The sequence below is a fragment of the Orcinus orca genome, chromosome 1, assembly GCF_937001465.1.
Source record: "Orcinus orca chromosome 1, mOrcOrc1.1, whole genome shotgun sequence".
In the NCBI taxonomy this organism is placed as follows: domain Eukaryota; kingdom Metazoa; phylum Chordata; class Mammalia; order Artiodactyla; family Delphinidae; genus Orcinus; species Orcinus orca.
This window is the reverse complement of record NC_064559.1, coordinates 70,427,141-70,571,319: the sequence shown is the minus strand read 5'-3', so window position 1 is coordinate 70,571,319 and position 144,179 is coordinate 70,427,141.

The window sequence follows — 144,179 nt, the reverse complement described above, 5'->3', positions numbered from 1 at the left end:
GGAAACATGACAGGAGTGTCCTGGCATCACTGGGCTCACATCAGAAAATGTGGGGTGCTCAGAAGTTAGGGCCTGACGCTAGAGGGCACTCATCACCGAGGGGAGGAGGCTCCCAGCAGGCTCCAGCTGCCACCAGAGGGAAAACGTCGCCAAGGCGATGTGTGCCAGCCCGGCAGGAGTGACCTCACAGCAGAGGGCCCACCTCACAGAAGGGTGAGGAACACAGCCAGGATCAGACTCTCACCAGAGGGCCCACATCACCAAGGGGATGGGAACCAGGCAGGAGTGTCCCCACACCAGTGGGACAACATCATCAAAAGGTGAGGATCCCAGCACATGTAGCCTCAAACCACAGGAACCACATCACCAAGGGGTTCGGAATGAGGCTGGCAGGACCGGCCTCACAACACAGGGTCCATAGAATATAAAAGTTGAGGAATCCAGCAGTTGGAACCTCCCAGCAAGTGGCCCAGAGCACCGAGGCTGTGGGATCCAGGCCGCAGTGAACTCACAGCAGAGGGCCCACATCATGAACCTGTGAGCAGCCCAGCTGTTGGGACCTCAGAACAGAAGGCCCACATCCCCATTGGGATGGGAACATGGCAGGAGTGGCTTCACACCACTTAGCACATAGCAGAAAATGTTAGGAGCCCAGCAGTTAGGGCCTGATGCCAGGGGTCCCTCATAACTGAGGGGAGGAGACTCCCAACAGGTTCCAAATGCCAACAGAGGGCCCACGTCTACAAGGTGGCATGCGCCAGCCAGGCAGTAGTGACCTCACAGCAGAGGGCCTATCTCACAGAAGGGTGAGGAACCGAGGCAGGATGAGACTCTCGCCAGAGGGCTCACAACACCAAGGAGATGGGAACCAGTCAGGACTGTCCTCCCACCAGTGGGGCCACATCATCGAAAGGTGAGGAACCCAGCACATGCGGCCTCATATCAGAGGACATACATCACAAAGGGGATGGGAGTGAGGCAGGTAGGAATAGCCTAAAAACAGAGGGCCCAAAGAATAAGAAAGGTGAGGAATCCAGGATTTGGAACCTCCCAGCAGGCGGCCCAGAGCACAGAAGCTATGGGATGCAGGCAGGAGTGAACTAACACCAGAGAACCCACATCATGAAACTGTGAGCAACCCAGGCGTTGGGACCTCAGAGCAGAAAGCCCACATCCCCATGGGGATGGGAACCTGACAGGAGTGTCCTGGCATCACTGGGCTCACATCAGAAAACGTGGGGAGCCCAGCAGTTAGAGCCTGATGCTAGAGGGTCGTCATCACCAAGGGCAGGAGGCTCCCAGCAGGTTCCATGTGCCAACAGAGGGCCCACGTCGCCAAGGTGATGTGTGCAAGTCAGGCAGGATTGACCTCACAGCAGAGGGCCTACCTCACAGAAGAGTGAGGAACCCAGCCAGGATAAGACTGTCACCAGAAGGCCCACATCACCAAGGGGATGGGAACCAGGCAGGAGTGTCCTCACACCAGTGGGGCCACATCATTGAAAGTTGCGGAACCCAGCACATGTGGCCTCAAACGAAAAGACCCACATCACGAAGGGGTTGCGAGTGAGGCAGGCAGGAGGAGCATCACAACACAGGACCCATAGAATACAAAAGTTGAGGAATCGAGAAGTTGGAACCTCCCAGCAGGCGGCCCAGAGCACAGAGGCTATGGCATCCAGGCCACAGTGAACTAACACCAGAGTGCCCACATCATGAAATTGTGATCAACACAGCTGTTGGAACCTCAGAGCAGAAGGCCCACATCCCCGTGGAGATGGGAACCTAAGAGGAGTGTCCGAGCATCACTGGGCTCACTAAGAAAAGTTGGGGAGCCCAGCAGTTAGGGCCTGACGTCAGAGGGCCCTCATCACAGAGGTGAGGAGGCTCCCAGCAGGGTCCAAGTGCCACCAGAGGGCTCATGTCAACAAGGCGAGGTGAGCAAGCCAGGCAAGAGTTACCTGATAGTAGAGGGCCCACCTCACAGATGCGTGAGGAACCCAGCCAGGATCAGACTCTCACCAGAGGACCCACATCACAAAGGGGATGGGAACCAGTCAGGTTTATGCTCACACCAGTGGGGCCTCATCATCTTAAGGTGAGGAACCCAGCACATGTGTCCTCAAACCAGAGGACCCACATCACCAAGGGCCTTGGAGTGAGGCAGGCAGGAGTAGCCTCACAACACAGGGCACATAATATAAAAAACATGAGGATTCCAGCATTTAGACCTTCCAGCAGGCATCCCAGAACACCGAGGCTATGGGATCCAGGCCACAGTGAACTCACAGCAGAGGGCCCACATCATAAAACTGTGAGCAACCCAGGCGTTGGGACCTCAGCGCAGAAGGCCCACATCCCCATGGGAATGGGAACCTGGCTGGAGTGTCCTCGCACCACTGGGCACACATCAGAAAATGTGGGGAGCCTACCATTTAGGGTCTGACGCCAGAGGGCCGTCATCACCAAAAGGAGGAGGCACCCTGCACGCTCCAACTGCCACCAGAGGGCTCATGTCTCCAAGGTGACGTGTGCCAGCCAGGCAAGAGTGACCTCACAGCAGAGGGCCTACCTCACAGAACGTTGAGGAACCCAGCCAGGATTAGACTCTCGCCAGAGGGCCCACCTCACCAAGGGGATGGGAACCAGGCAGGAGTGTCCTCACACGAGTGGGGCCACATCATCGAAAGGTGAGGAATGCAGCACATGTGGCCTCAAGCCATAGGATAGTCATCACCAAGGGGCTGGCAGTGAGGCAGGCAGGAGGAGCCTCACAACAGAGGGCACATAGAATAAAAAAGTTGAGGAATCCAGCAGTTGGAACCTCCCAGCAGGCGGCTCAGAGCACCGATGATAAGGGATCCTTGCCGGAGTGAACTCACAGCAGAGGGCCCACATCATGGTACTGTGAGCAAGCCAGCCGTTTTGACCTCAGAGCAGAAGGCCCATATCCCCATGGGGATGGGAACCTGGCAAGAGTGTCCTCACTCACTTGGCGCACATCAGAAAATGTGGGGAGCCCAGCAGTTATGGCCTAAGGCAAGTGGGCCCTCATCACCGAGGGGAGGAGGATCCCAGCACACTCCAACTACCACCAGAGGGCCCACGTCGCCAAGGTGACGTGTGCCAGACAGGCATGATTGACCTCACAGCAGAGGGCCCACCTCACAGAAGGGTGAGGAACCCAGCCAGGATCAGACTCTCACCTGAGGGCCCACATCTGCAAGGGGATGGGAACCAGTCAGGACTGTCTTCCCTCCAGTGGGGCCACATCATCGAAAGGTGCGGAACCCAGCACATGTGGCCTCAAATCAGAGGACACATATCACAAAGGGAATGGGAGTGAGGCAGGCAGCAGTAGCCTAAAAACAGAGGGCCCAAAGAATAAGAAAGGTGAGGAATCCAGTAGTTGGAACCTCCCAGCAGGCGGCCGAGAGCACAGAAGCTATGGGATGCAGGCAGGAGTGAACTAACAGCAGAGAGCCCACATCATGAAACTGTGAGCAACCCAGGCGTTGGGACCTCAGAGCAGAAGGCCCACATCCCAATGGGGATGTGAACCTGGATGGAGTGTCCTCGCACCACTGGGCGCACATCACAAAATGTGGGGAGCCCAGCAGTTAGGGCCTGACGCCAGAGGGCCCTCATCACCGAGGGGAGGAGGCTCCCAGCAGGCTCCAAGTGCCACCAGAGGGCTCATGTCCACAAGGCGAGGTGAGCAAGCCAGGCAGGAGTGACCTCACAGCAGACGGCCCACCTCACAGATGGGTGAGGAACCCAGCCAGGATCAGACTCTCAACAGAGGGCCCACATCACCAAGGGGATGTGAACCAGGCAGGAGTCTCCTAAGACCATTGGTCCCACATCATCGAAAGGTGAGGAACCCAGCACATGTGGCCTCAAACCAGACGACACACATCACGAAGGGGCTGGGAGTGAGGCAGGCAGGAGGATCCTCACAACAGAGGGCCCAAAAAATTAAAAAAGTGAGGAATCCAGCAGTTGGAACCTCCCAGCAGGCGGCCAAGAGCACAGAGGCTATGGGATCCAGGCCTCTGTGAACTAACACCAGAGAGCCCACATCATGAAAATGTGAACAACCCAGCCGTTGGGACCTCAGAGCAGAAGGCCCACATCCCCATGGAGATGGGATCCTAAGAGGAGTGCCAAAGCATCACTGGGCTCACTAAGAAAAGTTGGTGAGCCCAGGAGTTAGGGCCTGATGCAAGATGGCCCTCATCACCGGTGGGAGGAGATTCCCAGCATGCTCCAACTGCCACCACACGGCTGACATCACCAAGGCAATGTGTGCCAGCCATGCAGGAGTGACCTATCAGCAGAGGGTCTCCCTCACAGAAGGGTGAGGAACACAGCCAGGAACAGACTCTCACCAGGGGGTCCACATAACCACGTGGATGAGAACCAGGCAGGAGTGTCCTCACACTAGTGGGGCCAGATCATTGAAACGTGAGGAACCCAGCAAAGGTGGCCACAAACCAGAGGACCCACATCACCAAGGGGTTGAGAGTGAGGTAGGTGTCTGGACGGGCATATTTAACACTCATTTCCCACCAGGAAGAGGAATTAAACAAAGGCTCAGCGTGCCCTGCCAGAAGCAGATTATGGCCTGAAGCAGTATTGTGGGTTTGCGGCCAGCTCACAAGAAAGCGAGTTGAAGAAAGGAGCTCAGGGGCCCTGTAATTCACAAACCTGCAGAGTTATAAATGACAGATAACATCCAAAAATATATTGAAGTAAGGCTGCGAAGAGGACTTGAAAGCGGGGCAGAATTTCAGGAAACCGATTTCAGGAGGTAGACTGGATTTGCATTTAAAGCATAGGAAAAGAGGCAGAACATCGACAATGATGCACTTGACAAAAAAGGGCGTATGAGTTTGTTCCTGAATATATTCAGGAAAAAACACATACGCCCTTTTTGGCAAACCAAGCAAGCTTGCAATGGAAATCCGAACTACTATGAAGTGTCACTTCCCCCCGGTCTAAAGGGCCATCTGAAAAAAGTGTAAAATCCAGAAAGGCAAGACAGGCCATGGGGAAAAAGGAGCCTTGTTATGCTGATGGGCGGGATGTAAATTGCCAACAGCCACTCTGGAGAAGTGTATGGTGTTTCCTGATACATCTGAAAAACAAAGCAACAGAGTCTAGGGCATTTCCACTTATGGTCCTATAGCTTAGGGAAATTAAAATCAAAAAGACACAGCCACCCCAAAATTTGGGACGGCTCTGTTTACAGGAACCTTTTCTACAGTACAAGTTAAATATCCCAGAGAACAAATAATTGATAAAGAAGTTGCGGTACTTACGTACAACAGAATACCACTCAGCAATGAAATCTGTGTCACCAGGCCTGTACCAGCATAATGAGTGGATTGAGGCACGATGATTCTAAGTGAAATAAGTCACACAGAAAAAGAAACATCATAAGGTATCACTAATGCACGGAATGTAAACTTGGCTACACATGAACTGAATTACAAAACAGAACAGGGTCTCAAGTTTAGAAAAGCAACTTATGCTTGCTTAAGGGGAAAGGTGAGTTGGGGTGCTGCATAAAACCAGAGTTTGAAATTAGCACAGATACCGTTCCTTAAGCCAAATATGTAATAGACAAGACCTACCCCTTGCTCAACGAAATGGACTCAACAATGAGGTATCACCTCACACCTGTTAGAATGGGCGTCATCTGAAAATCTACAAACAACAAATGCTGGAAAGGGTGTGGAGAAAAGGAAGCCTCTTCCACTATTGTTGGGAATATAAATTGATACAGTCACTATGGAGAACAATATGGAGTTTCTTAAGAAACTAATAATAGAATTACCATATGATACAGCAATCCCAGTACTGGACATATACCCAGACAAAACCATAAATCAAAAAGAGACATTCACCGCAATGTTCATTGCATCACTATTTACAATATCGAGGTAATGGAAGCAACCTAAATGCCCACAGACAGACGAATGCATAAAGATGTGGTACATATATAAAATGGAATATTACTAAGCCATGAAAGGAATGAAATTGGGTCATTTGTAGAGACGTCGATGGATCTAGAGACTGTCATACAGAGTGAAGTAAGTCAGAAAGAGAAAAACAAATCTTGTATATTCATGCATATATGTGGAACCTAGAAAAACTGTACAGATTAACAGTTTTGCAAGGCATAAATAGAGCAACAGATGTAGACAACAATCGTATGGACAGCAATTGGGGAAAGCTCTTGGGGGGGTGGTGGTGGGAGGAGTTGAGAGATTGGGATTGGCATGTAAACATTTATATGTATAAAATAGATAACCAATAAGAACCTGCTGTATAAAAATATAAAATAAAATTCAAAATTAAAAAGAAATAAAATTTAAAAGATAAAACAGAAAAAACAATTATTCCCTTCACATACATGTATTTATATGAATAAATTATTTCCATGCTTATATCTGTAAATACAAAAAAGAGGAATAAAATCTACCTTGAACCAAAAACGAAAAAGAGAAAAAAAAACAGAACCCACCAGTTACTCAGAGGAAAACCGTATCAGGGCACTTGCTCCAGTTGTAAACAATTCTGAAGTTGGTCAGTGGTGGGGAATCGTCTCCCATTCAGCCAGCAGCCCCCACACAACAAGCGTCCTCATTGCAAAGCTGGGGCACCGTGCCGAGGCATCTGTGAGTAAACGTGAGCTGAGCCCCAGGCCAGTTGCTGCTGAACTGTTCCCACCCTTCCCAGGTAAAACACCTGAATATATACAAGGACTTGAAAGCCTAGAGGAAGGGCCATGGAGCCACACGAGTGACAGCATGCCAGCTGACTTGGTGCCTGCAGGCCAGCCAGGATGGTCCTGGCCCTGGGTGCTCTTCTGGAAGATTTCCATTTCCCTGCCTGAGATACCCGTCCTGTCCCTGCCCCCACTGCTTTTTTCCTTCCTCACCTCTGCCCAGGGAGAAATTCCAGCAGCAGGTATGGGTGACACATCCTCTTCTTTAGCAGGTGGCAGCCTGGCAACTGCTGCAGAAAGTCCAGCAGAGCCCCACTCACACTGGGCCACCCTCAAAGCCGTGGCCTCTCACTCCCTCCCACCAGCCCAGCCCCGAGACTGCTGACAGGGCAGAGAAAATGGCGTCAGGCACAGCTGCAGGGGCTCTTGCTGCCTGGAGTGGTATTTATATTGATCTCAACCCAGGCACACCTGGGGAGGGCTGGCCGGCACGGTAAGGCTGCCCAGGTCAGCCAATCATCACCCCTCAGGGGCTCACAGTTGCAGAAAATGGAACTTGCTGAACCGGCCAGGTCCAAGGAACAGGTGTGGGCTCCTGAGAGTCAGGATAGACAAGGGGCTGCAGCTTTGGCTTGTTTTCTAATCATTTTATCTGGCCCATGAGTGGGAGACAACTTCAAGAAAACCCTCTCCTAATGAGAGGAACCCAGGCGTCAGGGAGAGGAGGGGTGGGTGGTGGTTGGAGACAGAGGCCTGCTGCCCCGGGTGCAGTGGAAGTCTCTGGAAGACCAGGTGGAGGGAGGCCACACAGAGTGATGCCCAGGGTCACAGACCTGTCGGAGCTGCTGTTTGTTAGTTCAAGTCCTGCTCTGAGGTGCTCTCTGTCAGCTCTGAGCGACATGTGAGCTGGGGGTGCTCTTCAATGAGGGCTATGTGCACGGTTCCTGTGTGCCCAGCCCTGCCACGGTACCTGCAAGGGTAGCTCTGTATCCTGGGAGAGGCCTGACCACGAGAGCCCCGTGGGCTGGGTTGGGGGTGGGGTACCTGCCCAGGAGAGCTCCATATCCTGGGATTGGCCTGACCACGAGAGCCCCATGGGCTGCTGGGGACCTGGTAAAGGATGTCAGGACAGTCAGTGAAGCCACCGAGGATATACCTCCAGTTGCTCCTAATTCCTATACCCTGCTGGTCATTCTACCAACCACCAGGACATGGTATTCTGTATTAGTCTTCAATGATGCCTTCTTTTGTATTCCATTAGTCCCAGAGTCACAAGAAATTTTGGCTTGTGAGTGGCAGGACTCAACATACAACTAAAACAATACTTCCGGGCCGTCTTGCCCCAAGGGTTCAAAAATTCCCACACCATCTTTGGGGAAAGCTTAGCTAAAGACCGAAAAGTTCTACCTCTGGAAAAGGAAACCCTCCTTCAATATGCAGACGACATTCTGATCGCCAGCCCTACTAAGGAGGCCTCTGAACTACCAAGCCAATAAAGGATAGAAGTTGTCCAAGAAAAAGCTCAAATATAACAGACTGCAGTGACCTGCCTGGGCTTCATTCTCACAGAAGGTCGGAGAAGCCCATCCCAGGAAAGGGAAGAAACCATTTGCAGCCTTACCCCTTTCTAAAACTAGAAGACAGCTTAGGGGTTCCTGGGGAGGCCAGGGTTTGCTGCTTCTGGATCCCTAACTACAGTCTACTAGCTGGGCCTCTATATGAAACACTGAAAGGAAAAGATGATGATCCTTTTGAACAGAATCCAGAAGTGGCCTTTCAAGAATGGAAAGAGCAGTCAATTCAGACCCTTGCCCTGGAACTCCCTAATTGAGCTAAACCCTTTGACCTTTACATTCCCGGTGAAAGGTGAATCGCCATTGGAGAATTAGTGCAAAAACTGGGACCACTTGAAATGGAACAACGCAAGAATGCCATCCAGGTAGGATAAACTACAGTCACCAAGGGGCTTGGCCCACTGCCACATCTGGCCAAGATACTGGCGGTATCTCAAAACCTGGAAATCAGCAGCCCAAAAGGCCACCTCCCTCCTAAGGGAAAAGGACCCCACGTGGTGATCCTAATCACCAACCATGCCCTGAAGTTGCAGGGTTCGCTCCGTGGGCACACCGACCTCGAGTGAGGAGGCCCTCCAACTCCAACATCCAGAGAGATAACCAGGGGCAACAGGGCACCATGACGACTGTGTGAACATCACTTGACCTGGAGTTTCCCTCATAAAACAACAATAGTGTGTCCCGAAGGAGTAGACTACTGCTTGCAGGACTTACTGCACCCGGAGGGGAGCTAATAATCTTGGCGGGGGAACCGTATATCACACTGTCACCATAGAAAAGCCTACAGACACCGTGATGATGGTGGCCAATAAGACCGGCTGGACTCCTGTTTACTTCAAAAGCCTGTTGACTCAGTGGCCATCATGGTCCTTGATCACCACTGACCCTGGACTGTCTGGGAGTTGAGTGGGCAGGGCTCTGACACCTGGTGCTGTTTTTACGTTAATTCAGGGGCCTAATTGAAGAAAGAGCAGACTACTGGTCAGAGCATCTAGGCTGGCAGAAACGGTCAGCCTAAGGTGGCCGAACAAATGTGGGACGGGGTGAAATCGGCCCCCACAGCGTCTCTGCACATCTCTTTCCTGGACCCTTAAAGGTCATTAGAATCTATAACACTTCCAATGCTGGTGCTCAGGCGGACGAGCAGGGAGGCAGGGGTCCTGGGGCCAATCAACGTCACCTGGAGGCTGCTGGGGAGAAGTTCTGACCCGCGTCCCCTGGTATGAGGGCTCCCAACTCAGCACTCAGCAGTTACAGAAGAAGGGTCTGCACCCTCAGCACTCCAAGAATGAGGAATGGGACAAAAGGCAGAGGAGGGGTTTGTCCCCAGCAAAGCCCATTAAAAATCCCTGGGAGATAAAAATAGAATCTGGGCAATAAAGTCAAGTCTGACCATTTTATCCTTTGTGCTTTGTCTAATTTCACGTGCTCCTAGGGTCCCGCATGCAGAGGTTCCACACCCGGCACTTCAGACCAGATTTCCTAGTGCAGAATGGCTGGGTCGACACCTCAGCTCCTGGGGCCCAGTGCAGACTCCGAGATATAGAGCCTGAGCTGCAGCCAACCTGGCCCTCGAGAGCTCCGCCCCCTCCCTCCCACTGACTCTGACAGGATCTCTACACAGCAGCCCAGCCCACAGCCCATGGGGTAGTGCATGCTCTCACCTCTCCATTCTCTGATCAAAATATAAAGTTTCCTTTGCTTGGGAACCAAACTCAGTCTCGATCTGTTGGCCCAATGACACTGGGCAGGGGGACACTTGTTGGGGTCCACTCTGGAGGATCAGTAACAGAAATTGAGACTATTGTAACTTCAATGAACAGATGTGTGAGCCAAACTGTAGTTAACATAGAACAGTTTAGAAGGCTCGGGTAAAATAAGATGTTTCTAACACTTCCATTTGATATTTCCATAACTTTATTAGAAGCAAGTTCAGTGAAAAGGTTTGTCTTATTTGTCAGGTCAATATTAGAGAAATGAAGTGATTTCTTTCCAAGGATGTACATCTAATAATCTTGGTTAAAGCTTCAATCTTGTTTTAAATGCTTTTCCATTGAAAATGATACCTCTCTTTCAGCTCCCCCATTTCTGAGAAATATAAAATCTTATAATTTATTATTACCAAAGGGGAAAGGTGGGAGGAGGGATAAATTAACAGTTTGGAATTAACACATACACACTGCTATGTATAAAATAGATCATCAACAAGGAACTACTGGATAGCACAGGGAACTACACTCAATATTTTGCAATAACCTATAAGGGGAAATAATCGGAAAAAGAATAGATATTTTTATTGACATCATCTATCAATGACAGTTAAAGTGTAACCTAAGGGAAGCCGGTGGTGAGTGCTTCTGACCCTGAAGACTTCAATCATCTAAAGTTTGGACTCTGCCTACTTCCCAAGGCCCTTAATGAACATATGTGTAGCCGTAGCTTAAAAAACTCCCCAGTTTGGGTTTCGGGGAGACACTGATTTTGAAAAAGCCCTGGTGTTCTCCTTACATGAATGGAACTCTTCCTACTGCTAAAACATGTCTGTCACATCCAGAGGATGGTATACCGTCTGATCGGGAAGAGTTTGGAAAAGGCATCTCATCTCCTCATCTCCTGGTGCTCGGGTTCACCCCTCCAGCGTCTTTACTAACAGTCTCCCCACTTGGAGATGTCAGCACTGTCAACATCCTGTTGCGTACAGTTTGGAATTTGTCCAGAGGATGAAGCGGAAGGAAGAGGAACAATGAGAGACAAGTCCTAGGTGTTCAGACAGGCACATGTCACTCTAATTTCCAATCAGGAAGATGAATTGACCAAAGGCTAGTGTTGCCCATGGAAACAGTATAGGGCTTGAGGAAATCCCACTGCTTTGTGGCCAGTTCCCATAAACACAAGTTGAACAATGGAACTCAGGGGCAGTAAAATTCACGAAACTGCAGAGTTGAAAATATCTATCACTGAAAAATGTCTTGAGGAAAGTCAGAGAAAAGGATTGGTAAGCAAGGGAGAATGGCAGGAAAGGGATTTGAGGAGGTAGAAAGGACTCGCCATTAAGCACAAGAAAAGCGGCTGAACATTGCCAACATTGCAGTTGGCCAAAAAGGCTGTATGCGATTTTTCTGTATATATTCAAGAAAAGGGCATACACTTTTTTAGCCAACCAAACAGGTGGGCACTGGAAATCAATACTACAAAAGATATCACTTCGCATCAGTCAGAAGAGCCATCCTCATAAAGTGTAAACACCAGAAGTGCAGGACAGGGCAAGAAGAAGAGGGAGCCCTGTGAGGCTTATAGTGGAAATGTATATTGCCAACGGCCATTCTGGAGTAGTGTATTGTGTTTGCTAAAGCATCTAAAAAATGAGCTACAGAGCATAGGGCACTTTCACTCATGGGTGTATATCTTGGGAAAAACAAAAATCGAGAGGACACAGGCACCCCAATGTTTACTGCCTCTCTCTTTAAAAGATCCTCGACTAGGATATAACTTAAATGTCTCTGGAGGGAAAAAATGGATAGAGATGTGGTACTTATGTAGAGTGGAATATTACTCAGCCTGGAAATCAATGAAATATGGCCAGTTGTAACAACTCCAGAGGAGTTACGTATGATCATTCTAAGTGACATAATTCAAAAAGAAAAAGACACATATCATAAGATATCACTTAAAGGTGGAATCCAAAATGGCTACACATGAAATAAATTACAAAACAAAAACATAGTCAAATATGTAGAAAACACGCGTAAGGCTGCTAAACGGGAAAGGTGGGGAGGGGTGAGGCATCATCCAGGAGGTTGAAATTAGCAAAGATACCATTCCAAATACCAAACTGATAATCAACAAGGCCTACACGGTAGCTAAAAGAACTGCACTCAGCACACTCAAGTCACCGGAAAAGAATATCTATGACTGGTAAGAATCTGAAAAAGCATTTATTGATGTCTCTCTGTACGTGAATCAAGTGGATGTACAGCGGCAAGAAACAGAGCTTTGAAAATCAGCTGTAACCAATATAGTAATAAATTGAAAACAATAAATGACAGAGAGACAGAGAAAACCTCTTACAACATTTCCTCAGGGACGGTGATGCAACGTGGATTGAACACATCTAGACCCACAGCAGGATGAGACATAAGGCTGGAAACTGTTCGCGCTAAGAGAAATGTGAGGTTGGGTGAGGAAATGCACACCCTTTAAAGTAATACTACCTGGTACCCATTCAATGGGTCCCAAATCTGCAGGTTCAAGGAATCTTCCTACAGCTAAAACATGTATGGAAAACCCAGAGGACTGTACACCATGTGATCGGGAGATGTGTCTAAAATGCACCTCATTTATCTTCTCCTGGTGCCGCTGTTCATCATTCCAGCCACGTTACTTAGAATCTCCCCACTTAGAGAATCAGCACATTTAAACTTCTGTTTCACACATTTTGCAAATTGTGAGGAGGATGAACGGGAAGAGGGGGAACCAATGAGAGAATAGTTGTAGGGGTGTGGACGGGCACATGTCACTCTAATTTCCCATTAAGAATAAGAATTAAAAAAATGCTCAGCCCGCCTCGCCGGAGCCAAAATAGGGCCTGAAGCAATCCTGCGGCTTTGAGACCAGCTCACAAAAGAGCAACTTAAAAAATGGAGCTCAGGGTCACTGCAATTCACAAACCTACAGAGTTATAAATGAAAACTAATGTCCAAAAATATGTTGAGGTAAGGCAAAGAAGAGGATCTGAATGCAAGACAGAATTGCAAGAAACAGATTTCAAGAGATAGATTGGACTCATCTTTAAAGCACATGAAAAGCGGCAGAATTTCGACAATGATGCAGTTGGCCCAAAAGGGAGTATGCGTTTTTTCCTGAATATATCCAGGAAAAAACGCATACGCACTTTATGGGCAACCAAGCAAGCAAGCAAGCAATGCAAATGTGCACAACAAAGAAGTCTCATTTCCCACCGGTCAAAAGGGCCATCCGAAAAAATTGTAAAAACCAGAAATGCAGGACAGGCCATGGAGAACAGGGAGCCTTTATACACTGATGGACAGTGTGTGAACTGCCGAGAGCCACTCTGGAGAAGTGTATGGTGGTTCCTAAATCATCTAAAAAACAGAGCTACAGAGCATAGGGCACTTCCAATCACGGGAGTATATCTAGGGAAGTCTAAAAATCAACAAGACACAAGCACACCACAGTTTAGAGCTACTCTGTTTACAAGAACCTCAACTTCAGTACACCTTAAATATCCCAGGAAAGAGAACGATGGATAAAGAAAATGTGGTACTTATGTACAATGGAATATCTCTTCACCATGAAATCAATGTAATAAGGCTAGTAGAAGGATAAAGAGTGGATTTAGGTCCGATAATACTACTTGAAATAAGTCAAACAGAAAAAGAAACATATCATAAGATATCACTTATAGAGGGAGGATAAATATGGCTGCACAAAAAATGAATTACAAAACAGAACAGTGTCTCACATTTAGAAAACACACTTATGTCAGCTTAAGGGGAAAGGAGAGGTGGGGTGATGCATAAAACCAGAGTTTGAAATTAGCACAGATACCGTTCAATAAACCAAATAGGTATTAGACAAGATCTACACCTTGCTCAATGAACTGGCCTCAACACACCCTATACACCGCAGAGAAATATATCTGAGTAATAAGAATCTTAAAACCCATGTATTGATATATCTCCATAAGGGAATCAAGTGTGTGCAGAGCGGCACAAACACAGCAGTGAAAATGAGCTAAACCCCATTATAGAAATAAATTTTAAAACCAAAACGCAGAAGCAATGAAAGAGAGACAAATTCTTACAAAATTCGCTCAGGGGCTGTGATGCAACCTGGAATGACCACATATAAACCCACAGCTGGATAAGACATAAGGCTGGACACTTGGGGCTGAGAGGATTGGTGAGCTTTGGTGAGCAACTGCCAAAAGTTTAATGCAATACTTCATGCTACTCATTCCAAGGGTCCCAACACTCCAGGTTGAAGGGAATCTTCCTACAGCTAAACCATGCATGGGAAATCCAGCAGATGGTATACCATATGATCGGGAAAGGTTTCTAAAATGCACCTCATTTTCCTCTCCTGGGGCTCCGGATCAACATTCCAGCCACTTTACTAACAACATCCCCACATGGAGAGTCAATGCCTTTAAGTTCCGGTATCGCACAGTCTGCAGTTTGTGCGGACGATGAATGGGAATAGGGGGAACCACTGAGAAAATAGCTGTAGCGGTTTCAATGGCCACATGTCACTCTACTTTCACATAGGAAGAAGAATTAACCAAAGGCACAGCAAGGCGCCCCAGAAGAAGAATAGGGCCTGAAGATATCCTGTGGATATGAGGCAAGATCACAAAAATAAGAGCTGAAAAATGGAACTAAGGGCAACTGCAATTCAAAAACCTGCAGAGGTATAAAGGCCAACTATTTTCCAAAAGTATATTGAGGTAAGGCTATGAAGAGGCACTGACAGCAAGGCAGAATTGCAGGAAACCGATTTCAGGAGGTAGACTGGAATTGCATTGAAAACATATGAAAAGACTCAGAACATTGACAATCATGCACTTGGCCAAAAAGGGCGTATGCGTTTTTTCCTGAATATATTCAGCAAAAAACGCATACGCACTTTTTGGCCAACCAAGCAAGCTTGCAAAGGAAATCTACACTACAATGAAGTCTCACTGCCCCCCGGTCAAAAGGGCCATCTGAAAAAAGTGTAAAATCCAGAAAGGCAGGACAGGACATGGAGAACTGGGAGCCTTGTTATGCTGATGGGCGGGATGTAAATTGCCAACAGCCACTCTGGAGAAGTGAATGGTGTTTCCTGAAACATCTAAGAAACAAAGCAACAGAGCCTAGGGCACTTCCACTTATGGTCCTATAGCTTAGGGAAATTAAAATCAAAAAGACACAGCCACCCCAAAGTTTGGGACGGCTCTGTTTACAAGAACCTCTTTTATGGTACAAGTTCAATATCACAGAAAGCGAAAAATGGATAAAGAAGTTGTGGTACTTACATACAATGCAATATCACTCAGCAATGAAATCTATGTCATCAGGCCCGTAGCAGCATAATGAGTGGATTCAGGTGTGATGATTCTAAGTGAAATAAGTCAGAGAGAAAAAGAAACATCATAAGATATCACTAATACACGGAATGTAAACTTGGCTACACAGGAACTGAATTACAAAACAGAACAGGGTCTCAAATGTAGAAAACCAAATTATGCTTGCTTAAGGGGAAAGGTGAGTTGGGGTGCTGCATAAAACCAGAGATTGAAAGTAGCACAGATACTGTTCCATAAGCCAAATATGTAATAGACAAGAGCTACTCCTTGCTCAACGAAGTGGACTCAACACCCCATATTAAACGCCTAAGAATATACCTGACTAGTAAGAATCTTAAAACCTATGGATTTATATGTCTCCAGAAGAGAATCAAGCATGTGTACAGCGGCATAAACACAGCAGTGATAGGATGGGTGATGTTCGGTGAGCAAATGCAGACCCTTTGAAGTCATATTGCATGGTACCCATTCCATGGGTCTCAACTCTCCAGGTTTAAGGGATTCTTCCTTCAGCTAAAACATGCATGTGGAACCCAGAGTATGATCCACCGTGTGATCGGGAAACGTGTTCAAATGTGTCTCAGTTTTCGTCCCCTGGTACTCGGGTGCAACATTCCAGACGCTTTACTAACACTCTCCCCACTTTGAGAGTCAGTGCCTTTAACCTCCTGTTTGGCCCAGTTCGCAATTTCTGCGGAAAATGAACAGGAATAGGGAGAACCAATGAGAGACTAGCTGGAGGTGTCTGGACAGGCAAATTTAACTCTCATTTCCCACCAGGAAGAGGAATTAACCAAAGGCTCAGCGAGCCATGCCGGAACCACACTAGGGCCTGAAGCAATCCTGCGGTGTTGTGGCCTGCTCACAAGAAAGCGAGTTGAAGAAAGGAGCTCAGGGGCACTGTAATTCACAAACTTGCAGAGTTATAAATGACAGCTATCGTCCAAAAGTATATTGAAGTAAGGCTGCCAAGAGGACTTGAAAGCGGGGCAGAATTGCAGGAAACCGATTTCAGGAGGTAGACTGGAATTGCATGTAAAGCATAGGAAAAGAGGCAGAACATCCACAATGATGCACTTGGCCAAAAAGGGCATATGTGTTTTTTCCTGAAAATATTCAGGAAAAAAAGCATACGCCCTTTTTGGCCAACCAAGCAAGCTTGCAAAGGATATCTGCACTAAAATGAAGTCTCACTTCCCCCGGTCAAAAGGGCCATCTGAAAAAAGTGTAAAATCCAGAAAGGCAGGACAGGCCATGGAGAACTGGGAGCCTTGTTATGCTGATGGGGGGGATGTAAATTGCCAACAGCCACTCTGGAGAAGTGTATGGTGTTTCCTGAAACATCTAAAAAACAAAGCAACAGAGCCTAGGGCATTCCACTTATGGTCCTATAGCTTAGGGAAATTAAAATAAAAAAGACACAGCTACCCCAAAGTTTGGGACAGCTCTGTTTACAAGAACCTCGTTTACGGTACAAGATCAATATCGCAGAAAGCGAAAAATGGATAAAGAAGTTGTGGTACTTACGTACAATGCAATATCACTCAGCAATGAAATCTATGTCATCAGGCCCGTAGTAGCATAATGAGTGGATTCAGGTACGATGATTCTAAGTGAAATAAGTCACACAGAAAAAGAAACATCATAAGATATCACTACTACACAGAATGTAAACTTGGCTACACAGGAACTGAATTACAAAACAGAACAGGGTCTCAAATGTAAAAAACCAACTTATGCTTGCTTAACGGGAAAGGAGAGTTGGGGTGCTGCATAAAACCAGAGATTGAAATTAGCACAGACACCTTTCCATAAGCCAAATATGTAATAGACAAGAGCTACTCCTTGCTCAACGAAGTGGACTCAACACCACATATTAAACGCCTAAGAATATATCTGACTAGTAAGAATCTTAAAACTTATGGATTTATATGTCTCCGAAAGAGAATCAAGCGTGTGTACAGCGGCATAAACGCAGCAGTGATAGGATTGGTGAGGTTCGGTGAGCAAATGCAGACCCTTTGAAGTCATATTGCATGGTACCCATTCCATGGGTCTCAACTCTCCAGGTTTAAGGGATTCTTCCTTCAGCTAAAACATGCATGTGGAACACAGAGTATGATCCACCGCGTGATCGGGAAACGTGTTCAAATGTGTCTCAGTATTCGTCCCCTGGTACTTGGGTGCAACATTCCAGACGCTTTACTAACACTCTACTCACTTGGAGAGTCAGTGCCTTTAACCTCCTGTTTGGCCCAGTTTGCAATTTCTGTGGAAGATGAACATGAATAGGGAGAACCAATGAGAGACTAGCTGGAGGTGTCTGGACGGACAAATTTAACTCTCATTTCCCACCAGGAAGAGGAATTAACCAAAGGCTCAGCGTGCCATGCCAGAACCACACTAGGGCCTGTAGCAATCCTGCGGTGTTGCGGAGAGCTCACAAGAAAGCGAATTGTAGAACGGAGCTCAGGGGCACTGTCATTCACAACCTGCAGAGTTATAAATGACAGCTATCGTCCAAAAATATATTGAAGTAAGGCTGCCAAGAGGACTTGAAAGCGGGGCAGAATTGCAGGAAACCGATTTCAGAAGGTACACGGGAGTCGCTCTTAAAGCATAGGAAAAGAGACAGAACTTGGAAAATAATGCACTTGGCAAAAAAGGGCTTATGTGTTTTATCCAGAGCTCTCATAACCGAGGGGAGGAGATTCCCAGCAGGCTCCAACTACCACCTGAGGGCTCACATTGCCAAGGCAACGTGAGCGAGCCAGGCAGGATTTACCTCACAGCAGAGGTCCCACCTCACAGAAGGGTGAGAAACCCAGCCAACATCAGACTCTCACCAGAGGGCCCACATCACCAAGGGGATGGGAACCAGGCAGGAGTGTCTTCACACCAGTGGGGCCACATCATCGAAAGGTGAGGTACTCAGCACATGTGTCCTCAAACCAGAGGAGCCACATCACCAAGGGCCTCGGAGTGAGGCAGGCAGGAGTAGCCTCACAACACTGGGCCCATAGAATAAAAAAGTAAGGAATCCAGCAGTTGGAACCTCCCAGCAGGCAGCCCAGAGCACCGAGGCTATGGGATCCAGACCACAGTGAACTCACAGAAGAGGGCCCATGTCATGAAACTGAGCAACCCAGCCATTGGGACCTCAGAGCAGGAGGCCCACATCCCCATGGGGATGGAAATCTGGTAGGAGTGTCCTCGCACCACTGAGAACGTATCAGAAAATTTTGGGAGACCAGCAGTTAGGGCCTGACGCCAGAGGACCCTCATCACCAAGGGAAGGAGGCTCCCAGCAGGCTCCAACTGCCACCAGAGGGCTGACGTCGCCAAGGTGATGTGTGCCAACCAGGCACGAATGACCTCACAGCAGAGGGCCCACCTCAGAGAAGTGTGATGAACCCAGTCAGGATAAGACTTGCACCAGAGGGCCCACATCACCAAATGGATTGGAACCAGGCAGGAGTGTCCTCACATGAGTAGGGCCACATCATCTAAAGGTGAGGAACCCAGAACATGTGGCTTCAAACCATAGGACAAACCAAGCCACCCAAGTGGCTGGGAGTGCGGCAGGCAGGTGGAGCCTCACAACAGAGGGCCCAAAAATAAGAAAGGTGAGGAATCCAGCAGTTGGAACCTCCCAGCAGGCGGCCCAGAGCACAGAGGCTATGGGATCCAGGCCTCTGTGAACTAACACCAGAGAGCCCACATCATGACAATGTGAACAACCCAGCCGTTGGGACCTCAGAGCAGAAGGCCCACATCCCCATGGAGATGGGATCCTAAGAGGAGTGCCCAAGCATCTTTGGGCTCACTAAGAAAAGTTGGTGAGCCCAGCAGTTAGGGCCTGACGCAAGAGGGCCCTCATCACGGGGGTAGGAGATTCCCAGCACGCTCCAACTGCCACCACACGGCTGACTTCACCAAGGCAATGTGTGCCAGCCATGCAGGAGTGACCTATCAGCAGAGGGTCTCCCTCACAGAAGGGTGAGGAACACAGCCAGGAACAGACTCTCACCAGGGGGTCCACATAACCACGTGGATGAGAACCAGGCAGGAGTGTCCTCACACTAGTGGGGCCACATCAACGAAAGGTGAGGAACCCAGCAAAGGTGGCCACAAACCAGAGGACCCACAGCACCAAGGGGTTGAGAGTGAGGTAGGTGTGTGGACGGGCATATTTAACACTCATTTCCCACCAGGAAGAGGAATTAACCAAAGGCTCAGCGTGCCCTGCCAGAAGCAGATTAGGGCCTGAAGCAGTCTTGTGGGTTTGCGGCCAGCTCACAAGAAAGCGAGTTGAAGAAAGGAGCTCAGGGGCACTATAATTCACAAACCTGCAGAGTTATAAATGACAGATAATGTCCAAAAATATATTGAAGTAAGGCTGCGAAGAGGACTTGAAAGCGGGGCAGAATTTCAGGAAACCAATTTCAGGAGGTAGACTGGATTTGCATTTAAAGCATAGGAAAAGAGGCAGAACATCGACAATGATGCACTTGGCAAAAAAGGGCGTATGAGTTTGTTTCTGAATATATTCAGGAAAAAACACATACGCCCTTTTTGGCAAACCAAGCAAGCTTGCAATGGAAATCCGAACTACTATGAAGTGTCACTTCCCCCCGGTCTAAAGGGCTATCTGAAAAAAGTGTAAAATCCAGAAAGGCAAGATAGGCCATGGGGAAAAAGGAGCCTTGTTATGTTGATGGGTGGGATGTAAATTGCCAACAGCCACTCTGGAGAAGTGTATGGTGTTTCCTGATACATCTGAAAAACAAAGCAGCAGAGTCTAGGGCATTTCCACTTATGGTCCTATAGCTTAGGGAAATTAAAATCAAAAAGACACAGCCACCCCAAAATTTGGGATGGCTCTGTTTACAGGAACCTCTTCTACAGTACAAGTTAAATATCCCAGAGAACAAATAATTGATAAAGAAGTTGCGGTACTTACGTACAACAGAATACCACTCAGCAATGAAATCTGTGTCACCAGGCCTGTACCAGCATAATGAGTGGATTGAGGCACGATGATTCTAAGTGAAATAAGTCACACAGAAAAAGAAACATCATAAGGTATCACTAATGCACGGAATGTAAACTTGGCTACACATGAACTGAATTACAAAACAGAACAGGGTCTCAAGTTTAGAAAACCAACTTATGCTTGCTTAAGGGGAAAGGTGAGTTGGGGTGCTGCATAAAACCAGAGTTTGAAATTAGCACAGATACTGTTCCATAAGCCAAATATGTAATAGACAAGACCTACCCCTTGCTCAACGAAATGGACTCAACAATGAGGTATCACCTCACACCTGTTAGAATGGGCATCATCTGAAAATCTACAAACAACAAATGCTGGAAAGGGTGTGGAGAAAAGGAAGCCACTTCCACTATTGTTGGGAATATAAATTGATACAGTCACTATGGAGAACAATATGGAGTTTCTTAAGAAACTAATAATAGAATTACCATATGATACAGCAATCCCAGTATTGGACATATACCCAGACAAAACCATAATTCAAAAAGAGACATGCACCGCAATGTTCATTGCATCACTATTTACAATATCGAGGTAATGGAAGCAACCTAAATGCCCACAGACAGACGAATGCATAAAGACGTGGTACATATATAAAATGGAATATTACTAAGCCATGAAAGGAATGAAATTGGGTCATTTGTAGAGACGTCGATGGATCTAGAGACTGTCATACAGAGTGAAGTAAGTCAGAAAGAGAAAAACAAATCTTGTATATTCATGCATATATGTGGAACCTAGAAAAACTGTACAGATTAACCATTTTGCAAGGCATAAATAGAGCAACAGATGTAGACAACAAACGTATGGACAACAAGGGGGGAAAGCTCTTGGGGGGGTGGTGGTGGGAGGAGTTGAGAGATTGGGATTGGCATGTAAACATTTATATGTATAAAATAGATAACCAATAAGAACCTGCTGTATAAAAATATAAAATAAAATTCAAAATTAAAAAGAAATAAAATTTAAAAAATAAAACAGAAAAAACAATTATTCCCTTCACATACATGTATTTATATGAATAAATTAGTTCCATGCTTATATCTGTAAATACAAAAAAGAGAAATAAAATCTATCTTGAACCAAAAATGAAAAAGAGAAAAAAAAAAAAACAGAACCCACCAGTTCCACAGAGGAAAACCGTATCAGGGCACTTGCTCCAGTTGTAAACAATTCTGAAGTTGGTCAGTGGTGGGGAATCGTCTCCCATTCAGCCAGCAGCCCCCACACAACAAGCGTCCTCATTGCAAAGCTGGGGCACTGTGCCGAGGCATCTGTGAGTAAACGTGAGCTGAGCCCCAGGCCAGTTGCTGCTGAACTGTTCCCACCCTTCCCAGGTAAAACACCTGAATATATACAAGGACTTGAAAGCCTAGAGGAAGGGCCATGGAGCCACACGAGTGACAGCATGCCAGCTGACTTGGTGCCTGCAGGCCAGCCAGGATGGTCCTGGCCCTGGGTGCTCTTCTGGAAGATTTCCATTTCCCTGCCTGAGATACCCGTCCTGTCCCTGCCCCCACTGCTTTTTTCCTTCCTCACCTCTGCCCAGGGAGAAATTCCAGCAGCAGGTATGGGTGACACATCCTCTTCTTTAGCAGGTGGCAGCCTGGCAACTGCTGCAGAAAGTCCAGCAGAGCCCCACTCACACTGGGCCACCCACAAAGCCGTGGCCTCTCACTCCCTCCCACCAGCCCAGCCCCGAGACTGCTGACAGGGCAGAGAAAATGGCGTCAGGCACAGCTGCAGGGGCTCTTGCTGCCTGGAGTGGTATTTATATTGATCTCAACCCAGGCACACCTGGGGAGGGCTGGCCGGCACGGTAAGGCTGCCCAGGTCAGCTAATCATCACCCCTCAGGGGCTCACAGTTGCAGAAAATGGAACTTGCTGAACTGGCCAGGTCCAAGGAACAGGTGTGGGCTCCTGAGAGTCAGGATAGACAAGGGGCTGCAGCTTTGGCTTGTTTTCTAATCATTTTATCTGGCCCATGAGTGGGAGACAACTTCAAGAAAACCCTCTCCTAATGAGAGGAACCCAGGAGTCAGGGAGAGGAGGGGTGGTTGGTGGTTGGAGACAGAGGCCTGGTGCCCCGGGTGCAGTGGAAGTCTCTGGAAGACCAGGTGGAGGGAGGCCACACAGAGTGATGCCCAGGGTCACAGACCTGTCGGAGCTGCTGTTTGTTAGTTCAAGTCCTGCTCTGAGGTGCTCTGTGTCAGCTCTGAGCGACAGGTGAGCTGGGGGTGCTCTTCAATGAGGGCTATGTGCACGGTTCCTGTGTGCCCAGCCCTGCCACGGTACCTGCAAGGGTAGCTCTGTATCCTGGGAGAGGCCTGACCACGAGAGCCCCATGGGCTGCTGGGGACCTGGTAAAGGATGTCAGGACAGTCAGTGAAGCCACCGAGGATATACCTCCAGTTGCTCCTAATTCCTATACCCTGCTGGTCATTCTACCAACCACCAGGACATGGTATTCTGTATTAGTCTTCAATGATGCCTTCTTTTGTATTCCATTAGTCCCAGAGTCACAAGAAATTTTGGCTTGTGAGTGGCAGGACTCAACATACAACTAAAACAATACTTCCGGGCCGTCTTGCCCCAAGGGTTCAAAAATTCCCACACCATCTTTGGGGAAAGCTTAGCTAAAGACCGAAAAGTTCTACCTCTGGAAAAGGAAACCCTCCTTCAATATGCAGACGACATTCTGATCGCCAGCCCTACTAAGGAGGCCTCTGAACTACCAAGCCAATAAAGGATAGAAGTTGTCCAAGAAAAAGCTCAAATATAACAGACTGCAGTGACCTGCCTGGGCTTCATTCTCACAGAAGGTCGGAGAAGCCCATCCCAGGAAAGGGAAGAAACCATTTGCAGCCTTACCCCTTTCTAAAACTAGAAGACAGCTTAGGGGTTCCTGGGGAGGCCAGGGTTTGCTGCCTCTGGATCCCTAACTACAGTCTACTAGCTGGGCCTCTATATGAAACACTGAAAGGAAAAGATGATGATCCTTTTGAACAGAATCCAGAAGTGGCCTTTCAAGAATGGAAAGAGCAGTCAATTCAGACCCTTGCCCTGGAACTCCCTAATTGAGCTAAACCCTTTGACCTTTACATTCCCGGTGAAAGGTGAATCGCCATTGGAGAATTAGTGCAAAAACTGGGACCACTTGAAATGGAACAACGCAAGAATGCCATCCAGGTAGGATAAACTACAGTCACCAAGGGGCTTGGCCCACTGCCACATCTGGCCAAGATACTGGCGGTATCTCAAAACCTGGAAATCAGCAGCCCAAAAGGCCACCTCCCTCCTAAGGGAAAAGGACCCCACGTGGTGATCCTAATCACCAACCATGCCCTGAAGTTGCAGGGTTCGCTCCGTGGGCACACCGACCTCGAGTGAGGAGGCCCTCCAACTCCAACATGCAGAGAGATAACCGGGGGCAACAGGGCACCATGACGACTGTGTGAACATCACTTGACCTGGAGTTTCCCTCATAAAACAACAATAGTGTGTCCCGAAGGAGTAGACTACTGCTTGCAGGACTTACTGCACCCGGAGGGGAGCTAATAATCTTGGCGGGGGAACCGTATATCACACTGTCACCATAGAAAAGCCTACAGACACCGTGATGATGGTGGCCAATAAGACCGGCTGGACTCCTGTTTACTTCAAAAGCCTGTTGACTCAGTGGCCATCATGGTCCTTGATCACCACTGACCCTGGACTGTCTGGGAGTTGAGTGGGCAGGGCTCTGACACCTGGTGCTGTTTTTACGTTAATTCAGGGGCCTAATTGAAGAAAGAGCAGACTACTGGTCAGAGCATCTAGGCTGGCAGAAACGGTCAGCCTAAGGTGGCCGAACAAATGTGGGACGGGGTGAAATCGGCCCCCACAGCGTCTCTGCACATCTCTTTCCTGGACCCTTAAAGGTCATTAGAATCTATAACACTTCCAATGCTGGTGCTCAGGCGGACGAGCAGGGAGGCAGGGGTCCTGGGGCCAATCAACGTCACCTGGAGGCTGCTGGGGAGAAGTTCTGACCCGCGTCCCCTGGTATGAGGGCTCCCAACTCAGCACTCAGCAGTTACAGAAGAAGGGTCTGCACCCTCAGCACTCCAAGAATGAGGAATGGGACAAAAGGCAGAGGAGGGGTTTGTCCCCAGCAAAGCCCATTAAAAATCCCTGGGAGATAAAAATAGAATCTGGGCAATAAAGTCAAGTCTGACCATTTTATCCTTTGTGCTTTGTCTAATTTCACGTGCTCCTAGGGTCCCGCATGCAGAGGTTCCACACCCGGCACTTCAGACCAGATTTCCTAGTGCAGAATGGCTGGGTCGACACCTCAGCTCCTGGGGCCCAGTGCAGACTCCGAGATATAGAGCCTGAGCTGCAGCCAACCTGGCCCTCGAGAGCTCCGCCCCCTCCCTCCCACTGACTCTGACAGGATCTCTACACAGCAGCCCAGCCCACAGCCCATGGGGTAGTGCATGCTCTCACCTCTCCATTCTCTGATCAAAATATAAAGTTTCCTTTGCTTGGGAACCAAACTCAGTCTCGATCTGTTGGCCCAATGACACTGGGCAGGGGGACACTTGTTGGGGTCCACTCTGGAGGATCAGTAACAGAAATTGAGACTATTGTAACTTCAATGAACAGATGTGTGAGCCAAACTGTAGTTAACATAGAACAGTTTAGAAGGCTCGGGTAAAATAAGATGTTTCTAACACTTCCATTTGATATTTCCATAACTTTATTAGAAGCAAGTTCAGTGAAAAGGTTTGTCTTATTTGTCAGGTCAATATTAGAGAAATGAAGTGATTTCTTTCCAAGGATGTACATCTAATAATCTTGGTTAAAGCTTCAATCTTGTTTTAAATGCTTTTCCATTGAAAATGATACCTCTCTTTCAGCTCCCCCATTTCTGAGAAATATAAAATCTTATAATTTATTATTACCAAAGGGGAAAGGTGGGAGGAGGGATAAATTAACAGTTTGGAATTAACACATACACACTGCTATGTATAAAATAGATCATCAACAAGGAACTACTGGATAGCACAGGGAACTACACTCAATATTTTGCAATAACCTATAAGGGGAAATAATCGGAAAAAGAATAGATATTTTTATTGACATCATCTATCAATGACAGTTAAAGTGTAACCTAAGGGAAGCCGGTGGTGAGTGCTTCTGACCCTGAAGACTTCAATCATCTAAAGTTTGGACTCTGCCTACTTCCCAAGGCCCTTAATGAACATATGTGTAGCCGTAGCTTAAAAAACTCCCCAGTTTGGGTTTCGGGGAGACACTGATTTTGAAAAAGCCCTGGTGTTCTCCTTACATGAATGGAACTCTTCCTACTGCTAAAACATGTCTGTCACATCCAGAGGATGGTATACCGTCTGATCGGGAAGAGTTTGGAAAAGGCATCTCATCTCCTCATCTCCTGGTGCTCGGGTTCACCCCTCCAGCGTCTTTACTAACAGTCTCCCCACTTGGAGATGTCAGCACTGTCAACATCCTGTTGCGTACAGTTTGGAATTTGTCCAGAGGATGAAGCGGAAGGAAGAGGAACAATGAGAGACAAGTCCTAGGTGTTCAGACAGGCACATGTCACTCTAATTTCCAATCAGGAAGATGAATTGACCAAAGGCTAGTGTTGCCCATGGAAACAGTATAGGGCTTGAGGAAATCCCACTGCTTTGTGGCCAGTTCCCATAAACACAAGTTGAACAATGGAACTCAGGGGCAGTAAAATTCACGAAACTGCAGAGTTGAAAATATCTATCACTGAAAAATGTCTTGAGGAAAGTCAGAGAAAAGGATTGGTAAGCAAGGGAGAATGGCAGGAAAGGGATTTGAGGAGGTAGAAAGGACTCGCCATTAAGCACAAGAAAAGCGGCTGAACATTGCCAACATTGCAGTTGGCCAAAAAGGCTGTATGCGATTTTTCTGTATATATTCAAGAAAAGGGCATACACTTTTTTAGCCAACCAAACAGGTGGGCACTGGAAATCAATACTACAAAAGATATCACTTCGCATCAGTCAGAAGAGCCATCCTCATAAAGTGTAAACACCAGAAGTGCAGGACAGGGCAAGAAGAAGAGGGAGCCCTGTGAGGCTTATAGTGGAAATGTATATTGCCAACGGCCATTCTGGAGTAGTGTATTGTGTTTGCTAAAGCATCTAAAAAATGAGCTACAGAGCATAGGGCACTTTCACTCATGGGTGTATATCTTGGGAAAAACAAAAATCGAGAGGACACAGGCACCCCAATGTTTACTGCCTCTCTCTTTAAAAGATCCTCGACTAGGATATAACTTAAATGTCTCTGGAGGGAAAAAATGGATAGAGATGTGGTACTTATGTAGAGTGGAATATTACTCAGCCTGGAAATCAATGAAATATGGCCAGTTGTAACAACTCCAGAGGAGTTACGTATGATCATTCTAAGTGACATAATTCAAAAAGAAAAAGACACATATCATAAGATATCACTTAAAGGTGGAATCCAAAATGGCTACACATGAAATAAATTACAAAACAAAAACATAGTCAAATATGTAGAAAACACGCGTAAGGCTGCTAAACGGGAAAGGTGGGGAGGGGTGAGGCATCATCCAGGAGGTTGAAATTAGCAAAGATACCATTCCAAATACCAAACTGATAATCAACAAGGCCTACACGGTAGCTAAAAGAACTGCACTCAGCACACTCAAGTCACCGGAAAAGAATATCTATGACTGGTAAGAATCTGAAAAAGCATTTATTGATGTCTCTCTGTACGTGAATCAAGTGGATGTACAGCGGCAAGAAACAGAGCTTTGAAAATCAGCTGTAACCAATATAGTAATAAATTGAAAACAATAAATGACAGAGAGACAGAGAAAACCTCTTACAACATTTCCTCAGGGACGGTGATGCAACGTGGATTGAACACATCTAGACCCACAGCAGGATGAGACATAAGGCTGGAAACTGTTCGCGCTAAGAGAAATGTGAGGTTGGGTGAGGAAATGCACACCCTTTAAAGTAATACTACCTGGTACCCATTCAATGGGTCCCAAATCTGCAGGTTCAAGGAATCTTCCTACAGCTAAAACATGTATGGAAAACCCAGAGGACTGTACACCATGTGATCGGGAGATGTGTCTAAAATGCACCTCATTTATCTTCTCCTGGTGCCGCTGTTCATCATTCCAGCCACGTTACTTAGAATCTCCCCACTTAGAGAATCAGCACATTTAAACTTCTGTTTCACACATTTTGCAAATTGTGAGGAGGATGAACGGGAAGAGGGGGAACCAATGAGAGAATAGTTGTAGGGGTGTGGACGGGCACATGTCACTCTAATTTCCCATTAAGAATAAGAATTAAAAAAATGCTCAGCCCGCCTCGCCGGAGCCAAAATAGGGCCTGAAGCAATCCTGCGGCTTTGAGACCAGCTCACAAAAGAGCAACTTAAAAAATGGAGCTCAGGGTCACTGCAATTCACAAACCTACAGAGTTATAAATGAAAACTAATGTCCAAAAATATGTTGAGGTAAGGCAAAGAAGAGGATCTGAATGCAAGACAGAATTGCAAGAAACAGATTTCAAGAGATAGATTGGACTCATCTTTAAAGCACATGAAAAGCGGCAGAATTTCGACAATGATGCAGTTGGCCCAAAAGGGAGTATGCGTTTTTTCCTGAATATATCCAGGAAAAAACGCATACGCACTTTATGGGCAACCAAGCAAGCAAGCAAGCAATGCAAATGTGCACAACAAAGAAGTCTCATTTCCCACCGGTCAAAAGGGCCATCCGAAAAAATTGTAAAAACCAGAAATGCAGGACAGGCCATGGAGAACAGGGAGCCTTTATACACTGATGGACAGTGTGTGAACTGCCGAGAGCCACTCTGGAGAAGTGTATGGTGGTTCCTAAATCATCTAAAAAACAGAGCTACAGAGCATAGGGCACTTCCAATCACGGGAGTATATCTAGGGAAGTCTAAAAATCAACAAGACACAAGCACACCACAGTTTAGAGCTACTCTGTTTACAAGAACCTCAACTTCAGTACACCTTAAATATCCCAGGAAAGAGAACGATGGATAAAGAAAATGTGGTACTTATGTACAATGGAATATCTCTTCACCATGAAATCAATGTAATAAGGCTAGTAGAAGGATAAAGAGTGGATTTAGGTCCGATAATACTACTTGAAATAAGTCAAACAGAAAAAGAAACATATCATAAGATATCACTTATAGAGGGAGGATAAATATGGCTGCACAAAAAATGAATTACAAAACAGAACAGTGTCTCACATTTAGAAAACACACTTATGTCAGCTTAAGGGGAAAGGAGAGGTGGGGTGATGCATAAAACCAGAGTTTGAAATTAGCACAGATACCGTTCAATAAACCAAATAGGTATTAGACAAGATCTACACCTTGCTCAATGAACTGGCCTCAACACACCCTATACACCGCAGAGAAATATATCTGAGTAATAAGAATCTTAAAACCCATGTATTGATATATCTCCATAAGGGAATCAAGTGTGTGCAGAGCGGCACAAACACAGCAGTGAAAATGAGCTAAACCCCATTATAGAAATAAATTTTAAAACCAAAACGCAGAAGCAATGAAAGAGAGACAAATTCTTACAAAATTCGCTCAGGGGCTGTGATGCAACCTGGAATGACCACATATAAACCCACAGCTGGATAAGACATAAGGCTGGACACTTGGGGCTGAGAGGATTGGTGAGCTTTGGTGAGCAACTGCCAAAAGTTTAATGCAATACTTCATGCTACTCATTCCAAGGGTCCCAACACTCCAGGTTGAAGGGAATCTTCCTACAGCTAAACCATGCATGGGAAATCCAGCAGATGGTATACCATATGATCGGGAAAGGTTTCTAAAATGCACCTCATTTTCCTCTCCTGGGGCTCCGGATCAACATTCCAGCCACTTTACTAACAACATCCCCACATGGAGAGTCAATGCCTTTAAGTTCCGGTATCGCACAGTCTGCAGTTTGTGCGGACGATGAATGGGAATAGGGGGAACCACTGAGAAAATAGCTGTAGCGGTTTCAATGGCCACATGTCACTCTACTTTCACATAGGAAGAAGAATTAACCAAAGGCACAGCAAGGCGCCCCAGAAGAAGAATAGGGCCTGAAGATATCCTGTGGATATGAGGCAAGATCACAAAAATAAGAGCTGAAAAATGGAACTAAGGGCAACTGCAATTCAAAAACCTGCAGAGGTATAAAGGCCAACTATTTTCCAAAAGTATATTGAGGTAAGGCTATGAAGAGGCACTGACAGCAAGGCAGAATTGCAGGAAACCGATTTCAGGAGGTAGACTGGAATTGCATTGAAAACATATGAAAAGACTCAGAACATTGACAATCATGCACTTGGCCAAAAAGGGCGTATGCGTTTTTTCCTGAATATATTCAGCAAAAAACGCATACGCACTTTTTGGCCAACCAAGCAAGCTTGCAAAGGAAATCTACACTACAATGAAGTCTCACTGCCCCCCGGTCAAAAGGGCCATCTGAAAAAAGTGTAAAATCCAGAAAGGCAGGACAGGACATGGAGAACTGGGAGCCTTGTTATGCTGATGGGCGGGATGTAAATTGCCAACAGCCACTCTGGAGAAGTGAATGGTGTTTCCTGAAACATCTAAGAAACAAAGCAACAGAGCCTAGGGCACTTCCACTTATGGTCCTATAGCTTAGGGAAATTAAAATCAAAAAGACACAGCCACCCCAAAGTTTGGGACGGCTCTGTTTACAAGAACCTCTTTTATGGTACAAGTTCAATATCACAGAAAGCGAAAAATGGATAAAGAAGTTGTGGTACTTACATACAATGCAATATCACTCAGCAATGAAATCTATGTCATCAGGCCCGTAGCAGCATAATGAGTGGATTCAGGTGTGATGATTCTAAGTGAAATAAGTCAGAGAGAAAAAGAAACATCATAAGATATCACTAATACACGGAATGTAAACTTGGCTACACAGGAACTGAATTACAAAACAGAACAGGGTCTCAAATGTAGAAAACCAAATTATGCTTGCTTAAGGGGAAAGGTGAGTTGGGGTGCTGCATAAAACCAGAGATTGAAAGTAGCACAGATACCGTTCCATAAGCCAAATATGTAATAGACAAGAGCTACTCCTTGCTCAACGAAGTGGACTCAACACCCCATATTAAACGCCTAAGAATATACCTGACTAGTAAGAATCTTAAAACCTATGGATTTATATGTCTCCAGAAGAGAATCAAGCGTGTGTACAGCGGCATAAACACAGCAGTGATAGGATGGGTGATGTTCGGTGAGCAAATGCAGACCCTTTGAAGTCATATTGCATGGTACCCATTCCATGGGTCTCAACTCTCCAGGTTTAAGGGATTCTTCCTTCAGCTAAAACATGCATGTGGAACCCAGAGTATGATCCACCGTGTGATCGAGAAACGTGTTCAAATGTGTCTCAGTTTTCGTCCCCTGGTACTCGGGTGCAACATTCCAGACGCTTTACTAACACTCTCCCCACTTGGAGAGTCAGTGCCTTTAACCTCCTGTTTGGCCCAGTTCGCAATTTCTGCGGAAAATGAACAGGAATAGGGAGAACCAATGAGAGACTAGCTGGAGGTGTCTGGACAGGCAAATTTAACTCTCATTTCCCACCAGGAAGAGGAATTAACCAAAGGCTCAGCGAGCCATGCCGGAACCACACTAGGGCCTGAAGCAATCCTGCGGTGTTGTGGCCTGCTCACAAGAAAGCGAGTTGAAGAAAGGAGCTCAGGGGCACTGTAATTCACAAACTTGCAGAGTTATAAATGACAGCTATCGTCCAAAAGTATATTGAAGTAAGGCTGCCAAGAGGACTTGAAAGCGGGGCAGAATTGCAGGAAACCGATTTCAGGAGGTAGACTGGAATTGCATGTAAAGCATAGGAAAAGAGGCAGAACATCCACAATGATGCACTTGGCCAAAAAGGGCATATGTGTTTTTTCCTGAAAATATTCAGGAAAAAAAGCATACGCCCTTTTTGGCCAACCAAGCAAGCTTGCAAAGGATATCTGCACTAAAATGAAGTCTCACTTCCCCCGGTCAAAAGGGCCATCTGAAAAAAGTGTAAAATCCAGAAAGGCAGGACAGGCCATGGAGAACTGGGAGCCTTGTTATGCTGATGGGGGGGATGTAAATTGCCAACAGCCACTCTGGAGAAGTGTATGGTGTTTCCTGAAACATCTAAAAAACAAAGCAACAGAGCCTAGGGCATTCCACTTATGGTCCTATAGCTTAGGGAAATTAAAATAAAAAAGACACAGCTACCCCAAAGTTTGGGACAGCTCTGTTTACAAGAACCTCGTTTACGGTACAAGATCAATATCGCAGAAAGCGAAAAATGGATAAAGAAGTTGTGGTACTTACGTACAATGCAATATCACTCAGCAATGAAATCTATGTCATCAGGCCCGTAGTAGCATAATGAGTGGATTCAGGTACGATGATTCTAAGTGAAATAAGTCACACAGAAAAAGAAACATCATAAGATATCACTACTACACAGAATGTAAACTTGGCTACACAGGAACTGAATTACAAAACAGAACAGGGTCTCAAATGTAAAAAACCAACTTATGCTTGCTTAACGGGAAAGGAGAGTTGGGGTGCTGCATAAAACCAGAGATTGAAATTAGCACAGACACCTTTCCATAAGCCAAATATGTAATAGACAAGAGCTACTCCTTGCTCAACGAAGTGGACTCAACACCACATATTAAACGCCTAAGAATATATCTGACTAGTAAGAATCTTAAAACTTATGGATTTATATGTCTCCGAAAGAGAATCAAGCGTGTGTACAGCGGCATAAACGCAGCAGTGATAGGATTGGTGAGGTTCGGTGAGCAAATGCAGACCCTTTGAAGTCATATTGCATGGTACCCATTCCATGGGTCTCAACTCTCCAGGTTTAAGGGATTCTTCCTTCAGCTAAAACATGCATGTGGAACACAGAGTATGATCCACCGCGTGATCGGGAAACGTGTTCAAATGTGTCTCAGTATTCGTCCCCTGGTACTTGGGTGCAACATTCCAGACGCTTTACTAACACTCTACTCACTTGGAGAGTCAGTGCCTTTAACCTCCTGTTTGGCCCAGTTTGCAATTTCTGTGGAAGATGAACAGGAATAGGGAGAACCAATGAGAGACTAGCTGGAGGTGTCTGGACGGACAAATTTAACTCTCATTTCCCACCAGGAAGAGGAATTAACCAAAGGCTCAGCGTGCCATGCCAGAACCACACTAGGGCCTGTAGCAATCCTGCGGTGTTGCGGAGAGCTCACAAGAAAGCGAATTGTAGAACGGAGCTCAGGGGCACTGTCATTCACAACCTGCAGAGTTATAAATGACAGCTATCGTCCAAAAATATATTGAAGTAAGGCTGCCAAGAGGACTTGAAAGCGGGGCAGAATTGCAGGAAACCGATTTCAGAAGGTACACGGGAGTCACTCTTAAAGCATAGGAAAAGAGACAGAACTTGGAAAATAATGCACTTGGCAAAAAAGGGCTTATGTGTTTTATCCAGAGCTCTCATAACCGAGGGGAGGAGATTCCCAGCAGGCTCCAACTACCACCTGAGGGCTCACATTGCCAAGGCAACATGAGCGAGCCAGGCAGGATTTACCTCACAGCAGAGGTCCCACCTCACAGAAGGGTGAGAAACCCAGCCAACATCAGACTCTCACCAGAGGGCCCACATCACCAAGGGGATGGGAACCAGGCAGGAGTGTCTTCACACCAGTGGGGCCACATCATCGAAAGGTGAGGTACTCAGCACATGTGTCCTCAAACCAGAGGAGCCACATCACCAAGGGCCTCGGAGTGAGGCAGGCAGGAGTAGCCTCACAACACTGGGCCCATAGAATAAAAAAGTAAGGAATCCAGCAGTTGGAACCTCCCAGCAGGCAGCCCAGAGCACCGAGGCTATGGGATCCAGACCACAGTGAACTCACAGAAGAGGGCCCATGTCATGAAACTGAGCAACCCAGCCATTGGGACCTCAGAGCAGGAGGCCCACATCCCCATGGGGATGGAAATCTGGTAGGAGTGTCCTCGCACCACTGAGAACGTATCAGAAAATTTTGGGAGACCAGCAGTTAGGGCCTGACGCCAGAGGACCCTCATCACCAAGGGAAGGAGGCTCCCAGCAGGCTCCAACTGCCACCAGAGGGCTGACGTCGCCAAGGTGATGTGTGCCAACCAGGCACGAATGACCTCACAGCAGAGGGCCCACCTCAGAGAAGTGTGACGAACCCAGTCAGGATAAGACTTGCACCAGAGGGCCCACATCACCAAATGGATTGGAACCAGGCAGGAGTGTCCTCACATGAGTAGGGCCACATCATCTAAAGGTGAGGAACCCAGAACATGTGGCTTCAAACCATAGGACAAACCAAGCCACCCAAGTGGCTGGGAGTGCGGCAGGCAGGTGGAGCCTCACAACAGAGGGCCCAAAAATAAGAAAGGTGAGGAATCCAGCAGTTGGAACCTCCCAGCAGGCGGCCCAGAGCACAGAGGCTATGGGATCCAGGCCTCTGTGAACTAACACCAGAGAGCCCACATCATGACAATGTGAACAACCCAGCCGTTGGGACCTCAGAGCAGAAGGCCCACATCCCCATGGAGATGGGATCCTAAGAGGAGTGCCCAAGCATCTTTGGGCTCACTAAGAAAAGTTGGTGAGCCCAGCAGTTAGGGCCTGACGCAAGAGGGCCCTCATCACGGGGGTAGGAGATTCCCAGCACGCTCCAACTGCCACCACACGGCTGACTTCACCAAGGCAATGTGTGCCAGCCATGCAGGAGTGACCTATCAGCAGAGGGTCTCCCTCACAGAAGGGTGAGGAACACAGCCAGGAACAGACTCTCACCAGGGGGTCCACATAACCACGTGGATGAGAACCAGGCAGGAGTGTCCTCACACTAGTGGGGCCACATCAACGAAAGGTGAGGAACCCAGCAAAGGTGGCCACAAACCAGAGGACCCACAGCACCAAGGGGTTGAGAGTGAGGTAGGTGTGTGGACGGGCATATTTAACACTCATTTCCCACCAGGAAGAGGAATTAACCAAAGGCTCAGCGTGCCCTGCCAGAAGCAGATTAGGGCCTGAAGCAGTCTTGTGGGTTTGCGGCCAGCTCACAAGAAAGCGAGTTGAAGAAAGGAGCTCAGGGGCACTATAATTCACAAACCTGCAGAGTTATAAATGACAGATAATGTCCAAAAATATATTGAAGTAAGGCTGCGAAGAGGACTTGAAAGCGGGGCAGAATTTCAGGAAACCAATTTCAGGAGGTAGACTGGATTTGCATTTAAAGCATAGGAAAAGAGGCAGAACATCGACAATGATGCACTTGGCAAAAAAGGGCGTATGAGTTTGTTTCTGAATATATTCAGGAAAAAACACATACGCCCTTTTTGGCAAACCAAGCAAGCTTGCAATGGAAATCCGAACTACTATGAAGTGTCACTTCCCCCCGGTCTAAAGGGCTATCTGAAAAAAGTGTAAAATCCAGAAAGGCAAGATAGGCCATGGGGAAAAAGGAGCCTTGTTATGTTGATGGGTGGGATGTAAATTGCCAACAGCCACTCTGGAGAAGTGTATGGTGTTTCCTGATACATCTGAAAAACAAAGCAGCAGAGTCTAGGGCATTTCCACTTATGGTCCTATAGCTTAGGGAAATTAAAATCAAAAAGACACAGCCACCCCAAAATTTGGGATGGCTCTGTTTACAGGAACCTCTTCTACAGTACAAGTTAAATATCCCAGAGAACAAATAATTGATAAAGAAGTTGCGGTACTTACGTACAACAGAATACCACTCAGCAATGAAATCTGTGTCACCAGGCCTGTACCAGCATAATGAGTGGATTGAGGCACGATGATTCTAAGTGAAATAAGTCACACAGAAAAAGAAACATCATAAGGTATCACTAATGCACGGAATGTAAACTTGGCTACACATGAACTGAATTACAAAACAGAACAGGGTCTCAAGTTTAGAAAACCAACTTATGCTTGCTTAAGGGGAAAGGTGAGTTGGGGTGCTGCATAAAACCAGAGTTTGAAATTAGCACAGATACTGTTCCATAAGCCAAATATGTAATAGACAAGACCTACCCCTTGCTCAACGAAATGGACTCAACAATGAGGTATCACCTCACACCTGTTAGAATGGGCATCATCTGAAAATCTACAAACAACAAATGCTGGAAAGGGTGTGGAGAAAAGGAAGCCACTTCCACTATTGTTGGGAATATAAATTGATACAGTCACTATGGAGAACAATATGGAGTTTCTTAAGAAACTAATAATAGAATTACCATATGATACAGCAATCCCAGTATTGGACATATACCCAGACAAAACCATAATTCAAAAAGAGACATGCACCGCAATGTTCATTGCATCACTATTTACAATATCGAGGTAATGGAAGCAACCTAAATGCCCACAGACAGACGAATGCATAAAGACGTGGTACATATATAAAATGGAATATTACTAAGCCATGAAAGGAATGAAATTGGGTCATTTGTAGAGACGTCGATGGATCTAGAGACTGTCATACAGAGTGAAGTAAGTCAGAAAGAGAAAAACAAATCTTGTATATTCATGCATATATGTGGAACCTAGAAAAACTGTACAGATTAACCATTTTGCAAGGCATAAATAGAGCAACAGATGTAGACAACAAACGTATGGACAACAAGGGGGGAAAGCTCTTGGGGGGGTGGTGGTGGGAGGAGTTGAGAGATTGGGATTGGCATGTAAACATTTATATGTATAAAATAGATAACCAATAAGAACCTGCTGTATAAAAATATAAAATAAAATTCAAAATTAAAAAGAAATAAAATTTAAAAAATAAAACAGAAAAAACAATTATTCCCTTCACATACATGTATTTATATGAATAAATTAGTTCCATGCTTATATCTGTAAATACAAAAAAGAGAAAATCTATCTTGAACCAAAAATGAAAAAGAGAAAAAAAAAAAAACAGAACCCACCAGTTCCACAGAGGAAAACCGTATCAGGGCACTTGCTCCAGTTGTAAACAATTCTGAAGTTGGTCAGTGGTGGGGAATCGTCTCCCATTCAGCCAGCAGCCCCCACACAACAAGCGTCCTCATTGCAAAGCTGGGGCACTGTGCCGAGGCATCTGTGAGTAAACGTGAGCTGAGCCCCAGGCCAGTTGCTGCTGAACTGTTCCCACCCTTCCCAGGTAAAACACCTGAATATATACAAGGACTTGAAAGCCTAGAGGAAGGGCCATGGAGCCACACGAGTGACAGCATGCCAGCTGACTTGGTGCCTGCAGGCCAGCCAGGATGGTCCTGGCCCTGGGTGCTCTTCTGGAAGATTTCCATTTCCCTGCCTGAGATACCCGTCCTGTCCCTGCCCCCACTGCTTTTTTCCTTCCTCACCTCTGCCCAGGGAGAAATTCCAGCAGCAGGTATGGGTGACACATCCTCTTCTTTAGCAGGTGGCAGCCTGGCAACTGCTGCAGAAAGTCCAGCAGAGCCCCACTCACACTGGGCCACCCACAAAGCCGTGGCCTCTCACTCCCTCCCACCAGCCCAGCCCCGAGACTGCTGACAGGGCAGAGAAAATGGCGTCAGGCACAGCTGCAGGGGCTCTTGCTGCCTGGAGTGGTATTTATATTGATCTCAACCCAGGCACACCTGGGGAGGGCTGGCCGGCACAGTAAGGCTGCCCAGGTCAGCTAATCATCACCCCTCAGGGGCTCACAGTTGCAGAAAATGGAACTTGCTGAACTGGCCAGGTCCAAGGAACAGGTGTGGGCTCCTGAGAGTCAGGATAGACAAGGGGCTGCAGCTTTGGCTTGTTTTCTAATCATTTTATCTGGCCCATGAGTGGGAGACAACTTCAAGAAAACCCTCTCCTAATGAGAGGAACCCAGGAGTCAGGGAGAGGAGGGGTGGTTGGTGGTTGGAGACAGAGGCCTGGTGCCCCGGGTGCAGTGGAAGTCTCTGGAAGACCAGGTGGAGGGAGGCCACACAGAGTGATGCCCAGGGTCACAGACCTGTCGGAGCTGCTGTTTGTTAGTTCAAGTCCTGCTCTGAGGTGCTCTGTGTCAGCTCTGAGCGACAGGTGAGCTGGGGGTGCTCTTCAATGAGGGCTATGTGCACGGTTCCTGTGTGCCCAGCCCTGCCACGGTACCTGCAAGGGTAGCTCTGTATCCTGGGAGAGGCCTGACCACGAGAGCCCCATGGGCTGCTGGGGACCTGGTAAAGGATGTCAGGACAGTCAGTGAAGCCACCGAGGATATACCTCCAGTTGCTCCTAATTCCTATACCCTGCTGGTCATTCTACCAACCACCAGGACATGGTATTCTGTATTAGTCTTCAATGATGCCTTCTTTTGTATTCCATTAGTCCCAGAGTCACAAGAAATTTTGGCTTGTGAGTGGCAGGACTCAACATACAACTAAAACAATACTTCCGGGCCGTCTTGCCCCAAGGGTTCAAAAATTCCCACACCATCTTTGGGGAAAGCTTAGCTAAAGACCGAAAAGTTCTACCTCTGGAAAAGGAAACCCTCCTTCAATATGCAGACGACATTCTGATCGCCAGCCCTACTAAGGAGGCCTCTGAACTACCAAGCCAATAAAGGATAGAAGTTGTCCAAGAAAAAGCTCAAATATAACAGACTGCAGTGACCTGCCTGGGCTTCATTCTCACAGAAGGTCGGAGAAGCCCATCCCAGGAAAGGGAAGAAACCATTTGCAGCCTTACCCCTTTCTAAAACTAGAAGACAGCTTAGGGGTTCCTGGGGAGGCCAGGGTTTGCTGCCTCTGGATCCCTAACTACAGTCTACTAGCTGGGCCTCTATATGAAACACTGAAAGGAAAAGATGATGATCCTTTTGAACAGAATCCAGAAGTGGCCTTTCAAGAATGGAAAGAGCAGTCAATTCAGACCCTTGCCCTGGAACTCCCTAATTGAGCTAAACCCTTTGACCTTTACATTCCCGGTGAAAGGTGAATCGCCATTGGAGAATTAGTGCAAAAACTGGGACCACTTGAAATGGAACAACGCAAGAATGCCATCCAGGTAGGATAAACTACAGTCACCAAGGGGCTTGGCCCACTGCCACATCTGGCCAAGATACTGGTGGTATCTCAAAACCTGGAAATCAGCAGCCCAAAAGGCCACCTCCCTCCTAAGGGAAAAGGACCCCACGTGGTGATCCTAATCACCAACCATGCCCTGAAGTTGCAGGGTTCGCTCCGTGGGCACACCGACCTCGAGTGAGGAGGCCCTCCAACTCCAACATCCAGAGAGATAACCGGGGGCAACAGGGCACCATGACGACTGTGTGAACATCACTTGACCTGGAGTTTCCCTCATAAAACAACAATAGTGTGTCCCGAAGGAGTAGACTACTGCTTGCAGGACTTACTGCACCCGGAGGGGAGCTAATAATCTTGGCGGGGGAACCGTATATCACACTGTCACCATAGAAAAGCCTACAGACACCGTGATGATGGTGGCCAATAAGACCGGCTGGACTCCTGTTTACTTCAAAAGCCTGTTGACTCAGTGGCCATCATGGTCCTTGATCACCACTGACCCTGGACTGTCTGGGAGTTGAGTGGGCAGGGCTCTGACACCTGGTGCTGTTTTTACGTTAATTCAGGGGCCTAATTGAAGAAAGAGCAGACTACTGGTCAGAGCATCTAGGCTGGCAGAAACGGTCAGCCTAAGGTGGCCGAACAAATGTGGGACGGGGTGAAATCGGCCCCCACAGCGTCTCTGCACATCTCTTTCCTGGACCCTTAAAGGTCATTAGAATCTATAACACTTCCAATGCTGGTGCTCAGGCGGACGAGCAGGGAGGCAGGGGTCCTGGGGCCAATCAACGTCACCTGGAGGCTGCTGGGGAGAAGTTCTGACCTGCGTCCCCTGGTATGAGGGCTCCCAACTCAGCACTCAGCAGTTACAGAAGAAGGGTCTGCACCCTCAGCACTCCAAGAATGAGGAATGGGACAAAAGGCAGAGGAGGGGTTTGTCCCCAGCAAAGCCCATTAAAAATCCCTGGGAGATAAAAATAGAATCTGGGCAATAAAGTCAAGTCTGACCATTTTATCCTTTGTGCTTTGTCTAATTTCACGTGCTCCTAGGGTCCCGCATGCAGAGGTTCCACACCCGGCACTTCAGACCAGATTTCCTAGTGCAGAATGGCTGGGTCGACACCTCAGCTCCTGGGGCCCAGTGCAGACTCCGAGATATAGAGCCTGAGCTGCAGCCAACCTGGCCCTCGAGAGCTCCGCCCCCTCCCTCCCACTGACTCTGACAGGATCTCTACACAGCAGCCCAGCCCACAGCCCATGGGGTAGTGCATGCTCTCACCTCTCCATTCTCTGATCAAAATATAAAGTTTCCTTTGCTTGGGAACCAAACTCAGTCTCGATCTGTTGGCCCAATGACACTGGGCAGGGGGACACTTGTTGGGGTCCACTCTGGAGGATCAGTAACAGAAATTGAGACTATTGTAACTTCAATGAACAGATGTGTGAGCCAAACTGTAGTTAACATAGAACAGTTTAGAAGGCTCGGGTAAAATAAGATGTTTCTAACACTTCCATTTGATATTTCCATAACTTTATTAGAAGCAAGTTCAGTGAAAAGGTTTGTCTTATTTGTCAGGTCAATATTAGAGAAATGAAGTGATTTCTTTCCAAGGATGTACATCTAATAATCTTGGTTAAAGCTTCAATCTTGTTTTAAATGCTTTTCCATTGAAAATGATACCTCTCTTTCAGCTCCCCCATTTCTGAGAAATATAAAATCTTATAATTTATTATTACCAAAGGGGAAAGGTGGGAGGAGGGATAAATTAACAGTTTGGAATTAACACATACACACTGCTATGTATAAAATAGATCATCAACAAGGAACTACTGGATAGCACAGGGAACTACACTCAATATTTTGCAATAACCTATAAGGGGAAATAATCGGAAAAAGAATAGATATTTTTATTGACATCATCTATCAATGACAGTTAAAGTGTAACCTAAGGGAAGCCGGTGGTGAGTGCTTCTGACCCTGAAGACTTCAATCATCTAAAGTTTGGACTCTGCCTACTTCCCAAGGCCCTTAATGAACATATGTGTAGCCGTAGCTTAAAAAACTCCCCAGTTTGGGTTTCGGGGAGACACTGATTTTGAAAAAGCCCTGGTGTTCTCCTTACATGAATGGAACTCTTCCTACTGCTAAAACATGTCTGTCACATCCAGAGGATGGTATACCGTCTGATCGGGAAGAGTTTGGAAAAGGCATCTCATCTCCTCATCTCCTGGTGCTCGGGTTCACCCCTCCAGCGTCTTTACTAACAGTCTCCCCACTTGGAGATGTCAGCACTGTCAACATCCTGTTGCGTACAGTTTGGAATTTGTCCAGAGGATGAAGCAGAAGGAAGAGGAACAATGAGAGACAAGTCCTAGGTGTTCAGACAGGCACATGTCACTCTAATTTCCAATCAGGAAGATGAATTGACCAAAGGCTAGTGTTGCCCATGGAAACAGTATAGGGCTTGAGGAAATCCCACTGCTTTGTGGCCAGTTCCCATAAACACAAGTTGAACAATGGAACTCAGGGGCAGTAAAATTCACGAAACTGCAGAGTTGAAAATATCTATCACTGAAAAATGTCTTGAGGAAAGTCAGAGAAAAGGATTGGTAAGCAAGGGAGAATGGCAGGAAAGGGATTTGAGGAGGTAGAAAGGACTCGCCATTAAGCACAAGAAAAGCGGCTGAACATTGCCAACATTGCAGTTGGCCAAAAAGGCTGTATGCGATTTTTCTGTATATATTCAAGAAAAGGGCATACACTTTTTTAGCCAACCAAACAGGTGGGCACTGGAAATCAATACTACAAAAGATATCACTTCGCATCAGTCAGAAGAGCCATCCTCATAAAGTGTAAACACCAGAAGTGCAGGACAGGGCAAGGAGAAGAGGGAGCCCTGTGAGGCTTATAGTGGAAATGTATATTGCCAACGGCCATTCTGGAGTAGTGTATTGTGTTTGCTAAAGCATCTAAAAAATGAGCTACAGAGCATAGGGCACTTTCACTCATGGGTGTATATCTTGGGAAAAACAAAAATCGAGAGGACACAGGCACCCCAATGTTTACTGCCTCTCTCTTTAAAAGATCCTCGACTAGGATATAACTTAAATGTCTCTGGAGGGAAAAAATGGATAGAGATGTGGTACTTATGTAGAGTGGAATATTACTCAGCCTGGAAATCAATGAAATATGGCCAGTTGTAACAACTCCAGAGGAGTTACGTATGATCATTCTAAGTGACATAATTCAAAAAGAAAAAGACACATATCATAAGATATCACTTAAAGGTGGAATCCAAAATGGCTACACATGAAATAAATTACAAAACAAAAACATAGTCAAATATGTAGAAAACACGCGTAAGGCTGCTAAACGGGAAAGGTGGGGAGGGGTGAGGCATCATCCAGGAGGTTGAAATTAGCAAAGATACCATTCCAAATACCAAACTGATAATCAACAAGGCCTACACGGTAGCTAAAAGAACTGCACTCAGCACACTCAAGTCACCGGAAAAGAATATCTATGACTGGTAAGAATCTGAAAAAGCATTTATTGATGTCTCTCTGTACGTGAATCAAGTGGATGTACAGCAGCAAGAAACAGAGCTTTGAAAATCAGCTGTAACCAATATAGTAATAAATTGAAAACAATAAATGACAGAGAGACAGAGAAAACCTCTTACAACATTTCCTCAGGGACGGTGATGCAACGTGGATTGAACACATCTAGACCCACAGCAGGATGAGACATAAGGCTGGAAACTGTTCGCGCTAAGAGAAATGTGAGGTTGGGTGAGGAAATGCACACCCTTTAAAGTAATACTACCTGGTACCCATTCAATGGGTCCCAAATCTGCAGGTTCAAGGAATCTTCCTACAGCTAAAACATGTATGGAAAACCCAGAGGACTGTACACCATGTGATCGGGAGATGTGTCTAAAATGCACCTCATTTATCTTCTCCTGGTGCCGCTGTTCATCATTCCAGCCACGTTACTTAGAATCTCCCCACTTAGAGAATCAGCACATTTAAACTTCTGTTTCACACATTTTGCAAATTGTGAGGAGGATGAACGGGAAGAGGGGGAACCAATGAGAGAATAGTTGTAGGGGTGTGGACGGGCACATGTCACTCTAATTTCCCATTAAGAATAAGAATTAAAAAAATGCTCAGCCCGCCTCGCCGGAGCCAAAATAGGGCCTGAAGCAATCCTGCGGCTTTGAGACCAGCTCACAAAAGAGCAACTTAAAAAATGGAGCTCAGGGTCACTGCAATTCACAAACCTACAGAGTTATAAATGAAAACTAATGTCCAAAAATATGTTGAGGTAAGGCAAAGAAGAGGATCTGAATGCAAGACAGAATTGCAAGAAACAGATTTCAAGAGATAGATTGGACTCATCTTTAAAGCACATGAAAAGCGGCAGAATTTCGACAATGATGCAGTTGGCCCAAAAGGGAGTATGCGTTTTTTCCTGAATATATCCAGGAAAAAACGCATACGCACTTTATGGGCAACCAAGCAAGCAAGCAAGCAATGCAAATGTGCACAACAAAGAAGTCTCATTTCCCACCGGTCAAAAGGGCCATCCGAAAAAATTGTAAAAACCAGAAATGCAGGACAGGCCATGGAGAACAGGGAGCCTTTATACACTGATGGACAGTGTGTGAACTGCCGAGAGCCACTCTGGAGAAGTGTATGGTGGTTCCTAAATCATCTAAAAAACAGAGCTACAGAGCATAGGGCACTTCCAATCACGGGAGTATATCTAGGGAAGTCTAAAAATCAACAAGACACAAGCACACCACAGTTTAGAGCTACTCTGTTTACAAGAACCTCAACTTCAGTACACCTTAAATATCCCAGGAAAGAGAACGATGGATAAAGAAAATGTGGTACTTATGTACAATGGAATATCTCTTCACCATGAAATCAATGTAATAAGGCTAGTAGAAGGATAAAGAGTGGATTTAGGTCCGATAATACTACTTGAAATAAGTCAAACAGAAAAAGAAACATATCATAAGATATCACTTATAGAGGGAGGATAAATATGGCTGCACAAAAAATGAATTACAAAACAGAACAGTGTCTCACATTTAGAAAACACACTTATGTCAGCTTAAGGGGAAAGGAGAGGTGGGGTGATGCATAAAACCAGAGTTTGAAATTAGCACAGATACCGTTCAATAAACCAAATAGGTATTAGACAAGATCTACACCTTGCTCAATGAACTGGCCTCAACACACCCTATACACCGCAGAGAAATATATCTGAGTAATAAGAATCTTAAAACCCATGTATTGATATATCTCCATAAGGGAATCAAGTGTGTGCAGAGCGGCACAAACACAGCAGTGAAAATGAGCTAAACCCCATTATAGAAATAAATTTTAAAACCAAAACGCAGAAGCAATGAAAGAGAGACAAATTCTTACAAAATTCGCTCAGGGGCTGTGATGCAACCTGGAATGACCACATATAAACCCACAGCTGGATAAGACATAAGGCTGGACACTTGGGGCTGAGAGGATTGGTGAGCTTTGGTGAGCAACTGCCAAAAGTTTAATGCAATACTTCATGCTACTCATTCCAAGGGTCCCAACACTCCAGGTTGAAGGGAATCTTCCTACAGCTAAACCATGCATGGGAAATCCAGCAGATGGTATACCATATGATCGGGAAAGGTTTCTAAAATGCACCTCATTTTCCTCTCCTGGGGCTCCGGATCAACATTCCAGCCACTTTACTAACAACATCCCCACATGGAGAGTCAATGCCTTTAAGTTCCGGTATCGCACAGTCTGCAGTTTGTGCGGACGATGAATGGGAATAGGGGGAACCACTGAGAAAATAGCTGTAGCGGTTTCAATGGCCACATGTCACTCTACTTTCACATAGGAAGAAGAATTAACCAAAGGCACAGCAAGGCGCCCCAGAAGAAGAATAGGGCCTGAAGATATCCTGTGGATATGAGGCAAGATCACAAAAATAAGAGCTGAAAAATGGAACTAAGGGCAACTGCAATTCAAAAACCTGCAGAGGTATAAAGGCCAACTATTTTCCAAAAGTATATTGAGGTAAGGCTATGAAGAGGCACTGACAGCAAGGCAGAATTGCAGGAAACCGATTTCAGGAGGTAGACTGGAATTGCATTGAAAACATATGAAAAGACTCAGAACATTGACAATCATGCACTTGGCCAAAAAGGGCGTATGCGTTTTTTCCTGAATATATTCAGCAAAAAACGCATACGCACTTTTTGGCCAACCAAGCAAGCTTGCAAAGGAAATCTACACTACAATGAAGTCTCACTGCCCCCCGGTCAAAAGGGCCATCTGAAAAAAGTGTAAAATCCAGAAAGGCAGGACAGGACATGGAGAACTGGGAGCCTTGTTATGCTGATGGGCGGGATGTAAATTGCCAACAGCCACTCTGGAGAAGTGAATGGTGTTTCCTGAAACATCTAAGAAACAAAGCAACAGAGCCTAGGGCACTTCCACTTATGGTCCTATAGCTTAGGGAAATTAAAATCAAAAAGACACAGCCACCCCAAAGTTTGGGACGGCTCTGTTTACAAGAACCTCTTTTATGGTACAAGTTCAATATCACAGAAAGCGAAAAATGGATAAAGAAGTTGTGGTACTTACATACAATGCAATATCACTCAGCAATGAAATCTATGTCATCAGGCCCGTAGCAGCATAATGAGTGGATTCAGGTGTGATGATTCTAAGTGAAATAAGTCAGAGAGAAAAAGAAACATCATAAGATATCACTAATACACGGAATGTAAACTTGGCTACACAGGAACTGAATTACAAAACAGAACAGGGTCTCAAATGTAGAAAACCAAATTATGCTTGCTTAAGGGGAAAGGTGAGTTGGGGTGCTGCATAAAACCAGAGATTGAAAGTAGCACAGATACTGTTCCATAAGCCAAATATGTAATAGACAAGAGCTACTCCTTGCTCAACGAAGTGGACTCAACACCCCATATTAAACGCCTAAGAATATACCTGACTAGTAAGAATCTTAAAACCTATGGATTTATATGTCTCCAGAAGAGAATCAAGCGTGTGTACAGCGGCATAAACACAGCAGTGATAGGATGGGTGATGTTCGGTGAGCAAATGCAGACCCTTTGAAGTCATATTGCATGGTACCCATTCCATGGGTCTCAACTCTCCAGGTTTAAGGGATTCTTCCTTCAGCTAAAACATGCATGTGGAACCCAGAGTATGATCCACCGTGTGATCGAGAAACGTGTTCAAATGTGTCTCAGTTTTCGTCCCCTGGTACTCGGGTGCAACATTCCAGACGCTTTACTAACACTCTCCCCACTTGGAGAGTCAGTGCCTTTAACCTCCTGTTTGGCCCAGTTCGCAATTTCTGCGGAAAATGAACAGGAATAGGGAGAACCAATGAGAGACTAGCTGGAGGTGTCTGGACAGGCAAATTTAACTCTCATTTCCCACCAGGAAGAGGAATTAACCAAAGGCTCAGCGAGCCATGCCGGAACCACACTAGGGCCTGAAGCAATCCTGCGGTGTTGTGGCCTGCTCACAAGAAAGCGAGTTGAAGAAAGGAGCTCAGGGGCACTGTAATTCACAAACTTGCAGAGTTATAAATGACAGCTATCGTCCAAAAGTATATTGAAGTAAGGCTGCCAAGAGGACTTGAAAGCGGGGCAGAATTGCAGGAAACCGATTTCAGGAGGTAGACTGGAATTGCATGTAAAGCATAGGAAAAGAGGCAGAACATCCACAATGATGCACTTGGCCAAAAAGGGCATATGTGTTTTTTCCTGAAAATATTCAGGAAAAAAAGCATACGCCCTTTTTGGCCAACCAAGCAAGCTTGCAAAGGATATCTGCACTAAAATGAAGTCTCACTTCCCCCGGTCAAAAGGGCCATCTGAAAAAAGTGTAAAATCCAGAAAGGCAGGACAGGCCATGGAGAACTGGGAGCCTTGTTATGCTGATGGGGGGGATGTAAATTGCCAACAGCCACTCTGGAGAAGTGTATGGTGTTTCCTGAAACATCTAAAAAACAAAGCAACAGAGCCTAGGGCATTCCACTTATGGTCCTATAGCTTAGGGAAATTAAAATAAAAAAGACACAGCTACCCCAAAGTTTGGGACAGCTCTGTTTACAAGAACCTCGTTTACGGTACAAGATCAATATCGCAGAAAGCGAAAAATGGATAAAGAAGTTGTGGTACTTACGTACAATGCAATATCACTCAGCAATGAAATCTATGTCATCAGGCCCGTAGTAGCATAATGAGTGGATTCAGGTACGATGATTCTAAGTGAAATAAGTCACACAGAAAAAGAAACATCATAAGATATCACTACTACACAGAATGTAAACTTGGCTACACAGGAACTGAATTACAAAACAGAACAGGGTCTCAAATGTAAAAAACCAACTTATGCTTGCTTAACGGGAAAGGAGAGTTGGGGTGCTGCATAAAACCAGAGATTGAAATTAGCACAGACACCTTTCCATAAGCCAAATATGTAATAGACAAGAGCTACTCCTTGCTCAACGAAGTGGACTCAACACCACATATTAAACGCCTAAGAATATATCTGACTAGTAAGAATCTTAAAACTTATGGATTTATATGTCTCCGAAAGAGAATCAAGCGTGTGTACAGCGGCATAAACGCAGCAGTGATAGGATTGGTGAGGTTCGGTGAGCAAATGCAGACCCTTTGAAGTCATATTGCATGGTACCCATTCCATGGGTCTCAACTCTCCAGGTTTAAGGGATTCTTCCTTCAGCTAAAACATGCATGTGGAACACAGAGTATGATCCACCGCGTGATCGGGAAACGTGTTCAAATGTGTCTCAGTATTCGTCCCCTGGTACTTGGGTGCAACATTCCAGACGCTTTACTAACACTCTACTCACTTGGAGAGTCAGTGCCTTTAACCTCCTGTTTGGCCCAGTTTGCAATTTCTGTGGAAGATGAACAGGAATAGGGAGAACCAATGAGAGACTAGCTGGAGGTGTCTGGACGGACAAATTTAACTCTCATTTCCCACCAGGAAGAGGAATTAACCAAAGGCTCAGCGTGCCATGCCAGAACCACACTAGGGCCTGTAGCAATCCTGCGGTGTTGCGGAGAGCTCACAAGAAAGCGAATTGTAGAACGGAGCTCAGGGGCACTGTCATTCACAACCTGCAGAGTTATAAATGACAGCTATCGTCCAAAAATATATTGAAGTAAGGCTGCCAAGAGGACTTGAAAGCGGGGCAGAATTGCAGGAAACCGATTTCAGAAGGTACACGGGAGTCACTCTTAAAGCATAGGAAAAGAGACAGAACTTGGAAAATAATGCACTTGGCAAAAAAGGGCTTATGTGTTTTATCCAGAGCTCTCATAACCGAGGGGAGGAGATTCCCAGCAGGCTCCAACTACCACCTGAGGGCTCACATTGCCAAGGCAACGTGAGCGAGCCAGGCAGGATTTACCTCACAGCAGAGGTCCCACCTCACAGAAGGGTGAGAAACCCAGCCAACATCAGACTCTCACCAGAGGGCCCACATCACCAAGGGGATGGGAACCAGGCAGGAGTGTCTTCACACCAGTGGGGCCACATCATCGAAAGGTGAGGTACTCAGCACATGTGTCCTCAAACCAGAGGAGCCACATCACCAAGGGCCTCGGAGTGAGGCAGGCAGGAGTAGCCTCACAACACTGGGCCCATAGAATAAAAAAGTAAGGAATCCAGCAGTTGGAACCTCCCAGCAGGCGGCCCAGAGCACCGAGGCTATGGGATCCAGACCACAGTGAACTCACAGAAGAGGGCCCATGTCATGAAACTGAGCAACCCAGCCATTGGGACCTCAGAGCAGGAGGCCCACATCCCCATGGGGATGGAAATCTGGTAGGAGTGTCCTCGCACCACTGAGAACGTATCAGAAAATTTTGGGAGACCAGCAGTTAGGGCCTGACGCCAGAGGACCCTCATCACCAAGGGAAGGAGGCTCCCAGCAGGCTCCAACTGCCACCAGAGGGCTGACGTCGCCAAGGTGATGTGTGCCAACCAGGCACGAATGACCTCACAGCAGAGGGCCCACCTCAGAGAAGTGTGACGAACCCAGTCAGGATAAGACTTGCACCAGAGGGCCCACATCACCAAATGGATTGGAACCAGGCAGGAGTGTCCTCACATGAGTAGGGCCACATCATCTAAAGGTGAGGAACCCAGAACATGTGGCTTCAAACCATAGGACAAACCAAGCCACCCAAGTGGCTGGGAGTGCGGCAGGCAGGAGGAGCCTCACAACAGAGGGCCCAAAAATAAGAAAGGTGAGGAATCCAGCAGTTGGAACCTCCCAGCAGGCGGCCCAGAGCACAGAGGCTATGGGATCCAGGCCTCTGTGAACTAACACCAGAGAGCCCACATCATGACAATGTGAACAACCCAGCCGTTGGGACCTCAGAGCAGAAGGCCCACATCCCCATGGAGATGGGATCCTAAGAGGAGTGCCCAAGCATCTTTGGGCTCACTAAGAAAAGTTGGTGAGCCCAGCAGTTAGGGCCTGACGCAAGAGGGCCCTCATCACGGGGGTAGGAGATTCCCAGCACGCTCCAACTGCCACCACACGGCTGACTTCACCAAGGCAATGTGTGCCAGCCATGCAGGAGTGACCTATCAGCAGAGGGTCTCCCTCACAGAAGGGTGAGGAACACAGCCAGGAACAGACTCTCACCAGGGGGTCCACATAACCACGTGGATGAGAACCAGGCAGGAGTGTCCTCACACTAGTGGGGCCACATCAACGAAAGGTGAGGAACCCAGCAAAGGTGGCCACAAACCAGAGGACCCACAGCACCAAGGGGTTGAGAGTGAGGTAGGTGTGTGGACGGGCATATTTAACACTCATTTCCCACCAGGAAGAGGAATTAACCAAAGGCTCAGCGTGCCCTGCCAGAAGCAGATTAGGGCCTGAAGCAGTCTTGTGGGTTTGCGGCCAGCTCACAAGAAAGCGAGTTGAAGAAAGGAGCTCAGGGGCACTATAATTCACAAACCTGCAGAGTTATAAATGACAGATAATGTCCAAAAATATATTGAAGTAAGGCTGCGAAGAGGACTTGAAAGCGGGGCAGAATTTCAGGAAACCAATTTCAGGAGGTAGACTGGATTTGCATTTAAAGCATAGGAAAAGAGGCAGAACATCGACAATGATGCACTTGGCAAAAAAGGGCGTATGAGTTTGTTTCTGAATATATTCAGGAAAAAACACATACGCCCTTTTTGGCAAACCAAGCAAGCTTGCAATGGAAATCCGAACTACTATGAAGTGTCACTTCCCCCCGGTCTAAAGGGCTATCTGAAAAAAGTGTAAAATCCAGAAAGGCAAGATAGGCCATGGGGAAAAAGGAGCCTTGTTATGTTGATGGGTGGGATGTAAATTGCCAACAGCCACTCTGGAGAAGTGTATGGTGTTTCCTGATACATCTGAAAAACAAAGCAGCAGAGTCTAGGGCATTTCCACTTATGGTCCTATAGCTTAGGGAAATTAAAATCAAAAAGACACAGCCACCCCAAAATTTGGGATGGCTCTGTTTACAGGAACCTCTTCTACAGTACAAGTTAAATATCCCAGAGAACAAATAATTGATAAAGAAGTTGCGGTACTTACGTACAACAGAATACCACTCAGCAATGAAATCTGTGTCACCAGGCCTGTACCAGCATAATGAGTGGATTGAGGCACGATGATTCTAAGTGAAATAAGTCACACAGAAAAAGAAACATCATAAGGTATCACTAATGCACGGAATGTAAACTTGGCTACACATGAACTGAATTACAAAACAGAACAGGGTCTCAAGTTTAGAAAACCAACTTATGCTTGCTTAAGGGGAAAGGTGAGTTGGGGTGCTGCATAAAACCAGAGTTTGAAATTAGCACAGATACTGTTCCATAAGCCAAATATGTAATAGACAAGACCTACCCCTTGCTCAACGAAATGGACTCAACAATGAGGTATCACCTCACACCTGTTAGAATGGGCATCATCTGAAAATCTACAAACAACAAATGCTGGAAAGGGTGTGGAGAAAAGGAAGCCACTTCCACTATTGTTGGGAATATAAATTGATACAGTCACTATGGAGAACAATATGGAGTTTCTTAAGAAACTAATAATAGAATTACCATATGATACAGCAATCCCAGTATTGGACATATACCCAGACAAAACCATAATTCAAAAAGAGACATGCACCGCAATGTTCATTGCATCACTATTTACAATATCGAGGTAATGGAAGCAACCTAAATGCCCACAGACAGACGAATGCATAAAGACGTGGTACATATATAAAATGGAATATTACTAAGCCATGAAAGGAATGAAATTGGGTCATTTGTAGAGACGTCGATGGATCTAGAGACTGTCATACAGAGTGAAGTAAGTCAGAAAGAGAAAAACAAATCTTGTATATTCATGCATATATGTGGAACCTAGAAAAACTGTACAGATTAACCATTTTGCAAGGCATAAATAGAGCAACAGATGTAGACAACAAACGTATGGACAACAAGGGGGGAAAGCTCTTGGGGGGGTGGTGGTGGGAGGAGTTGAGAGATTGGGATTGGCATGTAAACATTTATATGTATAAAATAGATAACCAATAAGAACCTGCTGTATAAAAATATAAAATAAAATTCAAAATTAAAAAGAAATAAAATTTAAAAAATAAAACAGAAAAAACAATTATTCCCTTCACATACATGTATTTATATGAATAAATTAGTTCCATGCTTATATCTGTAAATACAAAAAAGAGAAATAAAATCTATCTTGAACCAAAAATGAAAAAGAGAAAAAAAAAAAAACAGAACCCACCAGTTCCACAGAGGAAAACCGTATCAGGGCACTTGCTCCAGTTGTAAACAATTCTGAAGTTGGTCAGTGGTGGGGAATCGTCTCCCATTCAGCCAGCAGCCCCCACACAACAAGCGTCCTCATTGCAAAGCTGGGGCACTGTGCCGAGGCATCTGTGAGTAAACGTGAGCTGAGCCCCAGGCCAGTTGCTGCTGAACTGTTCCCACCCTTCCCAGGTAAAACACCTGAATATATACAAGGACTTGAAAGCCTAGAGGAAGGGCCATGGAGCCACACGAGTGACAGCATGCCAGCTGACTTGGTGCCTGCAGGCCAGCCAGGATGGTCCTGGCCCTGGGTGCTCTTCTGGAAGATTTCCATTTCCCTGCCTGAGATACCCGTCCTGTCCCTGCCCCCACTGCTTTTTTCCTTCCTCACCTCTGCCCAGGGAGAAATTCCAGCAGCAGGTATGGGTGACACATCCTCTTCTTTAGCAGGTGGCAGCCTGGCAACTGCTGCAGAAAGTCCAGCAGAGCCCCACTCACACTGGGCCACCCACAAAGCCGTGGCCTCTCACTCCCTCCCACCAGCCCAGCCCCGAGACTGCTGACAGGGCAGAGAAAATGGCGTCAGGCACAGCTGCAGGGGCTCTTGCTGCCTGGAGTGGTATTTATATTGATCTCAACCCAGGCACACCTGGGGAGGGCTGGCCGGCACAGTAAGGCTGCCCAGGTCAGCTAATCATCACCCCTCAGGGGCTCACAGTTGCAGAAAATGGAACTTGCTGAACTGGCCAGGTCCAAGGAACAGGTGTGGGCTCCTGAGAGTCAGGATAGACAAGGGGCTGCAGCTTTGGCTTGTTTTCTAATCATTTTATCTGGCCCATGAGTGGGAGACAACTTCAAGAAAACCCTCTCCTAATGAGAGGAACCCAGGAGTCAGGGAGAGGAGGGGTGGTTGGTGGTTGGAGACAGAGGCCTGGTGCCCCGGGTGCAGTGGAAGTCTCTGGAAGACCAGGTGGAGGGAGGCCACACAGAGTGATGCCCAGGGTCACAGACCTGTCGGAGCTGCTGTTTGTTAGTTCAAGTCCTGCTCTGAGGTGCTCTGTGTCAGCTCTGAGCGACAGGTGAGCTGGGGGTGCTCTTCAATGAGGGCTATGTGCACGGTTCCTGTGTGCCCAGCCCTGCCACGGTACCTGCAAGGGTAGCTCTGTATCCTGGGAGAGGCCTGACCACGAGAGCCCCATGGGCTGCTGGGGACCTGGTAAAGGATGTCAGGACAGTCAGTGAAGCCACCGAGGATATACCTCCAGTTGCTCCTAATTCCTATACCCTGCTGGTCATTCTACCAACCACCAGGACATGGTATTCTGTATTAGTCTTCAATGATGCCTTCTTTTGTATTCCATTAGTCCCAGAGTCACAAGAAATTTTGGCTTGTGAGTGGCAGGACTCAACATACAACTAAAACAATACTTCCGGGCCGTCTTGCCCCAAGGGTTCAAAAATTCCCACACCATCTTTGGGGAAAGCTTAGCTAAAGACCGAAAAGTTCTACCTCTGGAAAAGGAAACCCTCCTTCAATATGCAGACGACATTCTGATCGCCAGCCCTACTAAGGAGGCCTCTGAACTACCAAGCCAATAAAGGATAGAAGTTGTCCAAGAAAAAGCTCAAATATAACAGACTGCAGTGACCTGCCTGGGCTTCATTCTCACAGAAGGTCGGAGAAGCCCATCCCAGGAAAGGGAAGAAACCATTTGCAGCCTTACCCCTTTCTAAAACTAGAAGACAGCTTAGGGGTTCCTGGGGAGGCCAGGGTTTGCTGCCTCTGGATCCCTAACTACAGTCTACTAGCTGGGCCTCTATATGAAACACTGAAAGGAAAAGATGATGATCCTTTTGAACAGAATCCAGAAGTGGCCTTTCAAGAATGGAAAGAGCAGTCAATTCAGACCCTTGCCCTGGAACTCCCTAATTGAGCTAAACCCTTTGACCTTTACATTCCCGGTGAAAGGTGAATCGCCATTGGAGAATTAGTGCAAAAACTGGGACCACTTGAAATGGAACAACGCAAGAATGCCATCCAGGTAGGATAAACTACAGTCACCAAGGGGCTTGGCCCACTGCCACATCTGGCCAAGATACTGGCGGTATCTCAAAACCTGGAAATCAGCAGCCCAAAAGGCCACCTCCCTCCTAAGGGAAAAGGACCCCACGTGGTGATCCTAATCACCAACCATGCCCTGAAGTTGCAGGGTTCGCTCCGTGGGCACACCGACCTCGAGTGAGGAGGCCCTCCAACTCCAACATCCAGAGAGATAACCGGGGGCAACAGGGCACCATGACGACTGTGTGAACATCACTTGACCTGGAGTTTCCCTCATAAAACAACAATAGTGTGTCCCGAAGGAGTAGACTACTGCTTGCAGGACTTACTGCACCCGGAGGGGAGCTAATAATCTTGGCGGGGGAACCGTATATCACACTGTCACCATAGAAAAGCCTACAGACACCGTGATGATGGTGGCCAATAAGACCGGCTGGACTCCTGTTTACTTCAAAAGCCTGTTGACTCAGTGGCCATCATGGTCCTTGATCACCACTGACCCTGGACTGTCTGGGAGTTGAGTGGGCAGGGCTCTGACACCTGGTGCTGTTTTTACGTTAATTCAGGGGCCTAATTGAAGAAAGAGCAGACTACTGGTCAGAGCATCTAGGCTGGCAGAAACGGTCAGCCTAAGGTGGCCGAACAAATGTGGGACGGGGTGAAATCGGCCCCCACAGCGTCTCTGCACATCTCTTTCCTGGACCCTTAAAGGTCATTAGAATCTATAACACTTCCAATGCTGGTGCTCAGGCGGACGAGCAGGGAGGCAGGGGTCCTGGGGCCAATCAACGTCACCTGGAGGCTGCTGGGGAGAAGTTCTGACCTGCGTCCCCTGGTATGAGGGCTCCCAACTCAGCACTCAGCAGTTACAGAAGAAGGGTCTGCACCCTCAGCACTCCAAGAATGAGGAATGGGACAAAAGGCAGAGGAGGGGTTTGTCCCCAGCAAAGCCCATTAAAAATCCCTGGGAGATAAAAATAGAATCTGGGCAATAAAGTCAAGTCTGACCATTTTATCCTTTGTGCTTTGTCTAATTTCACGTGCTCCTAGGGTCCCGCATGCAGAGGTTCCACACCCGGCACTTCAGACCAGATTTCCTAGTGCAGAATGGCTGGGTCGACACCTCAGCTCCTGGGGCCCAGTGCAGACTCCGAGATATAGAGCCTGAGCTGCAGCCAACCTGGCCCTCGAGAGCTCCGCCCCCTCCCTCCCACTGACTCTGACAGGATCTCTACACAGCAGCCCAGCCCACAGCCCATGGGGTAGTGCATGCTCTCACCTCTCCATTCTCTGATCAAAATATAAAGTTTCCTTTGCTTGGGAACCAAACTCAGTCTCGATCTGTTGGCCCAATGACACTGGGCAGGGGGACACTTGTTGGGGTCCACTCTGGAGGATCAGTAACAGAAATTGAGACTATTGTAACTTCAATGAACAGATGTGTGAGCCAAACTGTAGTTAACATAGAACAGTTTAGAAGGCTCGGGTAAAATAAGATGTTTCTAACACTTCCATTTGATATTTCCATAACTTTATTAGAAGCAAGTTCAGTGAAAAGGTTTGTCTTATTTGTCAGGTCAATATTAGAGAAATGAAGTGATTTCTTTCCAAGGATGTACATCTAATAATCTTGGTTAAAGCTTCAATCTTGTTTTAAATGCTTTTCCATTGAAAATGATACCTCTCTTTCAGCTCCCCCATTTCTGAGAAATATAAAATCTTATAATTTATTATTACCAAAGGGGAAAGGTGGGAGGAGGGATAAATTAACAGTTTGGAATTAACACATACACACTGCTATGTATAAAATAGATCATCAACAAGGAACTACTGGATAGCACAGGGAACTACACTCAATATTTTGCAATAACCTATAAGGGGAAATAATCGGAAAAAGAATAGATATTTTTATTGACATCATCTATCAATGACAGTTAAAGTGTAACCTAAGGGAAGCCGGTGGTGAGTGCTTCTGACCCTGAAGACTTCAATCATCTAAAGTTTGGACTCTGCCTACTTCCCAAGGCCCTTAATGAACATATGTGTAGCCGTAGCTTAAAAAACTCCCCAGTTTGGGTTTCGGGGAGACACTGATTTTGAAAAAGCCCTGGTGTTCTCCTTACATGAATGGAACTCTTCCTACTGCTAAAACATGTCTGTCACATCCAGAGGATGGTATACCGTCTGATCGGGAAGAGTTTGGAAAAGGCATCTCATCTCCTCATCTCCTGGTGCTCGGGTTCACCCCTCCAGCGTCTTTACTAACAGTCTCCCCACTTGGAGATGTCAGCACTGTCAACATCCTGTTGCGTACAGTTTGGAATTTGTCCAGAGGATGAAGCAGAAGGAAGAGGAACAATGAGAGACAAGTCCTAGGTGTTCAGACAGGCACATGTCACTCTAATTTCCAATCAGGAAGATGAATTGACCAAAGGCTAGTGTTGCCCATGGAAACAGTATAGGGCTTGAGGAAATCCCACTGCTTTGTGGCCAGTTCCCATAAACACAAGTTGAACAATGGAACTCAGGGGCAGTAAAATTCACGAAACTGCAGAGTTGAAAATATCTATCACTGAAAAATGTCTTGAGGAAAGTCAGAGAAAAGGATTGGTAAGCAAGGGAGAATGGCAGGAAAGGGATTTGAGGAGGTAGAAAGGACTCGCCATTAAGCACAAGAAAAGCGGCTGAACATTGCCAACATTGCAGTTGGCCAAAAAGGCTGTATGCGATTTTTCTGTATATATTCAAGAAAAGGGCATACACTTTTTTAGCCAACCAAACAGGTGGGCACTGGAAATCAATACTACAAAAGATATCACTTCGCATCAGTCAGAAGAGCCATCCTCATAAAGTGTAAACACCAGAAGTGCAGGACAGGGCAAGGAGAAGAGGGAGCCCTGTGAGGCTTATAGTGGAAATGTATATTGCCAACGGCCATTCTGGAGTAGTGTATTGTGTTTGCTAAAGCATCTAAAAAATGAGCTACAGAGCATAGGGCACTTTCACTCATGGGTGTATATCTTGGGAAAAACAAAAATCGAGAGGACACAGGCACCCCAATGTTTACTGCCTCTCTCTTTAAAAGATCCTCGACTAGGATATAACTTAAATGTCTCTGGAGGGAAAAAATGGATAGAGATGTGGTACTTATGTAGAGTGGAATATTACTCAGCCTGGAAATCAATGAAATATGGCCAGTTGTAACAACTCCAGAGGAGTTACGTATGATCATTCTAAGTGACATAATTCAAAAAGAAAAAGACACATATCATAAGATATCACTTAAAGGTGGAATCCAAAATGGCTACACATGAAATAAATTACAAAACAAAAACATAGTCAAATATGTAGAAAACACGCGTAAGGCTGCTAAACGGGAAAGGTGGGGAGGGGTGAGGCATCATCCAGGAGGTTGAAATTAGCAAAGATACCATTCCAAATACCAAACTGATAATCAACAAGGCCTACACGGTAGCTAAAAGAACTGCACTCAGCACACTCAAGTCACCGGAAAAGAATATCTATGACTGGTAAGAATCTGAAAAAGCATTTATTGATGTCTCTCTGTACGTGAATCAAGTGGATGTACAGCAGCAAGAAACAGAGCTTTGAAAATCAGCTGTAACCAATATAGTAATAAATTGAAAACAATAAATGACAGAGAGACAGAGAAAACCTCTTACAACATTTCCTCAGGGACGGTGATGCAACGTGGATTGAACACATCTAGACCCACAGCAGGATGAGACATAAGGCTGGAAACTGTTCGCGCTAAGAGAAATGTGAGGTTGGGTGAGGAAATGCACACCCTTTAAAGTAATACTACCTGGTACCCATTCAATGGGTCCCAAATCTGCAGGTTCAAGGAATCTTCCTACAGCTAAAACATGTATGGAAAACCCAGAGGACTGTACACCATGTGATCGGGAGATGTGTCTAAAATGCACCTCATTTATCTTCTCCTGGTGCCGCTGTTCATCATTCCAGCCACGTTACTTAGAATCTCCCCACTTAGAGAATCAGCACATTTAAACTTCTGTTTCACACATTTTGCAAATTGTGAGGAGGATGAACGGGAAGAGGGGGAACCAATGAGAGAATAGTTGTAGGGGTGTGGACGGGCACATGTCACTCTAATTTCCCATTAAGAATAAGAATTAAAAAAATGCTCAGCCCGCCTCGCCGGAGCCAAAATAGGGCCTGAAGCAATCCTGCGGCTTTGAGACCAGCTCACAAAAGAGCAACTTAAAAAATGGAGCTCAGGGTCACTGCAATTCACAAACCTACAGAGTTATAAATGAAAACTAATGTCCAAAAATATGTTGAGGTAAGGCAAAGAAGAGGATCTGAATGCAAGACAGAATTGCAAGAAACAGATTTCAAGAGATAGATTGGACTCATCTTTAAAGCACATGAAAAGCGGCAGAATTTCGACAATGATGCAGTTGGCCCAAAAGGGAGTATGCGTTTTTTCCTGAATATATCCAGGAAAAAACGCATACGCACTTTATGGGCAACCAAGCAAGCAAGCAAGCAATGCAAATGTGCACAACAAAGAAGTCTCATTTCCCACCGGTCAAAAGGGCCATCCGAAAAAATTGTAAAAACCAGAAATGCAGGACAGGCCATGGAGAACAGGGAGCCTTTATACACTGATGGACAGTGTGTGAACTGCCGAGAGCCACTCTGGAGAAGTGTATGGTGGTTCCTAAATCATCTAAAAAACAGAGCTACAGAGCATAGGGCACTTCCAATCACGGGAGTATATCTAGGGAAGTCTAAAAATCAACAAGACACAAGCACACCACAGTTTAGAGCTACTCTGTTTACAAGAACCTCAACTTCAGTACACCTTAAATATCCCAGGAAAGAGAACGATGGATAAAGAAAATGTGGTACTTATGTACAATGGAATATCTCTTCACCATGAAATCAATGTAATAAGGCTAGTAGAAGGATAAAGAGTGGATTTAGGTCCGATAATACTACTTGAAATAAGTCAAACAGAAAAAGAAACATATCATAAGATATCACTTATAGAGGGAGGATAAATATGGCTGCACAAAAAATGAATTACAAAACAGAACAGTGTCTCACATTTAGAAAACACACTTATGTCAGCTTAAGGGGAAAGGAGAGGTGGGGTGATGCATAAAACCAGAGTTTGAAATTAGCACAGATACCGTTCAATAAACCAAATAGGTATTAGACAAGATCTACACCTTGCTCAATGAACTGGCCTCAACACACCCTATACACCGCAGAGAAATATATCTGAGTAATAAGAATCTTAAAACCCATGTATTGATATATCTCCATAAGGGAATCAAGTGTGTGCAGAGCGGCACAAACACAGCAGTGAAAATGAGCTAAACCCCATTATAGAAATAAATTTTAAAACCAAAACGCAGAAGCAATGAAAGAGAGACAAATTCTTACAAAATTCGCTCAGGGGCTGTGATGCAACCTGGAATGACCACATATAAACCCACAGCTGGATAAGACATAAGGCTGGACACTTGGGGCTGAGAGGATTGGTGAGCTTTGGTGAGCAACTGCCAAAAGTTTAATGCAATACTTCATGCTACTCATTCCAAGGGTCCCAACACTCCAGGTTGAAGGGAATCTTCCTACAGCTAAACCATGCATGGGAAATCCAGCAGATGGTATACCATATGATCGGGAAAGGTTTCTAAAATGCACCTCATTTTCCTCTCCTGGGGCTCCGGATCAACATTCCAGCCACTTTACTAACAACATCCCCACATGGAGAGTCAATGCCTTTAAGTTCCGGTATCGCACAGTCTGCAGTTTGTGCGGACGATGAATGGGAATAGGGGGAACCACTGAGAAAATAGCTGTAGCGGTTTCAATGGCCACATGTCACTCTACTTTCACATAGGAAGAAGAATTAACCAAAGGCACAGCAAGGCGCCCCAGAAGAAGAATAGGGCCTGAAGATATCCTGTGGATATGAGGCAAGATCACAAAAATAAGAGCTGAAAAATGGAACTAAGGGCAACTGCAATTCAAAAACCTGCAGAGGTATAAAGGCCAACTATTTTCCAAAAGTATATTGAGGTAAGGCTATGAAGAGGCACTGACAGCAAGGCAGAATTGCAGGAAACCGATTTCAGGAGGTAGACTGGAATTGCATTGAAAACATATGAAAAGACTCAGAACATTGACAATCATGCACTTGGCCAAAAAGGGCTTATGCGTTTTTTCCTGAATATATTCAGCAAAAAACGCATACGCACTTTTTGGCCAACCAAGCAAGCTTGCAAAGGAAATCTACACTACAATGAAGTCTCACTGCCCCCCGGTCAAAAGGGCCATCTGAAAAAAGTGTAAAATCCAGAAAGGCAGGACAGGACATGGAGAACTGGGAGCCTTGTTATGCTGATGGGCGGGATGTAAATTGCCAACAGCCACTCTGGAGAAGTGAATGGTGTTTCCTGAAACATCTAAGAAACAAAGCAACAGAGCCTAGGGCACTTCCACTTATGGTCCTATAGCTTAGGGAAATTAAAATCAAAAAGACACAGCCACCCCAAAGTTTGGGACGGCTCTGTTTACAAGAACCTCTTTTATGGTACAAGTTCAATATCACAGAAAGCGAAAAATGGATAAAGAAGTTGTGGTACTTACATACAATGCAATATCACTCAGCAATGAAATCTATGTCATCAGGCCCGTAGCAGCATAATGAGTGGATTCAGGTGTGATGATTCTAAGTGAAATAAGTCAGAGAGAAAAAGAAACATCATAAGATATCACTAATACACGGAATGTAAACTTGGCTACACAGGAACTGAATTACAAAACAGAACAGGGTCTCAAATGTAGAAAACCAAATTATGCTTGCTTAAGGGGAAAGGTGAGTTGGGGTGCTGCATAAAACCAGAGATTGAAAGTAGCACAGATACTGTTCCATAAGCCAAATATGTAATAGACAAGAGCTACTCCTTGCTCAACGAAGTGGACTCAACACCCCATATTAAACGCCTAAGAATATACCTGACTAGTAAGAATCTTAAAACCTATGGATTTATATGTCTCCAGAAGAGAATCAAGCATGTGTACAGCGGCATAAACACAGCAGTGATAGGATGGGTGATGTTCGGTGAGCAAATGCAGACCCTTTGAAGTCATATTGCATGGTACCCATTCCATGGGTCTCAACTCTCCAGGTTTAAGGGATTCTTCCTTCAGCTAAAACATGCATGTGGAACCCAGAGTATGATCCACCGTGTGATCGAGAAACGTGTTCAAATGTGTCTCAGTTTTCGTCCCCTGGTACTCGGGTGCAACATTCCAGACGCTTTACTAACACTCTCCCCACTTGGAGAGTCAGTGCCTTTAACCTCCTGTTTGGCCCAGTTCGCAATTTCTGCGGAAAATGAACAGGAATAGGGAGAACCAATGAGAGACTAGCTGGAGGTGTCTGGACAGGCAAATTTAACTCTCATTTCCCACCAGGAAGAGGAATTAACCAAAGGCTCAGCGAGCCATGCCGGAACCACACTAGGGCCTGAAGCAATCCTGCGGTGTTGTGGCCTGCTCACAAGAAAGCGAGTTGAAGAAAGGAGCTCAGGGGCACTGTAATTCACAAACTTGCAGAGTTATAAATGACAGCTATCGTCCAAAAGTATATTGAAGTAAGGCTGCCAAGAGGACTTGAAAGCGGGGCAGAATTGCAGGAAACCGATTTCAGGAGGTAGACTGGAATTGCATGTAAAGCATAGGAAAAGAGGCAGAACATCCACAATGATGCACTTGGCCAAAAAGGGCATATGTGTTTTTTCCTGAAAATATTCAGGAAAAAAAGCATACGCCCTTTTTGGCCAACCAAGCAAGCTTGCAAAGGATATCTGCACTAAAATGAAGTCTCACTTCCCCCGGTCAAAAGGGCCATCTGAAAAAAGTGTAAAATCCAGAAAGGCAGGACAGGCCATGGAGAACTGGGAGCCTTGTTATGCTGATGGGGGGGATGTAAATTGCCAACAGCCACTCTGGAGAAGTGTATGGTGTTTCCTGAAACATCTAAAAAACAAAGCAACAGAGCCTAGGGCATTCCACTTATGGTCCTATAGCTTAGGGAAATTAAAATAAAAAAGACACAGCTACCCCAAAGTTTGGGACAGCTCTGTTTACAAGAACCTCGTTTACGGTACAAGATCAATATCGCAGAAAGCGAAAAATGGATAAAGAAGTTGTGGTACTTACGTACAATGCAATATCACTCAGCAATGAAATCTATGTCATCAGGCCCGTAGTAGCATAATGAGTGGATTCAGGTACGATGATTCTAAGTGAAATAAGTCACACAGAAAAAGAAACATCATAAGATATCACTACTACACAGAATGTAAACTTGGCTACACAGGAACTGAATTACAAAACAGAACAGGGTCTCAAATGTAAAAAACCAACTTATGCTTGCTTAACGGGAAAGGAGAGTTGGGGTGCTGCATAAAACCAGAGATTGAAATTAGCACAGACACCTTTCCATAAGCCAAATATGTAATAGACAAGAGCTACTCCTTGCTCAACGAAGTGGACTCAACACCACATATTAAACGCCTAAGAATATATCTGACTAGTAAGAATCTTAAAACTTATGGATTTATATGTCTCCGAAAGAGAATCAAGCGTGTGTACAGTGGCATAAACGCAGCAGTGATAGGATTGGTGAGGTTCGGTGAGCAAATGCAGACCCTTTGAAGTCATATTGCATGGTACCCATTCCATGGGTCTCAACTCTCCAGGTTTAAGGGATTCTTCCTTCAGCTAAAACATGCATGTGGAACACAGAGTATGATCCACCGCGTGATCGGGAAACGTGTTCAAATGTGTCTCAGTATTCGTCCCCTGGTACTTGGGTGCAACATTCCAGACGCTTTACTAACACTCTACTCACTTGGAGAGTCAGTGCCTTTAACCTCCTGTTTGGCCCAGTTTGCAATTTCTGTGGAAGATGAACATGAATAGGGAGAACCAATGAGAGACTAGCTGGAGGTGTCTGGACAGACAAATTTAACTCTCATTTCCCACCAGGAAGAGGAATTAACCAAAGGCTCAGCGTGCCATGCCAGAACCACACTAGGGCCTGTAGCAATCCTGCGGTGTTGCGGAGAGCTCACAAGAAAGCGAATTGTAGAACGGAGCTCAGGGGCACTGTCATTCACAACCTGCAGAGTTATAAATGACAGCTATCGTCCAAAAATATATTGAAGTAAGGCTGCCAAGAGGACTTGAAAGCGGGGCAGAATTGCAGGAAACCGATTTCAGAAGGTACACGGGAGTCGCTCTTAAAGCATAGGAAAAGAGACAGAACTTGGAAAATAATGCACTTGGCAAAAAAGGGCTTATGTGTTTTATCCAGAGCTCTCATAACCGAGGGGAGGAGATTCCCAGCAGGCTCCAACTACCACCTGAGGGCTCACATTGCCAAGGCAACGTGAGCGAGCCAGGCAGGATTTACCTCACAGCAGAGGTCCCACCTCACAGAAGGGTGAGAAACCCAGCCAACATCAGACTCTCACCAGAGGGCCCACATCACCAAGGGGATGGGAACCAGGCAGGAGTGTCTTCACACCAGTGGGGCCACATCATCGAAAGGTGAGGTACTCAGCAAATGTGTCCTCAAACCAGAGGAGCCACATCACCAAGGGCCTCGGAGTGAGGCAGGCAGGAGTAGCCTCACAACACTGGGCCCATAGAATAAAAAAGTAAGGAATCCAGCAGTTGGAACCTCCCAGCAGGCAGCCCAGAGCACCGAGGCTATGGGATCCAGACCACAGTGAACTCACAGAAGAGGGCCCATGTCATGAAACTGAGCAACCCAGCCATTGGGACCTCAGAGCAGGAGGCCCACATCCCCATGGGGATGGAAATCTGGTAGGAGTGTCCTCGCACCACTGAGAACGTATCAGAAAATTTTGGGAGACCAGCAGTTAGGGCCTGACGCCAGAGGACCCTCATCACCAAGGGAAGGAGGCTCCGAGCAGGCTCCAACTGCCACCAGAGGGCTGACGTCGCCAAGGTGATGTGTGCCAACCAGGCACGAATGACCTCACAGCAGAGGGCCCACCTCAGAGAAGTGTGACGAACCCAGTCAGGATAAGACTTGCACCAGAGGGCCCACATCACCAAATGGATTGGAACCAGGCAGGAGTGTCCTCACATGAGTAGGGCCACATCATCTAAAGGTGAGGAACCCAGAACATGTGGCTTCAAACCATAGGACAAACCAAGCCACCCAAGTGGCTGGGAGTGCGGCAGGCAGGAGGAGCCTCACAACAGAGGGCCCAAAAATAAGAAAGGTGAGGAATCCAGCAGTTGGAACCTCCCAGCAGGCGGCCCAGAGCACAGAGGCTATGGGATCCAGGCCTCTGTGAACTAACACCAGAGAGCCCACATCATGACAATGTGAACAACCCAGCCGTTGGGACCTCAGAGCAGAAGGCCCACATCCCCATGGAGATGGGATCCTAAGAGGAGTGCCCAAGCATCTTTGGGCTCACTAAGAAAAGTTGGTGAGCCCAGCAGTTAGGGCCTGACGCAAGAGGGCCCTCATCACGGGGGTAGGAGATTCCCAGCACGCTCCAACTGCCACCACACGGCTGACTTCACCAAGGCAATGTGTGCCAGCCATGCAGGAGTGACCTATCAGCAGAGGGTCTCCCTCACAGAAGGGTGAGGAACACAGCCAGGAACAGACTCTCACCAGGGGGTCCACATAACCACGTGGATGAGAACCAGGCAGGAGTGTCCTCACACTAGTGGGGCCACATCAACGAAAGGTGAGGAACCCAGCAAAGGTGGCCACAAACCAGAGGACCCACAGCACCAAGGGGTTGAGAGTGAGGTAGGTGTGTGGACGGGCATATTTAACACTCATTTCCCACCAGGAAGAGGAATTAACCAAAGGCTCAGTGTGCCCTGCCAGAAGCAGATTAGGGCCTGAAGCAGTCTTGTGGGTTTGCGGCCAGCTCACAAGAAAGCGAGTTGAAGAAAGGAGCTCAGGGGCACTATAATTCACAAACCTGCAGAGTTATAAATGACAGATAATGTCCAAAAATATATTGAAGTAAGGCTGCGAAGAGGACTTGAAAGCGGGGCAGAATTTCAGGAAACCAATTTCAGGAGGTAGACTGGATTTGCATTTAAAGCATAGGAAAAGAGGCAGAACATCGACAATGATGCACTTGGCAAAAAAGGGCGTATGAGTTTGTTTCTGAATATATTCAGGAAAAAACACATACGCCCTTTTTGGCAAACCAAGCAAGCTTGCAATGGAAATCCGAACTACTATGAAGTGTCACTTCCCCCCGGTCTAAAGGGCTATCTGAAAAAAGTGTAAAATCCAGAAAGGCAAGATAGGCCATGGGGAAAAAGGAGCCTTGTTATGTTGATGGGTGGGATGTAAATTGCCAACAGCCACTCTGGAGAAGTGTATGGTGTTTCCTGATACATCTGAAAAACAAAGCAGCAGAGTCTAGGGCATTTCCACTTATGGTCCTATAGCTTAGGGAAATTAAAATCAAAAAGACACAGCCACCCCAAAATTTGGGATGGCTCTGTTTACAGGAACCTCTTCTACAGTACAAGTTAAATATCCCAGAGAACAAATAATTGATAAAGAAGTTGCGGTACTTACGTACAACAGAATACCACTCAGCAATGAAATCTGTGTCACCAGGCCTGTACCAGCATAATGAGTGGATTGAGGCACGATGATTCTAAGTGAAATAAGTCACACAGAAAAAGAAACATCATAAGGTATCACTAATGCACGGAATGTAAACTTGGCTACACATGAACTGAATTACAAAACAGAACAGGGTCTCAAGTTTAGAAAACCAACTTATGCTTGCTTAAGGGGAAAGGTGAGTTGGGGTGCTGCATAAAACCAGAGTTTGAAATTAGCACAGATACTGTTCCATAAGCCAAATATGTAATAGACAAGACCTACCCCTTGCTCAACGAAATGGACTCAACAATGAGGTATCACCTCACACCTGTTAGAATGGGCATCATCTGAAAATCTACAAACAACAAATGCTGGAAAGGGTGTGGAGAAAAGGAAGCCACTTCCACTATTGTTGGGAATATAAATTGATACAGTCACTATGGAGAACAATATGGAGTTTCTTAAGAAACTAATAATAGAATTACCATATGATACAGCAATCCCAGTATTGGACATATACCCAGACAAAACCATAATTCAAAAAGAGACATGCACCGCAATGTTCATTGCATCACTATTTACAATATCGAGGTAATGGAAGCAACCTAAATGCCCACAGACAGACGAATGCATAAAGACGTGGTACATATATAAAATGGAATATTACTAAGCCATGAAAGGAATGAAATTGGGTCATTTGTAGAGACGTCGATGGATCTAGAGACTGTCATACAGAGTGAAGTAAGTCAGAAAGAGAAAAACAAATCTTGTATATTCATGCATATATGTGGAACCTAGAAAAACTGTACAGATTAACCATTTTGCAAGGCATAAATAGAGCAACAGATGTAGACAACAAACGTATGGACAACAAGGGGGGAAAGCTCTTGGGGGGGTGGTGGTGGGAGGAGTTGAGAGATTGGGATTGGCATGTAAACATTTATATGTATAAAATAGATAACCAATAAGAACCTGCTGTATAAAAATATAAAATAAAATTCAAAATTAAAAAGAAATAAAATTTAAAAAATAAAACAGAAAAAACAATTATTCCCTTCACATACATGTATTTATATGAATAAATTAGTTCCATGCTTATATCTGTAAATACAAAAAAGAGAAATAAAATCTATCTTGAACCAAAAATGAAAAAGAGAAAAAAAAAAAAACAGAACCCACCAGTTCCACAGAGGAAAACCGTATCAGGGCACTTGCTCCAGTTGTAAACAATTCTGAAGTTGGTCAGTGGTGGGGAATCGTCTCCCATTCAGCCAGCAGCCCCCACACAACAAGCGTCCTCATTGCAAAGCTGGGGCACTGTGCCGAGGCATCTGTGAGTAAACGTGAGCTGAGCCCCAGGCCAGTTGCTGCTGAACTGTTCCCACCCTTCCCAGGTAAAACACCTGAATATATACAAGGACTTGAAAGCCTAGAGGAAGGGCCATGGAGCCACACGAGTGACAGCATGCCAGCTGACTTGGTGCCTGCAGGCCAGCCAGGATGGTCCTGGCCCTGGGTGCTCTTCTGGAAGATTTCCATTTCCCTGCCTGAGATACCCGTCCTGTCCCTGCCCCCACTGCTTTTTTCCTTCCTCACCTCTGCCCAGGGAGAAATTCCAGCAGCAGGTATGGGTGACACATCCTCTTCTTTAGCAGGTGGCAGCCTGGCAACTGCTGCAGAAAGTCCAGCAGAGCCCCACTCACACTGGGCCACCCACAAAGCCGTGGCCTCTCACTCCCTCCCACCAGCCCAGCCCCGAGACTGCTGACAGGGCAGAGAAAATGGCGTCAGGCACAGCTGCAGGGGCTCTTGCTGCCTGGAGTGGTATTTATATTGATCTCAACCCAGGCACACCTGGGGAGGGCTGGCCGGCACAGTAAGGCTGCCCAGGTCAGCTAATCATCACCCCTCAGGGGCTCACAGTTGCAGAAAATGGAACTTGCTGAACTGGCCAGGTCCAAGGAACAGGTGTGGGCTCCTGAGAGTCAGGATAGACAAGGGGCTGCAGCTTTGGCTTGTTTTCTAATCATTTTATCTGGCCCATGAGTGGGAGACAACTTCAAGAAAACCCTCTCCTAATGAGAGGAACCCAGGAGTCAGGGAGAGGAGGGGTGGTTGGTGGTTGGAGACAGAGGCCTGGTGCCCCGGGTGCAGTGGAAGTCTCTGGAAGACCAGGTGGAGGGAGGCCACACAGAGTGATGCCCAGGGTCACAGACCTGTCGGAGCTGCTGTTTGTTAGTTCAAGTCCTGCTCTGAGGTGCTCTGTGTCAGCTCTGAGCGACAGGTGAGCTGGGGGTGCTCTTCAATGAGGGCTATGTGCACGGTTCCTGTGTGCCCAGCCCTGCCACGGTACCTGCAAGGGTAGCTCTGTATCCTGGGAGAGGCCTGACCACGAGAGCCCCATGGGCTGCTGGGGACCTGGTAAAGGATGTCAGGACAGTCAGTGAAGCCACCGAGGATATACCTCCAGTTGCTCCTAATTCCTATACCCTGCTGGTCATTCTACCAACCACCAGGACATGGTATTCTGTATTAGTCTTCAATGATGCCTTCTTTTGTATTCCATTAGTCCCAGAGTCACAAGAAATTTTGGCTTGTGAGTGGCAGGACTCAACATACAACTAAAACAATACTTCCGGGCCGTCTTGCCCCAAGGGTTCAAAAATTCCCACACCATCTTTGGGGAAAGCTTAGCTAAAGACCGAAAAGTTCTACCTCTGGAAAAGGAAACCCTCCTTCAATATGCAGACGACATTCTGATCGCCAGCCCTACTAAGGAGGCCTCTGAACTACCAAGCCAATAAAGGATAGAAGTTGTCCAAGAAAAAGCTCAAATATAACAGACTGCAGTGACCTGCCTGGGCTTCATTCTCACAGAAGGTCGGAGAAGCCCATCCCAGGAAAGGGAAGAAACCATTTGCAGCCTTACCCCTTTCTAAAACTAGAAGACAGCTTAGGGGTTCCTGGGGAGGCCAGGGTTTGCTGCTTCTGGATCCCTAACTACAGTCTACTAGCTGGGCCTCTATATGAAACACTGAAAGGAAAAGATGATGATCCTTTTGAACAGAATCCAGAAGTGGCCTTTCAAGAATGGAAAGAGCAGTCAATTCAGACCCTTGCCCTGGAACTCCCTAATTGAGCTAAACCCTTTGACCTTTACATTCCCGGTGAAAGGTGAATCGCCATTGGAGAATTAGTGCAAAAACTGGGACCACTTGAAATGGAACAACGCAAGAATGCCATCCAGGTAGGATAAACTACAGTCACCAAGGGGCTTGGCCCACTGCCACATCTGGCCAAGATACTGGCGGTATCTCAAAACCTGGAAATCAGCAGCCCAAAAGGCCACCTCCCTCCTAAGGGAAAAGGACCCCACGTGGTGATCCTAATCACCAACCATGCCCTGAAGTTGCAGGGTTCGCTCCGTGGGCACACCGACCTCGAGTGAGGAGGCCCTCCAACTCCAACATCCAGAGAGATAACCGGGGGCAACAGGGCACCATGACGACTGTGTGAACATCACTTGACCTGGAGTTTCCCTCATAAAACAACAATAGTGTGTCCCGAAGGAGTAGACTACTGCTTGCAGGACTTACTGCACCCGGAGGGGAGCTAATAATCTTGGCGGGGGAACCGTATATCACACTGTCACCATAGAAAAGCCTACAGACACCGTGATGATGGTGGCCAATAAGACCGGCTGGACTCCTGTTTACTTCAAAAGCCTGTTGACTCAGTGGCCATCATGGTCCTTGATCACCACTGACCCTGGACTGTCTGGGAGTTGAGTGGGCAGGGCTCTGACACCTGGTGCTGTTTTTACGTTAATTCAGGGGCCTAATTGAAGAAAGAGCAGACTACTGGTCAGAGCATCTAGGCTGGCAGAAACGGTCAGCCTAAGGTGGCCGAACAAATGTGGGACGGGGTGAAATCGGCCCCCACAGCGTCTCTGCACATCTCTTTCCTGGACCCTTAAAGGTCATTAGAATCTATAACACTTCCAATGCTGGTGCTCAGGCGGACGAGCAGGGAGGCAGGGGTCCTGGGGCCAATCAACGTCACCTGGAGGCTGCTGGGGAGAAGTTCTGACCCGCGTCCCCTGGTATGAGGGCTCCCAACTCAGCACTCAGCAGTTACAGAAGAAGGGTCTGCACCCTCAGCACTCCAAGAATGAGGAATGGGACAAAAGGCAGAGGAGGGGTTTGTCCCCAGCAAAGCCCATTAAAAATCCCTGGGAGATAAAAATAGAATCTGGGCAATAAAGTCAAGTCTGACCATTTTATCCTTTGTGCTTTGTCTAATTTCACGTGCTCCTAGGGTCCCGCATGCAGAGGTTCCACACCCGGCACTTCAGACCAGATTTCCTAGTGCAGAATGGCTGGGTCGACACCTCAGCTCCTGGGGCCCAGTGCAGACTCCGAGATATAGAGCCTGAGCTGCAGCCAACCTGGCCCTCGAGAGCTCCGCCCCCTCCCTCCCACTGACTCTGACAGGATCTCTACACAGCAGCCCAGCCCACAGCCCATGGGGTAGTGCATGCTCTCACCTCTCCATTCTCTGATCAAAATATAAAGTTTCCTTTGCTTGGGAACCAAACTCAGTCTCGATCTGTTGGCCCAATGACACTGGGCAGGGGGACACTTGTTGGGGTCCACTCTGGAGGATCAGTAACAGAAATTGAGACTATTGTAACTTCAATGAACAGATGTGTGAGCCAAACTGTAGTTAACATAGAACAGTTTAGAAGGCTCGGGTAAAATAAGATGTTTCTAACACTTCCATTTGATATTTCCATAACTTTATTATAAGCAAGTTCAGTGAAAAGGTTTGTCTTATTTGTCAGGTCAATATTAGAGAAATGAAGTGATTTCTTTCCAAGGATGTACATCTAATAATCTTGGTTAAAGCTTCAATCTTGTTTTAAATGCTTTTCCATTGAAAATGATACCTCTCTTTCAGCTCCCCCATTTCTGAGAAATATAAAATCTTATAATTTATTATTACCAAAGGGGAAAGGTGGGAGGAGGGATAAATTAACAGTTTGGAATTAACACATACACACTGCTATGTATAAAATAGATCATCAACAAGGAACTACTGGATAGCACAGGGAACTACACTCAATATTTTGCAATAACCTATAAGGGGAAATAATCGGAAAAAGAATAGATATTTTTATTGACATCATCTATCAATGACAGTTAAAGTGTAACCTAAGGGAAGCCGGTGGTGAGTGCTTCTGACCCTGAAGACTTCAATCATCTAAAGTTTGGACTCTGCCTACTTCCCAAGGCCCTTAATGAACATATGTGTAGCCGTAGCTTAAAAAACTCCCCAGTTTGGGTTTCGGGGAGACACTGATTTTGAAAAAGCCCTGGTGTTCTCCTTACATGAATGGAACTCTTCCTACTGCTAAAACATGTCTGTCACATCCAGAGGATGGTATACCGTCTGATCGGGAAGAGTTTGGAAAAGGCATCTCATCTCCTCATCTCCTGGTGCTCGGGTTCACCCCTCCAGCGTCTTTACTAACAGTCTCCCCACTTGGAGATGTCAGCACTGTCAACATCCTGTTGCGTACAGTTTGGAATTTGTCCAGAGGATGAAGCAGAAGGAAGAGGAACAATGAGAGACAAGTCCTAGGTGTTCAGACAGGCACATGTCACTCTAATTTCCAATCAGGAAGATGAATTGACCAAAGGCTAGTGTTGCCCATGGAAACAGTATAGGGCTTGAGGAAATCCCACTGCTTTGTGGCCAGTTCCCATAAACACAAGTTGAACAATGGAACTCAGGGGCAGTAAAATTCACGAAACTGCAGAGTTGAAAATATCTATCACTGAAAAATGTCTTGAGGAAAGTCAGAGAAAAGGATTGGTAAGCAAGGGAGAATGGCAGGAAAGGGATTTGAGGAGGTAGAAAGGACTCGCCATTAAGCACAAGAAAAGCGGCTGAACATTGCCAACATTGCAGTTGGCCAAAAAGGCTGTATGCGATTTTTCTGTATATATTCAAGAAAAGGGCATACACTTTTTTAGCCAACCAAACAGGTGGGCACTGGAAATCAATACTACAAAAGATATCACTTCGCATCAGTCAGAAGAGCCATCCTCATAAAGTGTAAACACCAGAAGTGCAGGACAGGGCAAGGAGAAGAGGGAGCCCTGTGAGGCTTATAGTGGAAATGTATATTGCCAACGGCCATTCTGGAGTAGTGTATTGTGTTTGCTAAAGCATCTAAAAAATGAGCTACAGAGCATAGGGCACTTTCACTCATGGGTGTATATCTTGGGAAAAACAAAAATCGAGAGGACACAGGCACCCCAATGTTTACTGCCTCTCTCTTTAAAAGATCCTCGACTAGGATATAACTTAAATGTCTCTGGAGGGAAAAAATGGATAGAGATGTGGTACTTATGTAGAGTGGAATATTACTCAGCCTGGAAATCAATGAAATATGGCCAGTTGTAACAACTCCAGAGGAGTTACGTATGATCATTCTAAGTGACATAATTCAAAAAGAAAAAGACACATATCATAAGATATCACTTAAAGGTGGAATCCAAAATGGCTACACATGAAATAAATTACAAAACAAAAACATAGTCAAATATGTAGAAAACACGCGTAAGGCTGCTAAACGGGAAAGGTGGGGAGGGGTGAGGCATCATCCAGGAGGTTGAAATTAGCAAAGATACCATTCCAAATACCAAACTGATAATCAACAAGGCCTACACGGTAGCTAAAAGAACTGCACTCAGCACACTCAAGTCACCGGAAAAGAATATCTATGACTGGTAAGAATCTGAAAAAGCATTTATTGATGTCTCTCTGTACGTGAATCAAGTGGATGTACAGCAGCAAGAAACAGAGCTTTGAAAATCAGCTGTAACCAATATAGTAATAAATTGAAAACAATAAATGACAGAGAGACAGAGAAAACCTCTTACAACATTTCCTCAGGGACGGTGATGCAACGTGGATTGAACACATCTAGACCCACAGCAGGATGAGACATAAGGCTGGAAACTGTTCGCGCTAAGAGAAATGTGAGGTTGGGTGAGGAAATGCACACCCTTTAAAGTAATACTACCTGGTACCCATTCAATGGGTCCCAAATCTGCAGGTTCAAGGAATCTTCCTACAGCTAAAACATGTATGGAAAACCCAGAGGACTGTACACCATGTGATCGGGAGATGTGTCTAAAATGCACCTCATTTATCTTCTCCTGGTGCCGCTGTTCATCATTCCAGCCACGTTACTTAGAATCTCCCCACTTAGAGAATCAGCACATTTAAACTTCTGTTTCACACATTTTGCAAATTGTGAGGAGGATGAACGGGAAGAGGGGGAACCAATGAGAGAATAGTTGTAGGGGTGTGGACGGGCACATGTCACTCTAATTTCCCATTAAGAATAAGAATTAAAAAAATGCTCAGCCCGCCTCGCCAGAGCCAAAATAGGGCCTGAAGCAATCCTGCGGCTTTGAGACCAGCTCACAAAAGAGCAACTTAAAAAATGGAGCTCAGGGTCACTGCAATTCACAAACCTACAGAGTTATAAATGAAAACTAATGTCCAAAAATATGTTGAGGTAAGGCAAAGAAGAGGATCTGAATGCAAGACAGAATTGCAAGAAACAGATTTCAAGAGATAGATTGGACTCATCTTTAAAGCACATGAAAAGCGGCAGAATTTCGACAATGATGCAGTTGGCCCAAAAGGGAGTATGCGTTTTTTCCTGAATATATCCAGGAAAAAACGCATACGCACTTTATGGGCAACCAAGCAAGCAAGCAAGCAATGCAAATGTGCACAACAAAGAAGTCTCATTTCCCACCGGTCAAAAGGGCCATCCGAAAAAATTGTAAAAACCAGAAATGCAGGACAGGCCATGGAGAACAGGGAGCCTTTATACACTGATGGACAGTGTGTGAACTGCCGAGAGCCACTCTGGAGAAGTGTATGGTGGTTCCTAAATCATCTAAAAAACAGAGCTACAGAGCATAGGGCACTTCCAATCACGGGAGTATATCTAGGGAAGTCTAAAAATCAACAAGACACAAGCACACCACAGTTTAGAGCTACTCTGTTTACAAGAACCTCAACTTCAGTACACCTTAAATATCCCAGGAAAGAGAACGATGGATAAAGAAAATGTGGTACTTATGTACAATGGAATATCTCTTCACCATGAAATCAATGTAATAAGGCTAGTAGAAGGATAAAGAGTGGATTTAGGTCCGATAATACTACTTGAAATAAGTCAAACAGAAAAAGAAACATATCATAAGATATCACTTATAGAGGGAGGATAAATATGGCTGCACAAAAAATGAATTACAAAACAGAACAGTGTCTCACATTTAGAAAACACACTTATGTCAGCTTAAGGGGAAAGGAGAGGTGGGGTGATGCATAAAACCAGAGTTTGAAATTAGCACAGATACCGTTCAATAAACCAAATAGGTATTAGACAAGATCTACACCTTGCTCAATGAACTGGCCTCAACACACCCTATACACCGCAGAGAAATATATCTGAGTAATAAGAATCTTAAAACCCATGTATTGATATATCTCCATAAGGGAATCAAGTGTGTGCAGAGCGGCACAAACACAGCAGTGAAAATGAGCTAAACCCCATTATAGAAATAAATTTTAAAACCAAAACGCAGAAGCAATGAAAGAGAGACAAATTCTTACAAAATTCGCTCAGGGGCTGTGATGCAACCTGGAATGACCACATATAAACCCACAGCTGGATAAGACATAAGGCTGGACACTTGGGGCTGAGAGGATTGGTGAGCTTTGGTGAGCAACTGCCAAAAGTTTAATGCAATACTTCATGCTACTCATTCCAAGGGTCCCAACACTCCAGGTTGAAGGGAATCTTCCTACAGCTAAACCATGCATGGGAAATCCAGCAGATGGTATACCATATGATCGGGAAAGGTTTCTAAAATGCACCTCATTTTCCTCTCCTGGGGCTCCGGATCAACATTCCAGCCACTTTACTAACAACATCCCCACATGGAGAGTCAATGCCTTTAAGTTCCGGTATCGCACAGTCTGCAGTTTGTGCGGACGATGAATGGGAATAGGGGGAACCACTGAGAAAATAGCTGTAGCGGTTTCAATGGCCACATGTCACTCTACTTTCACATAGGAAGAAGAATTAACCAAAGGCACAGCAAGGCGCCCCAGAAGAAGAATAGGGCCTGAAGATATCCTGTGGATATGAGGCAAGATCACAAAAATAAGAGCTGAAAAATGGAACTAAGGGCAACTGCAATTCAAAAACCTGCAGAGGTATAAAGGCCAACTATTTTCCAAAAGTATATTGAGGTAAGGCTATGAAGAGGCAATGACAGCAAGGCAGAATTGCAGGAAACCGATTTCAGGAGGTAGACTGGAATTGCATTGAAAACATATGAAAAGACTCAGAACATTGACAATCATGCACTTGGCCAAAAAGGGCGTATGCGTTTTTTCCTGAATATATTCAGCAAAAAACGCATACGCACTTTTTGGCCAACCAAGCAAGCTTGCAAAGGAAATCTGCACTACAATGAAGTCTCACTGCCCCCCGGTCAAAAGGGCCATCTGAAAAAAGTGTAAAATCCAGAAAGGCAGGACAGGACATGGAGAACTGGGAGCCTTGTTATGCTGATGGGCGGGATGTAAATTGCCAACAGCCACTCTGGAGAAGTGAATGGTGTTTCCTGAAACATCTAAGAAACAAAGCAACAGAGCCTAGGGCACTTCCACTTATGGTCCTATAGCTTAGGGAAATTAAAATCAAAAAGACACAGCCACCCCAAAGTTTGGGACGGCTCTGTTTACAAGAACCTCTTTTATGGTACAAGTTCAATATCACAGAAAGCGAAAAATGGATAAAGAAGTTGTGGTACTTACATACAATGCAATATCACTCAGCAATGAAATCTATGTCATCAGGCCCGTAGCAGCATAATGAGTGGATTCAGGTGTGATGATTCTAAGTGAAATAAGTCAGAGAGAAAAAGAAACATCATAAGATATCACTAATACACGGAATGTAAACTTGGCTACACAGGAACTGAATTACAAAACAGAACAGGGTCTCAAATGTAGAAAACCAACTTATGCTTGCTTAAGGGGAAAGGTGAGTTGGGGTGCTGCATAAAACCAGAGATTGAAATAAGCACAGATACCGTTCCATAAGCCAAATATGTAATAGACAAGAGGTACTCCTTGCGCAACGAAGTGGACTCAACACCCCATATTAAACGCATAAGAATATACCTGACTAGTAAGAATCTTAAAACCTATGGATTTCCATGTCTCCGAAAGAGAATCAAGCGTGAGCACAGCGGCATAAATGCAGCAGTGATAGGATTGGTGAGGTTTGGTGAGCAAATGCAGACCCTGTGAAGTCATATTGCATGGTACCCATTCCATGGGTGCCAACTCTCCAGGTATAAGGGACTATTTCTTCCGCTAAAACATGCATGGGGAACGCAGTGTATGGTCCACCGTATGATCGGGAAAAGTTTTTAAATGTATCTCCGGTACTGGTACTCGGGTTCAACATTCCAGTTTGTTTACTAACACTCTCCCCACTTGGAGAGTCAGTGCCTTTAACCTCCTGTTTGACCCAGTTTGCAATTTCTGTGGAAGATGACGTGTAATAGGGAGAACCAATGAGAGACTAGCTGTAGCTGTCTGGCCCGGCAAATTTAACTCTCATGTCCCAACAGGAAGAGGAATTAACCAAAGGCTCAGTGTGCAGTGTGGGTACAAGATTACGGCCTGAAGTGATCTAGTGGTTTTGCGGCCAGCTCACATGAAAGCGAGTTGAAGAAAGGAGCTCAGGGACACTGTAATTCACAAACCTGCCGACATATAAATGACAGCTATCGTCCAAAATTATATTGAAGTAAGGCTACCAAGAGGACTTGAAAGTGGGGCACAATTGCAGTTAACCGATTTCAGGAGGTAGACTGGAATTGCATTTAAAGCATAAGAAAAGAGGCAGAACGTCGACAATGATGCACTTGGCCAAAAAGGGCGTATGCGTTTTTTCCTGAATATATTCAGGAAAGAATGCATATGCCCTTTTTGGCCAACCAAGCAAGCTTGCAAAGGAAATCTGTACTACAATGAAGTCTCACTTCCCCCCGGTCAAAAGGGCCATCTGAAAAAAGTGTAAAACCCAGAAAGGCAGGACAGGACATGGAGAACAGGGAGCCTTATATGCTGATGGGCGGGATGTAAATTGCCAACAGCCACTCTGGAGAAGTGTATGGTGTTTCCTGAAACATCTAAAAAACAAAGCAACAGAGCCTAGGGCACTTCCACTTATGGTTCTATGGCTTAGGGAAATTAAAATCAAAAAGACACATCCACCCCAATTGTGGGACAGCTGTGTTTACAAGAACCTCGTTTACGGTACCATTTCAATATCCCAGAAAGCGAAAAATGGATAAAGAAGTTGTGGTACTTACGTAAAATGCAATATCACTCAGCAATGAAATCTGTTATGAGGCCCATAGCAGCATAATGAGTGGATCCAGGTACGATGATTCTAAGTGAAATAAGTCACACAGAAAAAGAAACATCATAAGATATCTCTAATACACGAAATGTAAACTTGGCTACACAGGAACTGAATTACAAAACAGAACAGTGTCTCAAACTAAGAATACCACCTTATGCTGGCTTAAGGGAAAAGGTGAGTTGGGGAGCTTCATAAAACCAGAGATTGAAATTAGCACAGATACCGTTCCATAAGCCAATTATGTAATAGACCGGACCTACTCCTGGCTCAAGGAAAAGGACTCAACACCCCATATTCAACGCCTAGGAATATACCTGACTAGTAAGAATCTTAAAACCTATGGATTTATATGTCTCTGTAAGAGAATCATGCATGTGTACAGAGACATAAAAGCAGTAGTGAAAATCAGATAAATCCCATTATAAAAATAAATTCCTTAAAGAAAACACAATGACAGTGAAATAGAGAGCAATTCTTAAATAATTCATTCAGAGCTTGTGATGCAACCTGGATTTACCACATCTACACCCAGATCTTGGTGACACATAAGGCTGGACACTTGAGGCTGATAGGATTGGTGAGATTCGGTGAGCAAATGCAGACCCTTTGAAGTCATATTGCATGGTACCCATTCCATGGGTCCCAACTCTCCTGGTTTAAGGGATTCTTCCTTCAGCTAAAACATGCATGGGGAACCCAGAGTATGGTCTGCAGTGTGATCGGGAAACGTTTTTAAATGCATCTCAGATTTCTTCCCCTGCTACTCGGGTTCAACTTTGCAGACCCTTTACTAACATTCTCCCCACTTGGAGAGTCAGTGTCTTTAACCTCCTGTTTGGCCCAGTTTGCAATTCCTGTGGAAGATGAACTGGAATAGGGAGAACCAATGAGAGACTAGCTGGAGGTGTCCTGACGGGCAAATTGAACTCTCATTTCCCACCAGGAAGAGGAATTAACCAAAGGCTCAGCGTGCCAGGCTGGAAACAGATTAGGGCCTGAAGCAATCCTGCGGGTTCGTGGCCAGCTCAAAAGAAAGCGAGTTGAAGAAAGGAGCTCAGGGGCACTGTAATTCGCAAACCTGCAGAGTTATAAATGACAGCTATCATCCAAAAATATATTGAAGTAAGGCTGCCAAGAGGACTTGAAAGCGGGGCAGAATTGCAGGAAACCGATTTCAGGAGGTAGACTGGAATTGCATTTAAAGCATAGGAAAAGAGGCAGAACGTCGACAGTGATGCACTTGGCCAAAAAGGGCGTATGCGTTTTTTCCTGAATATATTCAGGAAAAAACGCATACGCCCTTTTTGGCCAACCAAGCAAGCTTGCGAAGGAAATCTGCACTACAATGATGTCTCACTGCCCCCGGTTAAGAGGGCCATCTGAAAAAAGAGTAAAATTCAGAAAGGCAGGACAGGCCATGGAGAACAGGGAGCCTTGTTATGCTGATGGGCATGATGGAAATTGCCAACAGCCACTCTGGAGAAGTGTATAGTGTTTCCTGAAACATCTAAAAAACAAAGCAACAGAGCCTAGGGACTTCCACTTATGGTCCTATACCTTAGGGAAATTAAAATCAAAAAGACACAGCCACCCCAGAGTTTGGCATGGCTCTGTTTACAAGGACCTCGTTTATGGTAGAAGTTCAATATCCCAGAAAGCAAAAAATCGATAAAGAAGTTGTGGTACTTACGTACAATGCAATATCACTCAGCAATGAAATCTATGTCATCAGGCCCATAGCAGTATAATGAGTGGATTCAGGTACGATGATTCTAAGTGAAATAAGTCACACAGAAAAAGAAACATCATAAGATATCACTAATACACGGAATGTAAACTTGGCTACACAGGAACTGAATTACAAAACAGAACAGGGTCTCAAATGTAGAAAACCACCTTATGCTTGCTTAAGTGGAAAGGTGAGTTGGGGTGCTGCATAAACCAGAAATTGAAATTAGCACAAATACCGTTCCATAAGCCAAATACGTAATAGGCAAGACCTACTCCTTGCTCAGCGAAATGGACTCAAAACCCCATATTCAATGCCTAGGAATATACCTGACTAGTAAGAATCTTAAAACCTATGGATTTATATGTCTCCATAAGAGAATCAAGCATGTGTAAACTGGCATAAACGCAGCAGTGAAAATCCACTAAATCCCATTATAAAAATACATTTCTTAAACAAAACACAATGACAGTGAAATAGAGAGCAATTCTTAGATAATTCATTCAGGGCTTGTGATGCAAGCTGGATTTTCAACTTCTACACCCGGAGCGGGGTGACACATAAGTCTGGACACTTGGGGCTGATAGGATTGGTGAGGTTCGGTGAGCAAATGCAGACCCTGTGAAGTCATATTGCATGGTACCCATTCCATGGGTGCCAACTCTCCAGGTATAAGGGACTATTTCTTCCGCTAAAACATGCATGGGGAACCCAGAGTATGGTCCACCGTATGATCGGGAAAAGTTTTTAAATGTATCTCCGGTACTGGTACTCGGGTTCAACATTCCAGTTTGTTTACTAACACTCTCCCCACTTGGAGAGTCAGTGCCTTTAACCTCCTGTTTGACCCAGTTTGCAATTTCTGTGGAAGATGACGTGTAATAGGGAGAACCAATGAGAGACTAGCTGTAGCTGTCTGGCCCGGCAAATTTAACTCTCATGTCCCACCAGGAAGAGGAATTAACCAAAGGCTCAGTGTGCAGTGTGGGAACAAGATTACAGCCTGAAGTGATCTAGTGGTTTTGCGGCCAGCTCACATGAAAGCGAGTTGAAGAAAGGAGCTCAGGGACACTGTAATTCACAAACCTGCCAACATATAAATGACAGCTATCGTCCAAAATTATATTGAAGTAAGGCTACCAAGAGGACTTGAAAGCGGGGCACAATTGCAGTTAACCGATTTCAGGAGGTAGACTGGAATTGCATTTAAAGCATAAGAAAAGAGGCAGAACGTCGACAATGATGCACTTGGCCAAAAAGGGCGTATGTGTTTTTTCCTGAATATATTCAGGAAAGAACGCATATGCCCTTTTTGGCCAACCAAGCAAGCTTGCAAAGGAAATCTGCACTACAATGAAGTCTCACTTCCCCCCGGTCAAAAGGGCCATCTGAAAAAAGTGTAAAACCCAGAAAGGCAGGACAGGCCATGGAGAACAGGGAGCCTTATATGCTGATGAGCAGGATGTAAATTGCCAACAGCCACTCTGGAGAAGTGTATGGTGTTTCCTGAAACATCGAAAAAACAAAGTAACAGAGCCGAGGGCACTTCCACTTATGGTTCTATGGCTTAGGGAAATTAAAATCAAAAAGACACATCCACCCCAATTGTGCGACAGCTGTGTTTACAAGAACCTCGTTTACGGTACCATTTCAATATCCCAGAAAGTGAAAAATGGATAAAGAAGTTGTGGTACTTACGTAAAATGCAATATCACTCAGCAATGAAATCTATGTTATGAGGCCTGTAGCAGCATAACGAGTGGATCCAGGTACGATGATTCTAAGTGAAATAAGTCACACAGAAAAAGAAACATCATAAGATATCTTTAATACACGAAATGTAAACTTGGCTACACAGGAACTGAATTACAAAACAGAACAGTGTCTCAAACTTAGAATACCACCTTATGCTTGCTTAAGGGGAAAGGTGAGTTGGGGAGCTTCATAAAACCAGAGATTGAAATTAGCACAGATACCGTTCCATAAGCCAATTATGTAATAGACCGGACCTACTCCTGGCTCAAGGAAAAGGACTCAACACCCCATATTCAACGCCTAGGAATATACCTGACTAGTAAGAATCTTAAAACCTATGGATTTATATGTCTCTGTAAGAGAATCATGCATGTGTACAGAGACATAAAAGCAGTAGTGAAAATCAGATAAATCCCATTATAAAAATAAATTCCTTAAAGAAAACACAATGACAGTGAAATAGAGAGCAATTCTTAAATAATTCATTCAGAGCTTGTGATGCAACCTGGATTTACCACATCTACACCCAGATCTTGGTGACACATAAGGCTGGACACTTGAGGCTGATAGGATTGGTGAGATTCGGTGAGCAAATGCAGACCCTTTGAAGTCATATTGCATGGTACCCATTCCATGGGTCCCAACTCTCCTGGTTTAAGGGATTCTTCCTTCAGCTAAAACATGCATGGGGAACCCAGAGTATGGTCTGCAGTGTGATCGGGAAACGTTTTTAAATGCATCTCAGATTTCTTCCCCTGCTACTCGGGTTCAACTTTGCAGACCCTTTACTAACATTCTCCCCACTTGGAGAGTCAGTGTCTTTAACCTCCTGTTTGGCCCAGTTTGCAATTCCTGTGGAAGATGAACTGGAATAGGGAGAACCAATGAGAGACTAGCTGGAGGTGTCCTGACGGGCAAATTGAACTCTCATTTCCCACCAGGAAGAGGAATTAACCAAAGGCTCAGCGTGCCAGGCTGGAAACAGATTAGGGCCTGAAGCAATCCTGCGGGTTCGTGGCCAGCTCAAAAGAAAGCGAGTTGAAGAAAGGAGCTCAGGGGCACTGTAATTCGCAAACCTGCAGAGTTATAAATGACAGCTATCATCCAAAAATATATTGAAGTAAGGCTGCCAAGAGGACTTGAAAGCGGGGCAGAATTGCAGGAAACCGATTTCAGGAGGTAGACTGGAATTGCATTTAAAGCATAGGAAAAGAGGCAGAACGTCGACAGTGATGCACTTGGCCAAAAAGGGCGTATGCGTTTTTTCCTGAATATATTCAGGAAAAAACGCATACGCCCTTTTTGGCCAACCAAGCAAGCTTGCGAAGGAAATCTGCACTACAATGATGTCTCACTGCCCCCGGTTAAGAGGGCCATCTGAAAAAAGAGTAAAATTCAGAAAGGCAGGACAGGCCATGGAGAACAGGGAGCCTTGTTATGCTGATGGGCATGATGGAAATTGCCAACAGCCACTCTGGAGAAGTGTATAGTGTTTCCTGAAACATCTAAAAAACAAAGCAACAGAGCCTAGGGACTTCCACTTATGGTCCTATACCTTAGGGAAATTAAAATCAAAAAGACACAGCCACCCCAGAGTTTGGCATGGCTCTGTTTACAAGGACCTCGTTTATGGTAGAAGTTCAATATCCCAGAAAGCAAAAAATCGATAAAGAAGTTGTGGTACTTACGTACAATGCAATATCACTCAGCAATGAAATCTATGTCATCAGGCCCATAGCAGTATAATGAGTGGATTCAGGTACGATGATTCTAAGTGAAATAAGTCACACAGAAAAAGAAACATCATAAGATATCACTAATACACGGAATGTAAACTTGGCTACACAGGAACTGAATTACAAAACAGAACAGGGTCTCAAATGTAGAAAACCACCTTATGCTTGCTTAAGTGGAAAGGTGAGTTGGGGTGCTGCATAAACCAGAAATTGAAATTAGCACAAATACCGTTCCATAAGCCAAATACGTAATAGGCAAGACCTACTCCTTGCTCAGCGAAATGGACTCAAAACCCCATATTCAATGCCTAGGAATATACCTGACTAGTAAGAATCTTAAAACCTATGGATTTATATGTCTCCATAAGAGAATCAAGCATGTGTAAACTGGCATAAACGCAGCAGTGAAAATCCACTAAATCCCATTATAAAAATACATTTCTTAAACAAAACACAATGACAGTGAAATAGAGAGCAATTCTTAGATAATTCATTCAGGGCTTGTGATGCAAGCTGGATTTTCAACTTCTACACCCGGAGCGGGGTGACACATAAGTCTGGACACTTGGGGCTGATAGGATTGGTGAGGTTCGGTGAGCAAATGCAGACCCTGTGAAGTCATATTGCATGGTACCCATTCCATGGGTGCCAACTCTCCAGGTATAAGGGACTATTTCTTCCGCTAAAACATGCATGGGGAACCCAGAGTATGGTCCACCGTATGATCGGGAAAAGTTTTTAAATGTATCTCCGGTACTGGTACTCGGGTTCAACATTCCAGTTTGTTTACTAACACTCTCCCCACTTGGAGAGTCAGTGCCTTTAACCTCCTGTTTGACCCAGTTTGCAATTTCTGTGGAAGATGACGTGTAATAGGGAGAACCAATGAGAGACTAGCTGTAGCTGTCTGGCCCGGCAAATTTAACTCTCATGTCCCACCAGGAAGAGGAATTAACCAAAGGCTCAGTGTGCAGTGTGGGAACAAGATTACAGCCTGAAGTGATCTAGTGGTTTTGCGGCCAGCTCACATGAAAGCGAGTTGAAGAAAGGAGCTCAGGGACACTGTAATTCACAAACCTGCCAACATATAAATGACAGCTATCGTCCAAAATTATATTGAAGTAAGGCTACCAAGAGGACTTGAAAGCGGGGCACAATTGCAGTTAACCGATTTCAGGAGGTAGACTGGAATTGCATTTAAAGCATAAGAAAAGAGGCAGAACGTCGACAATGATGCACTTGGCCAAAAAGGGCGTATGTGTTTTTTCCTGAATATATTCAGGAAAGAACGCATATGCCCTTTTTGGCCAACCAAGCAAGCTTGCAAAGGAAATCTGCACTACAATGAAGTCTCACTTCCCCCCGGTCAAAAGGGCCATCTGAAAAAAGTGTAAAACCCAGAAAGGCAGGACAGGCCATGGAGAACAGGGAGCCTTATATGCTGATGAGCAGGATGTAAATTGCCAACAGCCACTCTGGAGAAGTGTATGGTGTTTCCTGAAACATCGAAAAAACAAAGTAACAGAGCCGAGGGCACTTCCACTTATGGTTCTATGGCTTAGGGAAATTAAAATCAAAAAGACACATCCACCCCAATTGTGCGACAGCTGTGTTTACAAGAACCTCGTTTACGGTACCATTTCAATATCCCAGAAAGTGAAAAATGGATAAAGAAGTTGTGGTACTTACGTAAAATGCAATATCACTCAGCAATGAAATCTATGTTATGAGGCCTGTAGCAGCATAACGAGTGGATCCAGGTACGATGATTCTAAGTGAAATAAGTCACACAGAAAAAGAAACATCATAAGATATCTTTAATACACGAAATGTAAACTTGGCTACACAGGAACTGAATTACAAAACAGAACAGTGTCTCAAACTTAGAATACCACCTTATGCTTGCTTAAGGGGAAAGGTGAGTTGGGGAGCTTCATAAAACCAGAGATTGAAATTAGCACAGATACCGTTCCATAAGCCAATTATGTAATAGACCAGACCTACTCCTGGCTCAAGGAAAAGGACTCAACACCCCATATTCAACGCCTAGGAATATACCTGACTAGTAAGAATCTTAAAACCTATGGATTTATATGTCTCTGTAAGAGAATCATGCATGTGTACAGAGGCATAAAAGCAGTAGTGAAAATCAGATAAATCCCATTATAAAAATAAATTCCTTAAAGAAAACACAATGACAGTGAAATAGAGAGCAATTCTTAAATAATTCATTCAGGGCTTGTGATGCAACCTGGATTTACCACATCTACACCCAGAGCTTGGTGACACATAAGGCTGGACACTTGGGGCTGATAGGATTGGTGAGATTCGGTGAGCAAATGCAGACCCTTTGAAGTCATATTGCATGGTACCCATTCCATGGGTCCCAACTCTCCTGGTTTAAGGGATTCTTCCTTCAGCTAAAACATGCATGGGGAACCCAGAGTATGGTCTGCAGTGTGATCGGGAAACGTTTTTAAATGCATCTCAGATTTCTTCCCCTGCTACTTGGGTTCAACTTTGCAGACCCTTTACTAACATTCTCCCCACTTGGAGAGTCAGTGTCTTTAGCCTCCTGTTTGGCCCAGTTTGCAATTCCTGTGGAAGATGAACTGGAATAGGGAGAACCAATGAGAGACTAGCTGGAGGTGTCCTGACGGGCAAATTGAACTCTCATTTCCCACCAGGAAGAGGAATTAACCAAAGGCTCAGCATGCCAGGCTGGAAACAGATTAGGGCCTGAAGCAATCCTGCGGGTTCGTGGCCAGCTCAAAAGAAAGCGAGTTGAAGAAAGGAGCTCAGGGGCACTGTAATTCGCAAACCTGCAGAGTTATAAATGACAGCTATCGTCCAAAAATATATTGAAGTAAGGCTGCCAAGAGGGCTTGAAAGCGGGGCAGAATTGCAGGAAACCGATTTCAGGAGGTAGACTGGAATTGCATTTAAAGCATAGGAAAAGAGGCAGAACGTCGACAGTGATGCACTTGGCCAAAAAGGGCGTATGCGTTTTTTCCTGAATATATTCAGGAAAAAACGCATACGCCCTTTTTGGCCAACCAAGCAAGCTTGCGAAGGAAATCGGCACTACAATGATGTCTCACTGCCCCCGGTTAAGAGGGCCATCTGAAAAAAGAGTAAAATTCAGAAAGGCAGGACAGGCCATGGAGAACAGGGAGCCTTGTTATGCTGATGGGTATGATGTAAATTGCCAACAGCCACTCTGGAGAAGTGTATAGTGTTTCCTGAAACATCTAAAAAACAAAGCAACAGAGCCTAGGGACTTCCACTTATGGTCCTATAGCTTAGGGAAATTAAAATAAAAAAGACACAGTCACCCCAGAGTTTGGCATGGCTCTGTTTACAAGGACCTCGTTTATGGTAGAAGTTCAATATCCCAGAAAGCAAAAAATCGATAAAGAAGTTGTGGTACTTACGTACAATGCAATATCACTCAGCAATGAAATCTATGTCATCAGGCCCATAGCAGTATAATGAGTGGATTCAGGTACGATGATTCTAAGTGAAATAAGTCACACAGAAAAAGAAACATCATAAGATATCACTAATACACGGAATGTAAACTTGGCTACACAGGAACTGAATTACAAAACAGAACAGGGTCTCAAATGTAGAAAACCACCTTATGCTTGCTTAAGTGGAAAGGTGAGTTGGGGTGCTGCATAAACCAGAAATTGAAATTAGCACAAATACCGTTCCATAAGCCAAATACGTAATAGGCAAGACCTACTCCTTGCTCAGCGAAATGGACTCAAAACCCCATATTCAATGCCTAGGAATATACCTGACTAGTAAGAATCTTAAAACCTATGGATTTATATGTCTCCATAAGAGAATCAAGCATGTGTAAACTGGCATAAACGCAGCAGTGAAAATCCACTAAATCCCATTATAAAAATACATTTCTTAAACAAAACACAATGACAGTGAAATAGAGAGCAATTCTTAGATAATTCATTCAGGGCTTGTGATGCAAGCTGGATTTTCAACTTCTACACCCGGAGCGGGGTGACACATAAGTCTGGACACTTGGGGCTGATAGGATTGGTGAGGTTCGGTGAGCAAATGCAGACCCTGTGAAGTCATATTGCATGGTACCCATTCCATGGGTGCCAAGTCTCCAGGTATAAGGGACTATTTCTTCCGCTAAAACATGCATGGGGAACCCAGAGTATGGTCCACCGTATGATCGGGAAAAGTTTTTAAATGTATCTCCGGTACTGGTACTCGGGTTCAACATTCCAGTTTGTTTACTAACACTCTCCCCACTTGGAGAGTCAGTGCCTTTAACCTCCTGTTTGACCCAGTTTGCAATTTCTGTGGAAGATGACGTGTAATAGGGAGAACCAATGAGAGACTAGCTGTAGCTGTCTGGCCCGGCAAATTTAACTCTCATGTCCCACCAGGAAGAGGAATTAACCAAAGGCTCAGTGTGCAGTGTGGGAACAAGATTACAGCCTGAAGTGATCTAGTGGTTTTGCGGCCAGCTCACATGAAAGCGAGTTGAAGAAAGGAGCTCAGGGACACTGTAATTCACAAACCTGCCAACATATAAATGACAGCTATCGTCCAAAATTATACTGAAGTAAGGCTACCAAGAGGACTTGAAAGCGGGGCACAATTGCAGTTAACCGATTTCAGGAGGTAGACTGGAATTGCATTTAAAGCATAAGAAAAGAGGCAGAACGTCGACAATGATGCACTTGGCCAAAAAGGGCGTATGCGTTTTTTCCTGAATATATTCAGCAAAAAACGCATACGCACTTTTTGGCCAACCAAGCAAGCCTGCAAAGGAAATCTGCACTACAATGAAGTCTCACTGCCCCCCGGTCAAAAGGGCCATCTGAAAAAAGTGTAAAATCCAGAAAGGCAGGACAGGACATGGAGAACTGGGAGCCTTGTTATGCTGATGGGCGGGATGTAAATTGCCAACAGCCACTCTGGAGAAGTGAATGGTGTTTCCTGAAACATCTAAGAAACAAAGCAACAGAGCCTAGGGCACTTCCACTTATGGTCCTATAGCTTAGGGAAATTAAAATCAAAAAGACACAGCCACCCCAAAGTTTGGGACGGCTCTGTTTACAAGAACCTCTTTTATGGTACAAGTTCAATATCACAGAAAGCGAAAAATGGATAAAGAAGTTGTGGTACTTACATACAATGCAATATCACTCAGCAATGAAATCTATGTCATCAGGCCCGTAGCAGCATAATGAGTGGATTCAGGTGTGATGATTCTAAGTGAAATAAGTCAGAGAGAAAAAGAAACATCATAAGATATCACTAATACACGGAATGTAAACTTGGCTACACAGGAACTGAATTACAAAACAGAACAGGGTCTCAAATGTAGAAAACCAACTTATGCTTGCTTAAGGGGAAAGGTGAGTTGGGGTGCTGCATAAAACCAGAGATTGAAATTAGCACAGATACCGTTCCATAAGCCAAATATGTAATAGACAAGAGGTACTCCTTGCGCAACGAAGTGGACTCAACACCCCATATTAAACGCATAAGAATATACCTGACTAGTAAGAATCTTAAAACCTATGGATTTCTATGTCTCCGAAAGAGAATCAAGCGTGAGCACAGCGGCATAAATGCAGCAGTGATAGGATTGGTGAGGTTTGGTGAGCAAATGCAGACCCTGTGAAGTCATATTGCATGGTACCCATTCCATGGGTGCCAACTCTCCAGGTATAAGGGACTATTTCTTCCGCTAAAACATGCATGGGGAACGCAGTGTATGGTCCACCGTATGATCGGGAAAAGTTTTTAAATGTATCTCCGGTACTGGTACTCGGGTTCAACATTCCAGTTTGTTTACTAACACTCTCCCCACTTGGAGAGTCAGTGCCTTTAACCTCCTGTTTGACCCAGTTTGCAATTTCTGTGGAAGATGACGTGTAATAGGGAGAACCAATGAGAGACTAGCTGTAGCTGTCTGGCCCGGCAAATTTAACTCTCATGTCCCAACAGGAAGAGGAATTAACCAAAGGCTCAGTGTGCAGTGTGGGTACAAGATTACGGCCTGAAATGATCTAGTGGTTTTGCGGCCAGCTCACATGAAAGCGAGTTGAAGAAAGGAGCTCAGGGACACTGTAATTCACAAACCTGCCGACATATAAATGACAGCTATCGTCCAAAATTATATTGAAGTAAGGCTACCAAGAGGACTTGAAAGTGGGGCACAATTGCAGTTAACCGATTTCAGGAGGTAGACTGGAATTGCATTTAAAGCATAAGAAAAGAGGCAGAACGTCGACAATGATGCACTTGGCCAATAAGGGCGTATGCGTTTTTTCCTGAATATATTCAGGAAAGAATGCATATGCCCTTTTTGGCCAACCAAGCAAGCTTGCAAAGGAAATCTGTACTACAATGAAGTCTCACTTCCCCCCGGTCAAAAGGGCCATCTGAAAAAAGTGTAAAACCCAGAAAGGCAGGACAGGACATGGAGAACAGGGAGCCTTATATGCTGATGGGCGGGATGTAAATTGCCAACAGCCACTCTGGAGAAGTGTATGGTGTTTCCTGAAACATCTAAAAAACAAAGCAACAGAGCCTAGGGCACTTCCACTTATGGTTCTATGGCTTAGGGAAATTAAAATCAAAAAGACACATCCACCCCAATTGTGGGACAGCTGTGTTTACAAGAACCTCGTTTACGGTACCATTTCAATATCCCAGAAAGCGAAAAATGGATAAAGAAGTTGTGGTACTTACGTAAAATGCAATATCACTCAGCAATGAAATCTGTTATGAGGCCCATAGCAGCATAATGAGTGGATCCAGGTACGATGATTCTAAGTGAAATAAGTCACACAGAAAAAGAAACATCATAAGATATCTCTAATACACGAAATGTAAACTTGGCTACACAGGAACTGAATTACAAAACAGAACAGTGTCTCAAACTAAGAATACCACCTTATGCTGGCTTAAGGGAAAAGGTGAGTTGGGGAGCTTCATAAAACCAGAGATTGAAATTAGCACAGATACCGTTCCATAAGCCAATTATGTAATAGACCGGACCTACTCCTGGCTCAAGGAAAAGGACTCAACACCCCATATTCAACGCCTAGGAATATACCTGACTAGTAAGAATCTTAAAACCTATGGATTTATATGTCTCTGTAAGAGAATCATGCATGTGTACAGAGACATAAAAGCAGTAGTGAAAATCAGATAAATCCCATTATAAAAATAAATTCCTTAAAGAAAACACAATGACAGTGAAATAGAGAGCAATTCTTAAATAATTCATTCAGAGCTTGTGATGCAACCTGGATTTACCACATCTACACCCAGATCTTGGTGACACATAAGGCTGGACACTTGAGGCTGATAGGATTGGTGAGATTCGGTGAGCAAATGCAGACCCTTTGAAGTCATATTGCATGGTACCCATTCCATGGGTCCCAACTCTCCTGGTTTAAGGGATTCTTCCTTCAGCTAAAACATGCATGTGGAACCCAGAGTATGATCCACCGTGTGATTGGTAAATGTGTTCAAATGTGTCTCAGTTTTCGTCCCCTGGTACTCGGATGCAACGTGCCAGACGCAGTACTAACAGTATCGCCACTTGGAGAGTCAGGGCCTTTAACCTCCTGTTTGGCCCAGTTTGCAATTTCTGCGGAAGATGAACAGGAATAGGGAGAACCAATGAGAGACTAGCTGGAGGTGTCCGGACGGTCAAATTTAACTCTCATTTCCCAGCAGGAAGAGGAATTAACCAAAGGCTCAGCGTGCCATGCCGGAACCACACTAGGGCCTGAAGCAATCCTGCAGTGTTGCGGCCAGCTCACAAGGAAGCGAGTTGAAGAAAGGAGCTAAGGGGCACTGTAATTCACAAACCTGCAGAGTTATAAATGACAGCTATCGTCCAAAAATATATTGAAGTAAGGCTGCCAAGAGGACCTGAAAGCGGGGAAGAATTGCAGGAAACCGATTTCAGGAGGTAGACAGGAATTGCATTTAAAGCATAGGAAAAGAGGCAGAATGTCCACAATGACGCACTTGGCCAAAAAGGGCGTATGCGTTTTTTCCTGATTACATTCAGGAAAAAACGCATACGCCCTTTTTGGCCAACCAAGCAAGCTTGCAAAGGAAATCTGCACATCAATGAAGTCTCACTTCCCCACGGCAAAAAGGGCCATCTGAAAAAAGTGTAAAATCCAGAAAGGCAGGACAGGCCATGGAGAATTGGGAGCCTTGTTATGTTGATGGGCGGGATGTAAATGGCCAACAGCCACTCTGGAAAAGTGTATGGTGTTTCCTGAAACATCTAAAAACCAAACCAACAGAGCCTAGGGCACTTCTACTTATGGTCCTATAGCTTAGGGAAATTAAAATCAAAAAGACACAGCCACCCCAAAGTTTGGGACGGCTCTGTTTACAAGAACCTCATTTACGGTACAAGTTCAATATCGCAGAAAGGGAAAAATAGATAAAGAAGTTGTGGTAGTTACGTACAATGCAATATCACTCAGCAATGAAATCTATGTCATCAGGCCCGTAGCAGCATAATGAGTGGATTCAGGTACGATGATTCTACGTGAAATAAGTCACACAGAAAAAGAAACATCATAAGATATCACTAATACACGGAATGTAAACTTGGCTACACAGGAAATGAATTACAAAACAGAACAGGGTCTCAAATGTAGAAAACCAACTTATGCTTGCTTAAGGGGAAAGGTGAGTTGGGGTGCTGCATGAAACCAGAGATTGAAATTGGCACAGATACTGTTCCATAAGCCAAATATATAATAGACAAGAGATACTCCTTGCTCAACGAAGTGGACTCAAGACGCCGTATTAAACGCCTAAGAATATACCTGAATAGTAAGAATCTTAAAACCTATGGATTTATATGTCTCCAAAAGAGAATCAAGCGTGTGTACAGCGACATAAATGCAGCAGTGATAGGATTGGTGAGGTTCGGTGAGCAAATGCAGACCCTTTGAAGTCATATTGCATGGTACCCATTCCATGGGTCTCAACTCTCCAGGTTTAAGGGATTCTTCTTTCAGCTAAAACATGTATGTGGAACCCAGAGTATGATCCACCGTGTGATCGGGAAACGTGTTCAAATGTGTCTCAGTTTTTGTCCCCTGTACTCGGGTGAAACATTCCAGACGCTTTACTAACACTCTCCCCACTTGGAGAGTCAGTGCCTTTAACCTCCTGTTTGGCCCAGTTTGCAATTTCTGCGGAAGATGAACATGAATAGGGAGAACCAATGAGAGACTAGCTGGAAGTGTCTGGACGGGCAAATTTAACTCTCATTTCCCACCAGGAATAGGAATTAACCAAATGCTCAGCGTGCCATGCCGGAACCACACTAGGGCCTGAAGCAATCCTGCGGTGTTGCGGCCAGCTCACAAGAAAGCGAGTTGAAGAAAGGAGCTCAGGGGCACTGTCATTCACAAACCTGCAGAGTTATAAATGACAGCTATCGTCCAAAAATATATTGAAGTAAGGCTGCCAAGAGGACTTGAAAGCAGGGCAGAATTGCAGGAAACCGATTTCAGGAGGTAGACAGGAATTGCATTTAAAGCATAGGAAAAGAGGCAGAACGTCCACAATGATGCATTTGGCTAAAAAGGGCGTATGCGTTTTTTCCAGAATATATTCAGAAAAAAACGCATACGCCCTTTCTAGCCAACCAAGCAAGCTTGCAAAGGAAATCTGCACTACAATGAAGTCTCACTGCCCCCCGGTCAAAAGGGCCATCTGAAAAAAGTGTAAAATCCAGAAAGGCAGGACAGGCCATGGAGACCCGGGAGCCTTGTTATGCTGATGAGCGGGATGTAAATTGCCAACAGCCACTCTGGAGAAGTGTATGGTGTTTCCTGAAACATCTGAAAAACAAAGCAACAGAGCCTAGGGCACTTCCACTTATGGTCCTATAGCTTAGGGAAATTAAAATCAAAAACACACAGCCACCCAAAGTTTGGGCAGCTCTGTTTACAAGAACCTCGTTTACGGTACAAGTTCAATATCACAGAAAGCGAAAAATGGATAAAGAAGTTGTGGTACTTACGTACAATGCAATATCACTCAGCAATGAAATCTACGTCATCAGGCCTGTAGCAGCATAATGAGTGGATTCAGGTACGATGATTCTAAGTGAAATAAGTCACACAGAAAAAGAAACATCATAAGATATCACTACTACACGGAATGTAAACTTGTCTACACAGGAACTGAATTACAAAACAGAACAGGGTCTCAAATGTAGAAAACCAACTTGTGCTTGCTTAAGGGGAAAGGTGAGTTCGGGTGCTGCATAAAACCAGAGATTGACATTAGCACAGATACCGTTCCTTAAGCCAAATATGTAATAGACAAGAGCTACTCCTTGCTCAACGAAGTGGACTCAACACCCCATATTCAATGCCTAAGAATATACCTGACTAGTAAGAATCTTAAAACCTATGGATTTACATGTCTCCGAAAGAGAATCAAGCGTGTGTACAGCGGCATATATGCAGCAGTGATAGGATTGGTGAGGTTCGGTGAGCAAATACAGACCCTTTGAAGTCATATTGCATGGTACCCATTCCACGGGTCTCAACTCTCCAGGTTTAAGGGATTCTTCCTTCAGCTAAAACATGCATGTGGAACCCAGAGTATGATCCACCGTGTGATCGGGAAACGTGTTCAAATGTGTCTCAGTTTTCGTCCCCTGGTACTCGGGTGCAACATTCCAGACGCTTTACTAACCCTCTCCCCACTTGGAGAGTCAGTGCCTTTAACCTCCTGTTTGGCCCAGTTTGCAATTTCTGCGGAAAATGAACAGGAATAGGGAGAACAAATGAGAGACTAGCTGGAGGTGTCTGGACAGGCAAATTTAACTCTCATTTCCCACCAGGAAGAGGAATTAACCAAAGGCTCAGCGTGCCATGCCGGAACCACACTAGGGCCTGAAGCAATCCTGCGGTGTTGCGGCCAGCTCACAAGAAAGCGAGTTGAAGAAAGGAGCTCAGGGGCACTGTCATTCACAAACCTGCAGAGTTATAAATGACAGCTATCGTCCAAAAATATATTGAAGTAAGGCTGCCAAGACGATTTGAAAGCGGGGCAGAATTGCAGGAAACCGATTTCAGGAGGTAGACTGGAATTGCATGTAAAGCATAGGAAAAGAGGCAGAACGTCCAAAATGATGCACTTGGCCAAAAAGGGCGTATGCGTTTTTTCCTGAATATATTCAGGAAAAAACGCATACGCCCTTTTTGGCCAACCAAGCAAGCTTGCAAAGGAAATCTGCACTACAATGAAGTCTCACTGCCCCCCGGTCAAAAGGGCCATCTGAAAGAAGTGTAAAATCCAAAAAGGCAGGACAGGCCATGGAGAACTGGGAGCCTTGTTATGCTGATGGGCGGGATGTAAATTGCCAACAGCCACTCTGGAGAAGTGTATGGTGTTTCCTGAAACATCTAAAAAACAAAGCAACAGAGCCTAGGGCACTTCCACTTATGGTCCTATAGCTTAGGGAAATTAAAATCAAAAAGACACAGCCACCCCAAAGTTTGGGCCGGCTCTGTTTACAAGAACGTTGTTTACGGTACAAGTTCAATATCACAGAAAGCAAAAAATGGATAAAGAAGTTGTGGTACTTACGTACAATGAAATATCACTCAGCAATGAAATCTATGTCATCAGGCCCGTAGCAGCATAATGAGTGGATTCAGGTACGAGGATTCTAAGTGAAATAAATCACAGAGAATAAGAAACATCATAAGATATCACTACTACACGGAATGTAAACTTGGCTACACAGGAACTGAATTACAAAACAGAACAGGGTCTCAAATGTAGAAAACCAACTTATGCTTGCTTAAGGGGAAAGGTGAATTGGGGTGCTGCATAAAACCAGAGATTGAAATTAGCACAGATAGCGTTCCATAAGCCAAATATATAATAGACAAGAGCTACTCCTTGCTCAACGAAGTGGACTCAACACCCCATATTAAACGCCTAAGAATATACCTGACTAGTAATAATCCTAAAACCTATGTATTTACATGTCTCCGAAAGAGAATCAAGCGTGTGTACAGCGGCATAAATGCAGCAGTGATAGGATTGGTGAGGTTCGGTGAGCAAATGCAGACCCTTTGAAGTCATATTGCATGGTACCCATTCCATGGGTCTCAACTCTCCAGCTTTAAGGGATTCTTCCTTCAGCTAAAACATGCATGTGGAACCCAGAGTATGATCCACCGTGTGATCGGGAAACGTGTTCAAATGTGTCTCAGTTTTCCTCCCCTGGTACTCGGGTGCAACATTCCAGACACTTTACTAACACTCTCCCCACTTGGAGAGTCAGGGCATTTAACCTCCTGTTTGGCCCAGTTTGCAATTTCTGCAGAAGATGTACAGGAATAGGGAGAACAAATGAGAGACTGGCTGGAGGTGTCTGGATGGGCAAACTTAACTCTCATTTCCCCCCAGGAAGAGGAATTAACCAAAGGCTCAGCGTGCCATGCCGGAACCACACTAGGGCCTCAATCAATCCTGCGGTGTTGCGGCCAGCTCACAAGAAAGCGAGTTGAAGAAAGGAGCTCAGGGGCACTGTCATTCACAAACCTGCAGAGTTATAAATGACAGCTATCGTCCAAAAATATATTGAAGTAAGGCTGCCAAGAGGACTTGAAAGCGGGGCAGAATTGCAGGAAACCGATTTCAGGAGGTAGACTGGAATTGCATGTAAAGCATAGGAAAAGAGGCAGAACGTCCACAATGATGCACTTGGCCAAAAAGGGCGTATGCGTTTTTTCCTGAATATGTTCAGGAAAAAACGCATACGCCCTTTTTGGCCAACCAAGCAAGCTTGCAAAGGAAATCTGCACTACAATGAAGTCTCACTGCCCCCCGGTCAAAAGGGCCATCTGAAAGAAGTGTAAAATCCAAAAAGGCAGGACAGGCCATGGAGAACTGGGAGCCTTGTTATGCTGTTGGGCGGGATGTAAATTGCCAACAGCCACTCTGGAGAAGTGTATGGTGTTTCCTGAAACATCTAAAAAACAAAGCAACAGAGCCTAGGGAACTTCCACTTATGGTCCTATAGCTTAGGGAAATTAAAATCAAAAAGACACAGCCACCCCAACGTTTGGGATGGCTCTGTTTACAAGAACCTCGTTTATGGTACAAGTTCAATATAGCAGAAAGCAAAAAATGGATAAAGAAGTTGTGGTACTTACGTACAATGCAATATCACTCAGCAATGAAATCTATGTCATCAGGCCTGTAGCAGCATAATGAGTGGATGCAGGTACGATGATTCTAAGTGAAATAAAACACAGAGAATAAGAAACATCATAAGATATCACTACTACACGGAATGTAAACTTGGCTACACAGGAACTGAATTACAAAACAGAACAGTGTCTCAAATGTAGAAAACCAACTTATGCTTGCTTAAGGGGAAAGGTGACTTGGGGTGCTGCATAAAACCAGAGATTGAAATTAGCACAGATACCGTTCCATAAGCCAAATATGTAATAGACAAGAGCTACTCCTTGCTCAATGAAGTGGACTCAACACCCCATATTAAACGCCTAAGAATATACCTGACTAGTAAGAATCTTAAAACCTATGGATTTATATGTCTCCGAAAGAGAATCAAGCATCTGTACAGCGGCATAAACGCAGCAGTGATAGGATTGGTGAGGTTTGGTGAGCAAATGCAGACCCTTTTAAGTCATATTGCATGGTACCCATTCCATGGGTCTCAACTCTCCAGGTTTAAGTATTCTTCCTTCAGCTAAAACATGCATGTGGAACCCAGAGTATGATCCACCGTGTGATCGGGAAACGTGTTCAAATGTGTCTCAGTTTTCGTCCCCTGGTACTCGGGTGCAACATTCCAGATGCTTTACTAAAACTCTACCCACTTGGAGCGTCACTGCCTTTAACTTCCTGTTTGGCCCAGTTTGCAATTTCTGCGGAAAATGAACAGAAAAAGGGAGAACCAATGAGAGATAGCTGGAGGTGTCTGGACGGGCAAATTTAACTCTCATTTCCCACCAGGAAGAGGAATTAACAAAAGGCTCAGCGTGCCGTGACGGAACCACACTAGGGCCTGAAGCAATCCTGCGGTGTTGTGGCCAGCTCACAAGAAAGCGAGTTGAAGAAAGGAGCTCATGGGCACTGTTATTCACAAACCTGCATAGTTATAAATGACAGCTATCGTCCAAAAATATATTGAAGTAAGGCTGCCAAGAGGACTTGAAAGCGGGGCAGAATTGCAGCAAGCCGATTTCAGGAGGTAGACTGGAATTGCATGTAAAGCATAGGAAAAGAGGCAGAACGTCCACAATGATGCACTTGGCCAAAAAGGGCATATGCGTTTTTACCTGAATATATTCAGGAAATAATCATACGCACTTTTTGACAAACCAAGCAAGCTTGCAAAGGAAATCTGCACTACAATGAAGTCTCACTGCCCCCCGGTCAAAAGGGCCATCTGAAAAAAGTGTAAAATCCAGAAAGACAGGACAGGCCATGGAGAACTGGGAGCCTTGTTATGCTGATGGGCGGGATGTAAATTGCCAACAGCCACTCTGGAGAAGTGTATGGTGTTTCCTGAAACATCTAAAAAACAAAGGAACAGACCCTAGGGCACTTCAACTTATGGTCCTATAGCTTAGGGAAATTAAAATCAAAAAGACACAGCCACCCCAACGTTTGGGAAGGCTCTGTTTACAAGAACGTTGTTTACGGTACAAGTTCAATATCACAGAAATGGAAAATGGATAAAGAAGTTGTGGTACTTACGTACAATGCAATATCACTCAGCAATGAAATCTATGTCATCAGGCCCGTAGCAGCATAATGAGTGGATTCAGGTACGATGATTCTAAGTGAAATAAATCACAGAGAATAAGAAACATCATAAGATATCACTAGTACACGGAATATAAACTTGGCTACACAGGAAATGAATTACAAAACAGAACAGGGTCTCAAATGTAGAAAACCAACTTATGCTTGCTTAAGGGGAAAAGTGAGTTGGGGTGCTGCAGAAAACCAGAGATTGAAATTAGCACAAATACCGTTCCATAAGCCAAATATGTAATAGACAAGAGCTACTCCTTGCTCAAAGAAGTGGACTCAACACCCCATATTAAACGCCTAAGAATATACCTGACTAGTAAGAATCTTAAAACCTATGGATTTATATGTCTCCGAAAGAGAATCAAGCGTGTGGACAGCGGCATAAACGCAGCAGTGATAGGATTGGTGAGGTTTGGTGAGCAAATGCAGACCCTTTGAAGTCATATTGCATGGTACCCATTCCATGGGTCTCAACTCTCCAGGTTTAAGGGATTCTTCCTTCAGCTAAAACATGCATGTGGAACCCAGAGTATGATCCACCATGTGATCGGGAAACGTGTTCAAATGTGTCTCAGTTTTCATCCCCTGGTACTCGGGAGCAACATTCCAGATGCTTTACTAACACTCTCCCCACTTGGAGAGTCAGTGCCTTTAACTTCCTGTTTGGCCCAGTTTGCAATTTCTGCGGAAAATGAACAGGATTAGGGAGAACCAATGAGAGACTAGCTGGAGGTGTCTGGATGGGCAAATTTAACTCTCATTTCCCACCAGGAAGAGGAATTAACCAAAGGCTCAGCGTGCCATGCCCGAACCACACTAGGGCCTGAAGCAATCCTGCGGTGTTGCGGCCAGCTCACAAGAAAGCGAGTTGAAGAAAGGAGCTCAGGGGCACTGTCATTCACAAACCTGCAGAGTTATAAATGACAGCTATCGTCCAAAAATATATTGAAGTAAGGCTGCCAAGAAGACTTGAAAGCGGGGCAGAATTGCAGGAAACAGATTTCAGGAGGTAGACTGGAATTGCATGTAAAGCATAGGAAAAGAGGCAGAACGTCCACAATGATGCACTTGGCCAAAAAGGGCATATGCGTTTTTTCCTGAATATATTCAGGAAAAAACGCATATGCGCTTTTTGGCCAACCAAGCAAGCTTGCAAAGGAAATCTGCACTACAATGAACTCTCACTTTCCCCCAGGTCAAAAGGGCCCTCTGAAAAAAGTGTAAAATCCAGAAAGGCAGGACAGGATATGGATACCTGGGAGCCTTGTTATGCTGATGGGCAGTATGTAAATTGCCAACAGCCACTCTGGAGAAGTGTATGGTGTTTCCTGAAACATCTAAAAAACAAAGCAACAGAGCCTAGGGCACTTCCACTTATGGTCCTATAGCTTAGGGAAATGAAAATCAAAAAGACACAGCCACCCCAAAGTTTGGGACGGCTCTGTTTACAAGAACCTCGTTTACAGTACAAGTTCAATATCACAGAAAGCGAAAAATGGATAAAGAAGTTGTGGTACTTACGTACAATGCAATATCACTCAGCAATGAAATCTATGTCATCAGGCCTGTAGCAGCATAATGAGTGGATTCAGGTACGATGATTCTAAGTGAAATAAGTCACACAGAAAAAGAAACATCATAAGATATCACTACTACACGGAATGTAAACTTGGCTACACAGGAACTGAATTACAAAACAGAACAGGGTCTCAAATGTAGAAAACCAACTTATGCTTGCTTAAGGGGAAAGGTGAGTTGGGGCGCTGCATAAAACCAGAGATTGAAATTAGCACAGATACCGTTCCATAAGCCAAATATGTAATAGACAAGAGCTACTCCTTGCTCAACGACGTGGACTCAACACCCCATATTAAACGCCTAAGAATATACCTGATTAGTAAGCATCTTGAAACCTATGGATTTATATGTCTCCGAAAGAGAATCAAGCCTGTGTACAGCAGCATAAGCACAGTGATAGGACTGGTGAGGTTCGGTGAGCAAATGCAGACCCTTTGAAGTCATATTGCATGGTACCCATTCCATCGGTCTCAACTCTCCAGGTTTGAGGGATTCTTCCTTCAGCTAAAACATGCATGTGGAACCCAGAGTATGATCCACCGTGTGATCAGGAAACGTGTTCAAATGTATCTCAGTTTTCGTCCCCTGGTACTCGGGTGCAACATTCCAGACGCTTTACTAACACTCTCCCCACTTGGAGAGTCAGTGCCTTTAACCTCCTGTTTGGCCCAGTTGGCAATTTCTGCGGAAAATAAACAGGAATAGGGAGAACCTTCGAGAGACTAGCTGGAGGAGTCTGGATGGGCAAATTTAATTCTCATTTCCCACCAGTCAGAGGAATTAACCAAAGGTTCAGTGTGCCATGCCGGAACCACACTAGGGCCTGAAGCAATCCTGCGGTATTGCGGCCAGCTCACAAGAAAGCGAGTTAAATAAAGGAGCTGAGGGGCACTGTTATTCACAAACCTGCAGAGTTATAAATGACAGCTATCGTCCAAAATTATATTGAGGTAAGCCTGCCAAGAGGACTTGAAAGCGGGGCAGAATTGCAGGAAACCGATTTCAGGAGGTAGACTGGAATTGCATGTAAAGCATAGGAAAAGAGGCAGAACGTCCACAATGATGCACTTGTCCAGAAAGGGCGTATGCGTTTTTTCCTGAATATATTCAGGAAAAAACGCATACGCACTTTTTGGCCAACCAAGCAAGCTTGCAAAGGAAATCTGCACTACAATGAAGTCTCACTGCCCCCCTGTCAAAAGGGCCATCTGAAAAAAGTGTAAAATCCAGAAAGGCAGGACACGCCATGGAGAACTGGGAGCCTTGTTATGCTGATGGGCGGGATGTAAATTGCCAGCAGCCACTCTGGAGAAGTGTATGGTGTTTCCTGAAACATCTAAAAAACAATGCAACAGAGCCTAGGGCACTTCCACATATGGTCTTATAGCTTAGGGAAATTAAAATCAAAAAGACACAGCCACCCCAAAATTTGGGATGGCTCTGTTTACAAGAACCTCGTTGACGGTACAAGTTCAATATCACAGAAAGCGAAAAATGGATAAAGAAGTTGTGGTACTTACGTACAATGCAATATCACTCAGCAATGAAATCTATGTCATCAGGCACGTAGCAGCATAGAGTGGATTCAGGTACGATGATTCTAAGTGAAATAAGTCACACAGAAAAAGAAACATCATAAGATATCACGACTACATGGACTGCAAACTTGGCTACACAGGAACTGAATTAGAAAACAGAACAGGGTCTCAAATGTAGAAAACCAACTTATGCTTGCTTAAGCGGAAAGGTGAGTTGGGGTGCTGCATAAAACCAGAGATTGAAATTAGCACAGATATCGTTCCATAAGCCAAATATGTAATAGACAAGAGCTACTCCTTGCTCAATGAAGTGGACTCAACACCCCATATTAAATGCCTAAGAATATACCTGAGTAGTAAGAATCTTAAAACCTATGGATTTATATGTCTCCGAAAGAGAATGAAGCATGTGTACAGTGGCATAAACGCAGCAGTGATAGGATTGGTGAGGTTCGGTGAGCAAATGCAGACCCTTTGAAGTCATATTGCATGGTACCCATTCCATGGGTCTCAACTCTCCAGCTTTAAGGGATTCTTCCTTCAGCTAAAACATGCATGTGGAACCCAGAGTATGATCCACCGTGTGATCGGGAAACGTGTTCAAATGTGTCTCAGTTTTCCTCCCCTGGTACTCGGGTGCAACATTCCAGACACTTTACTAACACTCTCCCCACTTGGAGAGTCAGGGCATTTAACCTCCTGTTTGGCCCAGTTTGCAATTTCTGCAGAAGATGTACAGGAATAGGGAGAACCAATGAGAGACTAGCTGGAGGTGTCTGGACAGGCAAATTTAACTCTCATTTCCCACCAGGAAGAGGAATTAACCAAAGGCTCAGCGTGCCGTGCCGGAACCACACTAGGGCCTGAAGCAATCCTGCGGTGTTGCGGCCAGCTCGCAAGAAAGCGAGTTGAAGAAAGGTGCTCAGGGGCACTGTCATTCACAAACCTGCAGAGTTATAAATGACAGCTATCGTCCAAAAATATATTGAAGTAAGGCTGCCAAGAGGACTTGAAATCGGGGCAGAATTGCAGGAAACCGATTTCAGGAGGTAGACTGGAATTGCATTTTAAGCATAGGAAAAGAGGCAGAACGTCCACAATGATGCACTTGGCCAAAAAGGGCATATGCGTTTCTTCCTGAATATATTCAGGAAGAAACGCATACGCACTTTTTGGCCAACCAAGCAAGCTTGCAAAGGAAATGTGCACTACAATGAAGTCTCACTGCCCCCCGGTCAAAAGGGCCATCTGAAAAAAGTGTAAAATCCAGAAAGGCAGGACAGGCCATGGAGAACTGGTAGCCTTGTTATGCTGATGGGCGGGCTGTAAATTGCCAACAGCCACTCTGGAGAAGTGTATGGTGTTTCCTGAAACATCTAAAAAACCAAGCAACAGAGCCTACGGCAATTCCAGTTATGGTCCTATAGCTTAGGGAAATTAAAATAAAAAAGACACAGCCACCCCAAAGTTTGGGACGGCTCTGTTTACAAGAACCTCATTTACGGTACAAGTTCAATATCACAGAAAGCGAAAAATGGATAAAGACGTTGTGGTACTTACGTACAAAGCAATATGACTCAGCAATGAAATTTATGTCATCAGGCCCGTAGCAGCATAATCAGTGGATTCAGTTACAATGATTCTAAGTGAAATAAGTCACACAGAAAAAGAAACATCACAAGATATCACTACTACACGGAATGTAAACTTGGCTACACAGGAACTGAATTACAAAACAGAACAGGGTCTCAAATGTCGAGAACCAATGTATGCTTGCTTAAGGGGAAAGGTGAGTTGGAGTGCTGTATAAAACCAGAGATTGAAATTAGCACAGGTACCGTTCCATAAGCCAAATATGTAATAGACAAGAGCTACTCCTTGCTCAACGAAGTGGACTCAAGACGCCATATTAAACGCCTAAGAATATACCTGACTAGTAAGAACCTTAAAACCTATGGATATTTATGTCTCCGAAAGAGAATCAAGCGTGTGTTCAGTGGCATAAATGCAGCAGTGATAGGACTGGTGAGGTTCGGTGAGCAAATGCAGACCCTTTGAAGTCATATTGCATGGAACCCATTCCATGGGTCTCAACTCTCCAGGTTTAAGTGATTCTTCCTTCAGCTAAAACATGCATGTGGAACCCAGAGTACGATCCACCGTGTGATCGGGAAACGTGTTCAAATGTGCCTCAGTTTTCGTCCCCTGGTACTCGGGTGCAACATTCCAGACACTTTACTAACACTCTCCCCACTTGGAGAGTCAGTGCCTTTAACCTCCTGTTTGGCCCAGTTCGCAATTTCTGTGTAAGATGAACAGGAATAGGGAGAACCAATGAGAGACTAGCTGGAGGTGTCTGGACAGGCAAATTTTACTCTCATTTCCCACCAGGAATAGGAATTAACCAAAGGCTCAGCGTGCCATGCCGGAACCACACTAGGGCCTGAAGCAATCCTGTGGTGTTGCGGCCAGCTCACAAGAGAGAGAGGTGAAGAAAGGAGCTCATGGGCACTGTCATTCACAAACTTGCAGAGTTATAAATGACAGCTATCATCCAAAAATATATTGAAGTAAAGCTGCCAAGAGGACTTGAAAGCGGGGCAGAATTGCAGGAAACCGATTTCAGGAGGTAGACTGGAATTGCATGTAAAGCATAGGAAAAGAGGCAGAACGTCCACAATGATGCACTTGGCTAAAAAGGGAGTATGCGTTGTTTCCTGAATATATTCAGGAAAAAACGCATACGCACTTTTTGGCCAACCAAGCAAGTTTGGAAAGGAAATCTGCACTACAATGAAGTCTCACTGCCCCCCGGTCAAAAGGGCCATCTGAAAAAGTGTAAAATCCTGAAAGGCAGGACAGGCCATGGATACCTGGGAGCCTTGTTATGCTGATGCGTGGGATGTAAATTGCCAACAGCCACTCTGGAGAAGTGTATGGTGTTTCCTGAAACATCTAAAAAACAAAGCAACAGAGCCTAGGGCACTTCCACTTATGGTCCTATAGCTTAGGGAAATTAAAATAAAAAGACACAGCCACCCCAAACTTTGGGACGGCTCTGTTTACAAGAACCTCGTTTACGGTACAAGTTCAATATCACAGAAAGCGAAAAATGGATAAAGACGTTGTGGTATTTACGTAAAATGCAATATCACTCAGCAATGAAATCTATGTCATCAGGCCCATAGCAGCATAATGAGTGGATTCAGGTACGATGATTCTAAGTGAAAAAAGTCACACAGAAAAAGAAACATCATAAGATATCACTACTACACGGAATGTAAACTTGGCTACACAGGAACTGAATTACAAAACAGAACAGGGTCTCAAATGTAGAAAACCAACTTATGCTTGCTTAAGGGGAAAGGTCAGTTGGGGTGCTGCATAAAACCAGAGATTGAAATTAGCACAGATACCGTTCCATAAGCCAGATATGTAATAGACAAGAGCTACTCCTTGCTCAACGAAGTGGACTCAACACCCCATATTAAACGCCTAAGAATATACCTGACTAGTAAGAATCTTAAAACCTATGGATTTATATGTCTCCGAAAGAGAATCAAGCGTGTGTACAGCGGCATAAACGCAGCAGTGATAGGATTGGTGAGGTTCCGTGAGCAAATGCAGACCCTTTGAAATCATATTGCATGGTACCCATTCCATGGGTCTCAACTCTCCAGGTTTAAGGGATTCTTCCTTCAGCTAAAACATGCATGTGGAACCCAGAGTATGATCCACCGTATGATCGGGAAACGTGTTCAAATGTGTCTCAGTTTTCGTCCCCTGGTACTCGGGTGCAACATTCCAGACGCTTTACTAACACTCTCCCCACTTGGAGAGTCAGTGCCTTTAACCTCCTGTTTGGCCCAGTTTGCAATTTCTGCGGAAAATGAACAGGAATAGGGAGAACCAATGAGAGACTAGCTGGAGGTGTCTGGACGGGCAAATTTAACTCTCATTTCCCACCAGGAAGAGGAACTAACCAAAGGCTCAGTGTGCCATGCCGGAACCACACTAGGGCCTGAAGCAATCCTGCGGTGTTGCGGCCAGCTCACAGAAAGCGAGTTGAAGAAAGGAGCTCAGGGGCACTGTCATTCACAAAACTGCAGAGTTATAAATGACAGCTATCGTCCAAAAATATATTGAAGTAAGGCTGCCAAGAGGACTTGAAAGTGGGGCAGAATTGCAGGAAACCGATTTCAGGAGGTAGACTGGATTTGCATGTAAAGCATAGGAAAAGAGGCAGAACGTCCACAATGATGCACTTGGCCAAAAAGTGTGTATGGTTTTTTCCTGAATGTATTCAGGGAAAAACGCATACGCCGTTTCTGGCCAACCAAGCAAGCTTGCAAAGGAAATCTGCCCTACAATGAAGTCTCACTGCCCCCCAGTCAAAAGGGTCATCTGAAAAAACTGTAAAATCCAGAAAGGCAGGACAGGCCATGGAGAACTGGGAGCCTTGTTATGCTGATGGGCGGGATGTAAATTGCCAACAGCCACTCTGGAGAAGTGTACGGTGTTTCCTGAAACATCTAAAAAACAAAGCAACAGAGCCTAGGGCACTTCCACTTATGGTCCTATAGCTTAGGGAAATTAAAATCAAAAAGACACAGCCACCCCAAAGTTTAGGCCGGCTCCTTTTACAAGAACCTCGTTTACGGTACAAGTTCAATATCACAGAAAGCGAAAAATGGATAAAGACGTTGTGGTACTTACGTACAATGCAATATCATTCAGCAATGAAATCTATGTCATCAGGCCCATAGCAGCATAATGAGTGGATTCAGGTACGATGATTCTAAGTGAAATAAATCACAGAGAATAAGAAACATCATAAGATATCACTACTACACGGAATGTAAACTTGGCTACACAGGAACTGAATTACAAAACAGAACAGGGTCTCAAATGTAGAAAACCAACGTATGCTTGCTTAAGGGGAAAGGTGAGTTGGGGTGCTGCATAAAACCAGAGATTGAAATTAGCACAGATACCATTCCATACGCCAAATATGTAATAGACAACAGCTACTCCTTGCTCAACGAAGTGGACTCAAAACCCCATATTAAACGCCTAAGAATATACCTGACTAGTAAGAATCTTAAATCCTATGGATTTATATGTCTCTGAAAGAGAATCAAGCGTGTGTACAGCGGCATAAATGCAGCAGTCATAGGATTGGTGAGGTTCGGTGAGCAAATGCAGACCCTTTGAAGTCATATTGCATGGTACCCATTCCATGGGTCTCAACTCTCCAGCTTTAAGGGATTCTTCCTTCAGCTAAAACATGCATGTGGAACCCAGAGTATGATCCACCGTGTGATCGGGAAACGTGTTCAAATGTGTCTCAGTTTTCGTCCCCTGGTACTTGGGTGCAACATTCCAGACGCTTTAGTAACACTCTGCCCACTTGGAGAGTCACTGCCTTTAACCTCCTGTTTGGCCAGTTTGCAATTTCTGCGGAAAATGAACACGAACAGGGAGAACAAATGAGAGACTAGCTGCAGGTGTCTGGACGGGCAAATTTAACTCCCATTTCCCACCAGGAAGAGGAATTAACCAAAGGCTCAGCGTGCCACGCCGGAACCACACTAGGTCCTGAAGCAATCCTGCAGTGTTGCGGCCAGCTCACAAGAAAGCGAGTTGAAGAAAGGAGCTCAGGGGCACTGTCATTCACAAACCTGCAGAGTTATAAATGATAGCTATTGTCCAGAAATATATTGAAGTAAGGCTGCCAAGAGGACGTGAAAGCGGGGCAGAATTGCAGGAAACCGATTTCAGGAGGTAGACTGGAATTGCATATAAAGCATAGGAAAAGAGGCAGAACGTCCACAATGATGCACTGGGCCAAAAAGTGCGTATGCGTTTTTTCCTCAGGAAAAAAAGCATACGCACTTTTTGGCCAACCAAGCAAGCTTGCAAAGGAAATCTGCACTACAATGAAGTCTCACTGCCCCCCAGTCAAAAGGGCAATCTGAAAAATGTGTAAAATCCAGAAAGGCAGGACAGGCCATGGAGAACTGGGAGCCTTGTTATGCTGATGGGCGGGATGTAAATTGCCAACAGCCACTCTGGAGACGTCTACGGTGTTTCCTGAAACATCTAAAAAACAAAGCAACAGAGCCTAGGGCACTTCCACTTATGGACCTATAGCTTTGGGAAATTAAAATCAAAAAGACACAGACACCCCAAAGTTTGGGACGGCTCTGTTTACAAGGACCTCGTTTACTGGACAAGTTCAATATCACAGAAAGCGAAAAATGGATAAAGAAGTCGTGGTACTTATGTACAATGCAATATCACTCAGCAATGAAATCTATGTCATCAGGCCCGTAGCAACATCATGAGTGGATTCAGGTACAATGATTCTAAGTAAAATAAGTCACACAGAAAAAGAAACATCATAAGATATCACTACTACATGGAATGTAAACTTGGCTACACAGGAACTGAATTACAAAACAGAACAGGGTCTCAAATGTAGAAAACCAACTTATGCTTGCTTAAGGGGAAATGTGAGTTGGGGTGCTGCATAAAACCAGAGACTGAAATGAGCACAGATACCGTTCCATAAGCCAAATATATAATAGGCAAGAGCTACTCCTTGCTCAACGAAGTGGACTCAACACCCAATATTAAACGCCTAAGAATATACCTGACTAGTAAGAATCTTAAAACCTATGGATTTATATGTCTCCGAAAGTGAATCAAGCGTGTGTACAGCGGCATAAACGCAGCAGTGATAGGATTGGTGAGGTTCGGTGAGCAAATGCAGACCCTTTGAAGTCATATTGCATGGTACCCATTCCATGGGTCTCAACTTTCCAGGTTTAAGGGATTCTTCCTTCAGCTAAAACATGCATGTGGAATCCAGAGTATGATCCACCATGTGATCGGGAAACGTGTTCAAATGTGTCTCAGTTTTCGTCCCCTGGTACTCGGGTGCAACATTCCAGACGCTTTACTAACACGCTCCCCACATGGAGAGTCAGTGCCTTTAACATCCTATTTGGCCCAGGTTGCAATTTCTGCGGAAAATGAACAGGAATAGGGAGAACCAATGCGAGACTAGCTGGAGGTGTCTGGATGGGCAAATTTAACTCTCATTTCCCACCAGGAAGAGGAATTAACCAAAGGCTCAGCGTGCCATGCCGGAACCACACTAGGGCCTGAAGCAATCCTGCGGTGTTGCGGCCAGCTCACAAGAAAGCGAGTTGTAGAAAGGAGCTCAGTTGCACCGTAATTCACAAACCTACAGAGTTATAAATGACAGCTATCGTCCAAAATTATATTGAAGTAAGGCTGCCAAGAGGACTTGAATGCGGGCAGAATTGCAGGAAACCGATTTCGGGAGGTAGACTGGAATAGCATGTAAAGCATAGGAAAAGAGGCAGAACGTCCACAATGATGCACTTGGCCAAAAAGGGCGTATGGTTTTTCCTGAATATATTCAGGAAAAAACGCATACGCCCTTTTTGGCCAACCAAGCAAGCTTGCAAAGGAAATCTGCACTACAATGAAGTCTCACTGCCCCCCGGTCAAAAGGGCCATCTGAAATAAGTGTAAAATCCAGAAAGGCAGGACAGGCCATGGAGAACTGGGAGACTTGTTATGCTGATGGGTGGGATGTAAATTGCCAACAGCCACTCTGGAGAAGTGTATGGTGTTTCCTGAAACATCTAAAAAACAAACCAACAGAGCCTAGGGCACTTGCACTTATGGTCCTATAGATTAGGGAAATTAAAATCAAAAAGACACAGCCACACCAAAGTTTGGGCCGGCTCTGTTTACAAGAACCTCGTTTATGGTACAACTTCAATATCACAGAAAGCGAAAAATGGATAAAGACGTTGTGGTACTTACGTACAATGCAATATCACTCAGCAATGAAATCTATGTCATCAGGCCCGTAGCAGCATAGTGAGTGGATTCAGGTACGATGATTCTAAGTGAAATAAGTCACACAGAAAAAGAAACATCATAAGATATCACTACTACACGGAATGTAAACTTGGCTACACAGGAACTAAATTACAAAACAGAACAGGGTCTCAAATGTAGAAAACCAACGTATGCTTGCTTAAGGGGAAAGGTGAGTTGGGGTGCTGCATAAAACCAGAGACTGAAATGAGCACAGATACCGTTCCATAAGCCAAATATGTAATAGACAAGAGATACTCCTTGCTGAACGAAGTGACTAAACACCCCATATTAAACGCCTAAGAATATACCTGACTAGTAAGAATCTTAAAACCTATGGATTTATATGTCTCCGAAAGAGAATCAAGCGTGTGTACAGCGGCATAAACGCAGCAGTGATAGGATTGGTGAGGTTCGGTGAGCAAATGCAGACCCTTTGAAGTCATATTGCATGGTACCCATTCCATGGGTCTCAACTCTCCAGCTTTAAGGGATTCTTCCTTCAGCTAAAACATGCATGTGGAACCCAGAGTATGATCCACATTGTGATCGGGAAACGTGTTCAAATGTGTCTCAGTTATCGTCCCCTGGTACTCCGGTGAAACATTCCAGACGCTTTACTAACACTCTCCCCACTTCGAGAGTCAGTGCCTTTAACCTCCTGTTTGGCCCAGTTTGCAATTTCTGCAGAAAATGAACAGGAATAGGGAGAACCAATGCGAGACTAGCTGGAGGTGTCTGGATGGGCAAATTTAACTCTCATTTCCCACCAGGAAGAGGAATTAACCAAAGGCTCAGCATGGCATGCCAGAACCACACTAGGGCCTGAAGCAATCCTGCAGTGTTGCGGCCAGCTCACAAGAAAGTGAGTTGAAGAAAGGAGCTCAGGGGCAGTGTAATTCACAAACCTGCAGAGTTATAAATGACAGCTATCGTCCAACAATATATTGAAGTAAGGCTGCCAAGAGGACTTGAAAGCGGGGCAGAATTGCAGGAAACCGATTTCAGGAGGTAGACTGGAATTGCATGTGAAGCATAGGAAAAGAGGCAGAACGTCCACAATGATGCACTTGCCAAAAAGGGCGTATGCATTTTTTCCTCAGGAAAAAACGCATATGCCCTTTTTGGTCAACCAAGCAAGCTTGCAAAGGAAATCTTCACTACAATGAAGTCTCACTGCCCCCGGTATAAAGGGACATCTGAAAAAAGTGTAAAATCCAGAAAGGCAGGACAGGCCATGGAGAACTGGGAGCCTTGTTATGCTGATGGGCGGGATGTAAATTGCGAACAGCCACTCCGGAGAACTGTATGGTGTTTCCTGAAACATCTAAAAAACAAAGCAATAGAGCCTAGGGCACTTCCACTTATGGTCTTATAGCATAGGGAAATTAAAATAAAAAAGACACAGCAACCCCAAAGTTTGGGACGGCTCTGTTTACAAGACTCTCGTTTACGGTACAAGTACAATATCACAGAAAGCGAACAATGGATAAAGACGTTGTGGTACTTACGTACAATGCAATATCACTCAGCAATGAAATCTATGTCATCAGGCCCATAGCAGCATAATGAGTGGATTCAGGTATGATGATTCTAAGTGAAATAAGTCACACAGAAAAAGAAACATGATAAGATATCACTAATACACGGAATGTAAACTTGGCTACACAGGAACTGAATTACAAAACAGAACAGGGTCTCAAATGTAGAAAACCAACTTATGCTTGCTTAAGGGGAAAGGTGAGTTGGGGTGCTGCATAAAACCAGAGATTGAAATTAGCACAGATACCGTTCCATAAGCCAAATATGTAATAGACAAGAGTTACTCCTTGCTCAACAAAATGGACTCAACACCACATATTAAACGCCTAAGAATATACCTGACTAGTAAGAATCTTAAAACCTATGGATTTATATGTCTCTGAAAGAGAATCAAGCGTGTGTACAGCGGCATAAACGCAGCAGTGATAGGATTGGTGAGGTTCGGTGAGCAAATGCAGACCCTTTGAAGTCATATTGCATGGTACCCATTCCATGGGTCTCAACTCTCCAGGTTTAAGGGATTCTTCCTTCAGCTAAAACATGCATGTGGAACCCAGAGTATGATCCACTGTGTGATCGGGAAACGTGTTCAAAAGTGTCTCAGTTTTCGTCCCCTGGTACTCGGGTGCAACATTCCAGATACTTTACTAACACTCTCCCCAGTTGGAGAGTCAGTGCCTTTAACATCCTGTTTGGCCCAGTTTGCAATTTCTGCGGAAGATGAACAGGAATAGGGAGAACCAATGAGAGACTAGCTGGAGGTGTCTGGACGGGCAAATTTAACTCTCATTTCCCACCAGGAAGAGGAATTAATCAAAGGCTCAGCGTGCCGTTCCGGAAACACAGTAGGGCCTGAAGCAATCCTGCGGTGTTGAGGCCAGCTCACAGGAAAGCGAGTTGAAGAAAGGAGCTCAGGGGCACTGTCATTCACAAAACTGCAGAGTTATAAATGACAGCTATCGTCCAAAAATATATTGAAGTAAGGCTGCCAAGAGGACTTGAAAGTGGGGCAGAATTGCAGGAAACCGATTTCAGGAGGTAGACTGGAATTGCATGTAAAGCATAGGAAAAGAGGCAGAACGTCCACAATAATGCACTTGGCCAAAAAGGGCGTATGCGTTTTTTCCTGAATATATTCAGGAAAAAACGCATACGCCCTTTTTGGCCAACCAAGCAAGCTTGCAAAGGAAATCTGCACTACAATGTAGTCCCACTGCCCCCCGGTCAAAAGGGCCATCTGAAAAACGTGTAAAATCCAGAAAGGCAGGGCAGGCCATGGAGAACTGGGAGCCTAGTTATGCTGATGGGTGGGATGTAAATTGCCAACAGCCACTCTGGAGAAGTGTATGGTGTTTCCTGAAACATCCAAAAAACAAAGCAACAGAGCCTAGGGAACTTCCTATTATGGTCCTATAGTTTAGGGAAATTAAAATCAAAAAGACACAGCCACCTCAAAGTTTGGGATGCCTCTGTTTACAAGAACCTCGTTTACGGTACAAGTTCAATATCGCAGAAAGCGAAAAATGGATAAAGATGTTGTGGTACTTACGTACAATGCAATATCACTCAGCAATGAAATCTATGTCATCAGGCCCGTAGCAGCATAATGAGTGGATTCAGGTACGATGATTGTAAGTGAAATAAGTCACACAGAAAAAGAAACATCATAAGTTATCACTACTACACGGAATGTAAACTTGGCTACACAGGAACTGAATTACAAAACAGAACAGGGTCTCAAATGAAGAAAACGAACTTTTGCTTGCTTAAGGGGAAAGGTGAGTTGGGGTGCTGCATAAAACCAGAGATTGAAATTAGCACAGATACCGTTCCATAAACCAAATATGTAATAGACAAGAGCTACTCCTTGCTCAGCGAAGTGGACTCAACACCCCAGATTAAACGCCTAAGAATATACCTGACTAGTAAGAATCTTAAAACCTATGGATTTATATGTCTCTGAAAGAGAATCAAGTGTGTGTACAGCGGCATTTACGCAGCAGTGATAGGATTGGTGAGGTTCGGTGAGCAAATGCAGACCCTTTGAAGTCATATTGCATGGTACCCATTCCATGGGTCTCAACTCTCCAGGTTTAAGGGATTCTTCCTTCAGCTAAAACATGCATGTCGAACCCAGAGTATGATCCACCGTGTGATCGGGAAACGTGTTCAAATATGTCTCAGTTTTCGTCCCCTGGTACTCGGGTGCAACATTCCAGACGCTTTACTAACACTCTCCCCACTTGGAGAGTCAGTGCCTTTAACCTCCTGTTTGGCCCAGTTTGCAATTTCTGCGGGAAATGAACAGGAATAGGGAGAACCAATGAGAGACTAGCTGGAGGTGTCTGGATGGGCAAATTTAACTCTCATTTCCCACCAGGAAGAGGAATTAACCAAAGGCTCAGCGTGCCGTGCTGGAAACACACTAGGGCCTGAAGCAATCCTGCGGTGTTGCGGCCAGCTCATAAGAAAGCGAGTTGAAGAAAGGAGCTCAGGGGCACTGTCATTCACAAACCTGCAGAGTTCTAAATGACAGCTATCGTCCAAAAATATATTGAAGTAAGGCTGCCAAGAGGACTTGAAAGAGGGGCAGAATTGCAGGAAACCGATTTCAGGAAGTACAATGGAATTGCATTTAAAGCATAGGAAAAGAGGCAGAACGTCCACAATGATGCACTTGGCCAAAAAGGGTGTATGCGTTTATTCCTGAATATATTCAGGAAAAAACGCCTATGCCCTTTTTGGCCAAAGAGCAAGCTTGCAAAGGAAATCTGCACTACAATGAAGTCTCACTTCCCCCTGGTCAAAACGTCAATCTGAAAAAAGTGTAAAATCCAGAAAGGCAGGACAGGCCGTGGAGAACTGGGAGCCTTGTTATGCTGATGGGCGGGATGTAAATTGCCAACACGCACTATGGAGAACACTGTGGTGATTCCTGAAACATCTAAAAACAAAGCAACAGAGCCTAGGGCACTTCCACTTATGGTCCTATAGCTTAGGGTAATTAAAGTCAAAAAGACGCAGCCATCCTAAAGTTTGGGACGGCTCTGTTTACAAAAACCTCGTTTACGGTACAAGTTCAATATCACAGACAGCGAAAAATGCATAAAGAAGTTGTGGTACTTACGTACAATGCAGTATCACTCAGCAATGAAATCTATGTCATCAGGCCCATAGCAGCATAATGAGTGGATGCACGTATGATGATTCTAAGTGAAATAAGTCACACAGAAAAAGGAACATCATAAGATATCACTACTACACAGAATGTAAACTTGGCTACACAGGAACTGAATTACAAAACAGAACAGGGTTTCAAATGTAGAAAACCAACTTATGCTTGCTTAAGGGGAATGGTGAGTTGGGGTTCTGCATGAAACCAGAGATTGAAATTGGCACAGATACCATTCCATAAGCCACATATGTAACAGACTAGAGCTACTCCTTCCTCAACGAAGTGGACTCAACACGCTATACTAAACGCCTAAGAATATACTTGACTAGTAAGAATCTTAAAACCTATGGATTTATATGTCTCCGAAAGAGAATCAAGCGTGTGTACAGCGGCATAAACGCAGCAGTGATAGGATTGGTGAGGTTTGGTGAGCAAATGCAGACCATTTGAAGTCATATTGCATGGTACCCATTCCATGGGTCTCAACTCTCCAGGTTTTAGGGATTCTTCTTTCAGCTAAAACATGCATGTGGAACCCAGAGTATGATCCACCGTGTGATCGGGAAACGTGTTCAAATGTGTCTCAGTTTTCGTCCCCTGGTACTTGGGTGCAACATTCCAGACGCTTTACTAACACTCTCCCCACTTGGAGAGTCAGTGCCTTTAACCTCCTGTTTGGCCCAGTTTGCAATTTCTGCGGAAGATGAACAGGAATAGGGAGAACCAATGAGAGACTAGCTGGAGGTGTCTGGACGGGCAAATTTAACTCTCATTTCCCACCAGGAAGAGGAATTAACCAAAGGCTCTGCGTGCCGTGCCGGAACCACACTAGGGACTGAAGCAATCCTGCGGTGTTGCGGCCAGCTCACAAGAAAGCGAGTTGAAGAAAGGAGCTCAGGGGCACTGTCATTCACAAACCTGCAGAGTTATAAATGACAGCTATCGTCCAAAAATATATTGAAGTAAGGCTGCCAAGAGGACTTGAAAGCGGGGCAGAATTGCAGGAAACCGATTTCAGGAGGTAGACTGGAATTGCATGTAAAGCATAGGAAAAGAGGCAGAACGTCCACAATGATGCACTTGGCCAAAAAGGGCGTATGCGTTTTTTCCTGAATATATTCAGGAAAAAACGCATACGCCCTTTTTGGCCAACCAAGCAAGCTTGCAAAGGAAATCTGCACTACAATGAAGTCTCACTGCCCCCCGGTCAAAAGGGCCATCTGAAAAAAGTGTAAAATCCAGTAAGGGAGGACAGGCCATGGAGAACTGGGAGCCTTGTTATGCTGATGGGTGGGATGTAAATTGCCAACAGCCACTCTGGAGAAGTGTATGGTGTTTCCTGAAACATCTAAAAAACAAAGCAACAGAGCCTAGGGCACTTCCACTTATGGTCCTATAGCTTCAGGAAATTAAAATCAAATAGACACAGCCATCCCAAAGTTTGGGCCGGCTCTGTTTACAAGAACCTCGTTTACAGTACAAGTTCAATATCACAGAAAGCGAAAAATGGATAAAGAAGTTGTGGTACTTACGTACAATGAAATATCACTCAGCAATGAAATCTATGTCATCAGGCCCGTAGCAGCATAATGAGTGGATTCAGGTACGATGATTCTAAGTGAAATAAATCACAGAGAATAAGAAACATCATAAGATATCACTACTACACGGAATGTAAACTTGGCTACACAGGAACTGAATTACAAAACAGAACAGGGTCTCAAATGTAGAAAACCAACTTATGCTAGCTTAAGGGGAAAGGTGAGTTGGGGTGCTGCATAAAACCAGAGATTGAAATTAGCACAGATACCGTTCCATAAGCCAAATATATAATAGACAAAGCTACTCCTTGCTCAACGAAGTGGACTCAACACCCCATATTAAATGCCTAAGAATATACCTGACTAGTAAGAATCTTAAAACCTATGTATTTAAATGTCTCCGAAAGAGAAACAAGCATGTGTACAGCGGCATAAATGCAGCAGTGATAGGATTGGTGAGGTTCGGTGAGCAAATGCAGACCCTTTGAAGTCATATTGCATGTTACCCATTCCATGGGTCTCAACTCTCCAGGTTTAAGGGATTCTTCCTTCAGCTAAAACATGCATGTGCAACCCAGAGTATTATCCACCGTGTGATCGGGAAACGTGTTCAAATGTGTCTCAGTTTTCCTCCCCTGGTACTCGGGAGCAACATTCCAGACACTTTACTAACACTCTCCCCACTTGGAGAGTCAGGGCATTTAACCTCCTGTTTGGCCCAGTTTGCAATTTCTGCAGAAGATGTACAGGAATAGGGAGAAATAATGAGAGACTAGCTGCAGGTGTCTGGACAGGCAAATTTAACTCTCATTTCCCACCAGGAAGAGGAATTAACCAAAGACTCAGCGTGCCATGCCGGAACCACACTAGGGCCTGAAGCAATCCTGCGGTGTTGCGGCCAGCTCACAAGAAAGCGAGTTGAAGAAAGGTGCTCAGGGGCACTGTCATTCACAAACCTGCAGAGTTATAAATGACAGCTATCGTCCAAAAATATATTGAAGTAAGGCTGCCAAGAGGACTTGAAAGCGGGGCAGAATTGCAGGAAACCGATTTCAGGGGGTAGACTGGAATTGCATGTAAAGCATAGGAAAAGAGGCAGAACGTCCACAATGATACATTTGGCCAAAAAGGGCGTATGCGTTTTTTCCTGAATATATTCAGGAAAAAACGCATACGCCCTTTTTGGCCAACCAAGCAAGCTTGCAAAGGAAATCTGCACTACAATGAAGTCTCACTGCCCCCTGTCAAAAGGGCCATCTGAAAAAAGTGTAAAATCCAGAAAGGCAGGACAGGCTATGGAGAACTGGGAGCCTTGTTATGCTGATGGGCGGGATGTAAATTGCCAACAGCCACTCTGGAGAAGTGTATGGTGTTTCCTGAAACATCTAAAAAACAAAGCAACAGAGCCTAGGGCACTTCCACTTATGGTCCTATAGCTTAGGGAAATTAAAATCAAAAAGACACAGCCACCCCAAAGTTTGGGCCGGCTCTGTTTACAAGAACCTCGTTTACGGTACAAGTTCAATATCACAGAAAGCGAAAAATGGATAAAGAAGTTGTGGTACTTACGTACAATGAAATATCACTCAGCAATGAAATCTATGTCATCAGGCCCGTAGCAACATAATGAGTGGATTCAGGTACGATGATTCTAAGTGAAATAAATCACAGAGAATAAGAAACATCATAAGATATCACTACTACACGGAATGTAAACTTGGCTACACAGGAACTGAATTACAAAACAGAACAGGGTCTCAAATGTAGAAAACCAACTTATGCTTGCTTAAGGGGAAAGGTGAGTTGGGGTGCTGCATAAAACCAGAGATTGAAATTAGCACAGATGCCGTTCCATAAGACAAATATGTAATAGACAAGAGCTACTCCTTGCTCAACGAAGTGGACTCAACACCCCATATTAAACGCCTAAGAATATACCTGACTAGTAAGAATCTTAAAACCTATGTATTTAAATGTCTCCGAAAGAAAATCAAGCGTGTGTACAGCGGCATACATGCAGCAGTGATAGGATTGGTGAGGTTCGGTGAGCAAATGCAGACCCTTTGAAGTCATATTGCATGGTACCCATTCCATGGGTCTCAACTCTCCAGGTTTAAGGGATTCTTCCTTCAGCTAAAACATGCATGTGGAACCCAGAGTATGATCCACCGTGTGATCGGGAAACGTGTTCAAATGTGTCTCAGTTTTCCTCCCTTGGTACTCGGGTGCAACATTCCAGACACTTTACTAAAACTCTCCGCACTTGGAGAGTCAGGGCATTTAACCTCCTGTTTGGCCCAGTTTGCAATTTCTGCAGAAGATGTACAGGAATAGGGAGAACCAATGAGAGACTAGCTGGAGGTGTCTGGACAGGCAAATTTAACTCTCATTTCCCAGCAGGAAGAGGAATTAACCAAAGGCTCAGCGTGCCGTGCCAGAACCACACTAGGGCCTGCAGCAATCCTGCAGTGTTGAGGCCAGCTCACAAGAAAGCGAGTTGAAGAAAGGTGCTCAGGGGCACTGTCATTCACAAACCTGCAGAGTTATAAATGACAGCTATCGTCCAAAAATATATTGAAGTAAGGCTGCCAAGAGGACTTGAAAGCGGGGCAGAATTGCAGGAAACCGATTTCAGGAGGTAGACTGGAATTGCATGTAAAGCATAGGAAAAGAGGCAGAACGTCCACAATGATGCACTTGGCCAAAAAGGGCGTATGCGTTTTTTCCTGAATATATTCAGGAAAAAACGCATACGCACTTTTTGGCCAACCAAGCAAGCTTGCAAAGGAAATCTGCACTACAATGAAGTCTCACTGCCCCCCGGTCAAAAGGGCCATCTGAAAAAAGTGTAAAATCCAGAAAGACAGGACAGGCTATGGAGAACTGGGAGCCTTGTTATGCTGATGGGCGGGATGTAAATTGCCAACAGCCACTCTGGAGAAGTGTATGGTGTTTCCTGAAACATCTAAAAAACAAAGCAACAGAGCCTAGGGCACTTCCACTTATGGTCCTATAGCTTAGGGAAATTAAAATCAAAAAGACACAGCCACCCCAAAGTTTGGGACGGCTCTGTTTACAAGAACCTCGTTTACTGGACAAGTTCAATATCACAGAAAGCGAAAAATGGATAAAGAAGTTGTGGTACTTATGTACAATGCAATATCACTCAGCAATGAAATCTATGTCATCAGGCCTGTAGCAGCATAATGAGTGGATTCAGGTACGATGATTCTAAGTAAAATAAGTCACACAGGAAAAGAAACATCATAAGATATCACTACTACACGGAATGTAAACTTGGCTACACAGGAACTGAATTACAAAACAGAACAGGGTCTCAAATGTAGAAAACCAACTTATGCTTGCTTAAGGGGAAAGGTGAGTTGGGGTGCTGCATAAAACCAGAGATTGAAATTAGCACAGATACCGTTCCATAAGCCAAATATGTAATAGGCAAGAGCTACTCCTTGCTCAACGAAGTGGACTCAACATCCAATATTAAACGCCTAAGAATATACCTGACTAGTAAGAATCTTAAAACCTATGGATTTATATGTCTCCGAAAGAGAATAAAGCGTCTGTACAGCGGCATAAACGCAGCAGTGATAGGATTGGTGAGGTTCGGTGAGCAAATGCAGACCCTTTGAAGTCATATTGCATGGTACCCATTCCATGGGTCTCAACTCTCCAGGTTTAAGGGATTCTTCCTTCAGCTAAAACATGCATGTGGAACAAAGAGTACGATCCACCGTGTGATCGGGAAATGTGTTCAAATGTGTCTCAGTTTTCGTCCCCTGGTACTCGGGTGCAACATTCCAGTCGCTTTACTAACACTCTCCCCACTTGGAGAGTCAGTGCCTTTAACGTCCTGTTTGGCCCAGTTTGCAATTTCTGCGTAAGATGAACAGGAATAGGGAGAAACAATGAGAGACTAGTGGAGGTGTCTGGACGGGCAAATTTAACTCTCATTTCCCACCAGGAAGAGGAATTAACCAAAGGCTCAGCGTGCCATGCCGGAACCACACTAGGGCCTGAAGCAATCCTGCGGTGTTGTGGCCAGCTCACAAGAAAGCAAGTTGAAGAAAGGAGCTCAGGGGCACTGTCATTCACAAACCTGCAGAGTTATAAATGACAGCTATCGTCCAAAAATATATTGAAGTAAGGCTGCCAAGAGGACTTGAAAGCGGGGCAGAATTGCAGGAAACCGATTTCAGGAGGTAGACTGGAATTGCATGTAAAGCATAGGAAAAGAGGCAGAACGTCCACAATGATGCACTTGGCCAAAAAGGGCGTATGCGTTTTTTCCTGAATATATTCAGCAAAACATGCATACGCACTTTTTGGCCAACCAAGCAAGCTTGCAAAGGAAATCTGCACTACAATGAAGTCTCACTGCCCCCCGGTCAAAAGGGCCATCTGAAGAAAGTGTAAAATCCAGAAAGTCAGGACAGGCCATGGAGAACTGGGAGCCTAGTTATGCTGATGGGCGGGCTGTAAATTGCCAACAGCCACTCTGGAGAAGTGTATGGTGTTTCCTGAAACATCTACAAAACAAAGCAACAGAGCCTAGGGCACGTCCACTTATGGTCCTATAGCTCAGGGAAATTAAAATCAAAAAGACACAGCCACCCCAAATTTTGGGATGGCTCTGTTTACAAGAACCTCGTTTACAGTACAAGTTCAATATCACAGAAAGCGAAAAATGGATAAAGAAATTTTGGTCCTTATGTACAATGCAATATCACTCAGCAATGAAATCTATGTCATCAGGCCCGTAGCAGCATAATGAGTGGATTCAGGTACGATGATTCTAAGTGAAATAAGTCACACAGAAAAAGAAACATCATAACATATCACTACTACACGGAATGTAAATTTGGCTACACAGGAACTGAATTACAAAACAGAACAGGGTCTCAAATGTAGAAAACCAACTTATGGTTGCTTAAGGGGAAAGGTGAGTTGGGTTGCTGCATAAAACCAGAGATTGAAATTAGCACAGATACCGTTCCATAAGCCAAATGTGTAATAGACAAGAGCTACTCCTTGCTCAATGAAGTGGACTCAACACCCCATATTAAACGCCTAAGAATATACATGACTAGTAAGAATCTTAAAACCTATGGATTTATATGTCTCCGAAAGAGAATGAAGCATGTGTACAGCGGCATAAACGCAGCAGTGATACGATTGGTGAGGTTCGGAGAGCAAATGCAGACCCTTTGAAGTCATATTGCATGGTACCCATTCCATGGGTCTCAGCTCTCCAGGTTTAAGGGATTCTTCCTTCAGCTAAAACATGCATGTGGAACCCAGAGTATGATCCAGCGTGTGATCGGGAAACGTGTTCAAATGTGTCTCAGTTTTCGTCCCCTGGCACTCGGGTGCAACATTCCAGACGCTTTACTAACACTCTCCCCACTTGGAGAGTCAGTGATTTTAACCTCCTGTTTGGCCCAGTTTGCAATTTCTGCGGAAAATGAACAGGAATAGGGAGAACCAATGAGAGACTAGCTGGAGGTGTCTGGACGGGCAAATTTAACTCTCATTTCCCACCAGGAAGAGGAATTAACCAAAGGCTCAGCGTGCCATGCCGGAACCACACTAGGGCCTGAAGCAATCCTTCAGTGTTGCGGCCAGCTCACAAGAAAGCGAGTTGAAGAAAGGAGCTCAGGGGCACTGTAATTCACAAACCTACAGAGCTATAAATGACAGCTATCATCCAAAAATATATTGAAGTAAGGCTTCCAAGAGGACTTGAAAGCAGTGCAGAATTGCAGGAATCCAATTTCAGGAGGTAGACTGGAATTGCATGTAAAGCATAGGAAAAGAGGCAGAACGTCCACAATGATGCACTTGGCCAAAAAGGGCGTATGCATTTTTTTCTGAATATATTCAGGAAAAAACAAATATGCACTTTTTGGCCAACCAAGCAAGCTTGCAAAGGAAATCTGCACTACAATGAAGTCTCACTGCCCCCCGGTCAAAAGGGCCATCTGAAAAAAGTGTAAAATCCAGAAAGTCAGGACATTCCATGGAGAAATGGGAGCCTTGTTATGCTGATGGGCCGGATGTAAATGGCCAACAGCCACTCTGGAGAAGTGTATGTTGTTTCCTGAAACATCTAAAAAACAAAGCAACAGAGCCTAGGGCACTTCCACTTATGGTCCTATAGCTTAGGCAAATTAAAATCAGAAAGACACAGCCACCCCAAAGTTTGGGACGGCTCTGTTGACAAGAACCTCGTTTACGGTACAAGTTCAATATCACAGAAAGCGAAAAATGGATAAAGAAGTTGTGATACTTACGTCCAATGCAATATCACTCAGCAATGAAATCTATGTCATCAGGCCCGTAACAGCATAATGAGTGGATTCAGGTACAATGATTCTAAGTGAAATAAGTCACAGAGAAAAAGAAACATCATAAGATATCACTACTACATGGAATGTAAACTTGGCTACACAGGAACTGAATTACAAAACAGAACAGGGTCTCAAATGTAGAAAACCAACTTATGCTTGCTTAACGGGAAAGGTGAGTTGGGGTGCTGCATAAAACCAGAGATTGAAATTAGCACAGATACCGTTCCATAAGCCAAATATGTAATAGACAAGAGCTACTGCTTGCTCAACGAAGTGGACCCAAGACGCCATATTAAACGCCTAAGAATATACCTGACTAGTAAGAACCTTAAAACCTATGGATTTATATGTCTCCGAAAGAGAATCAAGCGTGTGTACAGTGGTATAAATGCAGCAGTGATAGGATTGGTGAGGTTCGGTGAGCAAATGCAGACCCTTTGAAGTCATATTGCATGGTACCCATTCCATGGGTCTCAACTCTCCATGTTTAAGGGATTCTTCCTTCAGCTAAAACATGCATGTGAAACCCAGAGTCTGATCCATCGCGTGATTGGGAAACATGTTCAAATGTGTCTCAGTTTTCGTCCCCTGGTACTCGGGTGCAACGTCCCAGAAGCTTTACTAACACTCTCCTCACTTGGAGAGTCAGGGCCTTTAACTTCCTGTTTGGCCCACTATGCAATTTCTGTGGAAGGTGAACAGGAATAGGGAGAACCAATGAGAGACTAGCTGGAGGTGTCCGGACGGGCAAATTTAACTCTCATTTCCCACCAGGAAGAGGAATTAACCAAAGGCTCAGCGTGCCGTGCCGGAGCCACACTAGGGCCTGAAGCAATCCTGCGGTGTTGCGGCCACCTCACAAGAAAGCGAGTTGAAGAAAGGAGCTCAGGGGCACTGTTATTCACAAACTTGCAGAGTTATAAATGACAGCTATCATCCAAAAATATATTGAAGTAAGGCTGCCAAGAGGACTTGAAAGTGGGGCAGAATTGCAGGAAACCGATTTCAGGAGGTAGACGGGAATTGCATGTAAAGCATAGGAAAAGAGGCAGAACGTCCACAATGTTGCACTTGCCCCAAAAGGGCGTATGCGTTTTTTACTGAATATATTCAGAAAAAACGCATACGCACTATTTGGCCAACCAAGCAAGCTTGCAAAGGAAATCTGCACTACAATGAAGTCTCACTGCCCCCCGGTCAAAAGGGCCATCTGAAAAAAGTGTAAAATCCAGAAAGGCAGGACAGGCCATGGAGAACTGGGAGCCTCGTTATGCTGATGGGCGGGTTGTAAATTGCCAAGAGCCACTCTGGAGAAGTGTATGGTGTTTCCTGAAACATCTAATAAACAAAGGAACAGAGCCTAGGGCACTTCCACTTATAGTCCTACAGCGTAGGGAAATTAAAATAAAAAAGACACAGCCACCCCAAATTTTGGGAAGGCTCTGTTTACAAGAACCTCGTTTACGGTACAAGTTCAATATCGCAGAAAGCAAAAAATGGATAAAGAAGTTGTGGTACTTACGTACAATGCAATATCACTCAGCAATGAAACCTATGTCATCAGGCCCGTAGCAGCATAATGAGTGGATTCAGGTACGATGATTCTAAGTGAAATAAGTCAAACAGAAAAAGAAACATCATAACATATCACTAATACATGGAATGTAAACTTGGCTACACAGGAACTGAATTACAAAACAGAACAGTGGCTCAAATGTACAAAACAAACTTATGCTTGCTTAAGGGGAAAGGTGAGTTGGGGTGCTGCATAAAACCAGAGATTGAAATTAGCACAGATACCGTTCCATAAGCCAAATATGTAATAGACAAGAGCTACACCTTGCTCAACGAAGTGGACACAACACCGCATATTAAACACCTAAGAATATACCTGACTACTAAGAATCTTAAATCCTATGGATTTATATGTCTCCGAAAGAGAATCAAGAGTGTTTACAGTGGCATAAACGCAGCAGTGATAGGATTGGTGAGGTTCAGTGAGCAAATGCAGACCCTTTGAAGTCATATTGCATGGTACCCATACCATGGGTCTCAACTCTCCAGGTTTAAGGGATTCTTCCTTCAGCTAAAACATGCATGTGGAACCCAGAGTACGATCCACCGTGTGATCGGGAAACGTGTTGAAATGTATCTGAGTTTTCATCCCCTGGTACTCGGGTGCAACATTCCAGACGCTTTACTAACACTCTCCCCACTTGGAGAGTCAGTGCCTTTAACCTGTTTGGCCCAGTTTGCAATTTCTGCGGAAGATGAACAGGAATAGGGAGAACCAATGAGAGACTAGCTGGAGGTGTCTGGACGGGCAAATTTAACTCTCATTTCCCACCAGGAAGAGGAATTAACCAAAGGCTTAGCGTGCCCTGTCGGAACCACACTAGGGCCTGAAGCAATCCTGCGGTGTTGCGGCCAGCTCACAAGAAAGCGAGATGAAAAAGGAGCTCAGGGGCACTGTAATTCACAAACCTGCAGAGTTATAAATGACAGCTATCGTCCAAAAATATATTGAAATGAGGCTGCCAAGAGGACTTGAAAGCAGGGCAGAATTGCAGGAAAGTGATTTAAGGTGGTAGACTGGAATTGCACTTAGAGCATAGGAAAAGAGGCAGAACGTCCACAGTAATGCACTTGGCCAAAAACGGCGTATGTGTTTTTTCCTGAATATATTCTGGAAAAAACGCATATGCCCTTTTTGGCCAACCAAGCAAGCTTGCAAAGGAAATCTGCACTACAATGAAGTCCCACTGCCCCCCAGTCAAAAGGACCATCTGAAAAAAGTGTAAAATCCAGAAAGGCAGGACAGGCCATGGAGAACTGGGAGCCTTGTTATGCTGATGGGCGGGATGTAAATTGCCAACAGCCACTCTGGAGAAGTGTATGGTGTTTCCTGAAACATCTAAAAAACAAAGCAACAGAGCCTAGGGCACTTCCACATATGGTCCTATAGCTTAGGGAAATTAAAATAAAAAAGACACAGCCACCCCAAAGTTTGGGACGGCTCTGTTTACAAGAAACTCGTTTACGGTACAAGTTCAATATCACAGAAAGCAAAAAATGGATAAAGAAGTTGTGGTACTTACGTACAATGCAATATCACTCAGCAATGAAATCTATGTCATCAGGCCCATAGCAGCATAATGAGTGGATTCAGGTACAATGATTCTAAGTGAAATAAGTCACACAGAAAAAGAAACATCATAAGATATCACTACTACACGGAATGTAAACTTGGCTACACAGGAACTGAATAACAAAACAGAACAGGGTCTCAAATGTAGAAAACCAACTTATGCTTGCTTAAGGGGAAAGGTGAGTTGGGGTGCTGCATAAAACCAGAGACTGAAATTAGCACAGATACTGTTCCATAAGCCAAATATGTAATAGACAAGAGCTACTCCTTGCTCAACGAAGTGGACTCAACACCCCATATTAAACGCCTAAGAATATACCTGACTAGTAAGAATCTTAAAACCTATGGATTTATATGTCTCCAAAAGAGAATCAATCGTGTGTACAGAGGCATAAACGCAGCAGTGATAGGATTGGTGAGGTTCGGTGAGCAAATGCAGACCCTTTGATGTCATATTGCATGGTACTCATTCAATGGGTCTCAACTCTCCAGGTTTAAGGGATTCTTCCTTCAGCTAAAACATGCATGTGGAACCCAGAGTATGATCCACCATGTGATCGGGAAACGTGTTGAAATGTGTCTCAGTTTTCGTCCCCTGGTACTCGGGTGCAACATTCCAGACGCTTTACTAACCCTCTCCTCACTTGGAGAGTCACTGCCGTTAACCTCCTGTTTGGCCCAGTTGGCAATTTCTGTGGAAAATAAACAGGAATAGGGAGAACCAATGAGAGACTAGCTGGAGGTGTCTGGACGGGCAAATTTAACTCTCATTTCCCCCCAGGAAGAGGAATTAACCAAAGGTTCAGCGTGCCATGCCGGAACCACACTGGGGGATGAAACAATCTTGCGGTGTTGCGGCCAGCTCACAAGAAACAAGTTGAAGAAAGGAGCTCAGGGGCACTGTCATTCACAAAACTGCAGAGTTATAAATGACAGCTATCGTCCAAAAATATATTGAAGTAAGGCTTCTAAGAGGACTTGAAAGCGGGGCAGAATTTCAGGAAACCGATTTCAGGTGGTAGACTAGAATTGCATTTAAAGCATAGGAAAAGAGGCAGAACGTCCACAATGATGCACTTGGCCTAAAAGAGAATATGCGTTTTTTCCTGAATATATTCAGGAAAAAACGCATACGCCCTTTTTGGCCAACCAAGCAAGCTTGCAAAGGAAATCCGCACTACAATGAAGTCTCACAGCCCCCGGGTCAAAAGGGCCATCTGAAAAATGTGTAAAATCCAGAAAGGCAGGACAGGCCATGGAGAACTGGCAGCCTTGTTTTGCTGATGGGCAGGGTGTAAATTGCCAACAGCCACTCTGGAGAAGGGTATGGTGTTTCCTCAACCATCTAAAAAACAAAGCAACAGAACCTAGGGCACTTCCACTTATGGTCCTATAGCTTAGGGAAATTAAAATGAAAAAGACACAGCCACCCCAAAGTTTGGGACGGCTCTGTTTACAAGAACCTCGTTTACGGTACAAGTTCAATATCACAGAAAGCAAAAAATGGATAAAGAAGTTGTGGTACTTACGTACAATGCAATATCACTCAGTAATGAAATCTATGTCATCAGGCCCATAGCAGCATAATGAGTGGATTCAGGTACAATGATCCTAAGTGAAATAAGTCATACAAAAAAAGAAACATCATAAGATATCACTAATACACGGAATGTAAACTTGGCTACACAGGAACTGAAATACAAAACAGAACAGGGTCTCAAATGTAGAAAACCAACTTATGCTTGCTTAAGGGGAAAGGTGAGTTGGGGTGCTGCATAAAACCAGAGATTGAAATTAGCACAGATACCGTTCCATAAGCCAAATATGTAATAGACAAGAGCTACACCTTGCTCAACGAAGTGGACACAACACCGCATATTAAACGCCTAAGAATATACCTGACTAGTAAAATCTTAAAACCTATGGATTTATGTCTCCGAAAGAGAATCAAGCGTGTGTACAGTGGCATAAACGGAGCAGTGATAGGATTGCTGAGGTTCGGTGAGCAAATGTAGACCCTTTGAAGTCATATTGCATGGTACCCATTCCATGGGTCTCAACTCTTCAGGTTTAAGGGATTCTTCCTTCAGCTAAAACATGCATGTGGAACCCAGAGTATGATCCACCTTGTGATCGGGAAACGTGTTCAAATGTGTCTCAGTTTTCGTCCCCTGGTACTCGGGTGCAACATTCCAGACGCTTTACTAACACTCTCCCCACTTGGAGAGTCAGTGCCTTTAACCTCCTGTTTGGCACAGTTTGCAATTTCTGTGGAAGATGAACAGGAATAGGGAGAACCAATGAGAGACTAGCTGGAGGTGTCTGGACGGGCAAATTTAACTCTCATTTCCCACCAGGAAGAGGAATTAACCAAAGGCTCAGCGTGCCATGCCGGAACCACACTAGGGCCTGAAGCAATCCTGCGGTGTTGCGGCCAGCTCACAAGAAAGCGAGTTGAAGAAAGGAGCTCAGGGACACTGTAATTCACAAACCTGCAGAGTTATAAATGACAGCTATCGTCCCAAAATATATTGAAGTAAGGCTGCCAAGAGGACTTGAAAGCGGGGCAGAATTGCACGAAACCGATTTCAGGTGGTAGACTGGAATTGCACTTAAAGCATAGGAAAAGAGGCAGAACGTCCACAATGATGCACTTGGCCAAAAAGGGCGTATGCGTTTTTTCCTGAATATATTCAGGAAAAAACGCATACGCCCTTTTTGGCCAACCAAGCAAGCTTGTAAAGGAAATCTGCACTACAATGAAGCCTCACTGCCACCGGTCAAAAGGGCCATCTGAAAAAAGTGTAAAATCCAGAAAGGCAGGACAGGCCATGGAGAACTGGGAGCCTTGTTATGCTGATGTACGGCATGTAAATTGACCACAGCCACTCTGGAGAAGTGTATGGTGTTTCCTGAAACATCTAAAAAACAAAGCAACAGAGCCTAGGGCACTTCCACATATGGTCTTATAGCTTAGGGAAATTAAAATCAAAAAGACACAGCCAACCCAAAGTTTGGGATGGCTGTGTTTACAAGAACCTCTTTTACGGTACAAGTTCAATATCGCAGAAAGCTAAAAATGGATAAAGAAGTTGTGGTACTTACGTACAATGCAATATCACTCAACAATGAAATCTATGTCATCACGCCCATAGCAGCATAATGAGTGGATTTAGGTACGATGATTCTAAGTGAAATAAGTCACACAGAAAAAGAAACATCATAAGATATCACTACTACACGGAATGTAAACTTGGCTACACAGGAACTGAATTACAAAACAGAACAGGGTCTCAAATGTAGAAAACCAACTTATGCTTCCTTAAGGGGAAAGGTGAGTTGGGGTGCTGCATAAAACCAGAGATTGAAATTAGCACAGATACCATTCCATAAGCCAAATATGTAATAGACAAGAGCTACTCCTTGCTCAACGAAGTGGACTCAACACCCCATATTAAACGCCTAAGAATATACCTGACTAGTAAGAATCTTAAAACCTATGGATTGATATGTCTCCGAAAGAGAATCATACATGTGTACAGCGGCATAAACGCAGCAGTGATAGGATTGGTGAGGTTCGGTGAGCAAATGCAGACCCTTTGAAGTCATATTGCATGGTTCCCATTCCATGGGTCTCAACTCTCCAGGTTTAAGGGATTCTTCCTTCAGCAAAAACGTGCATGTGGAACCCAGAGTATGATCCACCATGTGATCCGCAAACGTGTTCAAATGTATCTCAGTTTTCCTCCCCTGGTACTCAGGAGCAACATTCCAGACGCTTTACTAACACTCTCCCCACTTGGAGAGTCAGTGCCTTTAACCTCCTGTTTGGCCCAGTTTGCAATTTCTGCGGAAGATGAACAGGAATAGGGAGAACCAATGAGAGACTAGCTGGAGGTGTCTGGACGGGCAAATTTAACTCTCATTTCCCACCAGGAAGAGGAATTAACCAAAGTCTCAGCGTGCCATGTCGTAACCACACTAGGGCCTGAAGCAATCCTGCGGTGTGACGGCCAGCTCACAAGAAAGCGAGTTGAAGAAAGGAGCTCAGGGGCACTGTCATTCACAAACCTGCAGAGTTATAAATGACAGCTATCGTCCAAAAATATATTGAAGTAAGGCTGCCAAGAGGACTTGAATGCGGGGCAGAATTGCAGGAAACCGATTTCAGGAGGTAGACTGGAATTGCATGTAAAGCATAGGAAAAGAGGCAGAACGTCCACAATGATGCACTTGGCCAAAAAGGGCGTATGCGTTTTTTCCTGAATATATTCAGGAAAAAACACATACGCCCTTTTTGGCCAACCAAGCAAGCTTGCAAAGGATATCTGCACTACAATGAAGTCTCACTGCCCCCCGGTCAAAAGGGCCATCTGAAAAAAGTGTAAAATCCAGAAAGGCAGGACAGGCCATGGAGAACTGGCAGCCTTGTTATGCTGATGGGCGGGATGTGAATTGCCAACAGCTACTCTGGAGAAGTCTATGGTGTTTCCTGAAACATACAAAAAACAAAGCAACAGAGCCTAGGGCACTTCCAGTTATGGTCCTATAGTTAGGGAAATTAAAATCAAAAAGACACAGCCACCCCAAAATTTGGGACAGCTCTGTTTACAAGAACCTCGTTTACAGTACAAGTTCAATATCACAGAAAGCGAAAAATGGATAAAGAAGTTGTGGTATTTACGTACAATGCAATATCAGTCAACAATGAAATCTATGTCATCAGGCCCGTAGCAGCATAATGAGTGGATTCAGGTACGATGATTCAAAGTGAAATAAGTCACACAGAAAAAGAAACATCATAAGTTATCACTACTACACGGAATGTAAACTTGGCTACACAGGAACTGAATTACAAAACAGAACAGGGTCTCACATGTAGAAAACCAACTTATGCTTGCTTAAGGGGAAAGGTGAGTTCGGGTGCTGCATAAAACCAGAGATTGAAATTAGCACAGATATCGTTCCATAAGCCAAATATGTAATAGACAAGAGCTATTCCTTGCTCAACGAAGTGGACTCAACACCCCATATTAAACGCCTAAGAATATACCTGACTAGTAAGAATCTTAAAACCTATGGATTTATATGTCTCCGAAACTGAATCAAGTGTGTGTACAGCGGCATAAACGCAGCAGTGATAGGATTGGTGAGGTTCGGTGAGCAAATGCAGACCCTTTGAAGTCATATTGCATGGTACCCAATCCATGGGTCTCAACTCTCCAGGTTTAAGGGATTCTTCCTTCAGCTAAAATATGCATGTGGAACCCAGAGTATGATCCACTGTGTGATCGGGAAACGTGTTCAAATGTGTCTCAGTTTTCCTCCCCTGGTACTCGGGTGCAACATTCCAGACGCTTTACTAACACTCTCCCCACTTGGAGAGTCAGTGCCTTTAACCTCCTGTTTGTCCCAGTTTGCAATTTCTGCGGAAAATGAACAGGAATAGGGAGAACCAATCAGAGACTAGCTGGAGGTGTCTGGACGGGCAAATTAAACTCTCATTTCCCTCCAGGAAGAGGAATTAACCAAAGGCTCAGCTTGCCGTGCCAGAACCACACTAGGGCCTGAAGCAATCCTGCGGTGTTGCGGCCAGCTCACAAGAAAGCGAGTTGAAGAAAGGAACTCAGGGGCACTGTTATTCACAAACCTGCAGAGTTATAAATGACAGCTATCGTCCAAAAATATATTGAAGTAAGGCTGCCAAGAGGACTGGAAAGCGGGGCAGAATTGCAGGAAACCGATTTCAGGAGGTAGAGAGTAATTGCATTTAAAGCATAGGAAAAGAGGCAGAACGTCCACAATGATGCACTTGTCCAAAAAGGGCGTATGTGTTTTTTCCTGAATATATCCAGGAAAAAACGGATACGCCCTTTTTGGCCAACCAAGCAAGCTTGCAAAGGAAATCTGCACTACAATGAAGTCTCACTGCCCCCCGGTCAAAAGGGCCATTTGCAAACAGTGTAAAATCCAGAAAGGCAGGACAGGCCATGGAGAACTGGGAGCCTTGTTATGCTGATGTACAGGATGTAAATTGACCACAGCCACTCTGGAGAAGTGTATAGTGTTTCCTGAAACATCTAAAAAACAAAGCAACAGAGCCTAGGTCACTTCCACTTATGGTCCTATAGCTTAGGGAAATTAAAATCAAAAAGACACAGCCAACCCAAAGTTTGGGACGGCTCTGTTTACAAGAACCTCTTTTACGGTACAAGTTCAATATCACAGAAAGCAAAAAATGGATAAAGAAGTTGTGGTACTTACGTACAATGCAATATCACTCAGCAATCAAATCTATGTCATGAGGCCCGTAGAGGCATAATGAGTGTATTCAGGTACGATGATTCTAAGTGAAATAAGTCACACAGAAATAGAAACATCATAAGATATCACTACTACACGGAATGTAAACTTGGCTACACAGGAACTGAATTACAAAACAGAACACTGTCTTAAATGTAGAAAACCAACTTATGCTTGCTTAAGGGGAAAGGTCAGTTGGGGTGCTGCATAAAACCAGAGATTGAAATGAGCACAGATACCGTTCCATTAGCCAAATATGTAATAGACAAGAGCTACTCCTTCCTCAACGAAGTGGACTCCACACCCCATATTAAACACCTAAGAATATACCTGATTAGTAAGAATCTTAAAACCTATGGATTTATATGTCTCCGAAAGAGAATCAGGCGTTTGTACAGCGGCATAAACGCAGCAGTGATAGGATTGGTGATGTTCGGTGAGCAAATGCAGACCCTTTGAAGTCATATTGCATGGTACCCATTCCATGGGTCTCAACTCTCCAGGTTTAAGGGATTCTTCCTTCAGCTAAAACATGCATGTGGAACCCAGAGTATGATCCACCGTGTGATCGGGAAACGTGTTCAAATGTGTCTCAGTTTTTGTCCCCTGGTACTCGGGTGCAACATTCCAGACGCTCGACTAACACTCTCCCCACTTGGAGAGTCAGGGCCTTTAACCTCCTGTTTGGCCCAGTTTGCAATTTCTGCGGAAGATGATCAGGAATAGGGACAACCAATGAGAGACTAGCTGGAGGTGTCTGAACAGGCAAATTTAACTCTCATTTCGCACCAGGAAAAGGAATTAACCAAAGGCTCAGCGTGCCGTGCCGGAACCACTCTAGGGCCTGAAGCAATCCTGCGGTGTTGCGACCAGCTCACAAGAAAGCGAGTTGAAGAAAGGAGCTCAGGGGCACTGTCATTCACAAACCTGCAGAGTTAAAAATAACAACTATCGATCAAAAATATATTGAAGTAAGGCTGCCAAGAGGACTTGAAAGCGGGGTAGAATTGCAGGAAACCGATTTCAGGATGTAGACTGGAATTGCATGTAAAGCATAGGAAAAGAGGCAGAACGTCCACAATGATGCACTTGGACAAAAAGGGCGTATGCGTTTTTTCCTGAATATATTCCAGGAATATATTCAGGAAAAAACGTATACGCGTTTTTTGGCCAACCAAGCAAGCTTGCAAAGGAAATCTGCACTACAGTGTAGTCTCACTTCCCCCCAGTCTAAAGGGCCATCTGAAAAATGTGTAAAATCCAGAAACGCAGAACAGGCCATGGAGAACTGGGAGCCTTGTTATGCTGATGGGCGGGATGTAAATTGCCAACAGCCACTCTGGAGAAGTGTATGGTGTTTCCTGAAACATCTAAAAAACAAAGCAACAGAGCCTAGGGCACTTCCACTTATGGTCCTATAGCTTAGGGAAATTAAAATCAAAAAGACACAGCCACCCCAAAGTTTAGGACGGCTCTGTTTACAAGAACCTCGTTTACTGTACAAGTTCAATATCGCAGAAAGCGAAAAATGGATAAAGACGTTGTAGTACTTACGTCCAATGCAATATCACTCAGCAATGAAATCTATGTCATCAGGCCCATAGCAGCATACTAAGTGGATTCAGGTACGATGATTCTACATGAAATAAGTCACACAGAAAAAGAAACATCATAAGATATCACTAATACACGGAATGTAAACTTGGCTACACAGGAACTGAATTACAAAACAGAACAGGGTCTCAAATGTAGAAAACCAACTTATGCTTGCTTAAGGGGAAAGGTGAGTTGGGGTGCTGCATAAAACCAGAGATTGAAATTAGCACAGATACCGTTCCATAAGCCACATATGTAATAGACAGGAGCTACTCCTTGCTCAACGAGTGGACTCAACACTCCATATTAAACGCCTAAAAATATACCTGACTAGTACGAATCTTAAAACCTATGGATTTATATGTCTCCGAAAGAGAATCAAGCATGTGTACAGCGGCATAAGCGCAGCAGTGATAGGATTGGTGAGGATCGGTGAGCAAATGTAAACCCTTTGAAGTCATATTGCATGGTACCCATTCCATGGGTCTCAACTCTCCAGGTTTAAGGGATTCTTCCTTCAGCTAAAACATGCATGTGGAACCCAGAGTATGATCCACCGTGTGATCGGGAAACGTGTTCAAATGTGTCTCAGTTTTCGTCCCCTGGTACTCGGGTGCAACATTCCAGACGCTTTACTAACACTCTCTCCACTTGGAGAGTCAGGGCCTTTAACCTCCTGTTTGACCCAGTTTGCAATTTCTGCGGAAAATGAACAGGAATAGTGAGAACCAATGAGAGACTAGATGGAGGTGTCTGGACGGGCAAATTTAACTCTCATTTCCCACCAGGAAGAGGAATTAACCAAAGGCTCAGCGTGCCATGCCAGAACCACACTAGGGCCTGAAGCAATCCTGTGGCGTTGCGGTCAGCTCACAAGAAAGCAAGTTGAAGAAAGGAGCTCAGGGGCACTGTTATTCACAAACCTGCACAGTTATAAATGACAGTTATCGTCCAAAAATATATTGAAGTAAGGTTGCCAAGAGGACTTGAAAGCGGGGCAGAATTGCAGGAAACCGATTTCAGGAGGTAGACTGGAATTGCACGTAAAGCATAGGAAAAGAGGCAGAACGTCCACAATGATGCACTTAGCCAAAAAGGGCGTATGCGTTTTTTCCTGAATATATTCAGGAAAAAACGCATACGCCCTTTTTGGCCAACCAAGCAAGCGTGTAAAGGAAATCTGCACTACAATGAAGTCTCACTGCCCCCGGTCAAAAGGGCCATCTGAAAAAAGTGTAAAATCCAGAAAGGCAGGACAGGCCATGGAGAACTGGGAGGCTTCTTATGCTGATGGGTGGGATGTAAATTGCCAACAGCCACTCTGGAGAGGTGTATGGTGTTTCCTGAAACATACAAAAAACAAAGCAACAGAGCCTAGGGCACTTCCAATTATGGTCCTATAGTTTAGGGAAATTAAAATCAAAAAGACACAGCCACCCCAAAGTTTGGGACGGCTCTGTTTACAAGAACCTCGTTTACAGTACAAGTTCAATATCACAGAAAGCGAAAAATGGATAAAGAAGTTGTGGTACTTACGTACAATGCAATATCACTCAGCAATGAAATCTATGTCATCAGGCCCGTAGCAGCATAATGAGTGGATTCAGGTACGATGATTCTAAGTGAAATAAGTCACACAGAAAAAGAAACATCATAAGATATCACTACTACACGGAATGTAAACTTGGCTACACAGGAACTGAATTACAAAACAGAACAGGGTCTCAAATGTAGAAAACCAACTTATGCTTGCTTAAGGGGAAAGGTGAGTTGGAGTGCTGCATAAAACCAGAGATTGAAATTAGCACAGATACCGTTCCATAAGCGAAATATGTAATAGACAAGAGCTACTCCTTGCTCAACGAAGTGGACTCAACACCCCATATTAAACTCCTAAGAATACACCTGACTAGTAAGGATCTTAAAACCTATGGATTTCTATGTGTCCGAAAGAGGATCAAGCGTGTGAACAGTGGCATAAATGCAGCAGTGATAAGATTGGTGAGGATCGGTGAGCAAATGCAGACCCTTTGAAGTCATATTGCATGGTACCCATTCCATGGGTCTCAACTCTCCTGGTTTAAGGGATTCTTCCTTCAGCTAAAACATGCATGAGGAACCCAGTGTATGATCCACCGTGTGATCGGGAAACGTGTTCAAATGTGTCTCAGTTTTCGTCCCCTGGTACTCAGGTGCAACATTCCAGATGCTTTACTAACACTCTCCCCACTTGGAGAGTCAGTGCCTTTAACCTCCTGTTTGGCCCAGTTTGCAATATCTGAGGAAGATGCACAGTAATAGGGAGAACCAATGAGAGACTAGCTGGAGGTGTCTGGACGGGCAAATTTAACTCTCATTTCCCACCAGGAAGAGGAATTAAACAAAGGCTCAGCTTGCCGTACCGGAACCACACTAGGGCCTGAAGCAATCCTGCGGTGTTGTGGCCAGCTCACATGAAAGCGAGATGAAGAAAGGAGCTCAGGGTCACTGTAATTCACAAACCTGCTGAGTTATAAATGCCAGCTATCGTCCAAAAATATATTGAAGTAAGGCTGCCAAGAGGACTTGAAAGCGGGGCAGAATTGCAGGAAACTGATTTCAGGAGCTAGACTGGAATTGCATGTAAAGCATAGGAAAAGAGGCAGAACGTCCACAATGATGCACTTGGCCAAAAAGAGCGTATGCGTTTTTTCCTGAATATATTCAGGAAAAAACGCATACGCACTTTTTGGCCAACCAAGCAAGCTTGCAAAGGAAATCTGCACTACAATGAAGTCTCACTGCCCCCCGGTCAAAAGGGCCATCTGATAAAAGTGTAAAATCCAGAAAGGCAGGACAGGCCATGGAGAACTGGGAGCCTTGTTATGCTGATGGGTGGGATGTAAATTGCCAACAGCCACTCTGGAGAAGTGTATGGTGTTTCCTGAAACATCCAAAAAACAAAGCAACAGAGCCTAGGGCACTTCCACTTATGGTCCTATAGCTTAGGGATATTAAAATCAAAACGACACAGCAACCCCAAAGTTTGGGAAGGCTCTGTTTACAAGAACCTCATTTATGGTACAGGTTCAATATCACAGAAATCGAAAAATGGATAAAGAAGTTGTGGTACTTACGTACAATGCAATATCACTCAGCAATGAAACAGATGTCATCAGGGCCGTAGCAGGATAATGAGTGGATTCAGGTACGATGATTCTAAGTGAAATAAGTCACACAGAAAAAGAAACATCATAAGATATCACTAATACATGGAATGTAATCTTGGCTACACAGGAACTGAATTACAAAACAGAACAGGGTCTCAAATGTAGAAAACCAACTTATGCTTGCTTAAGGGGAAAGGTGAGTTGGGGTGCTGCATAAAACCAGAGATTGAAATAAGCACAGATACGGTTCCATAAGCCATATATGTAATAGACAAGAGCTACTCCTTGCTCAACGAAGTGGACTCAACACCCCATATTAAATGCCTAAGAATATACCTGACTAGTAAGATTCTTAAAACCTATGGATTTATATGTCTTTGAAGGAGAATCAAACGTGTGTACAGTGGCATAAACGCAGCAGTGATAGGATTGGTGAGGTTCAGTGAGCAAATGTAGACCCTTTGAAGTCATACTGCACATTACCCATTCCATGGGTCTCAACTCTCCAGGTTGAAGGGATTCTTCCTTCAGCTAAAACATGCATGTGGAACCCAGAGTATGATCCACCGTTTGATCAGGAAACGTGTTCAAATGTGTGTCAGTTTTCATCCCCTGGTACTCCGGTGCAACATTCCAGACGCTTTACTAACACTCTCCCCACTAGGAGAGTCAGTGCCTTTAAACTCCTGTTTGGCCCAGTTTGCAATTTCTGCGGAAAATGAACAGGAATAGGGAGAACCCATGAGAGCCTACCTAAAGCTGTCTGGACGGGCAAATTTAACTCTCATTTCCCACCAGGAAGAGGAATTAACCAAAGGCTCAACGTGCCATACCGGAACCACACTAGGGCCTGAAGCAGTCCTGCGGTGTTGTGGCCAGGTCACAAGAAAGCGAGATGAAGAAAGGAACTCATAGGCACTGTAATTCACAAACCTGCAGAGTTATAAATGACAGCTATCATCCAAAAATATATTGAAGTAAGGCTGCCAAGAGGACTTGAAAGCGGGGCAGAATTACAGGAAACCAATTTCAGGAGGTAGGCTGATATTGCATGTAAAGCATAGGAAAAGAGGCAGAACGTCCACAATGATGCACTTGGCCAAAAGAGGCGTATGTGTTTTTTCCTGAATATATTCAGGAAAAAACGCATACGCCCTTTTTGGCCAACCAAGCAAGCTGGCAAAGGAAATCTGCACTACAAAGAAGTCTCACTGCCCCCCTGTCAAAAAAGCCATCTGACAAAATTGTAAAATCCAGAAAGGCAGGACAGGCCATGGAGAACTGGGAGCCTTGTTACGCTGATGGGCGGGATGTAAATTGCCAACAGCCACTCTGCAGAAGTGTATGGTGTTTCCTGAAACATCTAAAAACAAAGCAACAGAGCCTAGTGCAATTCCACTTACGGTCCTGTAGCTTAGGGAAATTAAAATAAAAAAGACACAGCCACCCCAATGTTTGGGACAGCTCTGTTTACAAGAACCTTGTTTACGGTTCAAGTTCCATATCACAGAAAGCGAAAAATGGATACAGAAGTTGTGGTACTTACGTACAATGCAATATCACTCAGCAATGAAATCTATGTCATCAGGCCCGTAGCAGCATAATGAGTGGATTCAGGTACGATGATTCTAAGTGAAATAAGTCACACAGAAAAAGAAACATCATAAGATATCACTAATACACGGAATGTAAACTTGGCTACACAGGAACTGAATTACAAAACAGAACAGGGTCTCAAATGTAGAAAACCAACTTATGCTTGCTTAAGGCGAAAGGTGAGTTGGGGTGCTGCATAAAACCAGAGATTGAAATTAGCACAGATACCTTTCCATAAGCCAAATATGTAATAGATAAGAGCTACTCCTTGCTCAACGAAGTGGACACAAGACGCTATATTAAATGCCTAAGAATATACCTGACTAGTAAGAATCTTGAAACCTATGAATTTATATGTCTCCGAAGGAGAATCAAGCGTGTGTAGAGCGGCATAAACGCAGCAGTGATAGGATTGGTGAGGTTCGCTGAGCAAATGCAGACCCTTTGAAGTCATATTGCATGGTACCCATTCCATGGGTCTCAACTTTCCAGGTTTAAGGGATCCTTCCTTCAGCTAAAACATGCATGTGGAACACAGAGTATGATCCACCGTGTGATCGGGAAACGTGTTCAAATGTGTCTCACTTTTCCTCCCCTGGTACTGGGGTGCAACATTCCAGACGCTTTACTAACACTCTCCCCACTTGGAGAGTCAGTACCTTTAACCTCCTGTTTGGCCCAGTTTGCAATTTCTGCGGAAAATGAACAGGAATAGGGAGAACCAATGAGAGACTAGCTGGAGGTGTCTGGATGGGCAAATTTAACTCTGATTTCCAACCAGGAAGAGGAATTGAACAAAGGCTCAGCGTGCAATGCCGGAACCACACTAGGGCCTGAAGCAATCCAGCGGTGTTGCGGCCAGCTCACAAGAAAGCGAGATGAAGAAAGGAGCTCAGGGGCACTGTCATTCACAAACCTGCAGAGTTATAAATGACAGCTATCGTCCAAAAATATATTGAAGTAAGGCTGCCAACAGGACTTGAAAGCGGGGCAGAATTGCAGGAAACCGATTTCAGGAGGTAGACTGGAATTGCATGTAAAGCATAGGAAACGAGGCAGAACGTCCACAATGATGCACTTGGCCAAAAAGGGCGTATGCGTTTTTTCCTGAATATATTCAGGAAAAAACGCATACGCCCTTTTTGGCCAACCAAGCAAGCTTGCAAAGGAAATCTGCACTACAATGAAGTCTCACTGCCCCCCGGTCAAAAGGGCCATCTGAAAAATGTGTAAAATCCAGAGACAGGACAGGCCATGGAGAACTGGGATCACTGTTATGCTGATGGGTGGGATGTAAATTGCCAACAGCCACTCTGGAGAAGTGTATGGTGTTTCCTGAAACATCTAAGAAACAAAGCAACAGAGCCTAGGGCACTTCCCCTTATGGTCCTATAGCTTAGGAAAATTAAAATCAAAAAGACACAGCCACCCCGAAGTTTGGGACGGCTCTGTTTACAAGAACCTCGTTTACAATACAAGTTCAATATCACAGAAAGCAAAAAATGGATAAAGAAGTTGTGGTACTTACGTACAATGCAATATCACTCAGCAATGAAATCTATGTCATCAGGCACATAGCAGCATAATGAGTGGATTCAGGTACGATGATTCTATGTGAAATAAGTCACACAGAAAAAGAAACATCATAAGATATCACTACTACACGGAATGTAAACTTGGCTACACAGGAACTGAATTACAAAACAGAACAGGGTCTCAAATGTAAAAAACCAACTTATGCTTGCTTAAGGGGAAAGGTGAGTTGGGGTGCTTCATAAAACCAGAGATTGAAATTAGCAAAGATACCGTTCCATAAGCGAAATATGTAATAGACAAGAGCTACACCTTGCTCAACGAAATGGACTCAACACCCCATATTAAACGCCTAAGAATATACCAGAGTAGTAAGAATCTTAAAACCTATGGATTTATATGTCTCCGAAAGAGAATCAAGCGTGTGTACAGCGGCATAAACGCAGCAGTGATAGGATTGGTGAGGTTCGGTGAGCAAATGCAGACCCTTTGAAGTCATATTGCATGGTACCCATTCCATGGGTCTCAACTCTCCAGGTTTAAGGGATTCTTCCTTCAGCTAAAACATGCATGTGGAATCCAGAGTATGATCCACCGTGTGATCGGGAAACGTGTTCAAATGTGTTTCAGTTTTCGTCCCCTGGTACTCGGGTGCAACATTCCAGAGGCTTTACTAACACTCTCCCCACTTGGAGAGTCAGTGCCTTTAACTTCCTGTTTGGCCCGGTTTGCACTTTCTGCCGAAAATGAACAGGAATAGGGAGAACCAATGAGAGACTAGCTGGAGGTGTCTGGAAGGGCAAATTTAACTCTCATTTCCCACCAGGAAGAGGAATTAACCAAAGGCTCAGCATGCCATGCCGGAACCACACTAGGGCCTGAAGCAATACTGCGGTGTTTCGGCCAGCTCACAAGAACGCGAGTTGAAGAAAGGAGCTCAGGGGCACTGTCATTCACAAACGTGCAGAGTTATAAATGCCAGCTATCGTCCAAAAATATATTGAAGTAAGGCTGCCAAGAGGACTTGAAAGCGGGGCAGAATTGCAGGAAACCGACTTCAGGAGGTAGAGAGTAATTGCATTTAAAGCATAGGAAAAGAGGCAGAACGTCCACAATGATGCACTTGTCCAAAAAGGGCGTATCCGTTTTTTCCTGAATATATTCAGGAAAAAACGCATACGCCCTTTTTGGCCAACCAAGCAAGCTTGCAAAGGAAATCTGCACTACAATGAAGTCTCACTGCCCCCCGGTCAAAAGGGCCATTTGCAAACAGTGTAAAATAGAGAAATGCAGGACAGGCCATGGAGAACTGGAAGCCTTGTTATGCTGATGTACAGGATGTAAATTGACCACATGCACTCTGGAGAAGTGTATGGTGTTTCCTGAAACATCTAAAAAACAAAGCAACAGAGCCTAGGGCACTTCCACTTATGGTCCTATAGCTTAGGGAAATTAAAATCAAAAAGACACAGCCAACCCAAAGTTTGGGACGGCTCTGTTTACAAGAACCTCTTTTACGGTACAAGTTCAATATCACAGAAAGCAAAAAATGGATAAAGAAGTTGTGGTACTTACGTACAATGCAATATCACTCAGCAATCAAATCTATGTCATCAGGCCCGTAGCAGCATAATGAGTGGATTCAGGTACGATGATTCTAAGTGAAATAAGTCACACAGAAATAGAAACATCATAAGATATCACTACTACACGGAATGTAAACTTGGCTACACAGGAACTGAATTACAAAACAGAACAGTGTCTTAAATGTAGAAAACCAACTTATGCTTGCTTAAGGGGAAAGGTCAGTTGGGGTGCTGCATAAAACCAGAGATTGAAATGAGCACAGATACCGTTCCATAAGCCAAATATGTAATAGACAAGAGCTACTCCTTCCTCAACGAAGTGGACTCCACACCCCATATTAAACGCCTAAGAATATACCTGATTAGTAAGAATCTTAAAACCTATGGATTTATATGTCTCCGAAAGAGAATCAGGCGTTTGTACAGCAGCATAAACACAGCAGTGATAGGATTGGTGAGGTTCGGTGAGCAAATGCAGACCCTTTGAAGTCATATTGCATGGTACCCATTCCATGGGTCTCAACTCTCCAGGTTGAAGGGATTCTTCCTTCAGCTAAAACATGCATGTGGAACCCAGAGTACGATCCACCGTGTGATCGGGAAACGTGTTCAAACGTGTCTCAGTTTTTGTCCCCTGGTACTCGGGTGCAACATTCCAGATACTCTACTAACACTCTCCCCACTTGGAGAGTCAGGGCCTTTAACCTCCTGTTTGGCCCAGTTTGCAATTTCTGCGGAAGATGAACAGGAATAGGGACAACCAATGAGAGACTAGCTGGAGGTGTCTGAACAGGCAAATTTAACTCTCATTTCGCACCAGGAAAAGGAATTAACCAAAGGCTCAGCGTGCCGTGTGGGAAACACTCTAGGGCCTGAAGCAATCCTGTGGTGTTGCGACCAGCTCACAAGAAAGCGAGTTGAAGAAAGGAGCTCAGGGGCACTGTTATTCACAAACCTGCACAGTTATAAATGACAGCTATCGTCCAAAAATATATTGAAGTAAGGTTGCCAAGAGGACTTGAAAGCGGGGCAGAATTGCAGGAAACCGATTTCAGGAGGTAGACTGGAATTGCATGTAAAGCATAGGAAAAGAGGCAGAACGTCCACAATGATGCACTTGGCCAAAAAGGGCGTATGCGTTTTTTCCTGAATATATTCAGGAAAAAACGCATACGCCCTTTTTGGCCAACCAAGCAAGCTTGTAAAGGAAATCTGCACTACAATGAAGTCTCACTGCCCCCGGTCAAAAGGGCCATCTGAAAAAAGTGTAAAATCCAGAAAGGCAGGACAGGCCATGGAGAACTGGGAGCCTTGTTATGCTGATGGGCGGGATGTAAATTGCCAACAGCCACTCTGGAGAAGTGTATGGTGTGTCCTGAAACATCTAAGAAACAAAGCAACAGAGCCTAGGGCACTTCCACTTATGGTCCTATAGCTTAGGGAAATTAAAATCAAAAAGACACAGCCACCCCAAAGTTTGGGACGGCTGTGTTTACAAGAACCTCGTTTACGGTACAAGTTCAATATCGCAGAAAGCGAAAAATGGATAAAGAAGTTGTGGTACTTACGTACAATGCAATATCACTCAGCAATGAAATCTATGTCATCAGGCCCGTAGCAGCATAATGAGTGGATTCAAGTACGATGATTCTAAGTGAAATAAGTCACAGAGAAAAAGGAACATCATAAGATATGACTAATACACCAAATGTAAACTTGGCTACACAGGAACTGAATTACAAAACAGTACATGGTCTCAAATGTAGAAATCCAACTTAGGCTTGCTTAAGGGGAAAGGTGAGTTGGGGTGCTGCATAAAACCAGTGATCGAAATTAACACAGATACTGTTCCATAAGCCAAATATGTAATAGACAAGAGCTACTCCTTGCTCAACGAAGTGGACTCTACACCCCATATTAAACGCCTAAGAATATACCTGACTAGTAAGAATCTTAAAACCTATGTATTTATATGTCTCCGAAAGAGAATCAAGCGTGAGGACAGCGGCATAAACGCAGCAGTGATAGGATTGGTGAGGTTCGGTGAGCAAATGCAGACCCTTTGAAGTCATATTGCATGGTACCCATTCCATGGGTCTCAACTCTCCAGGTTTAAGGGATTCTTCCTTCAGCTAAAACATGCATGTGGAACCCAGAGTATGATCCACGTGTGATCGGGAAACGTGTTCAAATGTGTCTCAGTTTTCGTCCCCTGGTACTCGGGCGCAACATTCCAGACGCTTTACTAACACTCACCCCACTTGGAGAGTCAGTGATTTTAACCTCCTGTTTGGCCCAGTTTGCAATTTCTGCGGAAGATGAACAGGAATAGGGAGAACCAATGAGAGACTAGCTGGAGGTGTCTGGACGGGCAAATTTAACTCTCATTTCCCACCAGGTAGAGGAATTAACCAAAGGCTCAGCGTGCCGAGCCGGAAACACACTAGGGCCTGAAGCAACTCTGCGGTGTTGCGGCCAGCTCACAAGAAAGCGAGTTGAAGAAAGGAGCTCAGGGGCACTGTAATTCACAAACCTGCAGAGTTATAAATGACAGCTATCATCCAAAAATATATTGAAGTAAGGCTGCCAAGAGGACTTGAATGTGGGGCAGAATTGCAGGAAACCGATTTCAGGAGGTAGACTGGAATTGCATTTAAAGCATAGGAAAAGAGGCAGAACGTCCACAATGATGCACTTGGCCAAAAAGTGCGTATGCGTGTTTTCCTGAATATATTCAGTAAAAAAGGCACACGCACTTTTTGGCCAACCAAGCAAGCTTGCAATGGAAATCTGCACTACAATGAAGTCTCACTTCCCCCCGGTCAAAAGGTCCATCTGAAAAAAGTGTAAAATCCAGAAAGGAAGGACAGGCCATGGAGAACTGGGAGCCTTGTTATGCTGATGGGCGGGTTGTAAATTGCCAAAAGCCACTCTGGAGAAGTGTATGGTGTTTCCTGAAACATCTAAAAAACAAAGGAACAGAGCCTAGGGCACTTCCACTTATGGTCCTATAGCTTAGGGAAATTAAAATCAAAAAGACAAAGCCACCCCAAATTTTGGGACAGCTCTGTTTACAAGAACCTTGTTTGCGGTACAAGTTCAATATCGCAGAAAGCGAAAAATGGATAAAGAAGTTGTGGTACTTACGTACAATGCAATATCACTCAGCAATGAAATCTATGTCATCACGCCCATAGCAGCATAATGAGTAGATTCAGGTACGATGATTCTAAGTGAAATAAATCACACAGAAAAAGAAACATCATAAGATATCACTACTACACAGAATGTAAACTTGGCTAAACAGGACCTGAATTACAAAACAGAACAGGGTGTCAAATGTAGAAAACCAACTTATGCTTGCTTAAGGGGAAAGGTGAGTTGGGGTGCTGCATAAAACCAAAGATTGAAATTAGCACAGATACCGTTCCATAAGCCAAATATGTAACAGACAAGAGTACTCCTTGCTCAACGAAGTGGACTCTACAACCCATATTAAACACCTAAGAATATACCTGACTTGTAAGAATCTTAAAACCTATGGATTTATATGTCTCCAAAAGAGAATTAAGTGTGTGTACAACGGCATAAACGCAGCAGTGATAGGATTGGTGAGGTTTGGTGAGCAAATGCAGACCCTTTGAAGTCATATTGCATGGTACGCATTCCATGGGTCCCAACTATCCCGGTGTAAGGGATTCTTCCTTCAGCTAAAACATGCATGTGGAACCCAGAGTATGATCCACCGTGTGATCGGGAAACGTGTTCAAATGTATCTCATTTTTCGTCCCCTGCTACTCGGTCCAACTTTCCAGACGCTTTACTAACACTCTCCCCACTTGGAGAGTCAGTGCCTTTAACCTCCTGTTTGGCCCAGTTTGCAATTTCTTCGGAAGATGAACAGGAATAAGGAGAAGCAATGGGTGACTATCTGTAGGTGTGTGAATGGGCAAATTTAACTCTCATTTCCCACCAGGAAGACGAATGAACCAAAGGCTCCACGTGCCGTGCTGGAACTAGATTAGGGCCTGAAGAGATCCTTGGTTTTGCGGCCAGCTCACAAGAAAGCGAGTTGAAGAAAGGAGCTGAGGGGCACTGTAATTCACAAACCTCCGGAGTTATAAATGACAGCTATCATCCAAAATTATACTGTAGTAAGGCTGCGAAGAGGACTTGAATGCGGGGCAGAGTTGCTGGAAACCGATTTCAGAAGGTACACGGGAGTCGCTCTTAAAGCATAGGAAAAGAGACATAACTTGGAAAATAATGCACTTGGCAAAAAAGGGCATATGTGTTTTATCCAGAGCTCTCATAACTGAGGGGAGGAGATTCCCAGCAGGCTCCAACTGCCACCTGAGGGCTCACGTTGCCAAGACAACGTGAGCGAGCCAGGCAGGAGTTACCTCACAGCAGAGGTCCCACCTCACAGAAGGGTGAGAAACCCAGCCAACATCAGACTCTCACCAGAGGGCCCACATCACCAAGGGGATGGGAACCAGGCAGGAGTGTCTTCACACCAGTGGGGCCACATCATCGAAAGGTGAGGTACTCAGCACATGTGTCCTCAAACCAGAGGACCCACATCACCAAGGGCCTCGGAGTGAGGCAGGCAGGAGTAGCCTCACAACACTGGGCCCATAGAATAAAAAAGTGAGGAATCCAGCAGTTGGAACCTCCCAGCAGGCGGCCCAGAGCACCGAG